Here is a 121,896-nt window from a genome sequence, read left to right as displayed (position 1 = left end):
CTCAGGTGCCCTGGACACAGATGGAGTAATAGAGCCCCCAGCACCTCCAGAGACCTCCTCCACTGACTACCCACACCCTTCATCAAGGTAGCCACTACCCGACTTCTAACAAAATAGATGACTTTTGCCATTTTTGTACCTTGGGATCATACAGAATACACTCCTTTGTGTCTGGCTTCTTTGGCTCCTATTTTCTTTGGCCAATTCTCATCCACCTCTGAATGTCAGAAAAATGATCATTTTGCCAGTCCTCACTCCAGCCCAGATGGCAGAGAGAAACTGGCTACACAAATACGAGGCGGTGACACAATTCACAGTACACCACAGAACAAGAAGTTACTCTGGCCTGGCCCTGCGGGCTGCTGCTGGGAAATGGATGGTGCCCATTGAGGGCCGTAATGTGGAGGGACAGCACTTGCCCTGTGCTGCTCCCCTCATATTTCAAGGAGAGTGACGCTTAGAATTGTTAAACATTCCCAGGAGGGCCATAAATCCTATTTTAGCTACTCTCAATTGCAGGACGAAATGGCCTGTTTTCTTGGCAATTTTTATTTCCGCCTCAGTCCCTTTTCCTCTGGTTCTCTGGCTCACAGGCGCATGGCTTCCTTCCTTCCTTCCGCTCCCCGACGCTTTCCCCTTTTGGCTGTTATATCTCTGCAGAGTTCAGCCCTCCTCCGGATTTAGCCAGTGTTGGACTGAGAAGAGACAAGAGTTGCAAAGGATCCTATAGAGTAGTTGATTCGCCCTACCCTTCAGTTTTGGGTCTTTTAAAACATTGAGATATGATCTACATACAGTAAAGTGTACAAATCTTAGCACATAGTTCAAATGATTCAGCTCAATAATTACGTTAATTTTGACTTATGTAATCATCATTGAATGAGGATATAGAATATTTCTACATTGAACACCCAGAAAATTTGTTCATACTTTTCCCTTGTGGATCTCTCTTTCTCCCCTCCCCTCTGCCACCATGACAACCCCTATTTTTTGTGTGTCACCATAGATCATGCTTGCCTGATCTTGAACTTGAGGTAAATGAAATAATACATCATACTTTTTTTGTGTTTGACTACTTTGGCTCAACATCATGGTTTTGAGATTCATCCATATTGTGTGTATCTGTAGTGGCTTTTTTTAAAATTGCAAAATATGCTATTTATCTATCTTCCTTTTTAAGAACATTTGGATTGTTTCCAGTTTTGGCAACTGATTTAGTTTGTTAGGCCTGCCATAATAAAATACCACAGATGAGGTGACTTAGACAACAGAAATTTATTTTCTCGTGATTCTGGAAGCTGGAAGTCCAAGATCAAGGTGTTGGCAGGGTTGGTTTCTTCTGAGGACCTCTCTCCTTGGCTTGTATCTTCTCTCTGCATTTTCATATGGTCTTTCCTTCTCTGTGTGTCCTAATGTCCTCTTTTAATAAGGACACCAGACACATTAGATTAGGGTTCACCCCAATTACCTCATTTAATCTTAATTGCTTCTTTAAAAGCCTCACCTCCAACTACAGCCACATTCTGAGGGACTAGGGCTTCAACATAAGAGCTTTGGAGGAGACACAATTTAGTCCATAACAGCTACTATGAATAAAGTAGCTATTAACAGGTGTGTATATATTTTGGACAGGTACCATTGTCCAAAGTGGTTGAACCAATATACACTCCCATCAGCATTGTAGGAAAGTACAGTTACTGTACAGCCTCACTTGCCATTTCATTTTACAGATGAGAAACAGAGACTCAGAGAGAGAAACAGAGAGGAGCTGAAAGTCCCACTTTCCCATATGCAAACCATGAGCCGGAGGTTACAGAGCAGAGAATGCCGAGAAAGTCTGTCCCAAACCTGCTTCGAGATTTCTGAAACTCCCCAACACATCGCCTCTTCCAATCTTTCAATTGTTCATCAAAAACAACACAGAGAACCAGCCGGGCTTCAGGCAGGTGCTAGGCTCTAAAGTTAGGTGACAAACAAGAAGGATGTAAAACTTAAATTCCAGTTGTAGCAGCAGGCAATGAACACACACAGCTAAGTAAGTAATTACAGACTGTGCGCTGGGTAAGGAATGACTGGAACTAGAGGGAGTAAATTTTCCTTTTGATGGATTGCTCTGAAGGGCCTCTCTGAAAGGCGACATCAGAGAGTTCTGAAGGATTAGAAGGTGCCAGTCAGATCAAGGGCCAAGAAAGTGTTGATGCAGAGAGAATAGGAAGAATACTAGCTCTGAAGTGCAGGCAGCTTGGAAGGGTGGTGAAGGGGTGAAGACAGAAAATAACTGTCTGTGTGACTGGATCTGAGTGGACAAGGGCAGAGGAGAGGCAGAGATGAGGTCAAGAGGGCCAGGTCCATACTATGTTGGGCTCACCGGTCACAGGGAGGAGTTGGGGAGAACAATGGGAAACCATTGTAGGGTTTTAGGGGGGTGATAATCAACATCCAAGTGGCATTAACAAATGTATCATTTGGGGTGCAGGGAAGAAGAAGCGGGCAGATGCTTTGTGAGATTTTACCCTTGCCTCAGGGAGACAGGAAGTGACTTGGATTGAGGAGGGGGCAGAAGAGATTTTGGAGGTGGAACTGACAGAACGTGGTGATGGGTTGGGTGGGCCTGCTGAGAAGTGAGGGTGAGTCAAGAATCACTACTAGGTTTTGAGCTTTGGACTTTTCAGGTATTACCTACCAACCATAGACTGTGCACTTCCTTGTCCATCTTATTACTGCACATCTTGAGCCTCAGGATGTAGTAGGTGTTCAATAAATGTTCTAGAATAAATAACTGATTGAATGTAGGAATGTTTTAGCATATGGAATAAGCTCAATATGAGGGTTTTTTTTTAATGTTTCAATTGAAGTAAACTTCATATGACATAGAATTAACCATTTTTAAATGCATAATTCAGTGGCATTTAGTACATTCACGATGTTGTGCAACCATCACCTCTGTCTACTTCCAAAGTATTTTCATCACCCTCAAAGGAGATCTACCCACTGAGCAGTGTTCCCATTCTCTCCTCCCCCCAACCCCAGAAAGCCACTAATCTGCCTTCCGTACCTATGGTTTACCCATGTCTAGATGGTTTACAAACATGTAATCATACAATATGTGATCTTGTGTCTGGCTTCTTTTTAGCATAAGATTTTAATAGCATAACATCCTTGGTTTTTATCCACAGTGTAGCATGGCTGGAAAATATTCTCTTGTATGGATATCCCCACGTTGTTTAGACATTTATCCCTCAGTGGGTGGTTGTTTCCACCTCTTGGCAATTGTGAATAATGCTGCTATGAATGTCGATGTACAAGTGTTTGCTTGAAAACCTGTTTTCAGTTCGTTTGGGTATATAAGCAGGAGTGGAATTGTTGGGTCATATGTTTAACTGTTTGAGGAACTGCCAAAACTGTGTTCCAACAGCTCAATAAAGTATTTTCCAAATGAAAAGAGAAAAGGAAAAGTTAGGCGGAAGCCTGGGAGGCAGGGAAGAGGGCTTTGGGGACCTACAAGCTTCACTGGACCCAGCCGTATTGCAGACTGTGTTCTCCTTAATGACTCTGTGCAGACTGTGTTCTCCTTAATAACTCTGGGCTGACTCTTCATCCTCAAAGTGGGGGGAGGGGGGGATTACCTTTGAGGCCGTTTCTAAAGTTCTAGGCACAGAGTAATGCCCCCAATTAATTGCCTTCCGGGACCTTGCCCTATTACATAACCCACTCAAGCTCCTGCTTGGCCTCGGGGGCCAACTTTCACACCTACGGGTCTCACAGCCCAGCCTCGTTGCAAACTACAGCTCCCAGCAGGCACCTCTTCCTGGACGCCTCTCCCCGCCGGGTGCGCATGCCTTGGCAGACGTGGCACCGGGAACTCGGAGGCGGGGTGCCGTTGGGAAGTGGCGGTGGCATTCGGACCGGCGGAGCTGCGGGCGCGGGAGCCCGAGTGGAGACCGGAGCCGGCCGTGGGCAGCGGCGGCTGGGATGGCGCGGGCCGGGCCGGCGTGGCGGCTGCTGCTGCTGGCGCTCTGGGTGAGGCTTTGGCGCGGGGTCCGGGCCGGGGCCAGCACGTGCGCCCAGCGTGCGGGACCGCGCGCCCTGCTGCCGGCCGGTCCTGGGCGCGCGGGGAGGTGCCTCCCGCCGCTGGGGTGCGGGCGTGCGCCCCAGGCCGGCGGGGACCCCGGTGGTCCGTCCTCCCCGTGTCCTCCCCTTGGGGCGCTCCGGGCCACGGGGGCTGGAGGGAGCCCGAAGGCGCTGGGCGATCCCTCGCAGGGGGTTGGCGCGGGGGGGCACACACTTTGTGGGGGTGCAGATCATGGGGGGCCATGCCTGCCGGGGCGGGACGCCCGCGGGGTGGGGGAGGGTGCGCCGCGCCCCAGACGCCGGCCCTGCACCTGTGTGAGTGGCGCCGCGTGGGAAAGGGGCGCTTTCTACCCGCACCGCCGGAAGCCTCGTGTGAGGGGCACCTGGTTCTCGGGGTCCGCCCTGGGCGGCTGGGGAGCCGCCGGTCCCCACCGGGTCCCCGCCCGCGGAGAGTTCTGCCCCTAAACACCCACGGAGGCTGGCCCCAACCCCGGCCACTTTCTGGCTGTGCGACGCATGGGTCGTTCCAGGTATCATTTCCTGTATCTGATTTAGTCTCCTCATCCTGGAAATCATGGGAACGATAAAGATAACCACCAAGCAAGGTTGCCCCGAGGGTTGGTCGGATGAGAAATCCGACGAGGAAGCTCTGGAAACTGCAAAATCATAGGAGAGTGGAGGAGGGGTGGTCCCGGGCGCTGGGAGTGGCGGGCTCTCCAGGAGGAGTTTGCTCCGTGTGTGTGGGATGCCTCCAAGACATCTCCGGGAGAGGGAGAGGTCTGAATGGGTGTGCCCACAGGGTCCGGAGCTGCCAGGGCTGGCCTTGGTGTTCCCTGGTGTTCCTGTGGATGTGTGATGGGATCATGCGAGGGCCTCCTCCCACATTTCCCCATGACTTCTGGTCTCCCTGTGTAAAGACCATCTTGGCTTCTTCCCCCTCCTCCACCCCCCCCCCCCCCCCCCGAAGTTTCAAGGAACTTCCTGCTGCTGGCACCCTCTCCAACTCAGATTTTTCAAGGTGTTTTTTTTTTGTTTTGTTTTGTTTTGTTTTTTTTCCCCTCTCCCCTTTTGGGTGTGGCAAGGATGCTGGGCAAACATGAGTGGGGGAAATGGTGCGGATTGAATTGGTTTCAATACTTCCATCTCCCAATGCCCTGCCCTTTTGGGATCCCCAGTGGGGTGTGGCCCTTCTTCTGGTTGTCTGGCAGTAGGTGGAAAGGAAGCTCCCTAGGCCCCTAGTCTGACCATTCTCCCTCTGGGAGGGAACCAGGCTGGCGTGGGGCAGAGTCACTTCCCCGGTGTCTCTGTGCTTGACATCGCTTGTATTCTGTTCCCTGGAGCCAGCTGGCCCTGGCCGGCCTCTGGCCCGGGCAGGACCCCGGGAGGGTGCAGAGGGCATGTCTCCGGTGCGATTTCCTCTGGGTCTTCGCCCTCGGGCTGTTCCAGGAGGTCCTGCTTTCCTGCCTTCTTCCTTTCCCCCTCCCTCCTGTGAAAAGAAAGGGCTTGGGAATGCGACTGGAAAGAAGTTTCATTTAACAAATATTTATCCACCACATTGTTGGGCGCTGGGTTGGATTTTGGGTGGAGACACAGTGTCCCTGCCATCCTGCGTTGCCGTGGGCCGGCAGAGGAGTCCGTCCTGTGAGCAAATGAAGACAGAACAGGGAAGACTTATGCCTGAAGGGCAGGGAGCCTCCCCTGAAGGGGAGCCACCCGTTCATTCAGAGGAAGGGTCAGTTCCGGAGGCCGTGGGTGAGCCGTCTGGAGGGCGTGTGGGAGTCCGCCTTTGAGGCCTGCAGGTGCCCTCCACCCAGGGGTTCAGAAGAGCGGTTAGGTTAGCTGAGAACACGAGAACCTGGAGATCCTCAGCCAGGAATTGCCATTTTCTCCTTCCCCTAAGCCCTTGGCTTAGCAGGTGTGAGGCATCGGTGCACCGTCAGCGGGGAGTGGCTGTGGCCAGGAGGGTGGGCTTCTGTCAGTCTAAACTCTGTGTCCCCTCTGGGAAGGGCTTCCAGGTCCTGGGAGTGGATCGAGTTTCTTTGTTCACTCAATATTTACCGAGGGCTGATATGTGCACAGCGCACTGGACTGTGACCCGCGCCATACAAAGAAGTACGAAGGAGTCTATAGAGTTTCATGGACAGCATGTGCACCTACCATGTGTTTTTAATAGCAAAAAATATGGAAATAGCATACGTGCTCAACAATAGTGGCATGGTTAAGTGACTTTTGGCCCTGTCCATACCATGGGAAGTCATGTTTATGAAGAATATTTATATTTACTAGAATGCTATGTGTATTATGAAGATATTCTGCGGTGCTAATGAAGGATGTCTAAGGGAATGGGAAAGTTTTCTAGTGTGATAAGAAGGGGAAAAGCAGAGGCAGGACCTAATCCCAGGTGGCTGAAGATGGCTACGTACATGTGGGAGGAATCAGCAGTGCAGCCAAAGGAACAGTGGTTGGTCTGGAAGGTGGAGATGTGGGTGACTCTTGCTTACTTCTTTGCTTATGCTTCTCTGCGTTCTCCTTGTGTTGTACATAAATATATATTAGTTTTTGCTCAGAAAAGTTAATAAGGCCCTGGCTGGTTTTGCTCAGTGGATTGAGCATAGACCTGGGGACTGGGGACGGGGGTGGGGCGGGGGTAGGGGGGTAGAGGGGGTGGGGGGGTGTCCTGGGTTCGATTCTGGTCAGGGGCACATGCTCTGGTTGTGGGCTCAATCCCCAGTGAGGGGTGTGTGGAAGGCAGCTGATCCATGATTCTCTTTCTCATCATTGATGTTTCTATCTCTCCCTCCCTTCCTCTCTGAGATCAATAAAACTATATTTTTTTTTAAAAAAAGAAAAGTTAATAAGTTTTTGAAAGGTTCTTTTGAGGGCCTCAGCCTTCCAGAGGGATATTGGGGTAGAAGGAGTTCCAGGCAGCTCTTGGGATGAGTAGCTTCCAGCCCTTCCTGGCTGGGTGTCTGCCTCAGGGCCTGCAGCTGAGGAGGCCGAGCTGTTCCGTCCTCAGGCCTGTGGCTGACTGACCCCTCCTGCTGTCCGGCTCAGCTCCCTGCTGCCTCCAGCCAAGACCTGGAGCTGGGCTGTGGTGACGTGTTCACTGGTCCACAGACAAGTGGGAAAAATGACAATGGTGAATGAATCCAAATATTTTCAGTTTAAAAACTTATTCATTCTCCTGAGATGATGTCCATATTTGGGGATAGGGAGTGGTTTACAGTATCCTTTTGAAAAATGAAAGTTGTGATGGTATATTGGGATTTTTAAGAAGTCTTTTCTTGCTACTACACACACACACACACACACACACACACACACACACAGTCTGAGAACTGATCCAACCCAGCTCTCTCATTTTATAAAAGAAAAGTGAGGCTTGGAGAGGAAAAGGACTCACTCAAGGCCACCAGGTTTCTAAAGGCAGAGCTGGGATTGGAGCCAGGCTCCTGATTATACATCAGGGTTCTTCCCACTCCAGCTCTGCCATCCCAGGCCCCCCACCTGCTTCCCTCCTCCCAAGCCACTGCTGTGGCCTCTTCCCCTGGTGGAGGCTTGAAGCTCAGAACCCGGTGGGCGGGAGGTGCAGGAAGCTGGAGATGTTTGCCCGCCTCTCCTGCAGAGCTTTTCATGTGCGTATTTAGAGTCCACATTATATATTTAATAGGCTTCTGTGGGCTGGCCTGGCACCTAATTGCCATTTATAATGCTGTTTGGAACCTGGAGTGCACTTTTCCCACAGAAATAAACACATTACAGAGGGAGATTTAAAGCAGAACTGGCATATAAGTTGGGGGAATGGCCGAGTGCCGAATGAGTGGCAAACACTGAGTGCCGTGAATTAGGGCAAAAGCCAGGCTGTGGGGTGCCAAATGGCTACGCCTCGCAAGGAGGGCAGGCTCTGAGCTCCGTGGCAGTGGGTCCTCACTGTGCCGGCTGTTGTGTCCCCAGCACCTAGCCCCGGCCCTGGCATGTGGTCATCCCCAGTCCGTGCTTGGTTGAAGGAATTCGCGTTGCCCACAGAGAAAGGAAACCTTTCCAGACAGAAATGTGGGCAATGAGGCGAGGTGGGCCTGCCTGGCTGGTAGGAAGGAGCTGAGTCTGGGAACTGGGGAATAAGACTGCAAGCGTGTGTCGTAAAGAAGCTTAAATGTGGACTTTGGGGACTCGATTCTGTAGATAATGGAGAGACATGATGAAAGCTGCCCTCTGAATAGCAAGGGCTGGAACGGGAGAGACCAGATTAATTTTCTCAGAACAGCACTCTATTCCTCTTACTTCTCCGTTATCTAGCGTGACAGAGTGGAAAGAACGCGGGCTTTCAGCCAGCTGGACACTCAGGAGCTGCGTGGCCTTGGGGCCTGCCTCGGTTTTCCTGTTTGTACATGGTGGTCATAATATCCATCTTGCCGAGTTGAAAGGGTCAGGAATAATACAGGAAGCACCCAGCACCGTGCTCGGCACCTGGGAGCCCCATAAGGGGGAGCCATCGCTTTCCTCTCAAGTGGTCAGAGGAGGTGCTGGGGAAGCCAGTTAGGAGGCGCGGTGGACAGTGGACGGCCAGAGCGGGGGTGAGCAGAGGCTTCAAGATGAGACATGGACGGGGACGCCCATGCTGCTGGCATTCTTTCTATCCCGTTCCTTGGAGCTGGCTCTTGCCTCGCTCCAGGGCCCGGGGAGGGATGGGGCGGGGAGGGAGATTGCAGAGGGGCTAAAGGTTTAAGTGCTCTTTGTTCCTCTCTCCTTTCTTCTGAAAGTGGATCCTCTCTTGAGAATGGGTAGACCAACCACACTGTCTCCCCGGAGAGTTGGCCCAGCATTGTGGTTTTGTTCTGGAGGGTTCTTGTGTCTTGCGTGGCCATTGTGGTGGGTTTGGAGGCCATTGTGGTGGGTTTGGAGGCCGTCTGAATCCCAGTGGTCCTGAGAGTGATGGTTGTGCTGTAAGGACAGCCTGAGTTCTCTTACATTACCCAGACTTCGATGGTTTACTTGCCCTTCCCGCGCCCCCTCCCCCACTTCTTCCTCTCCCCCCCATCCCCACCCCCACCCCACACACACACCTGGCATCCTAGGTCCCAGTGGGGAAGGGGAGGAGTGCAGTGCTTCCAGTTGCCTGGCCCATCACCTGGCCCACCCTGCAGCACCGACTGGAGCCGTATGTTCGAGGGGTTTTTATTTTCCATAGGCACTCTGGTATGGAGGTTCCTCAAAACCTGGTACATTGAAAGAAGGCTTTCACCGAAATCTGTTTGGCTCAGTGGATAGAGCGTCGGCCTGCGGACTGAAAGGTCCCAGGTTCGATTCCAGTCAAGGGCATGTATGTTGGTTGCCGGCACATCCCCAGTAGCGGGTGTGCAAGAGGCAGCTGATCAATGATTTTCTCTCATCGATGTTTCTAACTCTCTATCCCTCTCTCTTCCTCTCTGTAAAAAAAAATCAATAAAATATATTTTAAAAAAATAAAATAAAGCATTTCCACATATTTCACATCTGTGTAGTCTTCATTCCCATGTTAACTGGGAGATAAAGGGATTAGATGCTGTTTCCCCCGTTGAGAGTGATGGGTGGGTGGATAGAGAGGTGGAAGGAGACAGAGCATCAGACAGAGTGGGGGTGTGGCCTGGAAGGTGGAGGGATAGACCGAGGGTTGAGACACAGCTGTAGTTCTCAGGGGCTCAGCGGAGTGATTAAGCAGCCAGGTTGCTAGGTGCTGTTTTCTGAAATAGCAACACCGGCCATTTTCCTGGGGTGCCCACGAAACTTGCTCTTTAGCTCCCTGATGGCCTGAGTAGGGGAGCAGGGGCTGCCAGCTGGATGGGCTGCCAGCTGGACAGTCACCCCACCTTTCTTGTCACTCCCTTCTTAGCTCCCATCTGCTGTTCCCTCTGACCACCTTAGGTCCTGCAGGGCCTCTTCCCACATGCCAGTGTACGACCGCTTCTCAGTAATTAGCTGTGCAGTCGTGTGGTACGGACTAAACACTCACACTGAGCGTGGGGTTAGAAGAGCCTTTTGGTCCCCCAGGGTCACTCTGAGTCCCCAGTCTGACGGGCACTCTTTTCCCAGGTGGCCTGATGGTGAGCCTGGGCCTGGCTTCGGAGTTTCCCACTCATTATAGCTGGCTGGGGTGGGCATGGGCATCCATCCCCCCAAGAATCCTGCCGCTCCTCCAACCCCCCGGCATGAGCAGATGTCTTTAATTCACGAGCAGATCCTTTAATCCTCGCCTTGGAAGGTATTAGCGGGGATCCAAGTCGAGGGCTCTAAGCTGGGGCTTACACGTAAAGGTGATTTAGCACTGAGCCGAGACCTGGGCTTGGCTGGAAGCTCTGCTGTTGGGCCAAGTAGGGCAGGCTCTGGGGACAGGCAGGTTTGCTCTATGAAGGGTCTCACTTTGCGGGGTTCTGGGTCCTTATCTGAAAGGAATGTGTGCCACGATCTGCATGCTCATGTGCCACAGATCCTCATTCATCCAACAGGTCCTTTTTAAAAAAACAAAACAAAAAACATATTTCTTGGGAGTCTCCTAGGAGTCAGACCTACCATGCTAAGGCAGTGGGGTCATGATGATAAATAAGATGGACACCAGCCCTTTGTCCCATTGCTTAGTGGGAGAGCCACTGATTTGTTATTTGATTCAGGTGGAAAGTGCTGGAAGGAGGAAGCCTGAGGTGGGAAGAGAAAGTGTGACAGGGGACCCTCCCCTCGTGCAGGGAGTCAGGAAAGGCTTCTCTGAGGACTTGTGGGACCTTTCTTAGAAAAATGTGTGAAACAGCCCACAGGGTCATAAGGAAACTGGAGATATTGAAACACAGTTATCAAAACAGCAAATACCCGATAAAAGAACATTTATATTTCTTTGTTTATATCACATGAGACGATCTGGTGTTAGGTTTGCTAAATTAGTGTTAGGTTTCAAGACATCTGCACCAACTGCAGTGTGACGAGAAACTGTGATTTCTGTTGATGGCAAAGCCTCAGACACTGCCAGTGCTACTGTTTTGTTACCTACATGCATCGTGAAGGGAAATGAAGATGTTATGTTTCCCCATCCAAATACACAGGCCCCAGCAAAAAGGAAAATTATCCCAAATTTTGGAAATAAAAGCCGATTTAGTGACTTTGCAATGTCACACTGCAACATTGTGTAAGAGGCCCCCTCAGGTGCTCTGGAGAAGGTAGCTTCCCTTCCTATCCTTGAGGGCCCAGCCTCCGGAAAGTTAGAGAAGATGCAAATGATTTCTGTTCGGTAGAGAAGAGAGACCTGCAGGTTACCGCCCTGCAGGACATTGGCCAGTTTGGTATCTAATTTAGCCGTCTGTATCAGGATCCTTTTTTAAAATATCAGTCATGCATATTACTTTCTTATAACTTCTTTCTTTATTTTTTTTTAATCTTTTTAAAACCTTTTCTTATATCCTCTTTTGATGCAACTTTTATTTTTGTGGGTCCCTTATGAAAGAGTTCAATAGCACTTTGAAATATGCTCAATATAGGATGTGAGGGTGTGGTGCTCAGAAGGAAGGCCTGGGCTGGAGACGGAATGTAGGGGTGCTGCCTCGGAGGTGGCCAGACCCCCGGGGGAGAGGGCAGAGAGGAAGGGGAAGGTGGACCGCGTGAGCCCCAGGGACCCTCAGCATTTAAAGGCTAGGGAAAGCCGAAACCGGTTTGGCTCAGTGGATAGAGTGTTGGCCTGCGGACTGAAAGGTCCCAGGTTCGATTCCGGTCAAGGGCATGTACCTTAGTTGCGGGCACATCCCCAGTAGGGGGTGTGCAAGAGGCAGCTGATGGATGATTCTCTCTCATCAATGTTTCTATCTCTCTCTCTTCCTCTCTGTAAAAAATAAAATATATTTAAAATAAATAAAGGCTAGGGAGAGGAGGGTTTCCAAAGGAGACAGGAAGGGCGGCTGGAGAGGTAGAAGGGGGACCAAGCGTGTTCCCCCAGGTTCAAGAGGTTGAACAAACTGAGAACTGGAGGTGCCTGTGGTGTTATCCGTGTGGAGGTTCTTGTTGAACCCCCCATCGAGAACCTCTTTGGTGGCGGGGCAGATCTGAGAGGGATGAGGAGTGGGTAGGAGAGAACGGGAGATGGGAGATTCTGGCTGTGAAGGAAAGAGCGGCACGGGAACCAGGAAGCGGGTTTTTAAAAAATGGGTCAGTGGTAGAGGTTTTCCAACCTGCCCGTGGCTCCAAACCACTGTAAGGGAGTGAGTCTAAATGTGGATTTACTTCCAGAATAAGGCTCAGGAGTCTGTATTTCTGAAAAGCCTGTGCTTAGAGCCCTTGTGCAGCTACCAACCAGACACACTGGTAAGTCGGCAGCATTCCGTTTACGGGGTGGATACTATTTGGTGGCCACGGTTGCTGCTCTCCACTGAGCGGTGCAGCCCAGGCTCTGCCCATGTCTGGGGCCACACACACAGGCGATACCGTGAGGCATCGCTGGCTGAGCACGTGTGGTTTCCGCCTTCCTCTGGAGGCACCTGGGGATCGGCGGGCCCACAGGCAGAGGGGGAAGATGGATCAGGTTGTCATCACAGCGTTTTTCAGGCGCTCACATCCCGTAGCTAAATGGGAAAGGAAAGTGAACTTTCTGGCCTCTGGGTCTTGTTCTGGGCGAGCTGTAGGGAGCGGGAGGGAGCTTGAGTGACATCAGTAGGGAGCATTCACATTGATGGGCAAAGAGAAGAGCATGGGGTCTGTGCTCACAGCACCCCGTCCGAGTCCTGGTGCTGCCATGTAGGCTTCACCCAAGGCCCATCCCTTAACTCAGGGGTTCTCAACCTTCCTAATGCCTCTACCCTTTCATACAGCTCCTCATGTTGTGGTGACCCCCAACCATAAAACCATTTTCGTTGCTATTTCATAACTATAACTTTGCTACTGTTAATGAATCGTCATGTAAATCTCTGTGTTTCCCGATGGTCTTAGGCTCTACAGCAGTGGTTCTCAACCTGTGAGCCTCGGTTTTCACATCTGCAAAGTGGGGATAGTACCACATCCCACACACGATTATTTGTAGCTGTTTTTCAAACATTTTTACTGCGACCCCTCCAAGAATAATGATGCATTTAATCATCATAGCCAAGTGCATACGTATATAAATATACCAGGTACATCTCACTGAATACCTAGTCTTTGCCACCTGTGGTACACACCGATGTTTCTATTTAATGTCATTTAAAAATGCAGGTGGTAACTCACTGCATTGATTTTATGACTCTGCTCCTGGGTTAAGGCCTGCAGGGTGGAAAACGCCGGCTGAGGCGCTCAGCTCTGAAGGATTGAAGGCGATAATGTGTGTAAAAGCTCGATGTACACACGGGTCATGAGCACCTGGATTGTTTTCTTATCAACGATCGGCGCTTTGAGGCAGAGTTGGATTTCCGGAGTGAGAATTCACCTGCTCTTCCTCCCTCCCTCCCTGCTGCCTAATTCCCTGTCGCTCTACCAGCCCTTTCTCGTTAGCCTGTGTCACATGTGCCCGGGCTGGCAGCGAGCCAAGCCCTCCTGGCTTGCAGAGAGGTTTCCCCAAAACATGAGGACTTTCGGGCCTACGTCCCGGTTAAATGCAGTGTGGTTGCAATTTCAGAATAAGAAAACCTGTTTTTATGAGCTCTCGGATCCGTTGTGCTGTCCCCCTCCCCCGCTGTCCCCTGTTGACGCCACATTGGTGCTGCAGGGGCCTTGGGGGAGGGGACACCACACTGTGTGCACGAAGTGTGGTTTTTAAAGGAAGCAAACATACAAGACGCGCAGCTGGCTTTGTAGAAGGTGTCCCCCCCCAAAATGTGTGCACACTCTAACAGCTCATAGCTCAATGGATGTTCCTTTCTTTTCAGATGTAACCCATTGGGTTTAATAATTATCCAAAGGGTGAATTACATTTGGGGGGACACCCTGTCTTTATAGGAGCAAGCAGCCCGAGGTGCATGGCCCCAGGAATCTGCTGTCTTTGTGCTCTACTCGCTGCCGGCGTCTGTCAGATGTGGGTCTGAGTCATAGCTCTCATCCTGCGTGCTGTGTGATGCTGAGCAAGTTTCTAAACACCTCTCAGTCTCAGTTTCCTTCTCTATAAAATAGGTATAACAGAGGTGCCTACTTCACTCACTTGCCAAGATAGTTAAATTAGTGATGTGAACTGCTTAGCTTGCTCCTGGTCACACAATAAGCACACCGTACTTCAGCTGTAATCATGATCCTGGGCTGATGGCTAGGCCCTGGATTTTGAAATGAAAGAATATGCCGTTAGGTTCTATTCCTTGCCAACTATGTTTCCATTTCTCTCTTATTCTTAACTAGAGGCCTGGTGTGTGAAATTCGGGCACTGGGGAGGGGGTCCTTCAGCCCGGCCTGCACCCTCTCGCAGTCCAGGAGCCCTAGGGGGATGCCCAACTGATAGGGAGCGGGCCTACGCCATCAGCCGGACATCCTTAGTGCTGCCATGGCGGCGAAGAGGCTCCCACCACTGCTGCTGCACTCACCAGCCATGAGCCCAGCTTCTGGCTGAGCGGTGCTCCCTCTGTGGGAGCACACTGACCACCAGGGGGCAGCTCCTGCGTTGAGTGTCTGCCCCCTGGTGGTCAGTACATGTCATAGCGACCCGTCATTCCTCTGTTCAATCGATTTGCATATTAGCCTTTTATTATATAGGATTATATAGGATAAGCACATGTAACTCCCTCAGCTAGTGGGGGGATCTCACATCTCAGAAGCCAATTCGATTCTCCGTCTCTCTCTCTCTCTCTCTCTCTCTCTCTCTCTCTCTCTCTCACGCACACGCGCGTGCCATTTAGGATCTTATGGTGATAGTTTTTATTTTGAAGGCTGCTGAGTAGACATTTGAACACTGGGAAGCATTGCTGGTGAAATCCCCAAAGTTGGTTTGCGGTTAGACCTCATTCCTTGTAAAGAATGGTGTTTAGCCACGGTGGTTGGAGACAGATGCTCAACCTTTGCCCTTTCAAGGGGCATAAGTTACTCATATTTTAAAATCAATGTCCTTTAGTATATCTCTCTTGTCCAAGACACTCTAGGTATGTGTTGTATGCTAATACTTTTCAAATTCCACATGATGGTTCTTATAAAAACTACCTGATGTCAGGTGAGCAGAGGAGCAGACAGCAGCCAGAAGTGAATTCAGGCAGGTCAGCACTGCTCTTATGTGGAGAGTGGTGGAAGTTTATCAAAGGCCTGTGGAAGGTGTTCTTGGCATCTCTGTGTGTTTTTTTTTTTTCTTTAGGTGACTTTTGCCCCCTAATTCTAATTGTGAAATAACTTTGGACTGATAGAAGAGTTGCAAGAATACAAAGGATTCCTGCCTGCCCTTTACCCATATTCCACAAACACTAACATTTCATCTCCTTTGTTTTATGACACTTTCCCTCTACATATACAAAGTGTACAGAGATGACGTTCCTTTGCTCCCTGTGATACTTCAGTATTTCTTTTTTTTTTTTTTTTTTTTTTTTTTTTTTTTCATTTTATTTTTTTTTTTTTTTTATTTTTTTTTTAATTTATTTATTTATTTATTTATTTATTTTTTACATATTTTCTTGATTTTTTTTTTATTGCCCCCCTCCCTCCCTCCCACACATCCCCTCCCTCCCCATAGTTTTATGTCCATTGGTTGTACTTATATGCATTTATACAAGTCCTTCGGTTGATCTATTATCTCCCCCTGATATCCCTACCCTCCCCACTGTAATTTGACAGTCTGCCTGTTGCTTTACTTTCTCTATATCTGTCTCTTGGTTCATCAGTTTATAAAGATCTTTATCATCCACCGATGTGTGAGGTCATGTGGTGTTTCTCTTTCGTTGATTGGCTTATTTCACTCAGCATGATGCTCTCCAATTCCATCCAGGTTGCTGCAAATGATGAGAATTCCTTCTTCTTTATGGCAGCATAGTATTCCATTGTGTAGATGTACCATAGTTTTTGGATCCAATCATCTGCTGACGGGCACCTAGGCTGTTTCCAAATTCTGGCTATTGTAGATTGTGCTGCTATGAACATAGGGGTGCATATATCCTTTCTGATTGGTGTTTCTAGTTTCTTGGGATATATTCCTAGAAGTGGGATTACTGGGTCAAATGGGAGTTCCATTTTCAGTTTTTTGAGGAAACTCCACACTGTTCTCCACAGTGGTTGCACCAGTCTGCATTCCCACCAGCAGTGCACGAGAGTTCCTTTTTCTCCGCAACCTCGCCAACACTTGTCGTTTGTTGATTTGTTGATGTTGGCCATTCTGACAGGTGTGAGATGGTACCGCATTGTTGTTTTGATTTGCACCTCTCGGATACTTAGTGACTTTGAGCATGTTTTCATGTGCCTTTTGGCCTTCCTTCTGTCTTCTTTTGAAAATATTCTGTTTAGGTCCATTGCCCATTTTTTAATTGGATCATTCATCTTCCTTTTATTTAGTTGTATAAGCTGTCTGTAAATGTTGGAGATTAAACCTTTATCAGTGGTAATATTTGCAAATATGATCTCCCACACCGTGGGCTTTCTTGTTGTTTTATTGATGGTTTCTTTTGCTGTAAAAAAGCTTTTTATTTTGAAGTAGTCCCATTTGTTTATTTTCTCTTTAGCTTCCATTGCCCTAGGGGCAGTATCAGTGAAGAAGTTATTTTGGCATACGTCTGAGATTTTGCTACCTGTGGATGCTTCTAGTATTTTTATGGTTTCCCGTCTGATGTTTAAGTCCTGTATCCATTTTGAGTTTATCCTTGTGAATGGTGTAAGTTGGTGATCTAGTTTCATTCTTTTGCATGTGTCTTTCCAATTTTCCCAACACCATTTATTGAAGAGACTGTCTTGACTCCATTGTATATTCGTGCCTCCTTTGTCAAATATTAATTGAGCATAGTGATTTGGGTTGATATCTGGGTTCTCAATTCTATTCCATTGATCTATTTGTCTGTTCTTGTGCCAGTACCAGGCTGTTTTGAGAACAGTGGCTTTGTAGTATAGTTTGAAGTCTGGTATTGAGATCCCTCCTACTTTACTCTTCTTTCTCAGAATCGCTGTGGCTATTCGGGGTCTTTTATTGTTCCAAATGAACTTTTGGAGAGTTCTTTCTAGGTCAGTGAAATATGTCGTTGGTATTTTAATGGGGAGTGCATTGAACCTATAGATTGCTTTAGGAAGTATGGACATTTTGATGATGTTGATCCTACCAATCCATGAACATGGTATGTTCTTCCATCTCCTTACATCTTCCTCTATCTCTTTTTTCAGTGTCGTGTAGTTTTCCGCAAATAGGTCCTTTATTTCTTTAGTTAAATTTATTCCTAGGTATCTTAATTTTTTTGGTGCGATGGTGAATGGAATTGCTTTTTTAGCCTCTGTTTCTATAGTTTCACTATTGGTGTATAGAAATGCCATGGATTTCTTGGCATTAATTTTATATCCTGCTACGTTGCCAAATTCATTTATTAAGTCAATTAGTTTTTTAATGGAGTCTTTTGGGTTTTTTATGTACAATATCATGTCATCTGCAAATAAGGATAACTTTACTTCTTCTTTTCCAATTTGGATGCCTTTTATTTCCTCCTCTTGTCTAATTGCAATGGCTAGTACTTCCAGAACTATGTCAAACAGGAGTGGCGAGAGTGGGCATCCCTGTCTTGTTCCTGTTCTTAGAGGGAATGGTTTTAGTTTTTGCCCATTGAGTATAATGTTGGCTGTGGGTTTATCATATATAGCTTTTATTATGTTGAGGTATGATCCTTGTACTCCCACTTTTTTAAGAGTTTTTAACAGGAAAGGGTGTTGGATTTTGTCAAATGCTTTTTCTGCGTCAATTGATATGACTATATAATTTTTATCTTTCAATTTGTTTATGTGATGTATCACGTTTATTGATTTGCGGATATTGTACCATCCTTGCATTCCTGGAATAAATCCTACTTGGTCATGGTGTATGATCTTTGTGATGTTCTTCTGGAGTCGATTTGCTAGAATTTTGTTGAGGATTTTGGCATCTATGTTCATGAGGGATATTGGCCTGTAATTTTCTTTCATTGAGTTGTCTTTATCTGGTTTTGGTATTAGGGTGATGTTGGCTTCATAGAAGGAGTTCGGAAGTGTTCCTTCCTCTTGGATTTTTTGGAATAGTCTGAGGAGGATAGGTTTTAGTTCTTCCTTGAATGTTTGGTAAAACTCTCCTGTGAAGCCATCTGGCCCTGGGCTTTTGTTTGCTGGAAGCTTTTTGATGACGGTTTCAATTTCTTCCCACGTCACTGGTCTATTGAGATTTTTAGATTCTTCCTGATTGAGTTTTGGCAGTTTGTATTTTTCTAGGAATATGTCCATTTCCTCCAGGTTGTTTAGTTTGTTGGAATAGAGTTGTTCGTAGTATTTTGTAACAATCTGTTGTATTTCGGTGGGGTCTGTTGTTATTTCACCTCTTTCATTTCTGATTTTGTTTATTTGGGTCCTCTCTCTTTGTTTCTTGGTTAGCCTGGCTAGAGGTCCATCAATCTTGTTTATCCTTTCGAAGAACCAGCTCTTGGTTTTGTTGATCTTATGTATTGTTTCTTTGGTCTCTATGTCATTTATCTGTGCTCTGATTTTTGTTATTTCCTTCCTTCTGCTTACACTGGGCTTTTCTTGTTGCTCTTTTTCTAACTCTTTGAGTTGTAGAGTTAGTTCATCTGTTACCATTTTTTCTAGTTTTTTGCAATAGGCTTGTAAGGATATGAACTTCCCTCTCAAAACTGCTTTTGCTGTGTCCCATAGATTTTGGATTGTTGTGTTTTCATTGTCATTTGTTGCCAGGATGTTTTTAATTTCTTCCTTGATTTCTCTGATAACCCAGTCCTTGTTTAATAGCATGTTGTTTAGTCTCCATGTATTTGATTTCTTTGGATTATTTTTATTGTAATTAATTTCCAGTTTTATGCCACTATGGTCTGAGAAGATGCTTGATATGATTTCTATCTTCTTGAATTTGAATAGACTCTGCCTATGTCCCAAAATGTGGTCTATCTTTGAGAATGTCCCATGTGCACTTGAGAAGAATGTATATTCTGTGGCTTTGGGGTGGAATGTTCTAAAGATGTCAATTAATTCCATCTGGTCTAGTGAGTCGTTTAGGATTGATATTTCTTTGCTGCTTTTTTGTTTAGATGATTTGTCGAAGGGTGACAGTGGGGTATTAAAATCTCCTACTATGATTGTATTGCTATTAATCTCTCCCTTAATGTCCTCCAGCAGTTTTTTTATGTATTTGGGTGCTCCTGTATTGGGTGCATATATATTTACCAGGGTTATTTCTTCTTGTTGGATTGTACCCTTTAGTATTATGAAGTGACCTTCATTATCTCTTGTTATGTCCTTCACTCTGAGATCTAATTTGTCAGATATAAGTATTGCTACCCCAGCTTTTCTTTCCTTTCCATTTGCCTGGAAAACTTTTTTCCATCCCTTCACCCTCAGTCTGTGTGCATCTTTTTTTCTGAGGTGGGTTTCTTGTAGGCAACAGATGTAAGGGTCTTGTTTTCTTATCCAATCTGACACCCTATGTCTTTTGATTGGAGCATTTAATCCATTTACATTTAAGGTTATTATTGATAGGTACTCATTTGATGGCATTTTTATTCTATACCCATGTTCCTTCTTCAATTCCTATTTCTTTATTTTTACAGTAGACCCTTTAGCATTTCTTGCATTGCTGGTTTGGTGGAGATAAATTCCTTCAGTCTTTTTTTGTCTGTGAAGCTCCTGATTTCCCCTTCAATTTTGATTGATAGTCTTGCTGGGTACAGTATTCTTGGATTCAAACCCTTCCTTTGCATGACTTTGTATATTTCATCCCATTCCCTTCTGGCCTGATATGTTTCTGTTGAGAAATCAGTTGCTAGTCTGATGGGGGTTCCTTTGTAAGTAACTTTCTGTCTCTCTCTGGCTGCTTTTAAGATTCTTACTTTGTCGTTGTTGTTTGCCACTTTAATTATAATGTGCCTTGGCGTCTGTCTTCTGGGATTCATTTTGCTTGGGACTCTGCGAGCATCTTGGATTTGTGTGGGTTTTTTCTTCTCTATCTCAGGAAAGTTTTCTGTCATTATTTCTTGAAATACTTTTTCCACGTCTACCTCAGTTTCCTTTCCTTCTGGAACCCCTATTATTCGAATATTATTTTGTTTTGTAATGTCCCAAAGCTCCCGTAGGCTCTTCTCCTGCTTTTTAATCTTTTTTTCTAGAAGCTGCTCTAATTGGGTATTTTTTTCCATCTTGTCTTCTAGCTCACTGATGCGGTCTTCCGCTTCATCTAGTCTACTCTTGATGCTTTCTATTGAGTTCTTCATGGTAGCGATGTCATTTTTCATTTCTTCTTGGTTCTTCCTCAATTCCTGATGGTTCTTCCTCATTTCTTCTTGGTTATTGTCAAATTTCTCTTCCATTCTTTTTAGCCAACCAATAATCATTATTCTGAACTCTTGCTCTGGTAGGCTGCTTGCCTCTGGCTCGTTTACTTCCTTTTCTGGTGATGCCTGCTTTTCTTTCATTTGTGGGGTGTTTCTTTGTCTTCCCATGGTATCTCTTTTCAGGATGTCTGGTTATGTGGTGTTCTTTCTCTTGCGTTAATTTATAGGTGCAAAATACAACACTACCATGTACAACACGAGAGGCACTTAACAGGAATGTATTTACAATATTAATAACCTCTAATAAAGGTAACCCCTAGCGATAGGCAAATTAGGGTATAGGAGAGAAGGAAGGAAGGAAGGTAAAAATAAAATAAAGAAAAATTAAAAAAAAAAAAAGTCAAAGAAGAAATAAAGTAATGACAAAATGAAGTTAGAAAACAGGGAGAAAAAGAAGAGAGAGAGAGAAAGAGAGAGAGAGAGAGAGAGAGAGAGAGAGAGAGAGAGAGAGAAGAAGCAAACTAAAAAAATGGGAAACAAACTATATATATGTGGAGAAAATTGCCATAGATCAACCACTGAGCCCAGCCAATGCCGGTAACAATACTTGGAGATTAATACAAACTACAATACAATATCCACTATTATTAAGTAAGGTTATGATATACAGAAGTCAAAGAAACAAACAAAAACAGAGGATTTAAAAAAAATTACAAAGCAACAATAACAACACTGGAATAAGCATAACAATTTCACTGAAAAGCACCAATATTCACAATAATCAACCTTCACTCAAACAATGAGAAAAGGATAGAAAGTAGAACCGTTTTTTTTTTTGTGTTTTTTTTAACTAGTTAATATAGTGCAGAGAGTGATATTTATACACTTGTATCAGGGGTTGGAACTTAGATCTATGAGTATAGTGAGAGCTTTAGCAGGGGGTATACAGAAAGAATAGAGGAAAAACTAAAGCCGGAAAGGGATAGGATAAACTGGAGACTAAAAGGTTAAAGTTTAGTAAGAGAGTGATGGGGTAAAGGTCGAATTGAGATAGGGTTGAATGATGCTATAGTAGAGATTAAAATAGAATGAAGGTTACTCCCAATGTAAAATAAAGACGAAGTAAAATGGTACTGGGGAGGAAAAGAAAAAGAAAAAAAAATTGCAAAATAGCAGTAGTAATAGTGAAGATAGAGATTGAAAAATGTAATAATTGAAAAGGTAAAATCAAGTAAGGAAAAAAGAAAAAAAATCGTTTCTGAAGTAAAAGATGTAAAAAATGAAAATTAAATAAAAAATGTAAAAAATGAAAATAAAATAAAGAATAGTATAATTAGCATAAAATTGTCCAGTAGAGTTCAATCACTTCCTCTGTTATTGTATTTGGTATGCCTGGTTCTTGGATCAGAGAGTCTTGCAGTTCCCAGCTTTCCACTGCACCTCAGTTTTGTAAGGTAGTCCTTAATTTTAGGCAGGCTATATCTTAGTTATTTGTGTCCATTTATTTATTTTTGATTAATTAAAAGAAAAAGAAAAAGAAAAAAGAAAAAAAAAAAAAAAAAAAAAGGCAGTTTGTAGTTCAGCCCTTAGGTGTCAGTGTTACTGGTTTGACCTCCCAGACTTTGGTTGCTCTGGCCCTCTTTCTCTCTGGGGGCGGGCCCTCGCAGCTCTCCCGGGCTACAATATAGGCGGGGCCACGGCCGCTCTGGGGGCGGGGCCTCGCGGCGCTCCGGGCCGCGGTGCTCTGGGCCGCTCTGGGGCCGGGGCCTCACAGCGCTCCTGGTGGCGCGCTCAGGGCCGCTCTGGGGGCGGGGCCTCGCGGCGCTCCGGGCCGCGGTGCTCTGGGCCGCACTGGGGCCGGGCCTCGCGGCGCTCCTGGTGGCGCGCTCAGGGCCGCTCTGGGGGCGGGGCCTCGCTGGAGCAATGGCGCTATCGCAGCCTGAACTCTCAGCCTAGCCACGCAAACTCTGACCTTTCTGTGGGTGGTTGAAGAGCTTCCTTGAATCCACCCGCTTGCTCCGATCGGGGCGCCACAGGTGCTCGATGGACTCCTCGGCTGTGGGTTTTCCAGGCCTCAGAGAAGCTGCTCCCTTCCTGGTAGGGTGGCGCCGCCTTTGCGCTGAGCCCGGAGCTCCGGGAGAAGTCGGGAGTGCTGGCCGCTTGGTCAGGAAAAATTGTCCAGCGGACACTTCCTTACCTTCCTAGAGTGATCCGCTGCCCCTTAGCTGCTAATCAACATTCCCTGAGCGACTCAGATGTTGCTTCTATCTGTTTTGGGACCGGGGTCAGAACAAGTCCGTCTGTTCGGTCGCCATCTTCAAGCTCCGCCCCCTCCCTACTTCAGTATTTCTTTTTGTTTTTTTTTAAAGATCATTTTGTTGATCTTTAGAGAGAGAAGAAGGGAGAGGGAGAGAGAGAAAGAGGAGAGAGAGAGGAGAGAGAGAAACATCAAAGTGATAGTAAAACATCAATAGGCTGCCTCCTGCACACCCCCTACCAGAGATTGAGCCCTCAACCCAGGCCTGTACCCTGACAGGAAATAGAACCAGCAGCCTTTTGGTGCACAAGATGATGCCCAGCCGTCTGAGCCACACCAGCCAGGGCCTTCAGCATCTCTTAAAAGGCAAGGGCATTCTCTTACATAACCACACCACAGTGATAAAAATCAGGAGTGTGGCGTTTTGGCTCAGGACTCAGCACAGAACCACACGTTGAATTATAATTGTCTGAGCTCTTCAACCTCCTTTAAGCTGGACCAGTTTCTCAGTCTCTGTCTTTTGTGACCTTGACATTTTTAACAATGTCCCCTCTTTTGGTTTTTGATGATGTTTCTCTTAAGCTCATTCTATCAGGAGGTGTATGAGGTCCATTTGACCCATTCTTGGTGATGTTAGCGTTGGTTCCTTAGTCAAGGCTTCTCCACTGCGCAGATATATTTTCACGTGGGGAGGTACTTGGAGATTGTTCATTATTTCCATGATGGTGGCCAAATGGAGGTAATTTTTTTCTTTAAATATTAAAATTGGACCTGCCTGTTATAGTAAATTAGAAAAATAGACAAAGGGGAAGAATAAACATCTCTCCAAGGACAAAGTCTTACTTCAGTGCATTTGTTTTCTTCTTCCAGTCTTTCTCTGAGCATCATTTTGCATGTAGTTGTAGTCATATCAGGCATATTTTGAATTCTATCTTTTAAAACTTAACATTAAAAAAAGCATTTGTTTTCATCGCACAGTCTTTGGAAACATCAGTTAAATGGGCCTATTATCCTGTCTAGTGGCTTCCTCTAAATAGCCATTCCTCCACTGGTGGACACTTAGGCTGTTTACCACTCTTGTCTCCTCCGAGTAGGACCATGTGAGTCATATCTGTGTCAGACCTCCGCTCATTTCCTCAGGACATATTCCCAAAAGTGGAATTACCCAGTCAGGGGGCATAAATACTGCTAAGATAATTGGTAAACTGTGCCAAGTAGCTTTCCAAAAGAATTGCACTAGTTCAGGCTTTTGCCAGCACTGTGTGACAGACAGTTGAGCTCCATATTTTAAGAGATTCACTAATGGCATTTCTCAACATTTTAATTTTATCAACATTTTTTTTTACTGATTTCAGACAGGAAGGGAGAGGGAGAGATTAAAAACATCAATGATGAGAGAGAATCATTGCTCTGCTGCCTCCTGCATGCCCCCCACTGGGGATCGAGCCCACAACCTGAGCATGTGCCCTTGACCAGGAATTAAACCGTGAACTCCTGGTTCGTAGGTTGACACTCAACCACTGAGCCATGCCGGCCAAGCTCAGCTTTCTTGTGTTTTAACACTGTAACCCACCAGTCAAGATTTGCGTTGAGATTAATTTCCTGTTATTTTGAATTATGAAAGCATAGGTATTTATTTCCCAAAATAAATTACAGTGTAATGGAGCACATTAGTCTTTTCAGGCTCTCACTCGCTGCTCCCAGCTTTGGGTTCGCTCTGGGAGTTAGGAGCATGGCTGTGTCTAGGGCAGGTCGATGGCGGGGTTGGGATATTTCACCTACAGCAGTGACCCTTTAATACTGATTTCTGATGCCGAGACCCTTTAATACAGTTCCTCAAGTTGTGGTGACTCCCAACCATAAAGTTATTTTCATTGCTACTTCATAACTGTCATTTTGCTACTATTAATGAATCATCATGTAAATATCTGTGTTTTCTGTTGGTCTTAGGCGACCCTTCTAGTGGTTCTCAACCTATGGGTCAAGATACCTGGGTTCATAGCAGTAGCAAAATGACAGTTATGAGTAGCAACGAAAATAATTTTATGGCCGAAACTAGTTTGGCTCAGTGGATAGAGCGTTGGCCTGCAGCCAGAAAGGTCCCAGGTTCGATTCCGGTCAAGGGCATGTACCTTGGTTGCGGGCACATCCCCAGTAGGAGGTGTGCAAGAGGCAGCTGACCGATGTTTCTAACTCTCTTCCTCTCTGTAAAAAAATCAATAAAATACATTTTTTTAAAAAGAAAAGAAAATAATTTTATGGTTGGGGTCACCACCACACGAGGAACTGTATTAAAGGGTCGAGGCATTAGAAAGGTTGAGAACCACTGACCTACAGAGTCCTAAGAGGGAATGTGTTTGCTATCTTCAGGGTGTGATAAGCTAGGGAATGGTGAGGGAGGGAGAGGAATTTGAACTCTCCAATGATGGGAGCTACCCAAGGTGAAGAGGTAGGTGGAGGACTGGGACTTCTGTGTATGAGCATGGTGAGTTCCCCCACTCCCTGGGCCCCACTAGGTTGAGCAGCTTCAGGAGAGTGTGAGTCCTTGGCTCTGGGGAGCTACCTGGAGGCTGGAATGTGAAGGATGTTGGGAGGAGAACTGTACTGGGGAACCAACCAGCTCAACTAAAGCCGGGGGCTGCAAGGGATGTCCTGGCCTTCCGGTCCCCTTACTAGCAAAAGGGCTGGGGCTGTAGGGAAATAGGCGAGTTACTAGCCGAATGTCCTCTTATTGGTGGGTAATTGTCACCACGAGACCGAGATAACCAATAAGAACAGGCAAGGTGAAACCTGGGTAACTAGCAGGCACATAGTAAATCAAACCCTTGATATTCCATCTGTCTCTTCCTTATTACAATGGATCTGAAGTCTAATGCATGGCTTAATGCCTTTGATACTTTGAAATATCCCAACTGGAGCAGCTATTAATATTTCCTTCCAGTTAAAGCTTCTGTTCCAGTTGATAATCAAAATCTGTTTGCATGTGTGCTAGAAAACACAGAGTGACAGTGCCTTAAGAAGATCAGTTATTCACTGATGTAGAAGCCTGGAAAAGGGGTCCCAGGGCCAGGATATCACCTGGACCCAGGCGTCTTCTGTCTTGCTACTTCACACCTTTAGCAAGTTCCTTCTCCTCCTCATCCTAGCTGGACTGACAGGAAGGAGGAGGGGACCAAGAAGACTTATACCAGATGTCTGTTAGGGACCGTTCCTAAAAGTCCCTATAGCACTTCGGCTTACATTCTCTGGGCTGAAATTTAGTCCCATAGCCACATTAGCTGCAAGGGAAACCGGGAGGTGTGGCTTTTAACGTGGGTGGCCACGGGTCCAGAGAAAGAGCTTCAGAAGGTGTAATGACGTCATAGGGGTCCTGTGAATAGATTTGCCAAATGCCACAATCAGAACTGACTTTGGAAATCACGTTGAGCTCCTTCGTTTATGGAGGAAGAAGACACTGATACTCAGAGAAGGAGAGAGGACTTGGCCAAGGCCACACAGCCTGCAGACACCCAAGGCAGCACCACATTTGGGCTTCCCGGCTCTTTCCACCAAACCCCCAGCTCTGACTTCTCAGCCAGCTCACGTTCTCTGACCTTGGGTTCAGGTCATCTGTCTTCAACCTTGTTCCTGGATCCCCTTACCGCCAACTTCTTAAGATTCTCGACTTTTTAGATTCTCATATTTCAAAACTATTTTGAGCAAAATGTGGGTGTAACACTACATCAAACTAGTTTCTTCACAGCCCCCAGCCTAAGAAGGGTATTTTTTTTCCCCTGGTGACAAAGCCAAAAAGGTCAAGTCCCCCCGCCACCCTTTTTCCTAAATGTTGAACTTAAATCTTCCTCCTTTAGCAAGCTGCTGTTACACAATTGAATAGTCTGGCTTCATGATCTGCTCTGAATAATGAATCTCTGAGGACAGACAGCCTGCCTGGCTATAGAGACCGTGAGGGTGCTGGCGCGCGCCCCAGCGATCTAGAGCTTTTTAAAGCCGAGGGTGTAATGGGACAAGCACTGTCCCCCCCGATTACTTTCCAAAATTGTCTGGCTCTTTATCCTTTTAGTCTGGGGGTGCCGGTGGGTGAGCTTACAAGGAAGGAGAGGAGCTTGTGTGAGCTGTGTGTTAGAGCGAGAGGGTGGTGGAAAGAGGCACGGACTTCTGTACGAGGTCTGATTAACAGCAGCTCTGGGCTAATGGCCCCAGGACCCTGATACTCGGGGCAGACCCCCGGTGCTCTGGGCTGGCAGGAAGCAGACAGCTAGTGGAAGTCTCTGCTGGGACCCTCCTTGCCATGGGATTCTGGAAGAGGAGGGCTTCTCCTGGCGGTGTCGATGGGAAGGAGGTGCCCAGGTCCAGGGAGCGTGGGTTGAGAGAAGCAGACCACCTCCTCTGGGCAGGACCTAGGAGACCTCAGCTCTGGTCCTAGCTCTACTGCATACCTACTGTGTGACCTGGACGAGTAATTTGGCCTCTCTGAGCCCCAGTTTCCTCTCTGCAGGAGGAGGCCAGTGCCCACTCATGGAGCCGGGAGAGCAGGTGCTGCCTGGCCTCTGGCCGGGTCGCTGTGCAGAGGGGTTTTGTCCCCGGTTTTTTGATGCTGAGCGTGTGTACGTGCATGCGTCTTCCTGCCTGATGTGCTGTTTTGCCTGATTGCAGCCTGGACCCTGGAGAGGAAGAGGTGGTGCCCATTTTACTGTTGTCCTTGCTCGGTCTCTGATTACCTCGCTAATGGCACTACTACAGATAATTACGATCATTATGTACTTCTGTATGCCAAGCATTATGTTAGGTTCTCTGCCTCAGACAGACCCTCACCTTAGCAGGCAGCTACAGGGACAGCCAGGAGGGCCGCCCTGGCCTCCCTCCCTTAAGGCAGGTGTCAGCATTTCCCCCTCTGCTCTATGGTGGGGAAGTGACCCGGGAGGTATAGTGACATCGGAGATGGTCTTGCTCTGAAGGATGGCGCCCGAGTCTGAACCCGGGTCAGACTCCAGAAGCAGTGCTCTGACCAGGTGTTGAACCCTGGGGTGTGTAGGGGACCCCGAGGGGAGCAGATGAGAGTGGGCTGCTAGGCTGGAAGGGCCCAGATTTGGACAGACCCCTGTGAGGAGGACACTGCAGAGAGTCTGGAAGATGAGAGAACCCAGTTTCCTGGGCCCCATTGCCTCCCGCCTTGGTGGAGGTGGAGTGAGGGCTCCTGTGACGGAGACCCGGGGGCCGCTGGACTCTGAAGAGAGCTCTGTACTCTGCTGGGGGGAAGGGGCTTGCAGATGGAGGGGCCTGGTGTTCTGAGTGAGGTGCTACGGTGACAGGGGCTGGGGGCACTCTGATGGGGGGCGGGCACTGGCTCTCCGATGGAAGTGGGACCTTTGGGGGCCTGTATTCCCCAGCAGAGCAGCAAAGGGAGGTCATCCTTCCCAAGCTTTGCTTTGCTCTGTGCTGGGGGAATGGCTTATGGGTCTCCGCCCAGCCCACGGGGCAGCTCTGCCCTAACACAAATCCTGTTAAAGCTGTGGGCCCAGGAGCAGAAGGAAAGCAATTGTTGCAGCCCATCAGGAGTTTGCATGGTGAACAGAGGGGATTTTTTCTCTCTCTCTTCTACTTCTAAAGGGAACGACTTAGAATGTAAAGAGCCCGCCCAGCCCAGGAGCAGTTGGGAAGTTGGCACGGCCCTCTCCCCTGGGGGCTGGACAAAGCAGAGGGTCTGTGCATCGTTAACACTGTTTTTGTTGCCGTAGTTATTGTTGTTATCAAGGTTTGTGGGTTGTGGCGTAAGAAATCTGCAGGATGGCACTGGGCGCTGCATCTGAAGGAAAGAAGGGAGCGTGCACATTGCAAAGGTTAAAATAGACTGAAGGGGAGGAGAAAGGAGAATGTTAAGTGGCTGGAGCAGCATCCCCTGGGGCTTAGCGGAGGGAGGCCTGGGCGGCCCTCCTGGCTGCCCCTGCAGTTGCCTGCTAAGGTGAGGGTCTGTCTGAGGCAGACACAGGCTTTTCGTCCTCCCCAATCTCAGGTGCTAAGTAAGCCTTCAGGTCTCCCCTGGAACTGGCTCTAGGCCTGTTTTCCCCTGTCACTCCCAAATCTCCAGACCCTGCCTCTCCTCTCACCCCAGCTCTTGCACTGGGGCGAGCTGTCTCTTCCCAGCACTCGCTTCCGGCTCAGCTACTGAGATAATCTCAGATTGTCCTGGGACTCAGCCATGGACTTTGCCTGTGGATCAATCACCGCTTTTCTGTGTGTCTCCTCTTGGGTCTGTGTTGACAGAGCACTTCCCACCTTTTCCTTTGGACTGTCCTTCCCTCTCTGGGCTTCTCCCTCTGAACCTCAACTCCAGACTTACTCCCCGGCCTGTCTGGGGTGCCTTATTGTCCACAGGTCCATGCCTGAGCTCATTATCACCTTCCTCAGCATCAGACAAAAGCCCCTGCTGCTTCTCAGTTCTTCCATTTTTGGCTCTTGTTCTGCTCCTAGCCCAGAATCCTTGGGGTCATCTTAGCCTCTTCTCTCTTCCTTCCTTGCTTACATAGGAATGGTCATTGAGTTCTGTTGTTTCTCCCTAAGGCTCTTGGATTGACCCTTTTCTTTCCACATGGGCAGCCACCCAGCTGGTCCCTCCACCTCCAGACTCCTAGTTGCTGCCCAGTCTGAGGTCAATGCCAAATGCAGTTCTCTAGGAGCCAGGCTTTCAAGACCCGCAGCCTGGCTCCACCTGCCCTCTCCCACCGCGCTCCCACTGAGGCCCTCACCGGCAGTGCTGTGGTCACTGGCTGTGCTGTGATCAGCCCGGTGTCAGTGGTCCCTTCCAGGTCTCCTGAGAGCTGCCACGGACTCACCATGTCACGTGCTTCTAGCGGTGATCTCTGCATAGACCAGGATGGTAACCAGTGTGCCTTGTCGTGTTTATTATTCGGGATGCACAGTTCCCGTGGCTTCCAAGGGGCCAGGTGCTGTTCTGGGCCCAGTCCTCCAGAACTAGCTCTAGTCTAGGGGACAGGGTAGGGATGGGGACAGACCCTCTATAAAGACCGGCTATGGGCAATACCCGTGTCAGCCCCAGTGTCATGCCCAGTGTCAGTGTTCAAGCAGAGGCAGTTTGCTCGGTGTTCCCTGGTTGAGCTTAAGTTCTCTGCTGTGTGAGGGTGAGCACTGGGTCAGAGGTTTTGGTGGCTGGCCTGGCCTGGGGGGTGGTTTATTTACTCTGGGGGTGGCCGATGTTTAGAGGACCTGAGGGACCCACTGGGTTTTACAGGAAGGAAGCTGTGGGTATGCCTTGAGACTCGGATCTTGTGGTTTCTGTTGTAGACACGGCTGTTGCTATGGCCCATCTACACCACCGTGCTGCCTGGGCAGGTGGACACTGTCTGACCCTCCCCGCTCCCCCCTTTTTCAAAGCACAGATGCCTGCCAATTTCAAGAGGGCTGGTCCACAGGTTAGAATCCCCAGGCCCTGGGCAAAGGTAGTTGTTTTTCTTCACTGCAGATTATCTGAGGATTAAAATCAGAGCTCCTGTGTGTTTTTCCAACAGATTTTTATTTTATTTTCCCTTCAGTCATGTGCATTGAGCTATGAACTCTTTAGTCTGAAGTCCATTAGTTCTCTGGGAGCAGTAAACTAAATAGCGTGTAACAGTAAAGTGGAATTAACTTTTGGTGAGCTCTCAAGGTGGGCTGCCTACGGGCAGTGGTCTGTAGCCTGTCCACAGCTCCGGCAGGGCAGGATGAGGGAGCGATCACTCCTCAACTCCTCCTCGTGGATGGTTTTACCCCGGGGGGAGAAGGAACCTGGAAACCTAATGGCAGGTTATATTTAGAAACACTAGAACGTGGCTACATTTCTGTCTTCTGTTCTGCTGAGGTAGAAATTTGTATTACATATTAGGGTAAAGACGCTATTGGAGTGCTTTATGATTTATAAAGTATGTTCGATAAGTTATCCCATTTTATTCTTACAGCAGTCCCAGGAGGGAGGTATTATTATCTCCATGTCAGATGTGAGAGGCATTAAGCCTCTGGAAGGTTGAGGGATGTTGCTTAGACATCTTAGCTATTGAGTGGTAGAGCGCAGACTCAACTCAAGACTTGTGGCTGTAAAGAGGCAGTGGACTGAGAGGGCATGGGATCAAAGAGAGACTGGGGTTCGGGTCCTGGCTCTGCTTTTACATTAGCTGTGTAACCTTGGCTAGACAATGCACCTGATCGATATGATTAAGCATATCAGATAATCTACAGTTGGTTCTTTTTATTGACCACATTCCTCCATATTTCTCAGTCCTTGCTCCATTCTGGGCTGGTTGCTCTGGGCAGGATCCTTGGTTTCCTAGATTCCATGTATTTATCATTTTTTATTTGCATCTTTTTTTGGTAGAGCATGAGTTCTAGTAGCTTCCTGAGAAAGGGTGTGTTGGTGGTAGCTCATGCACATCTGAGATCTTAAGTCTGAGTAAATTTGTATTCACCATTGACACTTTGGCTGGTTATCAAATTCCAGTTGGAAACCACATTACTTGCTAATTGCAATTTGCATTCCAGTGTGCTGATGACCAGTCTTAGGCCAATTCTGACTCCTGGTCTTTTATATGTGGTGTGTATTTTTTCTTTGAAACACGAATCTGCTCTTTGTCAGCAGTGTTCTGAATGTTTGCAGAGATGTATTTTGGTGAGAGTTCATTTTATTCTTGATGCGGGGCCCTCTCAACTGAAAGCTCACATCCTTCAATTCTGGGGTATTTTCTCAAATTATTTCTTTGATAATTTCTTGTCCTCTGTTTTCTTCTTTTTCTGGAGTTCCTTTAATGTGGCTGTTTGTGCTTTAATTTGGCTGTTTTTAGTCTTCGTTTCATCTTTCCATTGGTTTGATTCTGTCCCTTTTATGTTAAGGGCTTTCCTCAGATATCTGACGAACCTTGTTATCTGTGCGTATTGAAGAGCAAGGCACCAGGACATGATCAGAGGCTGAGTATGGGGAGGGGGTGGAGGGCACTTGTTTACTGAGGGGACCTCACAGTAGGTATTTGAGTGGGAATTCAGCTGTTCCAAGGGAGGATCTCCAAGTCACTGTCTTTGGATTGCTTTTCTTATGCTTCTCAGTTTCCCCCAGAGAACAATTCTCTAATCTCTTGCCTGGGGGGAGTAAGACTGGCAGCATTCTGGAAAAGGGGTGCTAGGGGATGAGGCTCATGCAGATGGTTGATCTCAAGGTTTAATTCAAGACTTCCTTTAATCTCCTGTTTTCTCTCAGGGCCACACTTTCACCCTCTGCCTGGTGTCTCCCAGCAGAGCTTTCCTTCTTTTTAGTAACCAGGTAGTAACCCCTGTGCCTTCTGCCAACTAGGCAAGGGGCTGTTGGCCAGCTGTGTGGGCTGCTGAGGGGATCTGTGTGTGACTGCTTCTTTTTCATGTGTTTCACACACACACACACACACACACACACACACACACACCACACCATACCACACCACACCACACATTGTTTTCATCTTACACATGCCCGTGGAGGCGCCTGGTACCTCCAGGGCCCAAGGTTTTCAGCCTTCTTGGGGACAATCTGCTCATTTTTGTTGTCTTGTTTCCACTGGCTGAGTAGGGCAAGCAGAAACCCCCTCGCCATCCTTCCCCATCCTGAACATCAGAGGTGATCTTATTTCTCCGTGGATTTGTGTTTCGGGGCTTCAGAGTGGGATGGAGTTTTCTCATTGCTCCAGTGTGCGATGCAGTGTAGAACGTAGACGCTGACCTCCCAGAGGGAGGTCTTGATTGAGGGGGTGGCCAGTACGTCCATGCACACGCTCGTGTTGTATGCAGTCTGTGCGGCGTTAGGGCAGTGCACAGAGAAGAGTGTGACTTGGAGACTGAGAGTGGACGGGGAAGTGTCTCGGGGTATGTGGTGACTTGGAGAGGGGGTGAGGGGAAGGGCAGCTCCAGTCTCCTGAGAAGGGTAGGTGTGCCCTCATCCCTGTGAAGTGAAAGATGCTTTAGGCAGCAGGCCTGTGGGCACCTGTTCTTCCTCAGGCCTGGCCGGGACCCAGGGCTCACCCTCCGTGTCTCCTTCACTTGCAGGTTGTCCTGCCTGGATGGCTGTCCTCCACCAAGGTCTCCTCACTCATCGAGAGGATCTCTGACCCCAAGGACTTGAAAAAACTTCTCAGGACCCGGAATAACGTATTGGTGCTTTACTCCAAATCTGGTGAGTGCCCCTTCTGGGGTCACCTGGTGGGGATGGCTTGTGACAGGAAGGGAATGAGAGGGGGTGCAGGTGGGAGACAGAGAGACACCATGTGTGTCGGCTTTCCTCAGGAGACGGCAGAGGCCCCGCGGGGCATTAGTTCTGCTGATGTGGGATCCCTGAGTGGTCGTTCACTCCCTTTCTCTAAGTGTTTCTTAGGAAAAGCCTCAGGAGAGGGCGTGAGTGGGAAGGAGGACAGAGGACTGTGGACACTGGGGATGGGCATACTGGCTTCCTGGACAGGCATGGGCCTGCTCTGCCAGGGCAGGCTCCTCCGGGGCTGTTGATGAACAGCCTGGGCCGGCCCGTTGCCAGCTGAACTGGTCCCAGGCGTGGGGACATGCACCCAGGCTGGCAGCTCTGACCCGGCCTGGCCCCCATCTGTCCTGCTCTGGGATTGGAGCACAGGCTGCGTTTGGACTGGGCTCAGGGCGGCTTCGGCGGGGGCGGGAGCAGCAGCTTGCCTCCTCTGACCTTGGAGCTGGCGAGGGCACAGTGGATGGAGGGAGGTCTGCCCGGCTGTTGGCTGTGACTTTGAACATCAGACTGTTGATTATATTCCAGCACAGTTAAGTGTTTTCACTGCACCCGAGGATGCCAAGTTTTCCGTGCCCTGGAGAAGCAACAGCCAGTGGCTGGGCCAGTTCCGGGCACAGCTCTCCCTGCACCTCATCCTTGACACTCATTGGCACCGGGGCTGATGGATGTTTTGGACGAGTGTCCCTCCTGGAGCCCGCACCCTCCAAGCACCCTGGCACATGCTGCTCCTTGTCCTTCTGCAGGCCTGGCAGACGCTCCCTTCGGGGTGGTTGTTGGGAGCCGACTATGTGAATAGCATTTCTTTGCTGTCAGGAATAGGGGTAAACTGAGGCCAGGGAGAAGCAGAGCTGCTCTTGAGGCCTGGGTGTAGGGCCCTGAATGAGCGTGGTCCACCCCGTGGGTGCTCCTGGAGCTGGGGTTGTCGGTGTGGGAGCACACTCAGCTCCTCTCTGGGTACGTCCCGTAACGGAAGCTCATCATCATCCAAGGACGCCTCCAGGACCCTCTGAAGTACACTCCCCTTCACTCTGCCGCCAGGAGGGAGGAGCACTGGTGGTCAGATAACATCCAGGTGACGAGAGAGGAGCTGAAGCTGGGAGAGAACAGCTGCCTTGTCTGAGGCCTCGCAGCCAGTAGATGGTAGATGATGGTAGATGGTAGACTCATAGAGGGTAGAAAACCTCTGAGCTGGTCGGTCCAGCAGGTCCCTGCTCCACCTCTGCTTGTTTTGTTGTGGGGTCGAACCCTGGGTTCAAAATAAGACCACCGGAGGCTGATGATTGATTAAAAAAAGCAGGCAAGGATTTATTGAACTGGCCAGGACGGCCGCGAGAGCACCACCTGCAGGTGGAGTCCACACGACCGCACTGTTTCAGGTGTCGGCAGACCTTTTAAAGGTCCAAACCACAAAAATTTCCTTTGTTCTGAATTCTAAATTCTAAAGGCTGGGAACAGCCCACAGGGTCGGGTTGTCCCCAGCCACATTTTGCTGAACATTGGAATGTGGCCCTATCTTGCGATAGCAGATAGTACAGAAGCAGACCTGAGCGGTTAGTCTCTAAAGGTTATCTACAGTTTCTACTCCTGAAGCTACTGAGTCAGTGGGAATCCACCTCCTGTGGTCCTGGTCCACAGGCACAGGAAAATTGCCTTAGCCTCCAGGTCTCCATCTGGAAGCTGAGGTAACTACCCTATGTTTAAGCAAGTGCAGAAGCCAGAATAGCAGGGTTAAAATTCAAACAACAGCCGAAACCGGTTTGGCTCAGTGGATAGAGCGTCGGCCTGCGGACTGAAGGGTCCCTGGTTTGATTCAGGTCAAGGGCATGTACCTTGGTTGCGGGCACATCCCCAGTAGGGGGTGTGCAGGAGGCGGCTGATCGATGATTCTCTCTCATCGATGTTTCTAACTCTCTATCCCTCTCTCTTCCTCTCTGTAAAAAATAAATAAAATATATTTTTTCAAAAATTCAAACAACAGTTTTTACCTAAGTATGGTTGCTACCATATTTCAGTTTCTTCTGCTGGAGGGAGGAAGCAGCGACGTATTACCTCTGCAGGGACAGGAGGGCTCTGCCACCAGGAGATGATTTTGTTTTGTTAGAGCAGCGTTTTTCAACCGCTGTTCCTCGGCACACTAGTGTGCCGCGAGATGTTGCCTGGTGTGCCGTAGGTGCAGACAAGACAAGAATTTTATAATTTTTCACTATTTTGTTTACTTAATATTTCATAATAAAGTAATTATAAAATACTTTCTTTGTGTTTATTTGATTCCTATTCAAGAGAATTACTTTATATATAGTCAATATAGGCACAGAGTTAAATTTTTTAACATTTTCTAATGGTGGTGTGCCTCGTGATTTTTTTCATGAAACAAGTGTGCCTTTGCCCAAAAAAGGCTGAAAAACACTGTGTTAGAGGGTGGGAAGGTGGGGTCCCCCTTTGAGGCATGCAGGGCAGGGGGCAGGGCCAGAGGCCTTGTTTTCTCTTCAGCCCTCCCCCAAGCGTGGTCTCATGCTTCCCGTGTGCTGGCTCCTCGCTGCGTCGGCCGTGGCCGTGGGTGGTTACTCTGCCTTTCTGCCTCCTCCCCAGGCCTGTCCCTAGACTAGCGACTGTGGGTGGGCTTTCAGGGCAGCACAGTAACTGGGTTTCTCGCCTCCTGTCCTTCCTGGCAGGGCTCCCTCTCCGCAGGGCGAGGGGAGGGGTGCTGCCTCTCTCTCTACTTCAGATCTCCCCTCCCCTCAGCTCCCCGGAGCCCTCTGCCCCTGAGCGATGGCCTTTTCCGCTTCCGCCGCGCCCTCCTCCTGGTGCCCTGGCGGGGTTCCCCGCACGATGCTTTCTGTTCACTTCCACAAAGGCTCTGCATGCCTTGTGTTCACAAACAGCCATCATTCTCCACAGCAGAAAAGGAGATCGGTGGAGGCAAACAACTCAGACACCCTCCCTGCTTGGCTTTGGAACACACCGTAGGGGGAAGGCAGCAGACTGCTCTCCCCGCCAGCGTCTGCCTGGTAGGCCCTTCACAAGCACTCACAGGTATGGCAGGGGGACATGGCACCCTGGCCACAGCCAGTCGGCAGGGGGACCTTGCCGGCTGGCAGTGCTAAATCCTGGCCCCGGAGGCCCCATCCCCAAGAACCTGCCCTCCTACCGTAGAGCCCAGGGGCTCTGCCCGGACCCACAGGAGTGGACACCTGGGCCAGCAAAACACTCTTCCTTTCTCACGTCTACTCCACCCTGCCCAAGACATGGTCTGCAGTCCTGCAGCCAACTCCCGAGGTACTGCCCGGCCCAGTTCCTCCCTGCCGTTTCCCGGGAAGTGGGCTATGACCTCGGACATGGTACCCTTGGCATTGGTCTGTTAGAGACCAGTGTCTCGTGTAAACGTCATCGGATCGCCAGGCTGTCCCGAGAGCCCCTAGATGCGTGTGTGATGGACAGAGGAAGGACGGACCGGGCCCCTGCCCTCATCCGCTCCCAGGACCGACAAGGGTGGACTTGGCTAACTCATTTCCCGCGTTCGTTACAGAATTGTCGTTAGGTGGTGATCAAGTTTTCAAAATTTGTCCCAGACAGGTAGTGAGTCAGAGACTCTCCTGGGAGTTGTCTGTTTTGCTCAGAGACACTTGGAGGAGTGAGGGGTGAGGGGTGAGGGGAGGCTTACAGGAGCCGTGGCTTACGTGGGGGTTCTCTGTCCACGAGGGAGGGCCCAGGAAGAGGGTGGGAGCAGGGGTTCCTGGAACGAGCTGCGCTGTCCTCCCAGAACTGTTGGTCACCGGGACGGTATTTTAACTGGGGTTCTGGACTGGTCTCCTTCCTTCTTCCTTCCCTGCCCCCAAGAGAAGATGGCAGGGTGGCCCTGGTGGGCACAGATGTTTAATATTTGTGTGTGTTTTTTTTACAGAGGCTGCAGCTGAAAGTCATCTCAGGCTACTGTCCACGGTGGCCCAGGCAGTGAAAGGACAAGGAACCATCTGCTGGGTGGACTGTGGGTAAGTCTGGGGACCTGGGCGTGTGGCTGGAGAGCAGGGGGCCTGGAGGCTGTGGCCATGGGGGCGGGACTTGCCCCTGATGAACCAACCCTCTGAGAGAGAGGATGGGATGGAGAGAGGCTGCAGAAAGACCTCCCTGTGGCCTGGAGGAGGCGGTTCTGGCTCTCCCTCTGTCTGTCCGTCTTCCCTTCTTCCAGGGAGCTTTTACTTTTACTTGGCCATATGTCACTTGTTTTTGGCAGGAGGGGCTGGTTTTGTAGATGGGGCCTTGGTACCCAGGGAGGCAAGGTGATTTTCAGGTGACCCATAAGCTTGCTTGTGGGGGAGGGAGTTTGGCAGCAAGAACCTGGGCTTTACCCCCCAGTACAGGCCAGTAACAGAGGTCTCCTCACCCTGCGGCCCAAGGTGGCGGAGTCGGCTGGCCAACCTGTCTGCCGCCTTGGCTTCCAAGGTGACGCTATTAGATGAATCAGGTGGCTTAGTCCTTCCAGCTCGCTCCTCTAGCTGTGTCTCACCCCTACCCCACCTATCCCAGTGCCAGTGCCAGTGCCGTGAGCTCCTTTCCCTCCTCCCTACCCCCCTCCTCCTCATCTTCCCTCTCCTTCCTGACCTCCCTCCTCTCAGGGGTTTTCTTGTCGGAATCGAGTGCCACCCCCCGCCCCCCAGGAGGAAAGAGGCTACTTCTCAGGGTGGGGAAGGGCCGGTTGGTGGAGTTCCTCTGATTATCCTGAGTTTGGGAGCTGGAGTGCAGGGTGTGCTCAGCTTCCCTTTCCTCCCCATCATTAAGAATAATTTCCACATCTCTCTGTGCTCAGTGCTTTGCTGCTGGGATTTTATTTATACGCACCTCTTGTCATATCATTAGCTCCCAAGCTGGCATAGATTGGCGGAAGCACAGAAAGATAAGCAGATAGTGAATGAACATAGGAAAAAAGATAGAGCTAAGAACAGGCTTGCCCTTTACACGTTTATGGAGCGCCAGCTGTGTGCCAGGCGCTGTGCGGCACTTGGCAGACAGCAGTGTTTACATGTTCTTCTGACTGAGGACGAGAGGTGTTTCCTGAGCCTCTTTGTCCTGCCACTGCTCACCTGGCCTCGGGGTTTGCCAGGAGCGTGGAGTTGGGAAGAGGAGGGGAAAGGAGAATTGTTCTCCAGGGTATTGTGCTCCGGTGAGTTAGTTTGGGGAAGAGGTGGGGTTCTGCTGGGAAAGGCAGCTCTTTTCCTGGATGGCCCATAACGGTCTTTAACCTTGGACATAGCTGACCCTGCCTGAGTCACACACCTTGCTATCTCCCTGTGGGTTAAGTGAGCTTTCACGGGCTCCACTCCAGTGCCATCTTCTTCCCCGGCAATCTGAGTTCTGAACGGCTGTTTTGCAAGTGAACTTCATGGCCTCAAGCTTGCCCCGCCCATGACTGGAGAGGACTGAAGGAGATTCATATTTTGACAGAGCACCGAGTCAGGCCCGCAGACGTGTTAGGCCAGCAGTGTTTGCTGAAGCTGTGTGTGTGTGTGTGTGTATGCATGCCTGGCCTCACACCTCCAGGTTTACTGGAACACCAACTCAATGGAAGAGGCTACCCTCTAGATCAGCAGTTCTCAGCCATTCTAATGCCATAACCCTTTAATACAGCTCCTCATGTTGTGGTGACCCCCAACCATAAAATTATGTTCGTTGCTACTTCATAACTGTAATTTTGCTCTACCGCTAGCAGTCACGACCCACAGGTTGAGAACTGCTAGCAGGGTCGCCTAAGACCATCGGAAAACACAGATATTTAGATGACGACTCATAAAAGTAGCAAAATTACAGTTATGAAGTAGCAATAAAAATAATTTTATGGTTGGGGGTCACCACCACATGAGGAGCTGTATTAAAGGGTCGCAGCATTAGAAAGGTTGAGAACCGCTGCTCTGGATGGCTGGCGAGAATTCTAGTTCATCCTGGTCTGTCTTCCCGGTGTGTCCCTATCTGCTGTAGCTCGCCAGGCGTGCACTTCGTGCCTGGCAAAGCGCCAAAGCCTATCAGAGAGGACTGTCCACAGCTGCCGATGATGCCAGTTCTGCCCAGTGAGGCCTATCACGGGGGTCTTGTGAGGCTTGCATTGGCAGAAGTGGGCAGAAGAGCTTTGATGTTGCTCCATCCACCTGGGTCCACTCAGCAGACATTTTTGAGCACTTACTTTGAGGTGCACAGTCATGCCCCCCACCCCCCCCACCAAGGGTAGCAGTGTCCTCTGAGCCAGGAGAAGGCAGATACCTAATCCCGTGACTACAATCCAGGTGAAAAGTGCTATAAATGGCAGCTATTGTATCTGTGTTGTCACTTAATTTTGTCTGGAAAGGTTGAGAAAGCTTCACAGAGGAGATAGAGTTCAGGTTTGGGCAAATACCTCAGCGTGTCCGTCAGGTCTTTAAAGTGCCCCGGCTTTCCCTGCAGGTGTGGTGTGGGCCAAGCACTGCCCGGGGTCCTCTGGCTGGTGGCCCGCGCAGGCACAGTCCTGCTCTGCCCTCTGGATGGGCAAGACTAAATGGGGCCGGACTCGTGTGTGGAGAGAGAGCGAGGCGATTAGAATGCAGGACTCATGTGGAGACATGTATAAGTGCCAGTGGGAAAAAGAATCCTGTGACTGATGTGCTAAATGAAAACCGAGGGAGAGGGCGCCTTGGAGCTTAAAAGGTAACCTGAAGACAAAGGGCTAGATGGCTTCATGCATGTAGCTGCCACTCCATGTATCCCTGTAAGAGGAAGTGGAAACTGAAATGGGAAATAGCTGTTAAAACGGTTCAGAGAAGTAGGTGGATTGAGGAGCTCCAATGGATTGTTGGAAGCAGCGGTATCTGTGTTTGAAATCAGAGGCAGAGAACGGCTGTATCTTCCCAGAACAGCCCTCGGACAGAACTCGGCTCTGGCCTGCGCCGGCCACCCTGGGCGGCAGTTCTCACAGGCCAGCGTCACGTGAAACTGCCCAGGGCACCAGCTGGCTCTGCCCTCCTGCTCAGTCACCCCCGCTCCCCGGCTTCCGAACGTGCCCCGTCCATCATTAGGGGACCTACCATCTTAGCTCCCGGGCCTGCGATGACAGCTCTCGCTGTGGTCCTAAATGTGTTCCGTCTGTGTGGATGAATCCGAAGGGGACGCTCTGGGGATGGGCAGACGTGCGCTCAGGGCCGCTCTCTGTTGCCGTCTGCAGTGGAGTAAGTAGGTGGAACGGAGCCAAGCCAGCGTCTGCTCGCTTTTTATCTCGGCAGCTGTTAACTAGCAGGTGGGCAGCCGGATCACCCCTCCCCTCCCACAGGCCCTCTGAGGTCCCCCAGCTCCCGTCCTCCCCAGCTCTGCCTCCTGCCCTGCCAGCGAAGGGTCAGAGGCTGGGATGGGGACACCAGGGCTTGGAGTGGGGCGACAGGAAGGTCAAGAGGGAACATCCCCTTCTGCTTTTCCCCTGTAAAGAGCAGGTGAAGGGAATGTGGGCACTTGAGGGAAGGCAGAACTCTGGTGAGAGGTGCGTGGCACAGTGGCAGAGGCTGGGTTGAAGGGTCAGCTTTGCTGCTTCTTACCTCCGTGACCTTGGATAGGACAGTCACTCTGGGTCATTTCTTTGTCTTTATTAAATGGGACAATAATTCTTTCTTCTTCCTAGCTCCATGGAAGTTCTATCTGGAATACAGTTGAGGTGGGAGACCCTATGCTGCTATAGTTACTTTTCATCTGGGCGGGACTGTTCAGGACTTTCGGGAAGCTGGAGGGGGAACCGGTGTGTCTGTTCCTCAGCGACCTTTTCTTGAGTGAGGAGCCGTTGGTGGTTGTGAGGGTGCCTCTGAGGGAAGTTTTGGCAGGAGAGTCAGCCCCAGCTTGTGGGTGCGTGGCTCCGACCCTGAGGAAGTGCAGGGTGCGGTGGAATTTGTACACCTGCAGGTCATGAGGCCTGCCTCTGAGTCTGGGCTCATCCCTAAATAGCCTGGTTCAGATAAATCCCGGAAGCTGCCAGACTAGTGTGTGTGTGTGTGTGTGTGTGTGTGTGTGTGTGTGTGAGAGAGAGAGAGAGAGAGAGAGAGAGAGAAGGTGTCTTTTGTCTTCCAGTCTTTGCGGGGGCCTTTTTTTCCTTTGCATCTCTCCCCCTGCCGGGTATCTGCCTCTTAAAGCTTTCCAATCCTTCCCTCTGTGCATCTCTCCTGTCTCCGGGTTTGTTCTCTGTCCCTGACAAGTTCCTGCTGCCTCTTCCCTTCTCTGGTCCCTGCTGCCCATCTCTGGACCTTTTCCCTCCTCTCTTCTCTGTGTGGATGTTTCTTTCCCTCTTTCTCTCTCTTTCCTGGCGCTTTCCTCTCAACCGGCGCCTACGTGCCCGCAGGCACACAGCCCTCCCTGTGGGTCCTCTCCCAGGCCCAGCAGCTTGCTGCTGTGAGGTTTCCATAGGGTGTGTGGCTTCTGTCCAGGGATCTGTCAGCTCTCCCTGCCCCTCACTCCACCTCCAGGCTCAGGCCTCAGCAGCCACGCTCGGATTGGCTGCTGGTGGTTGTCTGGCTAAGTGTGTGGTGTGTGTGTGTGTGTGTGTGGTGTGTGTGTGTGTGTGTGTGAGAGTTGGTATTCCCTCCGTGCCCCGCAGCCTGGCATCGGGCTCGGCCTTGGCGTGGAGTGCTGCTGTCTGGGCAGCTGAGCGGGGCCAGCAGGCGGGAGTTGGGCTTGGGATGCTAATTTCTGGAATTTAGATTCTCACCGGGCTGAGGCTGCCCTCTCCCTGCTCACTGCTTTCTTTCTGAGGGTCAAGGTCATTACCTAACCACAGTTTCCTTCTCCCCTGCTGTCTCCCATCTGCCTTATTCCCCCTGGGACAACGCTGGCTTCCCAGATCCAGGATTTAGGGCCTGCCAGCGTGGCCAAACCACATTTTGAAGTCCTAGCTTTTCTTCTAAAGAATATTTGAGTTTAGCGTTTGCTCCTTTCTCTGTAAGCATGTTTCACATGACTTACTGTGTGTTAGAGGAGAGCTGTGTGGATGTGTCTTCAGACACCTCCCAGCACATTGGCGGGCACTCCTTGGGTGGCACGTCCCCCGCAGCGGACCATGTCTCCCGCAGAGGAGCTGGGCAGGCAGGTGGAGGAGGAGAAGGCACACTGATCTCCCTCTGTTCCCATCACTTTTACTAGCTAGTAAAAGTGCTGCGTAACTCATTCTTTATTCTGTGCCTTCTTGAGGTGGGGACAGCCAGACCTGGGAGGATCCCTGCTGTAGGCAGCAGGCCGCTTCATCAGAGAGCACTACCTGGCCACAAGCTCTGCCCGAGGTGAAGGCCAGCTGTTCCAGGACTGTTCTGTCTGCCGCCCTGTCCTCCAGTTACATTCGTTCATATTGTCCTCGGTATTTGGCATCCAGAAGTCACTCTGACAGTATTTCCTGCTCATTTGCTCCTTAGCTCCCTTTTTTTTCTTTTTTTTCTTTTTTTTCTTTTTTGTCTCTGAAGTGAGGGCACTTTCTACCTCTCCTCTCCCACCCACGTCAGGGTGACAGGCCCATCTGCTCGGGGTCCCGCCACGTCAGACGGGGCAGGTGGGAGAGCGAGATGTACCCTTTCTTTGATGGGGAGATGAACCCAGGAAGGCTGCGTTAGCCAAGGGTCCCCGGTGGCCAAGACAGGCAGGGGCCAAGGCCAGGTTCCTAGGGGTGTGCTCTCTCCCCGCTTTGGGAGGCTGCAGGCTTTGTGTGGACATGAGCAGCTGAGTGAGGGTTTGGTCAGGGTGCTAGGAGAGAGATGATGGAGGTTCAGATCTTAGTGTCTCCACCTCTGTCCTGGCTCCTGGTCCATCCTTCAGGATATAGGCAGCCTGCCTTGGTGCTTTAGTAATACTTGACCCCATAGAGGACTTGGAGGCTCCATTCAGCTCACGTGCCCAACTCCTGCATTTTGCAGCTGGGGAAACCAAGGCTCCGCCAGAGGTCACAGGCTGGTGAATGCAGAGCCAGATCTAGAAGCCATCAGTCACTCCAGCTGGCAGGTGGGCCTGCCACCAAGGAGGGTCTGGGACTCGGACTGCGACTTATGGAAGCCACACCCCTCCTTCCTGAGCATCTAGCACCTGTTTCTCTCCCTTCCTTCATCTCTGGGTCTGACCCCCAGGAGAGGGTGTGGCCAGCCTCCTGGATGATCAGCGTGGCTCCGCACACCCACTGCAGCCACTCCCCAACCAATTCAAAGGAAATGTCCATGCGCACCCATCTGTCAGGGCCAGGGTTGGCGGGGAAGTGTGCACAGGCCTCTGAAATCTTTGTCCACATTCTCTGTGGAGGAGGGCCAGGGGAGGTGGAGGGACAGGATGTGGCAGGTCGTGGGTGAGTGAGTAACTGAGCAGAAGGAGGCCGGGCTCCAGCGTCCTCAGCAGACAGAGTGGCAGGGGAGGCCCTTCGCACGGCCAGTCCACCCTCTGTGATGCATCTAGGGAGGCGGTTTTCTGCCTCCCTCTCCATTCCAACAAAGCACCTAGTTCCCTTGTTCTCTGCCTATGACTCCTCCCCCCTCCGGAGCCTCAGTCACTGGCAGGGGAAGGGAGGGACAGCAGGAGGTAGCCAGAAGGTCAATTAATTGTGTCTAATCTCTCAACCAAGGTCCTTCTAAGTCCCTGAGGTGGCTAATTTCTCTCTCCTTGGACTCTTCTGACTTAAATTTTCTGTACTGCACGATTAGTACACACACACACACACACACACACACACCTGTCGGAGGGAGGGGAGCCGACCTGACAGAGCACCATCAGGAAGTGTCCCCCGGTGGGATTCCTGGAGCTCAGCAGCCAGAGCCCAGAGCCCAGGGAGCCCGCAGTGCAGGGCTCCTCCCAGCAGTGGCAGCTCAGCGTCAATCAGGGCCTCTTTCACGCGGGTGATTACCGAGGGCCGCCCGCTCTGTGCCAGCTGCTGTTGTAGCCCTGGGGAAACAGCGTGAACACACAGAGCCCGTGTCTTCACGGAGCAAACAATTTTGATGGGGCGACAGTCAGTGCACACATTGGCCAGATGTGGAGATGCGTTTGCCAGATGTGGAGATGCACGGTGGAGAGAGACAGCAGGGAAGGGAGTGCTGGAGGGGATGGCAGAGGTGCTCAGAGAGGACAGGAAGCCATCAACCCTCTGAGAATGGGTGCATTTGCGTGTGTGTGTGTGTGTGTGTGTGTGTGTGTGTGTAGGGGGGAGGGGAGAGGGGAGAATCCTTGGGCAGTGTCTAGAACCTAAGGAGGGAAGAGGGTTGTGTGGAGTCTGCAGCAAGGAGTCCTGTGGCACAGACAGAGCTGTGTGTGGCTTGCCTGGAGTGGGGGCCACAGGCTGCAGGGTCCACCCTGAGAAACAGGCTGGAGGACCGCTGGCCTCCCAGGTCCACTCAGCCACGTTGGGTGGTGGGTTGGCAGCATTGCTCCTAAGCCTGGCCGGGCTCACGGGATCTCAGGCTGCAGCAGACTTCCCCCGGGAGGGGGTCAGCCCGGCAGGCAGCGATTGGGTTGCAATGACTCTGAGCCCTGTCTCTCCTCTTTCTGCTTCGTGAAAGTCACAGGAAAGAGGCTGCCAACTTGACAGGGGGGAGAGCCATCATGGGATGGCATTTCTCCCCTCTGAGTGCCCACCACTGGCGAGGCTGGGTGGGCTGGGTGCCGTGTCAGGGTTCCTGCTCCTGGCAATGGTTTATTGTTGCAGCTGAGCGGACGGTAGGTGGTCACAGGGACAGTTGAGCGCAGCAGAACGAAGCTGGCCTAGGAAAGTGCTGAGTGCGCGGTTGTCAGCAGCCTGAGCCGAGCCCTCTCTTCTGGGGAATTAACTCGGGCAGGGAAAGGGCACCTCAGACACAGTTCTTCCCAATCGAACCCGCTGCCTGTCAGCGTGGCCTCACCTCAGCCTGCGGGATGGGCAGACCAGACTGTGGTGGCCGTAGTCAGTGGAGGCAGGTGTGGCATCCCCACGGGGCTTTAGGGTAGAGTTTCCAGCGAGGAAGCAGTGGGCTGCCCCTCCAGTAGCCTCCTGAGCCACGCCCTCGGCTCTCTGGTCTCCTTCCCACCCCAGCATATCCCTTCTTTCTGGACTCCCTGTTTTAAAATGCCCTCACCACCCTGGAGGAGCAGCCATTGCAATGCCATAGCCTTTCCTTTTTGGATTCATCGTGCCTTTCTGAGGCCTGCGGCTGCAAGCTGCAGTGGCCCCTGTGCTGGCTGCCATGGGCAGGACGGAACGGGGAGGGAAAGGCCGTGCTTCCTGAATTGCAGATGGTATATTTACATTTAAAATGAGGCCCCGCAATTCTGCGTGTGCACTGAAGAGCGATGCTTTTAGAATTGAGCTGAATGGTTTCATTAGTCCATCTGTTCTGGGGCTGGTGCACAGCTGTGGGAAGCTGATAGCTGTAGACGGTGGGGAGGTAAGTAAACAGGTGGGAGATGAAGGGACTTCCCTCAGGTGGCTGTCATACCTGGCAGAACCAAGTTTCTCACGCAGCGGAGTCAGGCAGCAGAGCCCGGTGGAGGCTGGGTGGCCAGCATACCCTCACTGGCTCCACGCAGAATGGGGAAAGAGCCCCGCAGCCAGGAGCAGGGCGGGGGGTGGGTGGGTGGCTGGTTGCCTTTGGCGGGCTGTGGGGCACACTTGGCTGAGTGTGGTGAGGTTGTGTATGAGAGCAGGGAAGGTCTCTGAGGGGGCTGGTGTGGGGCACAGGGGAAGCCAGACCTGGAGACTGGGGAGAGGAAGAGCCAGGGCAGGAGGTGGCATCATCCGATCACCTGGAAGGTTCCTTATAATGGAGTACGCAGCCCAGGCTGGTGTGGCTTGGTTGGGCACCCTCCCGTGCACCGAAAGGTTGCTGGTTTGATTCCCAGTCAGGACACATGCTTAGGCTGGGGCTCAATTCCTGGTAGAGGCATGCAGGAGGCAGCCAATCGTTGTTCTGCTCCCACATCAATGTCTCTCTTTCTCTCTTTCTTTCCCTTCCTCTCTAAAAATCAATAAAAATATTTTATTAAAAAAACAACAACAACACAAAAAACACCAGAGTTTTGGTTCAGAAGGCCTGGGATGGGGCTGAAAGTTTGCATTTCTAACAGGTCCCTCAGTGAGGCTGGGGCAGCTGGTCAGGGGCCGCACTGAGGCCCACCGGTCCAGCAGGAAGGACTAGATGAGATGGCTCCTGAGCACGTTGTACACCGTGAACAGCACCCAACAGACATTTTATATTAGAATCGCGAGAGGGCTCGATTACAGACTCCAGCCCTTCACTGAAACTTCCCCGTTCTCCTTTTGGCTTTTGGCCGTTCCTGGTCAGATGCCATAATTCTTTCAGCATCGTAGAACGTTTTCCTCTTTTCCTGGTCAGATGGTCTGTAGCAGGTGGCATATGGCACACATTCGAGCTTGAAAAACAGAAACTTACTTGGGCCCCAGGCAGAGATTCTGAAGGAATGATCTGGGCAGGCCCAGGAAATCAGTATTTTTTTAAACTTCCCCAGGAGCTTGTCATGAGCCGCCAGGATTAGGAACCACTGACCTATACTGAGTGTTTTTTTCTTCTTAGAATGGGCTGTCTACCCCCTAAGCTTCTGGGGCACTTCCTGTATCTGGGCCTTCCTGGGTTGTCCCGGACACGCAGTGATACAGCCTCCCCGTCTGCTGGCCCATCTTTCCTGATCAGCCCACCTCCTTGGTACTCTCCTTCCTCCGGCTCTCTGAGAACCGTCTCCAGGGAGGTCCTCTCTCGCTATAGAGAAGTCCAAGTTACCCGCCTTATTCTTAGGCTACCAGCAGATTTCACTCTGTCAACACCTCTGCGAGGACCGCAGGTAACCAACGGTTCCCGGCATTTGTGTCTTCCAGTGACACCGAGAGTAGAAAATTGTGCAAGAAGATGAAAGTTGACCTGAGCCCAAAGGACAAAAAGGTCGAATTATTCCATTACCAGTAAGTACACGTGGTCATTTCCAATTTCCAAGTAGTAAGTGCTGAAAGCTTTCATTGGTATTCTCAGCGCACAGCGATTTTAGGCAGATCAATTTTATTCCGGCATGATTTCTTCCCCCCTGTTTACAGTTATTTCATTTAAAAACATCTTGAACTCTGTTCCAAAGCCAAATCTTATTAAGATGCCGCAGGAAACCAAAGGTATGTCTCTTCACAACCATTCCCATAGTTAACACCCTTTTCTCTTGTTTGACAGGGATGGTGCCTTTCACACCGAATATAACCGAGCTGTGACATTTAAGGTAAATTCACCTCCCTCCTTCTCAGGCAGAGCTGGAACTGAATGGGTGCCAGAAGTCTGGCAGCTTCTCCCGGAGAGAAGGAAGGGCAGAGAGCACAAATAGCTCTTTCTGGAGGACCCGAGGGAGTCTTATCTCCAGAGCGTATGTCAGCAAAATATCTGTGGGAGTTTGTAACTCTTAACACAATAAGGATGACCAGCCACACAGCTCCTGTAGCGTCAGGCCTCTCCCCTCCAAAGGCCTGGCCTCCCTTCGCTGTGGCTTCAAGGCCCCCTCCCCCACCCCCGCAGCAGAGTCTGCGTGGCTGCGCATGGCTGGAGGGGGCTGGCTGTGCCCAGGTTAGCACACTCTGCCGCACACCAGCAGGCCGGCACACGTGGGTTGGTGCCGCTTGTTCCAGATGAGATGCTGATGTCGCCGAGATTTTCCCTGTTCCAAATCCAATTTAGAAGTGGACGGGAAAACATCAGTGAACATAAGTGTGGAGATCCCGTGACCTGCAGGTGCTGTCCTGTGATCACCTTGGTTTCTAGGCATCCATCCCGCTCTGTGCCCTCCTCCTGCCCTTGGATCCTGCTCCTTCGCCACACACATTCTCTTCCTCAAACCAGCCTCCTTCCACCTGTGGTCCAGGCCACATCCCCTGCCCTGGCTGGGGCTATGCATTTCTCCCGTTCCCAAATCTGCTGACCCCAGGCATTCTGACTTTCCTGCTTCCCACACTGGGTTCGACCCTGCACTCCTCTCTCTGTGTCTCCATCCGTGTCTCCTTCCACCCCTTCCTGACCGGTCTGAGCAGCTGTCACTGCCCCTCCCCACACCCCTCCCTGCCATCTCTTGTTCATCCACGAACACTGCTTCCTTTTCAGTTGCTGCAGCTCTTCTCTGACACAGACTCAGCCTGATTACTCACTGTAACGCCCACTTAGACACTTGGAGACAATGCTACCAACTGGGGTCGCTTAACCCCTCTTATTCTGTGTGAAGACCTCCACTGAAGTTTCTGGAGAGATCACGTGCTCCCCAGGAGCCAGGGTTAGCTCGGTGGGGTGGGAGGTGCCTCTGCAGGGACGGGAAGGGGAGCTGTGTTTTGTCCTGGAGGCTGTGTTCGGGGTATGCTTAGCCAGCCTCTGAGAAGGCTGTGCTGTGAGGGTGCCCTCGGGGATGGCCGCTGCTCAGAATTGTCGTAGCAGGGACGGAGCAAGGAGCCCCGGAGGTCTGAGCTGGCCTGGGTGGGGTGGCCAAGTCCTGGCCTTTGTCCACCTCTTTACAAAGACTAGGTGTGGGTGATCTTGTCCTTCTGCGATTTTTTTTTTTTATGCCAATAAGCCAGAGATGTGGGCTAAGCATTGTACAGGGTTTGTTTTTAATGGAGAGAAGACATTCTTGGTCCCGGGGCCCCCAAAGCACACAAGGGGATTGGGGTGGAGCCCTGAAGTTCTCCAGAGCAAGGGGTAGTGTCCCAGGGACTGCCTGACAGCGTCCGCTTCTAAGCAGGAGTGGCGAGACAAAGGCCCTCCCTGGTCACGGGATGGTTCTCCTTTCGGGGCTTCTCCTGGGCCTCTGTCTCCAGAGAGGTCGGGTGGGCACAGCCTCAGGCTCATGCTCGGGCTGTTGTTGCTGTCACCCCCCACAAGGCCTGGTCACAGCAACTATGTCGACTGTGCCGTGGCCCCTCCAGAGGCCAGATAAATGAGGATAGAGAGCAGAAAACTCCTAGAGGGAACTTCTTGTTTGAGGGGCCTTCTGCTTGTCAGCAGTCTGTCCAGCAAAATCCTTTGTATAAGTGGTGAGGACCAAAGGTGCCTAGAAACCGAGGTTCCGATGGCTCTCTGATGACCTTCTTCAAGGCCCCGTGGCCATGACGTCATCCTGAAGACCAAGGTGCAGGCGTTGGGCAGTTTCCCTGGGATGCAGAGCACCCGGAATAAGGTGGCTGAGGGTGGGGTCAGGAGCTGCTCCCTACACACTTTCCTGCCCAAGATCTTGTCGGTTAGAACAATTTGAAGAGAATCTATGAATGGGACTATTCAACTTCAGTTAAAGGAGAATAATCTCAACCTGAAAAGCAAAAGATTGCAAGTGCGCATGTTTCAATTAATACATGAAAAGAGGCCGTTTCTTTTTCCATCCACACCCATGTTTTTCCCCTGATGCTGAGGAGAGGGCAGGGGAACGGGATACTGTGTAACCCTTTAACTCAGCCCGTGCTGGTGTGGGACAGGAGCCCCCCAGCGTCCTGCCAGTTTGGGTTCCTCGCCCACGGATAGTCACCTGGAAGTCCCAGACCTCCTCCTCACAGTGTGTGAGCATGCATAAAAGTACGTGTGTTCACGTGAGTCCGGGGTCTCACAGGCTCTTGAAGCCCCCGTGCACCCTAGATTGAGAACCCTGCACCAGGTGTTCTGCAGCAGCGCATGAGTGTGGGTCTCACGTGGCCCAGTGGGCAGGTGCCTCTGCAGCTGCGGGTGAGTGTGGGTCTCGGGAAGGCCCTGCCGGTTCCATTTTGGCCTGTACTGTCGCAGGGTAGCTTAGACAAGGGGCTGGGGAAAGGCCATCTGCCTTTGCCAGGGGGCAGCTCTGGTGCAGACGCCCTCCTCTTGCCAGGGGGTGTTTCAGAGCTCCGCTTGGATGGACAGGGAGCATTGCCTGAATGAAATCCAAGTCTATCCCCGCGCTCTCCTATATTAGCTCCTTCCAGATAGCAGTTTCCAGAAATAAACCTCACGGGTAGCCTCCCTGAGAGGGTCTTTTCCTTTCTCACCCCAGACCTCCCTCCGGCCCCCAACGTGCACAGGGACACGCCCAATTCATCCTGTGCTCATTGGAGTTTGAGCAGCGTGGACAGAAGCAACAGAATCTTGCATCAAATCGGGGGATACTGAGGCCTCCGTCTGTTGCCGTAGAGGCCGGCAGCTCCCTCCAGGGTGGAGGGATGGAGGCCTGACTCGTTTCTGGTACCCATTCCTGGTTCTCAGACTTTGAGCACCATTTCCCAGAGTGACAGAGGAAAGGGTGTGCTGCGGGCGTCCTGGACCAGTGACAAGTGGCAGGTGGGAGGGGGGTGTCCTTCCCAAAGGAAGCAGAGACCAGAGTTGGTTGTCCACATGACAGAGGCTACTTCAGCCCTGTATCCTGGAGCTCTTTGTCCGGTCTTCAATCCTGGACCATCTAGACAGGAGTCCAAGGAGAGAAGTACAGCAACCAGGCCGCAGAGATGGGCCCCTGCTCTGGGGCTTCCCATCCTGAGCTCCACAGAGGAGGGTCAGGATTAAAGCTCTCACTCAGTTGAGATCACGCAATACCAGGCAGGTTACAAGTAGGTGTGATTACCTACTTACCAGGTGAAGGCTTTTAGTGGCTGCTCGAGAGTGAAAGTATCCACCCTGGACAGGGCTGGAGATCTTTACTCAAATCGATCAGGGAGATTTTTCTGGAGGAGGTGGGATTTAGCAGTGTATCCCTGGTTTGAATAAGCCAACTGATTGTCTCAAGTTTTGTTTTTCTTTTTGGTTCCATGAAGAAGCACAGTAGAATGGATCCACTGAGCAGAGTAAAGTGTCATGTGGCTGGAAATTCCTGGTGGAGGGGGTGCCTTGTTAGCGCCCTTCGCAGTGACATCAGTGGGCGATGGAATGGCACACTCCCAAGTGTGTGCCCGTGGGCCACATGCAGTTCCCTTCCAGGCACCTGGGTCTCCAGGCAGGGAAACAGGCAGATTCCCGACTCCCCCACCTCCCTCTTCCTGGCTAAATCGACTTTTGCCTTGTGTCTTCTTTTCCTCAGTCCATAGTGGCCTTTCTGAAGGATCCGAAAGGGCCCCCGCTGTGGGAGGAAGATCCTGGAGCCAAAGATGTTGTTCACATTGACAGTGAAAAGGTAATGTGTTTGCCATCAGTTCTGACGGTCGCTGGAAGCGTCCCCGCCCTGAACCACGGCCTCCCAGGGGCAGGTGCCCAAGGAGCTGAGAAGTGGGAGTGCTCCTAACCAGCTGTGCTTCCTCCAGGGGAGGGGGGCCAGGGCCCTCCTCCCCGATGCTCCCCAGCCTCCCAGGCTGCCCCAGAGCCTCCTCTACGGACTCTTTCTTAATGTATTTTAACACGTTTAGAGTTTCCTTATAAGAATGTCTATTTAAACATCCTCTCCTCATTATGTCATCTGGTTGCTGCTGGAATGGACCTTGTGTGTTTTGCTTTTTAAAAAAGTGGGTTTGAGTTTGTTGTTGTTTTTAAGTAATAATCTGCGAGATTTGGGTTCTATTTCCAGAGGCTTGGGTCAGGTCTCTAATATTCTGAGGCACTGTGTGACTTTGAACAAATTGTTTCCCCTCTTTAAGCTTCAATTTCGGGTTTGGCCAGGATTTGCAGGAGGTGGGGGAGGAGGGGGTTGGAGATACTGATTTATTGTCTCCATATAGCCCTGACTCTCTTTCCTTCTTAAAAAGCATGTCAAGCTGAAACCCGTTTGGCTCAGTGGATAGAGCTTCGGCCTGCTGACTAAAGGGTCCTGGGTTCAATTCAGGTCAAGGGCATGTACCTTGGTTGCGGGCACATCCCCAGTAGGGGGTGTGCAAGAGGCAGCTGATCGATGATTCTCTCTCATCAATGTTTCTAACTCTCTATCCCTCTCTCTTCCTCTCTGTAAAAAAATCAATAAAATATATTTTCAAAAAAAAAAAAAAAAAAAAAAAGCATGTCAAGTGCCAGGAGGTGATGGCTATGCAACAACAAACAGCTCAGAAAGATGTTGCTCCTGGGTAGGTTTTGTGATAATATGCAGTTCTGGCCCCTGCCCAGTGATAGCCTGGTGCCTCCCTCCCCCAAGATGTGCATGTCCTCGGGCTCCTAAGATTGCTCTTGTGTGACTGGAAATATTAAACAAATATTTTTTCGCATCTGTAGGCAGTCCCCTTGTTATACTTTCTGCCATTTTCTCTCATGTGGAAATATAGATACAGCTGCTATTTCGCTAATCAAATCCCCACATGAAATAACTACAAGTTCCTAATGCAAGTTGAATTGCCGATTTATATTTGTAATCCATCCTTGCTGAAGGTAACTAAGCGTCTTTGAATGTAAAGTAATATTTGTTATTACTCAGGATATGAAACCAAATTGTGACTGGCTCAGAAAAACTTTTCTTCTCGGAGCTTTTACCGGGTTTTATCTGTAGAGATTCCAGATTATTGTCAAAGTGTTTGCATCCTTCATTCCAAGTCAGGGTCAAAGATTGGGTTACTAATTCTGTCTTCAAATGAGTGCCTTTTGGCCAAGACATGGAAGCAAACTAAGTGTCCTTTGATAGATAAATGAATAAAGAATATGTGGTGTCTATGTATATACGGTGGAATACTACCCGGCCATAAGAAAAAGATGAAATACTGTCATTTTTTACAACATTGATGAATGTTGAGAGTATCATGCTCAGTGAAATAAGTCAGATGGAACAACAAGAACCATATGATTTCACTCATATATGTAAAACAGAAAGCAGCAAACAAAGAAAAACTCATAGACACAGACAACAGTATGGTGGTTACCAGGGAAAAGGAAAATGGGGGGAGGTAGCAAAGAGTAAAGGGGGCCAGCCCTGGCCGGTATGGCTCAGTTGGTTGGATGTCTTCTTGTGGAACAAAAGGTTGTTGGTTTGATTCCCTGTTGGGGCTCATGTCCAGGTTATGGGTTCCATCCCTAGTCGGGGGCGTGTAAGAGGCAGTCAATGGATGTTTCACTCTCACATTGATAGTTCTCTCTCTCTCCTCCATTCCTTTCTCTCTGAAAATCAATTTTTTAAAATATATTTTATTGATTTTTTACAGAGAGGAAGGGAGAGAGATAGAGAGCTAGAAAAGTCGATGAGAGAGAAACATCGACCAGCTGCCTCTTGCACACCCCCTACCGGGGATGTGCCTGCAACCAACGTACATGCCCTTGACCGGAATCGAACCTGGGACCTTTCAGTCCGCAGGCCGACACTCTACAGCTGAGCCAAACCGGTTTCGGCTGAAAATCAATTTTTAAAAAAAGTAGCCCTAGCCAGTTTGGCTCAGTGGATAGAGTGTCGGCCTACTGACTGCAGGGTCCCAGGTTCTATTCCCATCAAGGGCACATGCCCGGGTTGTGGGCTCAATCCCCAGTAGGGGGCATGCAGGAGGCAGCCGATCAATGACTCTCTCTCATCATTGAGGTTTCTATCCCTCTCCCTTCCCTTCCTCTCTGAAATTAATAAAAATATATATATTTTTTAAAGTTCAAGGGGGCCCAATATATAGTAATGGAAGGAGACTTGACTTTGGGTGGTGAACACACAATGCAATATCCAGATGACATATTATAGAATTGTACACTTGAAACTTATCTAATCTTATTAGCAAATGTCATCTGAATAAATTTAATAAAAATTTTAAAAATGAGTGCCTTTGCTCTTTCGTTATATAAACAAGAGTAAACATTTTCAGAATTCATTATAAAAAGTTTTAAATTCCCATAAAATAATTTGTCATCTTCTCTATCTTGCTGGAAAATTATAAGTTATGTGTATTCATTGTTGGAAATTTAGAAAATATAGCTTAAGCGTGAAAGAAAGAAAAAAACCACCCATCCCTTCCCTTAGGGATACCACTGCTGGTATTTTCTGTAGCCTTTTAGGCTTTCCACATAATGTGCTCCATAAATATTAACAGACGTTTCATCAGCTGCTAGGTGCTGTTTTGTAACCCACTCCCCCGCCCCCACGTAATGTAACCTGCACATCTTACTGTGACACTGAGCGCCCGTCTTCCTCGTCCGCAGCGATGCAGCCACGTTCCGTCGCGCGGATGTGCCCTCATCTGTTTGCCAACGCCTTGTTGCTGCCAGAAAGCTGCATTTTGAAACTTCCTCTTATTTCCCTTATTGTTCAGAAGAGAAAAACCTCCAATTTTCTCCTATGGAAACTGGCTAGAAGAGCCCATTTTCATCAAAATACGCTCTGTCGTGGGGCCTCTTGGCCGCCCTTAATAGATGTGCCTTCTCCTGAGTACCCTGGGCTCTCGTGGGAAGGAAGTCTCCTGCCCTGCTCTCACAGAAGGCTTTCTTAGCACTCTTGTGGCCTTTGTCTTTTTACATGGCTTGTATTTATTCAACCAAGGATTTTATATTGCCTAACAACGTGCCGGGCACTGTTCCCTAAGGGTTTTGCAAATACCCATGATCAGTGTAGCTTGGAACCTCCTGGGAGTGGAGGGCACGTCTTGTCCTGTGCTCACAGTGGGCTCTGGGGACATGGGTAGTGGGGGCCGGGCTGGGCCGGGGAATAGATCAGCAGGTGTGGGTTGACCCATGCTCCAGCTCCCCGTCTGGTCCTGTCAGGCCTACGCAAAAACAACCATTCATCACAGCACAACCGCTCCATAGGCCGCGGGAGAAGGGGCAGCCTGGTCGACAGCCTCTTGCAGCATGAAAAGCTCCCTGTAGACGTTTCATTGCTCAGGTGGAACTGAAAGTAAAGCTGGTAGCCTGGTCCGACTCCTTCATCCCAGCAGCAGGTGGCCTTGGGAGAGCCAGTTGTCTGTTCTGGGCCTCAGTTTCCCCATCTGTAATAGGCAAGGGTGGTTCAGAAGAGATGGTCTCTGGGGTTCTTTCGGCTCCTGACACGCCATGACTTTTCCCCCCCGACCCCAAATCTGACAGTGGATGTCTGCAGGTTTCGCCTGCCCCTCCCACCACTGTGGCCCCTGGGGGGTGGGCCTCTGATATTGAGCAATGTGTGACCTGTGGTGTTCTCTGCTTGTGCCTCAGGACTTCAGACGGCTCCTGAAGAAGGAAGAGAAGCCGCTGCTGATGATGTTCTATGCCCCCTGTGAGTGACCCTTCTCCTTGGGCCAGAGCTTGTGACTCAGATTCTTGGCGGGGCAGCTGGGGGTTGTGAGGCGGGGAGACTGGGAACAGGCCCCCCGGTTTCTCACTTAGAATCACACTGCTCCTCCCATCTCACCATCTGTGCCTCTTTTCCTTCATCTTGACCACTTCACCAGTTTTTCTCTTGCTGGAATCGGCATTCTTCTGCCCTCTTCACCCCGAGGTCCACCCAGCCACAACTCAGGTCTCCTCTCAGGTTCACCTTCCCCTGCCCCTCTGTCTTCCAGGGGCCGGGAAGCCCCTTTCCTGCCAGGTCTGTGCCTGGTGAAGCCTCCGCAGAGTCTCAGTGCGCTCTCCAAGGTGCTGTCGCTGCTCACCACCCGGAGCCCTGCAGGCTCCTGGCAGCTGCTTGGCAGCTCCTCCTCCAGCTCTAGCTCCTGCACACCTCTGCTGGTGCCCCCTGGAGGGGAGGGGAGTCAGGGCCAGGGAGAAAGCGGTTCGGTCTCTGGATACGGCAAGAGGCCATGGGAATAGCAAAGGATCACTAAGATGACAACCAGAAGAACTGGGTTCTAACGCCAGGTATGCTGCCAGTGAGCTGGGTGACTGTGGTCAGCCTCCCTGTTCCTCAGCTTCCATTTATGGAAAAGAAGGGGTTGGATCGGAGCAATGGTTTTCAAACTTTTTGACAGCATTAAAATGTTTTCATTGCAATTCAGTACCATAAGTATACATAAATTTCATATAAACAAGCTGAAACAGAAGTTTCACAAAATCACACTAACCTTTACTATGTACTCTACCAGATGTAGTACCCACTGATATTTTCTTTTTTATTCTGTTTTATTTAAAAGAAGTCATTGGTTCTTCCAACCATTTCATAACCCTCTAATAAAGGGTCAACAAACTCTGGCCCCTAGGCTGGCTGCCTTCTTTTGTAAATTGATTTTTTGTTGGAACACAGCCACATCCATTTGTTTACATGTTGTCTGTGGCTGCTTCCAAGCAGAGTTGAGTAGTGACAGTATGTCCCCCAAAGCCTCAGATATCTCCCATCTGGGCCACCCCTGTAGTCCAGTGGGTCCTGACCCACAGATTAGGAGACAATGGGCCAAAGCCTGTGTGAGGCCCCAGTAGCTGGGACTCATGGACCATCACATGCCCCTCATGGCAGCCAGATGCCTGAGAGCTGGAGAAAGGGGTTGTGGGTAGTGGAAGGTGGGGGTGCCCGGGTGGTTCTGTGGCTGGGCTGGGTATCATGGGTTATGGCACTTGAGTTCTGTTGACTCTTGAAAGTCCCTCTTCCTGAGAAGTTCTTAGAGCAAAGACCCTTCCCACTCCCACCCTAGTGACCATGCCTCCCCAGGTGATGCTCTTCTGTGGGGTTCTGGTGGTCCTGTCTGACCTGGGGCTAGTCACCATGACAACAGCCTCTCTCAGCTTATGTTGATCACTGTGTGTCCCCACCTGCCCTCCCCACAGACACCTCACTGGCCTGTGCCTCTTCCTAGAAGACCTGGTTCTGCCTAGAGTGTTCCATACTTTAACCCCAGGTCATATATATATATATATATATATATATATATATATATATATATATGTTGTTCATTAAATATATATATATATATATATATATATATATATATATATATATATATATGCCTAAGCGACCTGTCAGCTATTCAGCTGTTTGACTGATAGCTATGACATGCACTTACCATCAGGGGGCAGATGCTCTGACATGTAGGTTAGCTTGCTGCTGGGGTTGGGCCAATCAGGATTTGTCGAGATGGGCTGGATGTGCCCTGGAGCCCTCTTGCAGTCCCTCCCTGGCCCTAATTGTGCACCAGTGGGTCTCTCGGTTTGGCCTGTGCCTTCTCGAAATCTGGGACCCCCTCTGGGGATGCCTGCAGGTCAGGCCTAGGGACCCCACTGGTGCATGAATCCATGCACCAGGCCTCTAGTTTTCTTTATAACATTCACTGGTTGGTTTTACCCCATTTTGTTTCTCCTTGGAGGGGTCTTTTTAACTGCCTACCTGTGAATTGCTTCAGGATTGTCCAGCCTACACAGCCCCTTGAGAACATGAGCCCCCTCCTTTGGTTCATGTCCGAACCCTCAGGAATCAACACACTGGCTAAGTGAAACTAAAACAGTGTCTGTCAGTATATAGCACGTAACCACAGGATCGGTATAATGACACCTGTTCATCCCTAAGAGTGGTTTCCTCGCAGTTTGCATCTGAATGTGTCATCCCTCTCACCCACTCCAAGGCTGTCTGGCAGTGTGCCCGTCTTACTCATCACAGAGGGCAGAGATGCCAGCGTGGTGATTATCATCATAATGGAAAGCTGGGTAGGAGAAGTTAGGTTCTTTGTAGGTGTCACAGCAATTAGTAGGGGAGGGAGGGAGAAAATGCACAGCAGTGAAGTTCAGATTTGTGGTGGTGGTGGTGGGATCAGATTAGATGTTCTCTTGGGTCCTAGGTGAGAAACCCAGCATTCTTTTTTTGTTGTTTTAAATGAAACACAGTTGTGCTTTTATTCTACTCAGACACTCAAGTCTTCCATGGCCTCATAAGTGAGCTTATGCCTGGGACACACACCAATTCTCTAACTGGGGAGCCTTTCAGGGCTCTGACCCTTTGACCATATTTGGGGTTAAAGAACCCAGAGGCTGTGGGAGCCTTTACTTGTGACAAGGAATCTGGGTCCCCAGGACCTAAGGTTTATTTAGTGAATGTTTGTCGACTGAATTAACGAGAAAATAATAGGCTGACTGCTCTAACTAAGGGGTCAGCAAACTGTGGCTCTGTTGACTAATGAGTTTGCCGATCACTGCTAGACTAAATGTTACCATGGAGTTGGAAGCTGTGAGGATTAGGCAATTGTGGCATATTGTGTGCAAAGCGGTAAAGGGTTAGTATATGACAGTGGTCGGCAAACTCATTAGTCAACAGACGGCAAACTGCAGCTTGTGAGCCGACCCCTGCTCTAACCTTTAGGGTTTGAAACTGCTAATTAGTCTTACTCTTCCCCTGCCTCCCATTGAGTCAGTGAGAAGATGAGCTCAGATAGGTACCGGCTCTATTTTTGGTAACTGGCATGACCTCTCCCCCCACTACTTCTTCCCCCTGCTGGCCTCCACCCACAGGGACAGTTGGCCGACTCATCACTCAATTGAGGGTTTGGGTGGTCATGTTGCTGCAGGCTGTAGACGGGCAGAGCTGGAAGAGAGAGGCTGCACCTGTGGGGACAGGTAATAAATTAGGCTCCTGATGGATGAATGTATTACAGTGGGCGTCAGAGTCCATCTTATCAAGTCACCGAGTAAAAGTGGGCGAAGGGCTGCACATGTGCCTCCTATTTTCTGCCCTGGGTTGTGAAAGGACCTCCTCCATTCCCTGTGGAAGTGTTTTCCTCGTGGGCCAGAAGGCAAGCCCTCAGGCCTGGTGTTGACTGAGCCTCCCCTGCTGGATGCCCGGCTCGGTCCCTCAGCCTGCAGGGCAGGTGCTGTTTCTACTGCGAAGGTAGGGAAGCGGAGGCTCAGGCCTCTTACGTGAGTAGCCCAGGGCCATCTAGGCAGCGAATAGTCAAGGGGAGATGCTCCCAGAGCTGTGCTCCTTCCTCTGTCGAGCAGCCTCCCTGCATCCCCCCTGGGTGGATCCACCTGGTGGAGGACGGTGTCCAGTGAAGTGGGGCCTGGTCCTGCCCTCAGGATCCCACAGTGGGAGCTGCATATGTCCCCTGGCAAGTGTCACATTGCTTCCTTCATGACTCTGTGGGGATTGTGCTAATGGTGGCAGCTCCTGGGGAGGGCACGTCTTTTTTATTTGTTTATCTTTATTAATCTCAAAGAGGAAGGGAAAGGTAGAGAGACAGAAACACCAATGAGAGAGCGTCATTGATCAGCTGCTTCCTGCACACTCCACACTGGGGATGGAGCCCGCAACCCGGCCAAGTGCCCTGACCAGGAATCAAATCATGACCTCCTGGTTCACAGATCGATGCTCAACCACTGAGCCACACCGTCCAGGCAGAGCCTGGGGTCACCCAGCAGCCTGACCTCGCCACAGCTTCTGCTCTCCTAGTCTCCCTGAATCTGAGCCTGAACTGCAGCCTGGGCCTAATATGCTGGGGGAGGGGGTGTGCATCTGTCTGCCAGGCAGGAATGTCAGGGAGGGGGTCATGGGCATTTTGAGAGTTTTGTGTCAAAGTATCGTGCATCACACCTTGTCCAGTAGACATGGTATTCTGAGGTTCGGGTGGTCCTGGGGAGTTTGACCTGCTGCCAGCTCCCCAGTGTCTCTGTCTCTCTGCCCACACCTGCCCAGTCATTCGCTAAACACAGATTAGACCTGTCAACCTGCTGCCGCCTGCCCTGTCTGCTCCATGCCATGCTGAGATGAGATCCAGCCTAATGTGGGGTTCTGGGCAGCTTTGGTGTCTGCAGCCTTCGGATGCATCTCAAAGCCTTCTTTGCAGCAACGTGGCTTACACGTCAGCATGTCCACATCTGAGGAAATGGTGCTGGTGTTCTGCAGGCCCCACACTGATGTGTGGCCGCTCTGATTGGAGGGAGGAGGCGGCTTTAAATCAAGGTCACTCAGAAGTAGTAGTGAATGTTTGGGCCTGGCTTCACCATCCCAGGAGAGGATTGTGACTGGCCGACCACAGAACCGCAGAGAGGGTTGAGTCAAGAAAATCACAGAATCCTTCAGTGTCGAACTGTCCAGTCCAACCCCCTTGTTTGCCGGAAGGGGCAGAGAGAACTTGACATGTCCAGGGATGACTTCCATCCAGCAAGTGGAGGGAAGATGGGGACTCGAGGCGTGTCATCCTGGCCTGGCGCCCTTCCCACGGGGCCAGCAGCCAGCTTTTCCATGGCAGGCCCGCCTCCCGTCCTTGAGCAATTATCCTTGTTAGTGAAGGAGAAGAGGCACGGAAGTCCCAGAGGGCATTGTATCTGTGGTTGCGCGTTTTCCTCATGATGTTTGATCCAGGTCCCATTGCAGCCCTGGCTGGGTGGGGAGGGGAGGCTCCCAGCTGCGCATGAAGCCGGTGTTCTCCTGGCCCCGGGTCTGGTTCCCGGAATTCCTCTGGAGCTCCCTGTCTGCTCTCAGTGATTCAGTGCCTTGCCCTCCTCCAGCTGTGTCACGTGTGCTTCGTCCCACGTGCACTGTCACTGCTGGGCTCTATGCTGTTTCATGAATGCAAGCTCTTTGGGGGGCCAGTGCCTCTGCCTCCAGTTTCTGTGTGTTCCTGGAGGCTGGGTTCACGTTTGTGGATAGAGGTGGCCCTGAGGGGAGGAGGGCAGGGCGCAGCGCCCAGCACCCACAGTAACCACGTTTGGTTTTCCTCCCACCGGCGACCAGGGTGCAGCATGTGCAAGAGGATAATGCCGCATTTCCAGAAGGCTGCCACCCAGCTGCGAGGCCACTTTGTAAGTGCGGCCCATGGGCCAGGCGGGGCTGGCTGCTTCCCGGCTGGGGGGATGCCATGGAGCAGGGGCGGGGGCGGGAGGGAAGGAAGGGGGAGGGCAGGTTTTGAAATCATGAGGGGGACTTATCCTATGCTGCTGCCCCTGCTGCCTGGTGTGTGGCTCAGACACCTGTCCTCAGGGACTGCTGAAAACTGACTCCATGGAGTTTGGGACCAGGAGAGTTTGGCATCTGTCAAAGGCCAGTAACGAAATAGCTAAGAAAACAGCAGGAAGCACAGGGGGTGTTGCCAGGAGGCCGGTGCCAACAGCAGACTGTCGGGGTCCAGAATGACTGGGGCTGGGCTCCAACGTGGGCCGAGGCTCCTGATGAGGGGTAGGCTAGTGGCAGAGAAAGGGGCCCGGTGTCACCAGTGGCAGCCGGAGGCAGAAGCAGGTTCCCGAGGCCAACTCCTACCCAGGCTGCCAGGGCTCCTGGGTCCCCGGGAGGTGGGAGAATGGTGGAAAGGAGGCAACCTAGGTGGGAGCTGGAGCCCTAAGTCCGGAAGGAATGTGTGCAGGGCAGGGCAGGCTGCACACAAGGTGTTTCTGAGGGGACCTGAGGAGGGGAGGGGCCACTGAGGAAACGGCCTGAGGAGCAGTAGGAACAGCCAGGGTGGTCAGTGAGAGAGGAGGGGTGCCGGGCGGTCAGACCTCGCCCAGGGCTGAGGATCAGTCACTGGTGGTCCTGGCCGGCTCTGTGTCCCCCACCCTGCCAGGCTTGGCTCTTCTGTGCCTGTGTCTGTCCATTTCTCCGTGTACCCTCACCCACAGAGGTTTTGGGTTTGGGGGCGGGAGCGGGTGGAGAGGTTTCTTGGTGGCAACAACAAAAAACAACAACACAACAGCTAACTCCTCGGGGGGCCTGGGAAAATCCATGCGCCTCTGATGGAAGGTCATCGGGAGGACATCTCTGTGGGGCCAGCCCAAGTCCCACGCAGGGCGTTCTGAGTCTTAAAACTGCATCGTGACCTTTAGGGGTCAAATGAAGTTGGTGAGTAGTTCAAAGTCAGCTCGGAAAGTTTCAGGGGCAGCACCTGAGTGTGGCGACAGCGCTGCTGTCGGGCTGCCAAGAGCCAGCGCTTTCTCTTCTGACCTCATTCTGGGGCTACCGAGGTCCTGCTTGGTTCTCACGAGTCAATTTTTAGCAACTTGCCTGGAGACGTTTGGCCGTGGGGCACATATACATCACTCTGGGGACGTTTCACATCACATTTTGGGGCCTCAGTAGATACCATATTTTAAGATGATTTCGCCCGGAGAAAAGACTTAATTACCCACCACATTCTCCCTATCTGCCCCTGCATACACGCAGAAAACTGCTCGGCTCAATTTCCAACTCTGGTGCAGTGGAAGGTAAACAGCTCCAGCCCCAACCAGATCACAGACTACCTGGCCAGTCCTTTCAAAGCAGGCAAGGTCTCGGTGCCAGTCTCGGGCACCTTCTGGAAGGTTCTCAGCCATTGCTGCATCTACCTGTCAACCCCAGTGGCCTCTCCCGCACGCCCACAGAGCTTGTTCCCGCCACACACGGCAGGGTCTGCCCTTCTTTGCTTTTGTTCTGCATCCCTTTGCTCACCAGTTGACACTCATTAGGATTTTTCTCACTGAAATGTGAGCTTCTTGAGCACAGGGGCTCCGTTTGATTCATGTCTGCTTCAGGCGCACAGAGCTCAGAGCCAAGTTCATTAGTAGGTACCCAGTGCTGATAAACAGGTGAATGGGTGAGTGGTTTGCTATTCCTGGTAAGCTCTTTACTTACATGAAAGTAACGCTCCCCCTTTTTAAAGGAATTCAGAGCATCCGTTACTAAGAACAAGGGACAAAGTGGGAAGGATGTTCCTGGCACCCAGGCCTGCCCCCTTGGCCCTGGGTTCACACCGGGCTCTTTTACGAGGGCAGCCCTGAGGTCACTTCTGCTAGGGTGCTTGGGGTCCGGTCAAGAAACAGAAAATGTGAGTCTTCCAGTTCCCTAGACCACGTTACAGGAAAGGCAGTGAGATTGTCCGGGTACCAGGATTAGCCAGCTGTCAGTTACCTCGGCCTAAGGCATCCATGTCATGTGAACTCAGCCATTTCCTTGCATCTCTCTTTTCTTGTTTGAGGTTTATCTTGTTTTGTTTTCCCCTTAGTTTCTTAGGAAAGCATCTCTGCTTTCCTTTGAGAAGTTCTCACCCTTTCGCAGCTCCATCAAGGGGGAGGGTGCTGGTCACCATGGACACCACCCCCTGTAGGAGGGAGCTGGAGGCCCCAGCACTTGGTGCAGCCACAGCTCCCCAGAAACGGGGTGACGAGAGACGTGGGTTCCTTTCTGTCCTCACACACAGAGGAGATGGGCTGACAGTCCCCAGAAATCAAAAGCTCGCTCCCTCGCCATTGCTGAAACCCAGCTGGGTTAACGCCTTCTGTCTCCCTTTCATCTTTGTCATCTTTGAGCCCTTTTTGGCCGTGTCTGTGGCAGGGGTCATAAATCTGCCTCTCCTACAGATGTCTTGGGAGGTATCCAACCTGATGATATCATTAAGGCGGAAGCCAGGCCAGGTCAGGGATGTGCAGCCTTTGCCATTTTCCAGACTGAGGTCTGCCTCTTTTGTGCTGTCACCGACGTCTGGTGAATCATCGCTGCCTGCCCCATCTACTGCTAATTGACATCCTCGTTAGCAGGGGAAGCTGCTCCCTGATCAGAGCCACCAACAGAATGAGCCTGTCCCCGTCGGCCTTCTTTTCCCAGCCTTGCCAGATCCACATCTACACTGTCTCTTGTTAACCTTGGCCACGATGGACCCTCTGGGTGCGAACACTGTGAAACGGGTCGGTCGTGGTGACAGATTTGTGCAAATCAGACTCTCACTAACCATCGAGGAGATCTTGGAGCCTCCACTTCCCCATCTGTAAAATGGGGAGATAAGGGTAAGCCTGCCTACCTCATTGGAGGGTGGAGACAGGTCTGGCACCTACAGACACTTTATAGATACAGATGATTGACCCCCCGCTGCTCCGTGCTTGCTGTTCCTCTCACGCACTAGACGGGGGTGCTCCCTCGGTGCTGCTTTCCGCCCTCTTTTTTTTTTTTTAGTAGCACGCTGGAGCAAGGGCCTGGCGCTGCGCTTTCCTTATCTCATTACGGCCTCTCCCTCAGTGAGCTTATCTACCTCTATAGCTTCAACATAATGTAGCTCTTAGCAGCCCAAGTCCCTAAACTCTGGTGCCAGACTGCCTGGTTGACATCTTGGACCGGATGTTCCTCCCTGTGCTCCACATGCAGGATGTCTAAAATAAAATTCTGTGTCTTCCCACCTGGCAGACTGCCCGCGTCTCCTCACGGCCCTCCTGAGTACCCCAGGTTCCTCTGCCAACGTGCCAGGGCATCGTCACACATCTCCCCCTCACGGCCTCCCTCCGGCCTCTCTCTGCCCCCATTCCGGGTCAGGCCTCGGTTCGCTCACACAGGGCGGTTGCCAAAACAAAGACCGTTGACTTGTCTCCCTGATCTATGGTTTTCTCGGGCAGCTCAACCTTTCTACTTAAAGAATGCAGCCGGGAAGCCCTCCATAGCTCTCCAGCACCTCCTGAATAAAGACTGGTTTCCTAGGCGTACAAGTCTTCCAGTGACCTCAGCAAACTCATCCAGCCTTCATCACGCCCTTCTATGTCCTGCAGCTCATCAATTGATGGGTTCCTAGGGCCGAATCTTGTTTTGTTTTGCCTCCTTTTTATCTTCCGGAATGTCTGTGGAAATCTGACCCTCTTGTGGGCTCTAGTTCACATGTCACTGCCTTATGGAGCTTCCGTGATCGGTCCTGTCACAACGTGGGCTAAACATGAGGAAGAGCATCTGGTGCCAACAGGATGGCCCCCGGCACTCATGGCTCAGTGCCAGGGCCGTAGCCCCAGCTTCTCCTTAGGGTGAGACCAGTTTTGCCTCATTCAACTTCACAACCTCCTAGGAAGTTGTTTTAAAAATATGTATCTTTTTAACTAAGAAATGTCCCCAAAGTGGTCTGGAAGTGCTACAGAAATTCAGGGAATTTGTAGTTCATTATAAGCAGAGGTGGTTTGGAAAAGCTGCCAGGGAAGCTGAGATTTGATTTGCCTTGAGGATGAATGAGTCTCCAGTGGGAGCCGAGAGATGGCGAGTGGGCATCTTAAGCCAAGGGATTGGAAGACGCAAAACAGGGACACGGTGTGTGTTCTGGAAATGAGACCAGAATTGCAGAGCCTCTTGGCAGTACTGCTGAGAAGACCTAACATACAATGTGTTCTGAGTGTTGTAGATCCTTGTACTATTTCATTTCATCTTCACAGCAACCACAGGAGGTGGCTGCAGGTGAGGAAACTGAGGCACAGAGACAACTGTGACTTATTCGAGGAACTGCATCTACTAAGTGGGGAACTGGGATTCAAACCCAGCCTCCTGACCCTGAGCCCTCCTCCTTGCCCCTGTGGTTCGCTGCTTGTCTGCAAGGTGCCTTAGACCAGCGGCCACCAACCTTTCCGACCTCTCGGACCACCACTGGTTCTCGGATCACCGGTTGGCAACCGCTGCCTTAGACAGCACTCAGTCCAACTTCCTCCCTGTGCAGGAATCTCAACCCGTACCATTCCTGGGAGAAGAAAAAGTCTAGACGCTAGCAGGTGTGCAGCGAAGGGTTTTGTAAGAGAGGAGAACTCAGACATGAGGTGGGGAGTGTGTGTGTTTGAGTGTGAAGTTAGACGTTAGCCGGTACTCAATGGGATGGAAAGGTTTTGTGCACGGGAGTGATGTAATGAAAGAGGAGGATATGGAAGATTAATCTTATGGTGAATGTGCACTGACACTAGGGAGATGAATCAGACATAAAAAGGAAAGAACTTTAAAGTAGACAATTATTCCTGGAAAAGGCTGCTGAATCAGTCTGGCGAAATGAGCAGCGTGGCTTCTCAAGGGTCCCAGGGCTTCAAGTAAGTTCTGTTCAGGCTTATTTTTCCTATTTTTTTTTTTTTTTTTTTTTTTGCAGCATCCCAAAACGGGCTGAGGGGGTACCCCAGTGGTTTAGCAAGCATTTATTGTGTGCCCACTGTGTGCCAGGCGTTGTGCGAGGTACCTAAAACAGTCAGAAAGGCTAGTTCCGATGCCTCTAGGAATGGAGACGTCAGAAGCACAGGTGGCTGCCGCACTGGGAGAATTTGGCAGGAAATGAAGAACTTGATTATTGAGCACAAATGTTGTGCTAAAATCTCGGGTGTGGATCATCTCATTCAGCTCTCCTAAGAGCCCTGGGTTAGTCTGATCGCCCGCATCTTCCAGACCTCACTCAGCGACAGCGAGTGAGTGACTGGCCCAAAGTCACATGACTCGGACGTTGAGGCAGTCTCCTGAATGAAGTTCACTGTCCAATGAAATAGCTGCTTACCTTTTTCTCTTCCCATGCTTCCTTACGTATTATTCAGCAGAAGCCAGCTTCCTGGGTTTCCTCTTGCTCCTCCGTAACTGCCACTGGCTTTCTCGGACTTCCTTTCCCCTGTCCTCTCCGCCGCCTGCTCTCTGAAACAGCCTTCCTGCGTCTGGCCCCTCCATCTCCATTCTCTCATGGGGAACAGATCCCGAGTCCTCCTTCTGGGCACCTGATCCCACCCTGGAGAAAGAGGTTTCTGCTCCAGGAAAGGTGTTTTAGGGGACCCTGCTCGGGGTCGTTCTGAGAGCAGCCCTGTCGTCAATAGCAGCCACTGAAGCTCTTTCCCAGGCAGGGGTGCTGGCTATGTGGGCCCCGGCCACCAGAGCATGTTCAGCCTCCGGAGATGGTGGTCAGGCCAGGCGGTGGGTGATGGTCCCAGGCAGGAGGAGGGAGTTGGGGAGGCCTGGCAAGGTCTGGAGAGAGAAGAGGTAGGCAGGCGGTCATCCTGAGAACCACACGGATGTTGCACAGGAAGCCAAGGCGGACGGGCCATGAGGGATCCAGGAAGGTGTCTGAGGATATGGTGGCGTGGCTGCCTGGTGACCCCATCATTTGGGAGTAGAGTTGACACGGGTGAAGAAGAGGCCTAATCTGTCCTTGGTGGCAGGGGTCCCCCTCCAGGACCTGCTTGAACTTAGTAGCAAGGCCAGGTTTCTTCCTCAAACCCCAGAGCCTTGTCTCCGCTCCGGGATGTTCTTGAAAGACATCTGGGTGAAGGGCAGCACTGGGGCCCAGGCGCCTCTCCCAGAGCGCTCGGCCGTCATCCCAGCCGGCCCCACTCGCCCTGCTCCCTGCTGCCCAGGGCTGCACCTCCATTTCAGGGCCTGAGTCCTATTCATTAGGTCCCCATCGCTTTTGGTGGGGCAGCCAGACAGGAAGCACGTGGACAAGGTGAGGTGTCTGCTGGGCAGAGGGTGGACAGGTGGTTCTCTCTTCGATCCGAGGTGCTGGCCGGGATGAACGTCTACCCCTCGGAGTTTGAAAACATCAAGGAGGAGTACAACGTGCAGGGCTACCCCACCATCTGCTACTTCGAGTGAGTGCCCTCCCTCCCTGCGGGTGCCCGCCGCCTCCCCGGCGCCATCTGCATCCCCGGTTGAGCCCACGTTGTCTCTCCACGTTTCACAGGAAAGGACGGTTTCTGTTCCAGTATGAGAACTACGGGTCCACCGCCGAGGACATTGTGGAGTGGCTGAAGAAGTAAGTTGGGCATCTGCCTGCAGGCGGGGAGCGGGGGAGCTGGTGCCCTGAGGGAGGGGCATCCGCCAGGCCCCAGGGTGGTCCCTGGTCCTAGGGCTCTGGCTGCGGTTTGAGGACGAGGGCGAGGAAAGAGGAGGGCCTGTCCCACTGCCCACACCGCTATTTCTGAGTTGCATCTACGTGGGAGGATGGGGAGGCTCTGAGTTTAGGATGCAGGGGTCGGGAGGGTGTGGTGTGACTTTGGCTGTGATGATCGCATTTCAGATAGCTTTTTTTTTTTCCTTATATGATTGGTCTCGTGGATAGACGTGTTTCTCACCAGGTGCCAGGTTTGAGACCTGTCACTGTAGGTCTCTCTGAAAATAGAATTGTCATCTGTGTGCTTATTTCAAACATAGCACCGTATCAGGTGCTGTGCAGCTACTAGACGTGTTCTGATGCCGCAGGCGAGCGGAGCGCTTGGCTGTTCTTCACTCTGCGCTCCCCACAGACGCTGCTTCTTCGCAGCCTTGTGGTCCCCGTTTGGCAATGTGATTAGGCCCTTAATACCCCATAGCACCCCCTCACCCGAAGGCCCCTCGTGCTCAGCGTTAACTTTGGCCTGATGGCTGGGCCCTGGCTGTGCGGGGATGGGGAGCGGGGATGGGCCCACCTCTCCCGGAAGCCTCCCAGGCCCCCAGGCCGGCCCCGCTGAGCTCTCACCTGCTTGCTTCCTGCTTGGCCCGGCATCCTGCTTGGCCCAGTTTGCACTTACCAGTCACAACCGCTGTGTGGTCAGTTTTGCATAATCCCAGCTGACATTGTGGGGGCTCCGCTTTGTGGCCTACACTGTTCTAAGCACTTTAGGTGGATTCTCTTCTAGTCCTCAGAACAGCCCTGAGGGGGGAATATGGCTATTACCCTTGTAAGAACGAGGTGACCGAGCACAGTGATCAAGTAGCTTGTCCTAGCGTCTGCCGCTGATACGCTGCAGGGCCAGGGCCCACCAGCCGCAGTTCCCACCGTCACCGCCATCTGGTAGCAGCTCCCACTTCGGGAGTTCTGGTCCGCCCCTCCCCCGTGGCCGGCCTGGTGGGCATTTGTTGACATCATTACCTGAGGGGCCCAGGCTTAAAGAATAGTCTCCCTGTGCTTTCAGAAAGGGAGAAGAGGGTGAATGTTATATCAAAGAAAAAACTCCACAAGAAACATAAACTGTATTCAATTCTAAAAGCTGAAACCCTCAGTCCTCTGCCGGTGCCCAGGGGCCCGGGAGATGAAACACAACGATAGCATCGTGTTTATGCAGGGTCTATGATTTCTTGGAGTGTTTCCTATCTCTCTCCCCATCTGTCCCCTCGTTTCCAGCCCCTGCCCAGGAGGGCAGCTGCCCGTGACACATGTTCATTGTCTCAGCCTGGGCCTTCGCCGCCCCCGTCTTCCTTTTCCACTCGATAACGGCCGTGTCTGCTCCTGCAGCCAGGCAGGCCGCTCCGCGCTGGGAGGTTTCGGCGGACAACAGTCTCATTTGTCACCAGAGCACAGAAACCTGCCTGCTTCCCTCCCCGCTCTAACCTTTTCTGGTTTCAGCATAGGCTCATGTCTTTTTGAAAAGATAGGTTTGGTTTAAAAAAAAATATATATTGAGAATTGCTAACCATAGACAAGGGAAGCCTATCAGTGGCGCTTCTTTTCTTTTTTTTTTTTCTTTTTTAATATATTTTATTGATTTTTTACAGAGAGGAAGAGAGAGGGATAGAGAGTTAGAAACATCGATGAGAGAGAAACATCGATCAGCTGCCTCTTGCACATCCCCTACTGGGGATGTGCCCGCAACCAAGGTACATGCCCTTGACCGGAATCGAACCTGGGACCTTTCAGTCCGCAGACCGACGCTCTATCCACTGAGCCAAACCGGTATCGGTATCTGTGGCGTTTCTGAGGCAGATTATTATCTCCTCCTGTGGCCTGCCTCTCTGTCCCCACTATCCCTGCTGTCTGCACACGCCCGCCCAGCTCCTCACCTATCTGGGCTCCAGCCTGAACCCCAGGGCTGCCTCCAGGTCTGTGCCATGGGTGGGTGCCTCCCTACTTCCCACTGCTCCACCCCTCCCTCTCCTCACCCGCCTTGTTAGCAGCGCCGGCTCACCCTGGGGTCTCCAGGTTGGTGGGATAACTCCAGGCAGGTAGCATCTGGGTCTCCCTGGCAACCCATCCAGAGATGCCCAGCCACCTGGTCACTGAGTCCGGGGACACACACAGCCCACTCCCCCAGCACGGTGGGCAAGGAGACGGCCTCCGGAAAGACCCCGGTGAGCTGCCTCAACTCATACCCGGCAAGAACTAGCAATGCTACTGTGCTGCCCAACTGGCTTACTTGTTTAAAACTCTTTTAAAATTAGATTTTAAGACTATTGAAATGAGATATGTTGTTTTAGAAAGACTTAAAAATATAGTTAAACAACAAAAAGATAACCCCTCTTCTCTTCCCACACACACGCTTCCCAAAGACAATGGGATGTGTTCTGATATTTTGGTGAATTTCCTTCTAGATTCTCCTCCCCTCCAACACACACACATATACCCAGCTCTGAGTGCCGGGAGTTTAAGTCTTGGCCAGGTTTCCCCCAAATCCTGGTGGGTGGCCGTGGCCCACCTCTCCTGCTTTCCTGCCCTTCTTCCCTGGGCCTCTCCATTGCTCTCGCGATGGCAGCCCAGGGTGGGAGGGTGAGGGTGGGTCCAGCCTGGCTAATTCCCTGGGTGACTTTCAGAAGCTCGGGGAGAAGAGCGTAGATCCTGCTCTCTGACGAGTGAGGCTGGTGGGTGGGCACAGTGTGAGGCTGGGCGGGGAGTCCCGGTGTCCAGCGTCCCAGGGCCAGGGGGTAGATGCATTGGCAATGGCAGCTGGGCCCTCGGGGCTCCTGACAGCCTGTTTCTCAGTCCCCGCTGCAGACTTCGTGCCCCAGCCTGGGCTCGGAGAGTACGCGGAAGTGGCAATCCATTCGGCCAAGCGGCCCATTTCTGCCTGTTTAATTTTATACTCACCAGAGCAAGCTGAAAACAAGCACAGAGTTTTCTTGTGAGGCTCAGACTTGCATCTCCTCTTCCATGGCTCGGGCACTTGCCTCAGGCAAGGATCTGTGAGAACCGCCCGGGACCTCAGTCCCAGGATGGGAAGGCAGTGTCAACGTCAGTGAGTCTGACCCAGCAGTGCCCTTTAGTGTCCATCACCTCTAGGACCAGTGGAGTGAGCTCAGCCCCACAGACACCCCGGAGAGAGGGCTGTGGCTCATTCTGAGGCTGTCCATTCCCGTTTGAAGGATTCTTACGATTTAGGTTATGAGTGTCTGGGAACACTTGAGTCGTACTTTGTTAATTTACAAAGTGCTGTCTCACATCCATTTTCTGTCCAGATATACCTGAGGAGTAGATAAAGAAAGTCCCACAAATATACTGTCTTGTAGAGATATATATATATATATATATATATATATATATATATATATATATATATATATATATATTTTTTTTTTTTTTTTTTTTAATTGATTTCAGAGAGAAAGGGAGAGGGAGAGAGAGAGAAAAACATCAATGACAAGGGAGAGAATCGTTCATCAGCTGCCTCCTGCACTCCCCCTCCTGGGAATTGAGCCCAGAAACCCCTGCATGTGCCCTGACCAGGAATCAAACCGTGACCTCCAGGTTCATGGGTCAACACTCAACCACTGAGCCACACCGGCTGTCTTTTGTTTTCAGTCAAGTTGGTTGCTTGAGCCCCTAGAGCTGGAGTGGAGGAAACAGAACTCAAGCCAAGGTCCTCTGACCCCCAATCAGCTCTTTTTCCCGCCTATCTATTGTGGATAGAAGGTTCAGTCTTCTATTGAGCTGCAGTTCTTTCTCTGGGGCTTCCGTTTGTTGCTGTTGGTTCTCCTTTTCGGGGCCATGGAAAATAAATCTTAATTTCTTTTCCTGATGCAGTCGGAAATATTCAAAGGTAGTTGTTGTGTTCCCCAGGTCTCCTCCATTAACCATTTTTCTCTCGTTCTATCATTCATTTAAAAAGCATTTGCTGGAAATCTGCTGTGTGTTAGGTGCAGGGGCACAGAGATACTAAGAGGGAACTCCAGTCTCCAAGGAGAGAGACAGTAAAAAGCGTAATTCAGGAATAGTGTTTGGCCTCAGACTTGTACTCAATTCCCCTCTTCCCAGTAAGTCTCACCACTGTGCCCAACTCTGCCGTCCTCTCCAGAGAGTAAGCTTCCCGCTGTCTGCGAGGTGGGAGCGGGGAGAGGGCTGTGCACCTGGCTGCTAGAGCAGGGGCAGGATAGGGCCTGACAGCGCAAGCTTTCAGCTGCCTTCTGCTTTCAGCCCGGGCACAGCCCCAGCCCCGCTTCTGGGCAGGGGGGGGGGGGGGGGGGTGGTGGTGCCTCTGAGTCCGCTGGAGTTTTGCTTTGCACATCGGTGTGGTTCCTGCCCCCTCCCCATCCTGTACCCTCTGCACCTACATCAGGATTCTGCCCTCAGTTTGGCTAAGTCATTTTCTAACTTCTAAAACAGCACTGACCTTTTTTCTCTCTTCAATGGTTGCCTTCTTTCTGCTCCTGGGGGTTCATCCTTACAAACAACAGCAACAACAAGCTGTGCTGTTACCTTAGTGCAGGGGTTCTCAAACTTTTTAAAGTGGGGGCCAGATCACGGTCCCTCAGAGAGCTGGAGGGCCGGACTATATGAACTACTAATTCCTACTGTAACACCTCGGCTGCGCTCACTGCCCAAAAAACCTGGCGGGCGGGATCAGACTCCTCTGCGGGCCGCATGTGGCCCGCGGGCCGTAGTTTGAAGACCCCTGCTTAGTGGTTAGGGAGTGTATTCTCTGCCATGTTTAACTAGAAGTTTCTCGGGCTTGTGCAGGTGCTTCTGCTGCTAAGCCATGGCTTCTGCATTCAGTGTGTACGCTTTGCCTGATTTTAATCATTTTAATATCCATTCCATTCATATAATTAAAGTAATTTTTAAAAGATACTTAAAAATTATACACCAAAAAGTCTTGCTTCCACTTGTTTCCTTGCTCTTACCCCCGAGAGGTAGCAACTTTGATCCGTTTCTTTATGCAGACACGGGCAAATGTGAAAAAGTATTATTAAACCTCTCCCACATTTGTTAGCACGTGACAGCCTGGTCCTTGTGTCCCCGCAGTCTGCCCACGACAGTGGAGCAGCCGCCTGGTCCTTTGCCCTGTTCAGCCCTCTGTCTGGTGGACAGACTGCAGACTGCCTACCCATCTTACCAATGGCACTGGGCCATTTTCGGTCTTCGCTATGACGAGTTACCTACGACAAATACCTTTGCATACACATAATTTTACCGTGTGCTAGTGTATTGTAAAGATAAATTCTTGTGGTGTGCTTGGAGGGGTTGGTATTTTGATTCCAGGCATAGGAATTTGGGTTTCTTTGTGTTGGTCTGAGACCGTTGTCTGGCTGGTGACATTTCGAAGCTTGATTTTGCCACCAGCCCCATTGGCTGTGGGACGAACAAGGGCTGAGAGTGGTTTGCCATCTCCCTGCCGCTCCCCATTACAGGGACAGGATGACTGAGGATGCCAGGGGGGCCTAGTCAGAAGCACCAGGAGGACTTCTGAGGGCGGGGGGTGGGGGTGCGGTGGGGAAAGGAGTTGATTAACGTCACACCCAGGCCCTGCTGTGGGGTAGGAGTGGTGGATTCCATTGTGGCCACCGCATTGCTCTCATAAATCCTCAGCCCTGGCTGCTGGAACTTTTCACATCTACCATCAGCTCTGAGAAGCAGGAAACAATGGTTGTCTTTTCACATTTGTCATCCTAATGGGTTTTTTCAAAGCGGCAATTAAGGTGCTTGTGGCAGTGAAGCACCAGGGAGCTCGGTCACCAGCCACGGAGGGCACCTGAGGGCCTCCCGCTCAGACAGCGGAACGCTGGCCGTGTAGACACCAGCACGCCGTTACCCTGGGCAGAAGCAGGCGCCACAGAGGCTGGGGGCTCCCGAGGTTTTGCAGGCAGTGACGGTGGAGTTGGCATTTGGACTCAACCCACGTGGCTCTTTCTGCGCCAGCTCTGCGTCAGGGAGAATGAGATAACCCGGGCCAGGTCTCTAGGAAGGCTTTGTGATGTTCCCTAGATGCTGCCATACTTAGGGTCCCCCCAGTCCAGTTCGCTTGGCCCCGCCTCTTCCTCTCCATGAGCTCCTCCCACACCGGTCACCCATGCAGCAGCCTCCCTTTCCCTTCCCGGCCTCTCTCTTTCCTCCTCACCCCCATGTGCACCCCCTCCCCTGTGGTCTTCCCTCTCCCGTTCCCTGCCTGTGGGGCACTGCTAAACACAACAGCAAGCTTTCCAAGGGCCACTCTGCTGTGCTATTCGTTCTCGCCAGTTTGCTGAACGTTTGAAGGAGAAGCTCACCAACCTCCAGATTCCTGGGGGGCAGAGACATTTCCTGAGCTGCCTAGAGAGCTATCGCTGCACCCCGCTATTTGTGATGGGACATGAGCTAAGCACTTCCACGAGGCTTTGAGGGGACAGTGGAGGTGGGCAGGACCAGACCATTCACCCTTCTGCTCCGCCACCCGGGGGGATTCCTGGTGAGCCCTGCAGCCAGCCTGGCCGAGCCAGGGTGGGCCTCTGCGCCAGGGGCTGGATTTTGCACGGGCTGCTCAGGCCCCAGGGCGTGCTCTGAGCTCTGCCTGTTTTTGGTCTTCCAGTCCACAGCCGCCACAGCCCCAGGTCCCCGAGACTCCCTGGGCAGATGAGGGCGGCTCCGTTTATCACCTGACCGATGAAGACTTTGACCAGTTTCTGAAGGAGCACTCCTCAGTCCTCGTCATGTTCCACGCCCCATGTGAGTGGAGCCTGGCTCCTCCCCACCACCTCCTCCCCCCACCCCCTCAGCATAGGAGGCGCTGCTCCGGGATGCGAGGCCACTGAGCGCCCGCTTGTCGGATGCCTCCTCGGTGCCAGGGGTGCTCTGGTGCCAGGCGAGGTCCCTGCCTCCACGGGGCACGCAGCCCGCCCTGCACCCCCCCAAGTCCCAGCCAGGCTGCCCCTGCCCCTCAGCTCCACCCGGCAGACCTGAGCCACTTCCTCCAAGTCCGCGTGACTCAGGAAATACAAGAGGATTTCCCAGAATTGGAGAAATTAGGACGGGAAGGGCCATTAGATATTGCCTAGAACAGTAATCACCCCTCCTCTTACAGGTGGGGAAACTGAGGCCCCAAGAGGGCTGTTTGTTGCCCAGCAACTGGGAGGACACAGTGAGGCCAGGGCTGGAGCCTCAGAACCGCCCCCCCCCCCCCCCCGGTCCCCTGCCCCCTGCCCCCCAGTATCTAGAATGCCTTCCTTCTGCTTCCCTGGGCCGGTCACAGCCTGAGGCAGCCACCGTGGATCAAGGGAGGACATTGCCCCTGCCCCTGACCCAAGTCACCCCTGAGCATAGAGCAGGGGTCTTCAAACTACGGCCCGCGGGCCACATGCGGCCCGCAGAGGAGTCTGATCCGGCCCGCCAGGTTTTTTGGGCAGTGAGCACAGCCGAGGTGTTACAGTAGGAATTAGTAGTTCATATAGTCCGGCCCTCCAGCTCTCTGAGGGACCGTGATCTGGCCCCCACTTTAAAAAGTTTGAGGACCCCTGGACTAGAGTAAGGGCTTAGCAAACGAGGAGATGAGCAAATGAAGCTGTAAAATGTGTTTGCAATATGGCTGGAAGGCCTATAGCTCGGGGTTTCCCTAGGCCAGCACCCTCCCCCATTCCCATGAAGCATGGAGGTTGGCTGTAATTCATTGCCGAGAGGAATAAGGCTGCTCTTGGAAAGGGAGCGAGGATGGTGAGAGCAGGGGTGACGACCTGGGGCATGGAGCTCCTGGAGCAGTCCTGGGAGAGGGCGGCCCGTCCCGGTGGGTGAAGAAGGTAGGTCGTTGGCACCCTAGGACACAGGGTGTATAAGTAGGTGGTGGGTGCTCTTCTTTTCTAGCTTCTCGCCAGTTCTTTGGCCCAGTGATAGCGAATAAGGGAATGTGGAGGAGGAAAATGAAGCAAAAAAATACCTGCCAATCAGTGTCACAATTGTCAGGCCCATATTCAGTGACATTACGTTATTTTCGTCTATAGGGATCCCCAGGATAAGAGTGCGCGTGTGGAGATAAAGTGGCTTCCTGCAGGGTCATCTCCTTCTGTCTCACCCACGGCGTGGGTAATGCTCACCCCATTTTACAGATGTGGAGACTGACGCACAAAGAAGGGACGTGTAGTTCCCCGCTCTGAGTCCCGCACTGCTGACCCCTGATCGGCCTGCCCTCCCCTCACCCTGACGTGTTGCTTGGGTGTGGTTATGTGGGAATTTTTTACACATGGGTTACTACTGGGGATGTCCCCGACTCCTTTTTTCTTATGTCAAATTCTTAAGAGAACCCAAAGGAAAATATTCCCTTTTGCCCTTTTCCTTCTTGATTTCTAAAAAAGACACGTGCAAACAAAAAAAACCTGTGTTTCAGAAAGTCTCCTGATTAAGGGCCTTAGGAGCAGACCACCCCCAGCCCTGCCTCAGTGAGCATATCCCTGTAGTTGGAGGCTAGAGCTCATCCCTCTCCCTGCGGTAAAGGCAGAAGCAAGCTGGCTGCTTTCAGTCCCCTAGGAATTTCTGATCTGCGTCAGGTTTGGACGGTGGTTTGTGGTTTATGATCACAGCGTGAAGAGTAGGTGTCCCCTTTGATGAGTCCTGAAAATTATCCAAAAATATGTACCAGATCCATTAGAAGCACTTTCTTTTTAACAACCCTGGTTGCAAACTAGATCTGTTTTGACTGTTGTGTTTTGAGTCATAGGTTGTGAGGGATCCATTGTTAGTAGCTGATCCTTATAGGGTCTTGGGGCCAGGAGCCTGACTGTAGGGCCCCTCCCTGCCCCTCCCCTTTGTTATGAATTCTCTTCCCTCCCTGAACCAAAAGGAGGTCACTCATTGCCCCTGCCCCTGCCCCGAGTCACCCACGGGCACAGAATAGAGTAGGGGCTTCACAAATGAGAAAAGGAACAAATGAAGTTGTTCTGGTGCTAAATTAGATATCCGGGAGTAAGAACCGGAAACCAGATGGCAGCTTTTGTTTTCCCCATTCGTCATTACTAATGAACATTACAACTAATATGCTGCTCTGGGCAGAGCCCTGCTGAGGCGCTCTGATTTCAAACTGAGCAAATGGAGCTGTCAGAGGCCCCTCTTGGTGGGTGTCTGACAGTTGGGGACCCTGCATTCCCCGATGAGGTGTCTGTCAGTGCCTGGCTCTGGTGTGTGTGCATGGGGGGTGGGGAGAGACCCAGGAGGGGCAGAGTAGGGGGGCTGGCAGTGTGAGAGGGCTCAGGGCTAGAACAGGAGGTAAAGCTGCTTAACGAAACATCAGATGGGAGTGGCTCTGCATCACATAATCTCTCTGCATGGCCTACAGTCTGGGTTGAGATGGAGTACTGAGGTGTAGAGAGAACACGGAGCCCAGGAGGTGAACTGAGAGCAGAGAGCTCCCAGTGGCCTCGCTGTGTATCATGCCAGCTGCTCCAGTGATCAGGGATCCGTTTTGGGTGTCTGAGGAACCCAGAGAAAAGGACAAATGCCAGGAGGCCAGAGATTGGCAGTGCTGTCCCAGGCGTCCCTGGTGGGAAAAGGTGAATTCTGGAAATCACAACATGATAGGTGTCAGCCCCGGGCCAAAGAGAGGAGGGCTTAGAAACAGGCCATTTTGGAGAAACAAGGTAGGCTCTGCCGACACAGAAGACCTTAGTCTAGGAAGAATTGTCAGGTGTCCTTGGTTTGTTTCTTGGGATAGGCTTAAAGGTGGGAGAGTTAGCACATCCTTCTTTGCACCAAGATTTTAAAGGATCCCAACGGACTGAAATAATGGGGCTGAAACCAAAAAGCTGTATTAATTTTTACGGCGTGTTTTTTTTTTTTTTTCTAATTAAAAAGGAATGCATGTATGTGTCACCAAGGGTTAGCATAGGAAAGTACAGGAAGAAAATGGACATTGCTCCTGACTGTGACTCCAGGAAGAGCTGTGGACTCTCTGCTGGGCTGTTTCTATGGAGAGTGAGTGCCCCAGTTTATTCCTTCCTGCTCCAGCTTTGAGACGGGTCTTCCTCTTCCTCCTGACCTGTGCCTTCCCCAGGCGGTCCTCCCCGCACCTGTGGATCCAGGGCAAGTCACCGGCTTCTCTGCCTGGAGCCCGTGTGCGCCCGCCGAGCTGCCCTCCTGAGTTCTTGGCAGGACAGGCACGGCCACGGCTGTTGTAATGATCAAACATTCCACTGGCCCCTGTTTCTTCAACCTCCTAGATCACCTGTCCCTTACTCCCCCTCAGCCTCTCCCTCACCTCCTCTCCCGCCTCCTGCTCTCCCCCAGCTGCCGTGGAGGAAACTCCACAGATGTTTCTGCAGCCTCGTATCTGACATCTGAGTTGTCACTCAGCGAAGGAGCACAGGCTGGGCCACAGTGCCGGGCCCTCCACAGTTCGCTCCAGTCCTGCCCAGGTCACGGGGGGAGCAGGGAAACTGAAACTTAAAGTGGGTTTTCCCCATGGACCCTGCCCTCCAGGAGTGGCCAGGCCTCCGGGGAGGACAGTCTGAGTGGGCAGTGGGCTCCGAGAGGGGCCTGTGCACCAGGAGGCCTGAGCCTGGGCCCCAGTCTTGGGAGGCCTCTGCACTGCTCAGCACTTCCTCCTCTGTCATCCATCTCAGTGGAGGCTGCAGCCCCAGGCCCAGCTCTCCCATCCCGCAGAGGACAGGTGTGTGGAGGGGGCGTGGCAGCAGGACATTAACTGCCCTCCTGGGCGCCCGTCATTCCTTTCTGCAGCTTCCAGAGGGAGAATTCAGATTATACGCTGTAACTCATCTGTTCTTGTCCCCATCTGTTTTACCGCAATAACCTCCACCTGCTCCTCCCTCTCCCTGGAACTCCAGCCCTGCCTTAGGCCAGGGAAGGGTTCCATGCTGTAAGAACACGGCTGAATGAGGGTCCCATGTGTAGGGATGGTAAACGGGACAAAGTGAGAGTTCCCAGGGAGGGTATCGCTGGGGAGTGGCTTGTCTCCCTTGTGGGTGCTGAGGGGCAGACAGGGAATCCGAGAAAGAAGCTGCTGGGGAACCAGAGACATTCCCACCCACCCCCACCCCCACCCCTTGCTGCCCCCTCCCCAGGACCCTGGGGGCCAGCCAGCAGCTCTGCCCTGGTCCTCCCCCTTTCCTTGGCAACAGCCCCCATGAGATGTTCTCGTTGCCACAACCCACCACCAGCAGGTGTGTGCTGTGCCCGCCCGGCCTGCCTCCGGGAGCTGGCAGTCCATTGGACAGCAGGTCCCTGTCCGAATCCAGACTTTGTTTCTTCATTTCAATCTTATTCTCAAAGTAACACGTGATCTTCGTAGAAAATCTAGGAGGCATAGAGAAATATAAATGATTAAGGTTAAAAAAAAAATTAAAAAACACCTGTAATCCCATGATTCAGAGGAAACTGCATATCTCTTTTTGGCATCATTCTCTCTGGCTTCTTCTTTTATTTTCCCCTTGTCTTTAACTTTTATTTATTAGATTTACATACAGTTAAATTGACTTCTCTGGCACGTGTAGGGTTTTGTATAACTCTCATGCCATAAAATCCTTCATGCAGTCACTTTCATTTTTTTAATTGCACAAATGGTTTAAGCATAATATTAATAGAATTTGCATTATTGGCAGTGCAGGGTTTACGGGATACATACGATCATGGTGCTCCCCACCCCGTCTTCCTTCCGGGGGCTGAGTGCTGTGAACATTTGCTGTATCCTTCTTCTGTGCTTCTACCTAAAAAGCAGGTCTTATTTTTAATGTAAATAGGCTCATTCCCTGTCCATTTTTCTGTGACTTGCTTTTTGTTTTGTTTTGTTTTGTTTTTTTCACTCACCAGTAGGTCTCGAAGATGTTTTCATGTAACCGTAGATGTTGGCATATAAATCTATCTCAATCCATTTAACCACTGAATAGCGCTTTACAACTTGGAGATGCCGTAAATTGCAAACTATTCCCCTGATGGTAGACGGTTGTCTCCAGTCTTGCACTGTTCAAACGTGGCAATGAACAAGTGTAAACATATGTATTTGGGAATATGACTAAATATTTATGACTGATTCTTGAAATTTGTAACATTGCTGAGCCTTGGGGTACGTGTGCCTGAGCTGGGATAGATCCTGCCACCTCGCCCTCCAGAAAGATGTCAGACACCTGACCGTGTGTGACAGAGCCTGTGTCTTTGCCAGCCTGGGTGCTGTCGGTTTTTTCCAGCCCTGCCAGCCTGGGCCAAAGGGCCACTTACCCACAGCTCCCTGGACTCCAGGGACGTCGGGCATCTTTTCTTGTGATTATCAGCTTTCCTTATTTCTCCTGTGAGCCACCTGTTCATACCCTTTGCCCATTTTTCTACGGGGTAGTTAGTTTGTTTTTCTTCTTGACCTAGAACTCTGTGGTTATGGATATTAATCTTTATTTGTTATCCATGTAACAGGTGTTCTCTGTTAGTCTGTTGCTTGCTTTAACGTTCTTTAGGGCGTGCCTTTCATTGTACAAAAAGCTCTCTGTTTTTAGTAGTTAAATAATAGCGAGAATTTTTTTTTGAGCGCTTACTGTATGAACCAGGCATTGTTCTAAGCACTTTCCACATATTAACTCATTTCACCTTCATAACAAAACCTGAGACTGTGTCAAGCGTATCCCATTTTACCGGTTAGGAAGGGGAGGCACCGAAAGGTTGAGGAACTCACCAAAGACCACACAGCCAAAAAAGGGAGGCCAAGGTTACAAACCTGGCAGCCCCGGAGGCCACAGTCTCCACACGGAGCCTCCCATAAGCCTGCCCTTTCCCATCTGCCATTCCTGGGTTGCTTGGGAAATCTACCCCTAGGATACAAAAAATAGTGCATTGAATTCTGTTAAAATATTTTCGCTTTTATATTTTGTTCTTTAATTCATCTGGATTTTTCATTTGCTTGTTGGGCCAACTGGAAAGAAGGGATTTCATTTTACCTCTTTAAGTCCCTTTTCCTGTGCATATCTTTTTTTCTTAACATTATCTTATATGTCTTTTCTTAATGTTATTTAAAAATGCTTTTTTGAACATGCTTTTGAGGTCACATACTATTCCATTGTATAATGGCACCATAAATTACCCAGCGGCATTAGGTTGAAGGTTGGAGTTGTTTACCGTATTTCCCCGCTGTAAATCATGCTGCACGGAGCATTTTCGCCATAAATATTTGTCCACATGTCAGATTATTTCCTTAGGATAGGGGCCTGGAAGAAAACATTTAAGCACACGTTATCTATATTTTGCACTAACATAAAGGAGGGGGAAAACCTAAGTCTTCCTTTGCACAGGAAGAGGGCTCTGTGATGGATGGAAGCATCCATCCGTGTGGGGGCTGCCCCGGAGTGTCCGTGAGTGTGCAAAAGTCAGTGTATACAGACTTTTTGGTGTGTATACAGCTGGAAGCCTGGAAAAAGCTCTCAGTGTCTGGCTGCAGGGGGCTGAGGGGGAGAAGGGACAACACTCACGGTGTTAAGACATCCATGTTTCTGCTCACAGAGGTAGCAGGAATGGGAATAGGAGCATCCAGGCTCCTCTAGAATCTCAGGTCCCAGGGCGCTTCCCAAATTAATCCAGGAAAGGCTCCGTGATGATAAAATCCTAAGTGTAATTGAAGGGAATGGAGGCCAGAGGCGTCTGAAGGCTTGGGGTTGATGTGAGGCCAAGGCTCCCACAGCCAGAGAAGAGTGTGATTGAGGAGCTGATGCCTTGGTGCCAGGTCGTGAAAATCAGCGTAAGTGCACTTACACAGATGATAAAAACCCAACAAGGAGTTTGGTGATAAAACTTAATGGCCTATCAAATCACAATCAGGACACTAAAGCGTAGCGGGCCGGAGTGTAGCCCCCCCGCCCCCCTCGGCCTCTCCCGCCGCCAGGATGTCCTGAAGGCCAGGCCCAGGAAGCTGGGACTGGGGTCCAGGCCAGCACCGCCCATGACCCACAGCGTGGCTTTCCAGAACAGGCAGGTGCCAGCCAGCCCTTTCTCCTCCACGGGGCCTGGCCAGTCTCCTCTTCATAAACTGTCTACGGAAGTTTATTGCTTAGCCTCAGTGTTTTGTTCAGGGAGCAGAGGGAATGAATGCTAGAAGCAAAAGTCTTGTGATATCGTGTCAATGCTAGGGTTTGTGTGGGCAGGTATGTAAGTATTTCTGTAAGAAAACATTTAAGTGCGTGTTATCTATATTTTGCACTAACATAATATAGTGCAAAATATTATGGGACACTGTAGAACAACATCCCTGGGTGTTGGAGATTTCCGGAGATGCTTTTTAGACGTGGTAAGAGCAGGGGATGTATCAATGGTGCTGAGGAGCGGAAGTACCTGCGCAGTAAACTGCCTTGGTGGCCAGTTATACTAAGTCGAGGAGGTTAGTAAAACCAGCAACTATTTGGGCACGCAAGGCAGGACTTGCCCCCAAAAGAATTTAGTCCAGTGAAATCCTGTTACCACAGGTGCAGACCTGAACAAGCTAGCCATGAGGTTAATTCATTCACAAAGTGTGTGGAACACCGTCCTTAATAGCAGGGATGTGGTGGTGAGCTGGACAGACAGGTAGGCCTGTCCGGTCGGGGGTGGGACGGACAGGGAACAAATAAGGCAGTTACTCCAGCTGCTTTGAGTCCAGTTGAGAAAATAAGTAGGGCATTGGAAGAGATTATGATGGAGTGAGGCCTTTTTGGGTTATGTGTCCAGGGAATTTCTCTGTAGATGTGAAATGCGTACTAAAGTGTGACTGCAGTAAAGGAGTGAGGCACGCGGAGACCTGGGGGAAGGTCGTGTTCCCCGCACCCGCGTGACGAGCCCTGAGGTGAAGCGAGCTCGGTGGGAGGACAGAAAGGGGGCCACGGCCGCCGAGCGGAGCACAGGAGGGGGTTGAGATTGGAGGGGCCAGATGGTGTGGGCTTGTGGCCCGGATTTTGGATTTTAATGTGCCTGCCATGGGAAAGGTTTAACCAGGGGGATTTTTTTTTTTTAATCTGATTTGGTAGGTTTTACAAAGAGGCCCTGGCTGCTCCTAAAATATCCGAAGACAATAAGGCAGTCCAGAATTCAACGCCCTAGAAATATGTGAATGGGAAGCATTTTGTGAATAGAAGAGAAATAGGTGGTCCGTTGGGGCTGAGTCTTCCCCAGTGGGTTTGGCACGATCTCTTTGTCCTCGTTCTTCTCTCCTCGCCGGCGCCCTGGGCGCGGGGCCGAGCCATCCCGCAGAGGGGGCGGCGGGGGCCATCACCGGAGCCTCCCTGCCATGGGAACGGTTTCTCTCCATTGTTCCCACAGGGTGTGGACACTGTAAGAAAATGAAGCCAGAGTTTGAGAGTGCGGCCGAAGTCCTCCACGGAGAGGCGGACGTAAGCACCCTTCCCCTCCCCTCCCTGCCACATTCTGGTCTGAAGCGTCCGTGACATGAATCATTGCAGTGGCTTTCCCCTGCCAGCTCTGCGAGCAGCTCTCCCGGCCCCGGAGCGCTGTGGTACTTCCACGTTTCCGAGTCAGATGGGTGGGGCCCTACCAGGGATGGAGGGGTGCAGAGAGGCTTGGGGTCACATTCCCAAGCCCGTCCAGGTAGCCTCTGTCAGGCCATGACCTTGAGGAGAAGCCCCGGGACTCCCCCTCTTTTCTCTGGGAGACTGGCTATTGGGAACAGCCACAGTCTGTCTCCCCAGCCTGCTTGGTGGGCAGATTGAAAAGCTTCATCTCAGCCCATACTGAGAAATGATGAGCGTGCCGGTGTTTGGTCATTCCCTGGGATACATGGGAATTCCCAGGGGCCAGCCACCCCACAGCGAGGTCCCGGCAGGCCCGGGGGCAGGGAGCTGGGGGCCGCCGTCTGGGCCCCTCTGCTCTGCCAGCACCGTGTCTGAGGCTGTCGTGCATGGTTGGCCTCTCCCCCATCCCAGAGCTCTGGTGTCCTTGCAGCTGTCGATGCCACTGTCAACAAGGCCCTGGCAGAAAGATTCCACATCGCCGAGTTCCCCACACTGAAGTACTTTAAGAACGGAGAGAAATACGCAGTGCCCACGCTCAGGACGAAGAAGAATTTTATTGAGTGGATTCGAAAGTAAGTTTGATGGTCTCGGTAGTCCATCTTGACTCCTGGCTGCCGGCCACCGGAGACGGCCTTGAGGAGGAGAATTAAGCCTTAGCAGCTACTGCCTTTGGCTCAGGGCCACGGAGCCAAGACCAGTTTGACTTTCCCAAGCCTAAAGCCACGTCTGGTGTGCTCACCCCGGGTCCTCACCCAGGAGGCCGCTGGCAGCCTTTCTGGATGCAGTTCCGTCAGCTCCAGGAAGCCTTGTGCTTCTCCTTTTAGAGCCCCGGCCCCCCTTCCCGAGGTCGAGGCCCCAGGTGTCATCACCTGCACTCTGTTCCGTCCCCCGGGAATGGATGAAGGAAACACACGGCTCTTTGAATCGAGAGCTGGACCCCCTTGCACCCAGGTTCGCCGGTGGCTCACAGGGCCTCCTCGGTGTCCACCGTGCAGCCTGGGGCATCCTGGGGCTGAGAGTAAGATTTCAGAGAGCGAGTCGTTTATTTTCTCACCATTATGGAGATCAGAAGTTCAAGACCAGATGTCTCCAGGGTTAGTTTCTTCTGGTGCCTCTCTCCTCGGCCATCTTCTCCCTGTGTCCTCACATGGTCTGTGTCCTCTTCTGTCTTAAAAGGACACCAGTAAGGTTGGAGTAGGGCCCACCCCGAGACCTCATTTTAACCTAATTACCTCTGTAGACCTGCCTCCAAATACAGTCACGTCCCGGGGCACTAGAGGTTAGGACTTCACTGTGTGAATTTGGGGGGACACAGTCTACCCCACAACAGTCTGCAAGTCCAGAGAAGCTGAGGAGCCTGCAGTTACAGGCCCAGGGGCCCTCGAACTCACCACAGGGCTTTGGAACATGCTGTTCTTAGCATTTCTCTATCCTGTGAGGGACTGACTGAGCTGTCACGCAGGTGCCCTGGGAAATGGAGGAAGCCTCGGGCCTTGTTTGAGAGGCAGGAATTGTTAGGACACAACTGAGGAGCCTTTCTCCTATCTATACCCCTCCCCCAACACACGTGTGACACACACACATACAAGCATACCCGCATACATGCATACACACACACCTTAAATATTCAAGACTATTTCCTCATTTCTGCTGAGGGCGAGAGAAAGAAGACATATTCCAGCCTCTGCAAGGTCCCTGAAACCTGGTGTCATGATGCCCAGGTGGGAACCAAGACTTTAGAGTCACAAAGTGACACGAGAACTGGAAAACAGCAGCATCTAACTGAAGTTCCTTGGTTAGGACCTCGGACCTCGGCTTGGATGTATGTCTGCATCGCCAGGTGTTGAGGTGCTGATGTAAAGTGCCGATCCTGGGGCTGCCGTCCTTGAATCTTTGATTCAAGAAGTGTGAGTGGGACGTTCAGTGCTTTGAGAAACACCAGCTTATGCACAATGGGAACTTTGGGGAATGGCAAGGGATGAGAGATAGAACCAGGAAAGGAGAGAGCCCTTCTGAAAGGTGAGAGTGGCCACAGGGTGTCGGGATGCAGGGGCGAGGGAGAGAATGCAGGGGGCCGTGTCAGACCCCCCTCCCCCCCCCAAGACACTTCCCAGCGAAGGAAGAGAGGAGCGTGACTGTAGAGAAGGCTTTAAAAGACCCTGGCAATCTATCTATACTCTTGTGAGGCCGGGGGAGGGGACCAGTGGACAGAAAGACGGTGAGAAATGATAAACACGCACTGCGCGCCTGTCCCTTATCAGAGCACATGGGCCCTCACAGCTCTTAGCTGCTTAGCTGGCTAGGTGCTTTCGTGCACTCTCCGCTCTCTCTAAGGATCCCAGGAAGTAGGTATCATTGCACTCATTTAACAGAAGAGAAAATGGGAGCTCAGAGGAGGTTAGTAAGTTAACTAAGGTCACACCGATGGTAAGTAATCTGGATTTGAACCCAGACCCGCTGCACTCTTTGGCCCATGCTCTCTCCACCAGAACAAAGGTTCAGGAGCAGGAAGTAGTGGGCAGCCTTCAGGGTCCCAGAAGAAACACGGGGCGAGAGGGGAGCCGTGTGGAGGAGCTGAGGTCCCTGCGGCCAGGAGTCAGGGTCCATACCCGAGAGGCCGCCCCGCCCAGAAAGGGGCTCAGCTGTTCCACCTTCACAGAGTGGCTTCTTCTCAGGCTTTTCCAAGGGAATCGGGAATCTTTGGTGATGGTACAGATTTTTTTTATGTTTAAACAGAGGTTTTAAACTTTAGAAAAGATGCAAAGGGTTTTCTCATGCTCCCCTGTGTGGTGAGGGGGGGAGGGGAGGAAGCACTTGCCTGTTCCTGAGCCTCTCCTGATGGATGTGTCCCCTCCACCCCGGCTCCCCGCAGCCCCGAGGCCCCCCCACCCCCAGAGCCCACCTGGGAGGAGCAGCAGACCAGCGTGCTGCACCTGACGGGGGACAACTTCCGGGAGACCCTGAAGAAGAAGAAACACACCTTGGTCATGTTCTATGCCCCTTGTAAGTAGCCGGGGTGCTCTCTGGGGGGCGAGAGAGGGGTGGGCCAGACGGAAGACGCCCCTGGGACCTGGGCGCCCGTAGGTTGACCCTGGGCTCATCTCTGCGGTAAGCAAGGCTCTCGGTTTCGTCCCAGGCCGCCCTTCAAACCCAGGGCCCGTTGTGTCGGTCGGCTCTGTCAGGTCCTCTCCCCCCTGGGGAGCCTGCCTCACATCAGTCCTGAAGCCTCCGCCGCTGTCTGCGGCAGGGATGTGCCATGTCATTACGCAGTCTCCTCACGTTCCTGGACCTTCCAGGCTGGCCGCCTCCCACCGGCCACTTCCTCCCTCCCTCCCTCCAGACACTCACTTCACCTTCAAACATAATAGGAATTTGGAGTTACCTTCCCGGTGGCTTTGGAGCTGTGGTGAAGCAGACACATTCGCTCCGGCTCCTGAGATCCTGCGATTCCTTTTCAATCAAAGCTTAGGCTGAGCTGAGGAAGTGACACACCTGCTAACGTGGCTGTTGGTCACCTCAGGTTTTGTGTATTCCCATTTGGAAATTAATTGATCGGTAAAAGGCTAGGCCAGTGGTCGGCAAACTGCAGCTCTCGAGCCACATGCGGCTCTTTGGCCTCTTGAGTGTGGCTCTTCCACAAAATACTACGTGCCCTAGTTAAGTTAATAACAATGTACCTACCTATATAGTTTCAGTTTAAAAAAATTGGCTCTCAAAAGAAATTTCAGCCGGGACCGGTTTGGCTCAATGGATAGAGCGTCGGCTTGGGGACTGAAGGGTCCCGGGTTCGATTCCGGTCAAGGGCATGTACCTTGGTTGCGGGCATATCCCCAGTAGGGGGTGTGCAAGAGGCAGCTGATCGATGACTCTCTCTCATCGATGTTTCTAACTCTCTATCTCTCTCCCTTCCTCTCTGTATAAAATCAATAAAAAAAAAAAATAAAAAAATAAATAAAAAAAAAAAGAAGCGCTTTTAAAAAAAAAAAAAAAAAAAAAAAAGAAATTTCAATCATATTGTTGATATTTGGCTTTATTGTCTAATGAGTTTGCCGACCACTGGGCTAGGCTCTTGAATGTCCCACTTCCTGTCGCCCTTCTTTCTGCCAGGTTATGCCCAGCTTCATGGGGCGATAATAAAGCTGGGCTCTGCAGAAGCCAGGCAGCTTGAGCTGATCATAACCCTGCTGGGTGGCAGCCAGCCCTCCTGTTTGTTCCCCTCCTGCCCCCACTTGTCAAGTGTCACTCATCCGCAGTCCCTCCTCAGCCCTCACTGTCTGGAAGGGGCTGCCTCCTGACCCAGCCTCAGGCCCCGCCCTCAGGCGGCTCACCCATCTCGCTGGGGGGACTGTGCTCTGGGTTCCTTACAGAGCTTCTCTCTGTCCTCGCCCGTCCTCAGAGGGAGCCTGGAGGACTGGGGATTCAGAGGTTAGCGTCTTCCTTCCAGGCAGAGTGAGCACAGGACTGAGTCCCGGGAGATTCCATGGGTGACTTGTTTTTGTTGTTGTTGTTGTTGTTGTTTTAAATATATTTTATTGATTTTTTTTTTTTTTTTTACAGAGAGGAAGAGGGAGGGATAGAGAGTTAGAAACGTTGATGAGAGAGAATCATCGATCAGCTGCCTCTTGCACACCCCCTACTGGGGATATGTCCGCAACTAAGGTACATGCCCTTGACTGGAATCAAACCCAGGACCTTTCAGTCCACAGGCCGACGCTCTATCTACTGAGCCAAACCAGATTCGGCATCAATGGGTGACTTGTTAGTGACAGCTGTTCTGCAGCCTGATGCTCCTTTTCTGTCTCAGATTCAGCTCAGAGAGTAGGGCTTTCTCAGCAGCAAGTGACATCCTGGAGTAGAAGTTGGAATCCTTGACCAGCCACTGCGTGGACTTTAGAAAGACCAGACTAAATGCTTTCCCCTGGAAACACCCCCTCCCCCTGTGACTCTGGGGCAGGGACTCCTACCCTGTTGGGGCGCTAAGGACACCCCTCAAATACCAGCTGTGTGCTGAGCGAAGTCCCGGCCCCAGAACACAAGGGAAGGAGGCGTGGTCCCTGCCTGGCCTCAAGGGCCTCACAGTCGGCCCTCGCAAGAGATAACTTTACACTGAGCGACTCAACTATGGCAAAGGGCTCAGTGCCTATAATCTCTGGACTCTGCTCCGGATCCGACGACATGTTAGTCAGGGGGTTAAACAATATTGGGGGAGGGGAACTATCCAAAGACAAACAAGCCTTTAACAATCTATAATAATAAAAGTGTAGTATGCTAATTAGACCAGATGTCCTTCCAGAAGAAGCCAGGGCTTCGAGGGCCGAGGCGGCCACTGCATCAGGCATCAGGCCTCTAGTTTTTAATAATAAAAATAGCCATTTTGGCACAGTGGATAGAGCATCATCCCTTATACTCAAGGGTCCTAGGTTCAACTCCCCGGTCAAAGGCATGTACCTCGGTTGCAGGTTAGAGGTGTGTGGGAGGCAATCAAACGATGTGTCTCTCTCACATCAATGTTTCTCTCTGTGTCTCTCCCCCTCCCTTCTACTCTCTTTAAAAATCAATGGAAAAATATCCTCAGGTGAGGATAAACAATAATAATAACAACAATAAATAATAATTTATGCTTATTTACCCTGAGTAGCCAGATTATTATGATCTATGATCTCTGAACAAATAATAATCTGGCCATTCAGTGTGTGTGTGTGTGTGTGTGTGTGTGTGTGTGTGTGTGTGTATTAGAGGCCTGGTGCATGAATTCATGCATGGGTGGGTGGGGGGGATGTGGGTGGTTGGCCAGCCTGCCTGCTGGTTGAACTGATTGAGGGAACAATTTGCATATTAGCCTTTTAATATCTAGTATATACACTGAGTAGCCAGATTATCATGCATTCAGAGATCATAATAACCTGGCCACTCAGTGTATAATAGATATAGTCTTTAGTATTTACTCATTTATATAAAAGACTAAATCGACATAAAGGTCAAACACCTTCTGATAGAGGTAGATATAATATGAAAAGCAAAAGCTGGCCTCCATATCCCTTCCCATCTCTTCCCTGCACACCCCGCTCACTGCCCCCACCTCCCCAGCTTCCACACAGCTCCTCCTCCTGCTGTTTCCCTGTTCTCCCCGTTCCAAGCCCCATTTGCTCTGACTGGTCTGGCCACGGTGACTGCCCTTCTTAGGCCAGTGTGGCTGAGTCTCCAGAATTGGAATTCTGTTCTGCCCTCAGTCTTTGTTTCTCTCTCCTCTCTCTGGGAGACTCCTCTGGTTTCCTGCTGTGCAGCGGTGGTCCCTTTTTAAAGAGAATCCAGATTTAAAAAAATTGTGTCTCTCTGGCCCACCTGACAGCATCTTTATGCCCTTTCTAAAACCGCCTCCCTCCCAGGCATTCAATCGCTGTGCTCTTTCTCTTGGATAATGAAAAGATTAGATGCAACAGGAGGCCATTAATCTGAGGCCTAGAGACTTTAAGTTGATGGAAATAGGAGTTTGCACTAGGCCTGCAGTTACCTTTGCACTTTCCATAAGCAGGGAAGTCAGAAAGGAACAATTAGTGCTACCGGATCCGGGGGGAAGAGGGTAGCTTATTCGTGGCCAGCCTGATGCTGTCAGCGGGCACCCAGGCCACTCAGGAGGGCCCGCTGGGTGGCCTAGGGTGAGCTTTGATAAGCCTTGTCCACCAGCACCTACATCAAGCTCTGTAAATGTTTTAAAAACTCCATACTGTCATTGCCGAAGCTGGTTTGGCTCAGTGGTAGAGCGTCGGTCTGCGGACTGAAAGGTCCCAGGTTCAATTCCGGGCAAGGGCATGTACCTTGGTTGCAGGCACATCCCCAGTAGGGGGTGTGCAGGAGGCAGCTGGTTGATGTTTCTCTCTCATCGACGTTTCTAGTTCTCTATCTCTCTCCCTTCCGCTCTGTAAAAAATCAAGAAAATATATATATATATTTTTTTAAAAAAAAAAAACTCCATACTGTCATGTCTTCATAATCTGAAATCTTCATGAATTGGAGCTATTCTGACCTCTGTTGAGTCACCTTAGGGAAGTATTCCTGTGTTTGCCATGGAGGCCATTTAGAAAACATCTATTGGTATCTGCCACGAGTTAGGCTGTACTAGGCATTTCGTCTCGTTAAGTTCTGATGTAACCCATAACCAGCCTAGCTTTCCTCTCTACTCCTGGGCCAGAGGATGGGAAATCCCTTTAAGCCCCCTCCCCATCACGGACCACACGGTGCTGTGGCCAGCTGGCCGGTCCACCAGCCAGGCCGCAGGGGTGGTCCGGCCCATCTCGGGAGCCCTTCAAGCGCTGACGGCAGACTATATAGCGTAGCTTAGGCTTCATTTGGTTTCACAAAACCCTTTGAAATGCCAGTCATTATTATCTTCTTTTCAAAAGAGGGAAAGCAGATGAGCAGAGCCATTCTGCTCCCCACCTTGGCTTCCCCGAGGCCGAGGGAGGGCTGGAGGGCCGGCCTGGCAGTCTGTTTGTCGGGAAGTTGGCCGGAGCCAGGGCATTTCGCCTCTCCCACCTGCGTCTTGATGAGAATTAATTACCACCGTCAGGGAAATCTTCCGCTGGAAGCAGTTCGCTGTCTTGGCATGAGTTCAACGTCTGGACAATGGTGGAGAGAGGAGGTGGGCTTAGAAAGCGAGTCTGGGCAAGAGTGCCTGCAGCTTCCCGGACTCTCCTCCGCCGAAGCTGTCCTGGATGCACTGGGAGAGGAGGACGGACGAAGGGGACCTACCCAGGTGCCAGTCCATGCCTGAGATGCTGTTGTCAGGGCCTGAGGGCTGCAGGCACGCCCTGTCCCATACAGGGGGCGCTGGAGTCACAGGTCCTTGTCTATGCTGATGGGCCTCTTCCTGGGGTCAGGAACCCAGGCGCCTAGAAGAGGCAGGGACCCCAGCAGCTTGTCCTCTCAGCCTGACCTTGGCTTTCCCGTTCCTGGATCCCAGGCTCAGATGGATTGTAGAGTGAAGCGTAGAAGGGCGGCAAGAGGACCAGAAGCTGCTTTGGCAGCTCGTTCTGGGATGAGAGTAGTGGTTACTGAGAATGTGGAAGTGAGCCCCAAAGCATAAGTTGCAGGGCCTCAGGCAGCGTGGTTACTCCTGTGCCACCCCCATCGCCCATCCCCTCCTTTCCCTACGACGTTGTCACAGGCTGGGATGGTCTTTGTGTTCATCGTGAAATGGAGAGGTTTGCAAGAGAAGGGGGCTTTGTAACAGGCTCAGAGAATCCCGAGCACTCATCACCTTCTAAGGCAGTGGTTCTCAGCCTTTCTAATGCCGCGACCCTTTAATACAGCTCCTCATGTTGTGGTGACCCTCAACCATAAAATTATTTTCGTTGCTACTTCATAACTGTAATTTTGCTACTGTTATGAATTGTCATGTAAATATCTGTGTTTTCTGATTGTCTTAGACAACCCTGCTAGCAGTTCTCAACCTGTAGGTCTCGACCCTGCTAGCAGGGTCGCCTAAGACCATCGGAAAGCAGATATTTACATGACGATTCATTAACAGTAGCAAAATTACAGTTATGAAGTAGGAACAAAAATAGTTTTATGGTTGGGGGTCACTACATGAGGAACTGGATTAAAGGGTCACAGCATTAGAAAGGTTGAGAATCACTAAGGTAACTGTGGGAAGGGAGGTCCTGGGCAGGCATGGGCCTGCCGCTTGCACAGGGACACCGATAAAGCTCTCATCCAACGGCAGACACACAGGATGGTGGTTGGAGGGGCACGGTTGATGCATGGGCCCTGACAGTGGGGTGTGCAGGTGGTGGGAGTCAGCGGAGCTCCCACCGTCTGTTAAGTGAGAGTCGCTCCTCGAAAGGCCTCTCTGGGGTCCTGGGAAGGTCTGCAGCCTCCCCCTCATGTGCAATGCTCTCTCTCCCTCTCGACAGGGTGCCCACACTGTAAGAAGGTCATTCCATACTTCACCTCCACCGCGGACGTCTTCAAAGATGATCGAAAGGTAAGGATCCTCCTCTTTATCCGTGTCCTGCCTCCAACTCTGCCCTGTCCCCAACTCCCACACCTTCCTCCCTTCCGTTCAGTCCCCTTCCCAGATAGGATCTGCCGAGACCTGGGGGTCCTGGGAACCAGGACATTCTCTTTTCATACGGCAGGCTAGAGCCGCTGAACTTATGCTACAAAATCAACCAAAAGGGATACACTGGGCCGTTGCAGCCCTTCCTTGGAGGAGGGGGTAGAAGAGGGGTTATCTGTTTCTTTTTTTAGAGCTTGAACCTTTTTATAGCAGGATCTGGAGTCGTGCATTACTTACATAATCAAAAACACAAATAAAAAAATTCAACAAAAGTAGACGGCAGACAGCCCGGGCGGAGGAGAGCAGGCTGTGTCTACGGAGCCTCCCCGGGAAAGGCTCCTGCGGCGGCTGACTGATGAAGCATAAAATTAACAAGCCAGACCTGCAGATTGGATTAGTGTTCGGGGAGTGGGGCCCCCAGGCAGCTCCCCCCGGGCCCCCTGGCAGCTCCAGCAGCTCCAGCAGCCAGGGCAGGGCAAGCTAGCACCTGCCCTGGTGTGTGAGGGTGGTGTGTGGCCAGGAGAAGGCCCCGGAACTCAGGATGGGGCGGCTTAGCTGCTGCTCACCTGTGTGACCTGGGAGACGTCCATCCGCTCTCCGGGCTGTGAGTTCCCTCCTCTGTAAGGTTGGAGTGCTGGTCCAGATGAACACAAAGACCGTTCCCAGCCTGGCACAGCGTCGTAGGCACCTGTCCCCTGGCAGGCCCAGAAGAGCACCTACACACACACCCAAACCCAAGGTCATGCATCTGTACCATGGGGCCTCATCTTCCTTGTAGAAGCCTCAGACCAAATGGGGTTTGGCTGGACACAGATATTCTCCTGGATCACCTTGAGTCGGCCCTGTGGGAGGGGCAGTAACAGGATGGGGAGAGCTTGCAGGGGTCTTCAAACTACGGCCCACGGGCCACATGCAGCCCCCAGGGGAGTCTGATCCGGCCCGCCAGGTTTTTTTGGGCAGTGAGCGCAGCCGAGGTGTTACAGTAGGAATTAGTAGTTCATATAGTCCGGCCCTCCAGCTCTCTGAGGGACCGTGATCTGGCCCCCACTTTAAAAAGTTTGAGGACCCCTGGCTTAGAGGGATAGCAAGTGAGAGGAAGCCAGGCTGGAGCACAGGCCCATGTGTGGAGAGTGAGGGCACACTGGGGACTCACACCCCAGGACCCTGCCCAAGACTCAGGGAGTCCCGTCGTCACCCACAGGTCCTGGCTCTGCCTTTGAAGGCACACCTCCCCCTCCCATAGGGGGTATAGGTCCAGAACCATTTTCTCCTTTGCTTGACATTTGGCCTGCATTGAGAGGGACGTGCCGGGAAGGGCTTCCCAGCTCCCTTCGCCCGCACCACCTAGCCCGCTTCTGCACTGGGGCCTGTGCCTGAATCAGGGTGGCTGCCCTGCTCTGGAGGGCCCGTCCTGCAGGGCACCCTCACTCCGGGCTTTGGGTAGTATGGGGAAGCTTTAGCTCCCCGGAGAACAGTCTGCTCTGGACACAGGAGAGTGGTGGGGCTGTGAGGTCTCCCCCACTGCCCTCCCCCCGGGTGGCTCCTTGGGTCTCCATGGCTGCAGGGCTGTGACAAGGCCAGGCTGGCTGTGCCCACCGCCAGCAGCCAAAGGCCAGCCCTCCTCTTCCCCTTCCCCCTCTACTGGTGCACAGAAGCCCCGTTTTCACGGTGACCCCTCATTCTCTGAGACACTGATACACCTTTTGCTTAGTTGTCTTAGTGCGGGCCAGTGATGTTGCTGGTTTTTTTCTGGGGTCAGTCCCTCTGTCTCTCCTTCCAGCTTCCTTTATTCCAAGCCGGAGATCCCCTCATTTCAGAGGCACACTTACCCTCTCTGTGCCGGGCCGCTCCGGGCCTGGGGCTCCTGGAGGCGGCTCTCAGTGACCTCAGGGGAGCATTCTGTCCCTCCGGCTTGGAGGACAAACGCTACTGGTGCCCCATGGCTGGGCGCCATCCTAGAGCCATCAAGTCAGACTCTCGGGGATGGTTCCAGGACCTGTGATTCACAACAGCTGGCTCTTGTGTGGGCCACAGGCTGGCATTGGGTGACCACAGGTCTGGCCAGGTCTCTCCTTCTGCTCATGAGGCACCAAGCCCGGAGAGGAGCCGTGGAAGGCCCGGTGGGTCATTGTAGCCAGAACTGGGTCTTCTGATATCCACCTCGTAGCCAGAATTATATTTTTTTTCCACCCAGAAGCGGGTCCCTGTTCCTTCCCCAATCAATATGCAGTTGGTCACTCACTTCCATTTTCATAGCCAAAGTCAATATTAGCTCCTGCAGAGATTTATTTTACTGAGTCAATAAAGCCATGCGAGGCCGCTCATATTTTAGCTGGGGAGCCTCCACCGCCTCCCAGGAGCTTACGGGGGCACTTTAGCTGTGGGCAGGCTGAGTGGAGAAAGGGCTGCACACTGTTAGTGTTGGAATGGGCGGCATTATGGCAGGGGCCATGGAGGACGGGGATCCGAGGTGTGAGGTTGGTGGACACAGGCAGAGGTCAGGGGACCACTGGGCTGCAAGGCGGGGCCCGTCTCCCTGTACATCAGGGTGTGCCCAGCCTGGTGGTGGAGCCGGGCTCGCAGTGCAGCTCTGGGCCAGGAATGAAGGACATCCCGGGAGGGGTTCCTTCCTCTGTGATTGGCCGTAACTTCCTCTGCTGTAACTCTGTTGTGTATAGCCCCCCCCAATCCCATGTTCACAAAGCTGTCTGCCCATCCGAAGGAAAAGCTCTCTGAGGACCGGGACCTCATTTGTCCTTGAATTCCCTGCAGTCTTTACTCCTGGGACCTCTGTAACTGTTGACTGAATGAAGGAACCATAACGTATCTGACATTTCTTGGGAGTACCTCTCCCATGAATGCTTTATTTCTTTTTTAAAATGTATTTTTATTGATTTCAAAAAGGGAGAGGGAGGGAGATGGAAACATCAATGATGACAGAGAATCATTGATTGGCTGCCTCCTGCACGCCCCCTACTGGGCATTGAGCCCATAGCCCAGGCATGTGCCCCTACCAGGAATTGAACCGTGACCTCCTGGTTCATAGGTTGACACTCAACCACGGAGCCATGCCAGCGGGGCCTCCTGTTAATACTTTAAAAGAGTATGCCATGTAATCCTCACAGTAGCTTCATCAACGAGGCAGTATTACTTTCCCATTCAAAGATCAACTCTTAGAGGGTTTAAATGATTAGCCCAGAGTTACCCAGCCAGATAGAAGCAGAGTCAGAACCCAATAAACAGGAATTGTCAGAGTTCTCCCAGAAGCCAGTGGGGGCCTGGGACTTGACTGCAGGGGAGTATTGGGGAGGTGGTCTCAGGAAGCTGCCGGGGGAGAGGATAGAGGGAGGGAGAGCAGACAGGGAAGGAACCAGAGCAGGGCCATTAATGAGCAGGTTACCTCATGGGTAACTAGGCTGTCCCCGGAGAGACCTTGCCAGGGGGATGTGTCCTTCAGCCCTGCCCATCGCTGGCCTTCTTGCTCTCTGCAGCCAGGACTCGCAGGTGACACATAGGCAAGGGCTGGGCCGGGGGACACGGGCGGGCACTGACAGCCAGCTGCCAGGGAACAAACCTGGAAGTTAGAGGTGTATGTTCGGTGCTGCGGGTGGGTTCGGTGCACATCCTGAGTGGGCGTGGAGGGGCAGGCGGGCAGGTGAAATTGGGAGAGAGGAGAAAGGCTGCCTTCCTTCGAGAGTCCACGCCACTTCTTCTGCGGGGGCCGCCCTTGTCTCCCCTGGAAACGGAGCGTGGAGGAGTCTTTGCAGCCGATGTCGCCCTCTGTGTGCGGCTGGCAGTGCGTTTCGGTGATTTCGAATAGGAACACATTTTTAATTTAGCAGATTTATAAAATCACGCACTACATTTCCCACAGCTCCAGGGCATGTATACAAATTAAATTTATAATTTACAGCGGATGCAGGGAGAGCAGCAGCCCAGAGCAACGCTCATCAAACACTTTCACAGCATAGCGAGGAGCGCTGGTCCCTGGCCAAGGGCTGGACGCAGGCAGCTGCCCGGCCCTGGCGTGGGGTCTCCCTTAGGCCGGGCCCTTCCCTGCCTGCCCTGAACTGAGAAACAGGACCCAGAGACAGCAGAGGAGCATCTGCTTCACGTGTCTAAGTAATTCAGAAAGTGCTCGAGAGGACGAGCTGGGTTTGGGAGCCGGCCGGGGCCAGCCTGCCGGTCCAGTGGCTGCAGGTCCAGTGGATCGGGCTCCATGTGGAGGCCAGGGATGGCACGTTGGACCCAGCTGAAGGAGACAGCCGCCCCTCAGTTCCCGCCGGGCGTATGCATGTGAGAACGCAGGGCAAGTGCCATCAAATCTGGCTTTTAAGGAGAAGTTGGCGAGCCAAACTTAGATATAAATCTTTTGGCTCTTTTTTTTAGGTTGGCAGCTAATTCAGATTTAAAAAAAAAAAAAAAATCTCTGTGGGCCAAATAGAATAGGAATGAGAGCCAGAAAGGGATTGTGTGCAGCGAGTTTGCAAACTCTGCTCTGTCAAGTTGTGCCATAGAGAACGCTGTGTAGCCACGGAGGTAGCAGAGCAGGGTGAGGGCCCGTGAGGGCCGGTGAGGGCGGACAGGTGTGGCACCCTGGGGACCAGAGGGCAGGCCGTACCTCCCTGTTCGCTCAGTCCCTGTGACTGTCGGGGGCCTGCTGGGCTCTCCCGCCTGGAAAGGGAGCCTCCGTTCCAGTGTAAGTGACCAGCAGCCAAAGGACCGTGTGAGCGGTGGTTCTTCAACGCTTCACGCTGTGGTAATAGTTCAGTCTGGATTCCTTCATGGGCTCGGTTCTCAGAGACCCCCGGCCATTCTTTCCTCAGGTCCCGGTGTGGGCTGGCCTCCATCCCGGTGCTCATCACGCAGCTGGTGGCCCACTCATCACTCAGGGCTCCGGTCAGATGCTCTCTCCTTGCCAAGGCCTCCTTGGCCATCCGGCAAAAGCAGCCCTTCTGGCTATTGTGTCTTCAAATCGCCCTCTTTTAACTCCTCCAGAGCAGGCACTGGGCTCTAAAATGATCTCACTGCCAAAACTGGTTTGGCTCAGTGGATAGAGCGTCGGCCTGCAGGCTGAAAGGTCCCGGGTTCGATTCCGATCAAGGGCATGTAACTTGGTTGTGGGCACATCTCTCTCATTGATGTTTCTAACTCTCTATCCCTCTCTCTTCCTCTCCATAAATAAAAAATAACAATAATAAAATAATAAAATATATTTAAAAATAAAAATAAATAAAATGATCTCACTTATGTGTCTCGGCAGTGAGAGCAGTTGTCAGTCGGTGACTGAACTTGGTCAAGGTCAGCCTAGACCTGGTTTCTAGAACACATGGCAGGACTTGGATCAAGGCCGCCTGTCCTCAGAGTCGGCCCTCCCCTGCCCTGTGATGCTTTGGTCTCTCGTGTTGCCGTCACCGGGCCCTCTCTCTGCCTGCCCTGCTTTGTGACCCTGTGCAGGGGCAAAGTTCTGTGTGTCTGCCTAGAGTCTCTTGTTTTGAAAGAACAATAAATATTGTAATAAGGAAACACTACCCAGCTTGTGGAATTTGGGGACCTCTTTCTGACCCAAAACTCTGCTTGCTTTGGTCCTGCTGAACTCTTTCCTAGTTTCCGGTCTGTGCCCTCCTGGCTGGCACCAGCCTTCGTTGCCTCCTCCTTCAGGCCTGGCTCAGATGGCAGCCGTGCACGGTGCCTCTGCTCCACTCCCCGGCGCTCTCTTGGCGCCCAGGATCACCTCCATCGCACCCCCTGCCTAGCTTTGGGATTGTCTCTGTCTGACTCCCTTTATCTGAACAGACACTGAGCGTCTAGCAGGGACAGAGCTTGTGTTTGGGGCCTGCAGGAGTGAACATAACAACAGCTGGCATTCACTGACCACTAACTATGTGCCAGGGCCCTGTGCTGGTGGGCACTGAGACATAAGGAGGTCCGGTAATGTTCCCCAAGTTTTAATAGACAGCCCAGACAAGGTTTGCACTTGAGAAACTGGAATTCAAAGCTCTTGTTCTTAACCTTTGAACTACACTACCTCCCAGACAGATGTTCAGGAATATGGTAAATGAATGAATCCCACAGTGCCTCCCAGAAAATATCATGTAAGCCTGTGATGTTTGCAGCTGCTTTCAAGTCAGAGTTTCCTTTGTGGTCATTATATAGCCGCCCCTCCGTGTCCTTGGGGGATTGGTTCCAGAACCACACCCTGCTGTAGCTTTTATATCAAAATCTGATGATGCTCACTTCCCTACATAAAACCCCGTAGTATTTGCATCTGACCTATGTTGGCATAAAAAGGCTACAGCTGGGCGTGCCTACACATCACTTCATCCCAGTGGGTTCAGTGTAGTGCTTAGCACGTGACAAATTCAAGTTGCACTTTTTGAAACTTTCTGGGATTTTTCTTTGTTCAAATATTTTAAAAATATATTTTATTGATTTTTTTACAGAGGGAGAGGGATAGGTAGTTAGAAACATCGATGAGAGAGAAACATTGATCAGCTGCCTCTTGCACACCCCCTACTGGGGATGTGCCCGCAACCAAGGTACATGCCCTTGGCCGGAATCAAACCTGGGACCCTTCAGTCTGCAGGCCGACGCTCTGTCCACTGAGCCAAACTGGTCAGGGCTGTTCATATATTTTTGATTTATTGTTGGTTGATTCCACAGGTGCAAAACCTGCGGATACAGACAGGCTGTGGTACTTTTGATTTTAAAAGGTGGTCTGAGGGCACTCCACGCCGGGCCCCCAAACTTTACCCAGCTGCCTGGGGAATAGAAAACAGGCACCGCCAGGCTCCGGGGAGCTGCAGGCTGGGGATGCTCTGGCTCAGCGCCTCCCGCTGTTGGGGAAGGGCCATAGTGTGCGCTCGAAGGCCCAGGCCTCAGCACCAGGACTGGGGACCCCTGGGCTGACCCTCCCTCTCTCCCCTGTAGATCTGCTGTGCTGCTGTTGACTGCATCAAAGAGAAGAACCAGGACCTGTGTCAACAGGAGGCCATCAAGGGTTACCCCACTTTCCACTACTACCACTACGGGAAGTTTGTAGAAAAATACGACAGCGATCGGACGGTGAGTTGGGGAGAGAAATCTGCCCAGAGCTCTTTCTGCTGATGGACAGGGATACAGCCACTGAGGGGCAGCAAAGGGGGGCCTCAAGGCTCAGCTGGCCCATCAGAGCTAAGAGGCAAGGGTCTGGGCCCGGCTGGAAGAGGGTCTCAGGAGGTTTGTCATAGAAATCCTGTCTCCAGAGCCTGTGGGGGGCGGGGAGGGGGGGGGGCGGGGAGGGGGGGGGCTCCCAAGGGGTGGAGAGTTTCCTTGTCTGCTTCTCAGGGTTTCTGGGTAGGCAAGCAGACTCGCCCTGCACTACCAGCTGCCCCTGGAGTGAGTACATGGAGTGCGGGGGGAGGAGGGGGTGGTTCAAAGAAGGGCAGTGAGGGGAAGAATGACATCTGCATCAGGGGTTAAAATTCCCTTTTTTCCTCCTTTGCACCCCTTCCCCACAGGAATCGGGATTTACCAATTTTATTCGAACCCTCCGGGAGGGAGACCACGAGAGACTAGGGAAGAAGAAGGAAGAGTTGTAACTGCTGCCTCAGAGAAAGCCTTTCCATTGCACTGTGAACGATAGCTGTTTTATTGTTCTTTCTGAATTTCCATGTGTCTGAAGACAAAGTTTTTTAGAGCCACGTATGGCCATTTTGTACAATTTTGAAATAAAATTAAACCAATTGTTGGGTGCTGTGGGTCATTTCCTCGGAGCCTGTGCCAACGAAGAGTGGATGGTCGTGTTCCCCCGTTCCACGTCCTCCGGGAGGAGAGAGCCACCGCCCCGGGCGAGTGGGTGGCAGGAGCGCTGGCCCCATTCCGTCACTGAAGAGCAGAATAAGGAAGTCGGACCCAAAATGTCCTGTTGGAGAATAATTGAGAGGAAATACCTTAGCATGAGCAGGGAAAATGGGGTGCTGAAGCCAGCGATGAGCAAGCATTAGCTTTTTCTGGGTCACTGTGGTTTCAATCCTGGCGTGTTTTCCTGGAACTGTTTACATAGTTCGCTTTCTCCAGCTATTTCTGTCTTCTCTTCCTTTTTCCAGCCCCTCCATGGAGTGGAGGAGGGCGCTTAGAGGCTGCTTGCTCTGCACCCCGGCTGGGAGGAGTGGTGTGGGGGACATGGTGGTGTATTCTGAGTGTGCAGATGCTGGATCTGCTAACCAGCTCGCCCCCAAGCACAATCACATCCCACCTTCACACCACGTTCTCCACAGACAGTGCCACCCCAGGCCTCACTCTGTTCCAGTGCCTCACTGCCTCCTGCTTCTGTGACATCTCCCTAACCACCTGCGCCCCCCAAGTCTTGCTCTCTGAATCCTGTGTGGCTAACACTAGCCCTGGGCCCAGCGATGCCCCGGAGCCCGAGCACCACATGTGTCCACTCGGTGTTCCTCCGTGGGGAGTAGACCTGTCTCGCACCCGCTGCCGTGACTCTGGCTGTCGGCAGCGGTCCTGGCATTGAGCAGCCACACAGTCCTGTGGCCCGTTGAGGAGTTGCCTGCAGGAATGTGCAGCCCTGTTTCCTGCACTGGCCCCTCCCTTGTAGTCTCCATCCTTCCCACTGATAGGTTCATGGAGAGGGAGGGTTGGAGCCACGGAGTGCCTGGGGGTGTTGGTGAGGTGCCACTGCTCGGGGCTCTGTTAAGTGAAATGGAAAGTTTTGAGAGCTCTTGTGCAATGTCCCAACTTCCCAATCTCCCCACCCCCCCACCCCTCCCGCAACCCTCACATCTCTTCAGCCTCTTTTTCCCCTTAACACCCACTTCCTTAGCAATGCCTCCAAAAAAAAAATATTGCACATGGAAAAGAGCATGCATGTCCTAAGTAAATAACTTAGTAACCCAGTTTAGCAGGGAGGGCTGAGTTCAGCTCTAGGCAGAGCTGCTTCCTGCGTGGCCAGGACCTTTCCTGTGTCCCCACAGAGCCGTGCCAACGCTGGCTGAGAGTCTGGCTGATGAGCTTACCAGACGTGTGAGATCACCGGCCGGCCGGCCTCAGCGGTCCAGCAGCGGGAATGAAGTGGTGCCCAACCAGGACTGGAGAAGGAAGGAAGGTGGCTGAGACCCCAGACTGCCCCTCAGCTGCCACCACTCCAGGGGCAGCGTTGACCAGCAGGGGGAGCAAGGATCTGCAGGAGCTGGTGTGGGTCTAGGTCCTCTCTCCCTCACTGTCCCAAGGGAGCCATTGTCCACACCTCGCGTGGAAGGGAGGAGGGGAGCTCTGACAGACTGGACATTTACCCGGGAGTCATCCTAGCGTGACCCAAGGAGAAGTTTCAGTTTATTGGCTCAGACTAAGATCACCACTTCTGTTAAATCAACAGGAAAACACACTTGTCTCTGCATAAATAGGTGCAATATAAATATACAATTCCCTCATGCTGATCACATGGGGTGCCCAATCTTTAACACAAGAGTCCAGGTAAGACCCGGCCAGCACAGGCTGGAGAGGACCACAGTCCCTCATTCTGCGTTTTATAAGATGCATCTTGGTTAATCTAGCCCAAGACTTGCACACTCATTACTAACAAAAACCGTCCGAACTTTTTCACAGCGCTCATGGAAAAGACCAGCCCTTGATAATTAATCTTCATTGGATATTTTCCTTCACTGAAGTTCAAGATAATACATGTTATAAGACACTTTGAAAAATGCAGAAAAGAATGCAGAAGAAAAATCACTCGGAACACTGCTATCATCAATTACCATTGGAGGCAGTCCATTTTTATCACACACAAAAGAAATTGCTCAGTATTTAATCACTTTAAAAATTTTTACAAAATATTTTAATGTTTCCCTCTATCGTTAACTCTTCTGCCTCAACATCATTTTTAAAGACTATATAGCAGAGCTTCTCCACACTATTTTTTGGCACTACTGACATTTGAGGGCAGATAATTCTTTGTTGGGGGCGGGGGGGGGGGGGGCTTTCCTGTATATTGTGGGGTTTTTAGCAGTACCTCTGGACCTACCCCCTAAGATTCCAGGAGCACCTCCCTCCCCCTGCAGGTTATGTTAACCAAAATTGTCTCCAGACATTGCCAATTGTCCCTTGGGAGGGAAAGGTGGCAAAAGTACCCCCTGCTGAGAACCATTGCTAAATAGTATTTCATGCGATGTAAGTACCATCATTTACTTATAAAATCTGTACTATTAGCTGTATATGCTATTGATAGTTATTTCCAGCCATTAATAATACTTGTATAGACATCTCTGTTTAGGTTATTTTGCACAATTTATACATTTCCAGAAGTGTTTTTGTGTGTGTGTGTCAAAGAATATGCTTATTTTTAAGGCCTGTGTTACACATTGTCTATTTTTCTTTGATGGTGTGCCTATTTATACTCTTCTCAAGACAATATGAAATTACCTGGTTTTCTAAACTCCTGCTAACTCTAGGAACTGTAATATTTAAATGTTTGAAAAATTTTTGTATAATTTAGAGACAATTTATCCTACTTCCATTTTATATTGAAAAATAATCTTTGTTTCGGCCTGCTGGGATATTTCTGTCCCTCACATGTTTTCTGTCTTAAGCTTTATGTCACTTGCAAATTTGATAAAAATTAAAGCCTTGTAAAATACAGAGTGTAGTGAACCCTGTATTAGGCCAGTAGAAATTTTCTATCAACTCATTCATTCAGCATCCTAATGAATAATCATTCAGCAAGTTCCTAGCCCACTCAATTATCCCAGCATCTGACTCACATTTTCCAACCTTTCTTAAAATATGCAGTGAAATGTGGCAAATATTTTGTTTGCATCCAGATATACTGGGTTTGCCACAATCCTCTGATGAATCAATGTACTATCCCTGCGAAAGAATAGCAAGGCTTTATCTGTGCGTGGCCCTTCACACTTTGGAAGCATGTTTAGCCTCATTTCATTCGATGCTCACACAACCCCGTGGTGTTGTAATGAAGAGGCTGAGCTCCGGGAGATTAGGTAACTTGTCCAAGGTCACAGAGGTTGTCCAAGTGACAGAACTCAAAGTTGGCTCTGCTTCCTTCTAGTGATTGCTGCTTCCTTTCCACGCCTCCGCTAATTATTATTGTACTGAACAGCACAATGCCTGCTTAATAAGTCTTCCCTTTCCTGGACTATGGCTTAGCCAGTTCTCACATTCTTTCAGGACCCTGGGGAGAGATTTGTCTGGGCCATTAAAAAATCTGAAATTATTTCAAAGCAAGTTTGTTCTTCAAATTCTTAACTAAATTTTCTTAAAATTTATTTTTATTTTATGTACCTTTTTAAAAAATTGGTTTCAGAGAAGAAAGAAGAGGGAGAGAGAGAAACATCAATGATGAGAGAGAATCCTTGATTAGCTGCTTCCTGCATGCCCCCCACTTCAGACCGAGACCACAACCCGGGCATATGACCTGACCAGGAATCAAACCATGACCTCCTGGTTCATAGGTCGTTGCTCAACCACTGAGCAACACCAGCCAGGCCATATGTACCTTCTCTGTAAAATAAATAAATAAATAAATAAATAAAAATCAACAAATAGATAACCAATGTCTAAATATACATAAAATAGATTATATATTTATAATCTTAGTTATTAACATAGTGTGTGTGTAGAAAGAGAGAGCAACTATCTCACTTTTTGCCCTTCATTTCACACCCCACAAATAACTACTGTCAAGTTTGGTGTGTATCCTTCCAAGCACTTTGTTTTTTTGTTGTTGTTCATAAACAAATATATATCAATGCCATTTATGTGTGTGTGTGTAGGTGTATACATCTATATGTAGATATACAGATTCAGAAAACTCTTTTCCACTCCAAGATCACATATAAATTTTTTCCCCCTGGTGTTTTAAAATGCACCTTAAATTTATTTTGATATAAGGAATGACAAAGAAGTCCAGCTTTTTGTCTTTCAAAACGGTTAGCCAACACTATTTGTCTTTTCTCCACTGCATGTCACTTTACCATAGACCCTATGGCATAGAGTGAATTTCAAAATGTGTTTGAATGTCCTACTTCCTGCCCGGTCCTACTAATTGATGTATTCTCACTTTATTTTATTTTATTCTATTTTAATTACTTTTTTAGATTTTATAATTTTCCTAGATTTTTGTTGTTGCTGTTGTTGTTGTTGTTGTTGTTGTTGTGTGTGTGTGTGTGTGTGTGTGTGTGTGTTTGGTTTTGTGTGTTTTTTTGCATTTTTCCTCCCCAGTTAAACTTTTTGTCTTAGATTCCAGGTCCTTCCAACCAAAGGTCATCCTATTCGTCTCAGTGCAGCGATCGTCCCCTTTGATGGGGTAAACAGAAATAAAAGTTGTGGAGTGTTCACTTTCTTTTCTCATCCATCAACATTATGCACTTGGCTCCGAGCAGTGAGCCCAGATCTTCTTCCTGGAACCTCTCATTCTGGACTTAATTAAAGCGGCCCTTTTTGTCGTCTGTGGCTTTTTTGCTGCGAGTCTCAACGAGCTGAGCCAGCTGCTCTCCTTCTAGGTCATTTACACACCCCTCCTCGTTCCTGTGCTTTATGGTCTGAACTCCCCCGCCCACCCTCTCCTCCCGCCCCGGGGTGGGGGGGGGGCAGCCCCCACAGATTCTTTTATGTATGTCCTCCTTTCCTTTGCACCAGGATCACTTCCAATTGCAAAGTCAAAAAACTCATTCTCGAGGACTTCCTCATCCTCTTGGGCCACATCGCCTACAATGAGTATGTTAGCTGAGCGGGAGGGCATTCTCTCACCGTCACCTTCACCGCCTGAGCTGAGAGCTGCGGCCCACAGAAACCAGCTGCCCTCCTACCTCAAGCTCCAAGTCCCTCGCCACCAGGAAAGGGAAGGAAGGCTGCCATCGGGCTCTTGCCATTGGAAAACCCAAAGGCTGAATTCCCTACAACCACTGGGACTGTCTGCTGTTTCACCCTCTGGGGAAAGGATAGATCAACATCCTGGCCCATCTTTTCCAGGCCCGATGGTTCTCAGTCCTGGTTGTAGGATTAATCCCCTGGGGAGCTTTAAAAACAGCCAGGGCCAGGGCCCCATCCCAAAAGAACTGACCTCCAGGTTATTCTAATGGGCAGTGGGGTGAGGACGGCCGGCTGGGCACTGCAGAGTCACTGAAGCAAAGCTAGAAAAACTTGGGGGGGAAAAATCAAGGGAAAAATTATTCTTCAAAACCTTGGAGATGTTTTGTAAGGATTAAGTAAATAAGTTGCATGTGATCTCTTACTACCTTTTACTCCCCTGAAAATTTTTTCTAAAAAACATTCAGCCGAAACCGGTTTGGCTCAGTGGATAGAGCATCGGCCTCCGGACTGAAAGGTCCCAGGTTCGATTCCGGTCAAGGGCATCTACCTTGGTTGCGGGCATTTTCAGTAAGGAGTGTACAAAAGGCAGCTGATTGATGTTTCTCATCAATGTTTCTAACTCTATTCCTCTCTCTTCCTCTCTGTGAAAAATCAATAAAATATATTTTTTCAAAACATTCAATAGGAAGATATATATGTAAATCTGCCCACATTATCACTGCCATCCAGGATCCATGCCATAAACATGTTTTGGCTCGAAGACTCGAAGACAGCAAAGTAAGCCACAGTAACAAACCACTATATCTGTCCAGACCACAGAGTGAGCAGTACTCGCAGAGCATAACATGCACACGCCGCCTGCCACATCACCGGGTGCCAGCCGGGCGTTCGGCTGGGAGGCTGCCAAGCACAAGTCTCCTCTCGCAGGACGGGGAAGCCTCAGTGCCCTCAGACATTCATTCCTGTCATCGTCTGGCTGCTTCCAAGCCTCCCGCTCTCTGCAGCACGGAAAGAAAGTGGGTCTGGATTTCAACATTCTCCCGTCATGAAATAAACGAACAGGTGAAAGCGTCCAGGGGCTTACCTGAATGCAGGCAGACAACTGGGTTTTCAGAAGTTGGAAAGTAAGAGAGATGTCTGAGGAAGGTAAATTGCTGATAGTGATAACTCAGAGAACAGGTTGGAGTGATCCAGGCGCCATCAGCCAGGGTGGGAGGGAGGTTCTTCAGCGGAGTGACGAATCTGGGGGCTGGCAATGGAATCTGGGGCTATGCCTTGGGGATATGTCATGCATTTTTTTCAACTTGTCCCCTTGTTTGCAGCCTTGCTTTCAGATGTACATGAGGCCTCCAGATCCGCACTTGCACCGAGTTCCGTAATGTGAATCTGCTCTGGACTTTTTTCCACAGCCCGTGGGGCTTCTGACCGGCTGAGCCACTGACCACCCACCAGCATGTCAGAGTCTGAGCACTGTCTCCCATCCATTTTCCCTTAAGGGGTCTACCTCCTGGCCTCTCTCACAGAGACTGCTGCTAGCCATAGGCTCATCTGTGAGGACTGAAGCTTATGCAACTTAGGTCCCCCTTTAAGAAAAATAATACGAAATTAGGGACAAAGGCAAATATTTATTTAAACACTTAAAAAGCTGAAATTGCCCTCCCTGGTTTGGCTCAGTGGATAGACAACTTATTTACTGTATCCGATAGAGCATCAGCCTGAGGACTGAAGGATTGCAGATTCAATTCTGGTCAAGGCATCTGCTCAGGTTGCAGGTTCAATCCCCAGTAGTGAGCGTGGAGGAGCCAGCAAATCAATGATTCCCTCTCATCATTGATATTTCTATTTCTCTCTACCTCTTCCTTGCTAACTGAAATCAATAAAAATACATATTTTTTAAAAAGCTGAAATTACCACAAATAACCCAAAATCCAGAAAAACAATAGGTTTTTAAATGTCTACTTTTCTTTTCTATATATTTTTTATTGCTTTCTGTTGTGGGATCAAACCCTGGGTTCAAAATAAGACCACCAGAGGCTGATGATTGATTAAAAAAAGCAGGCATGGATTTATTGAACTGGCCAGGACGGCTGCAGGAACACCACATGCAGGTGGCCACACTCACGTCCGCCCCGTTCCAGGTTTAGGCAGTCTTTTTAAAGGTCCAAACCACAAGAATTTTCCTTTGTTCTGAATTCTAAATTCTAAAGGCTGGAACAGCCTGCAGGGTCATTCCCAGCCACATCCTGCTGGACATTGGAATGTGGCCCTATCTTGTGATAGCAGATAGTACAGAAGCAGACCTGGGCGGTTAATCTCTAAAGGTTATCTACAGTTTCTACTCCTGAAGCTACTGAGTCAGTGGGAATCCACCTCCTGTGGTCCTGGTCCACAGGCACAGGAAAACTGCCTTAGCCTCCAGGTCTCCATCTGGAAGCTGAGGCAACTACCCTATTGTTTAAGCAAGTGCAGAAGCCAAATAGCAGGGTTAAAATTCAAACAGCAGTTTTTACCCAAGTATGGTTGCTACCATATTTCACTTTCAAAAAGGAAGGGAGAGGGAGAAAGAAATAGAAACATCAATGAGAGAGAAGCATCGTTGGTGAGCTGCCTCCTGCACGCCACCTGCTGGGATTGAGCCAGCAACCTAGGCATGTGCCCTGACCTGGAATCAAACCGTGGCCTCAATCACTAGGCCACACCGGCTGGGCTATGTTTATTTTTCTTAGGAGTCTGTACAAACTCAAGGAGGTGAGCACCATACACAGAGAGTCAGTGCCCTTTTCCTCTGTCTTCATCCCCTTGCTCTGCTTCCTGTTGTTGTTAATCCTCACCTCGGGATATTTTTTCCATTGATTTTTAGAGAGAGTGGAAAGAAGGGAAACAGAGATGCATATCAATAGGTTGCCTCCCCCACATGCCTCTTGCATGCCCCCTACTCTACTGGGGATCGAGCCTGCAACTGAAGTATGTCCCCTTGGCCAGAATAGAGCCCATGACCTGGTGCGAGGGCCAATGCTCTAACCTAGGGGTGTCGAACTCAATCAGAGAAGGGGCCAAAATCTAAAATCCAGCCTAAATCGAGGGCCGAATGGTTTACTGAACAGTCATAAACTGACAATGTCATAAACTGACAGCGGAGTGCAGTGATGACAGCGCGGTGCGGGCCACATTGCAAGGCCTGGCAGGCTGGATTTGGCCCACGGGCCTTGTGTTTGACACATGTGCAGTCTAACCACTGAGCCAGTTGGCCAGGGCTCGCTCTGCTTTCTTTTATTTCATAGCTCTTAATCTTTGAGGATGTCATATCTGTTCTTATTTGTTTGCTTATTGCCTCTCCTCCTCAGTGGAATGTAAGCTCTACGTGGCAGACATTTCTGTTTACTTCTCCATAATGCCTACCACCCAAGTCATGGTGCGTGCTCAGTGAACTTTTGTGTGTAAGTATTGAAAATTTTCACACAGACTTCAATATTTTACAACATTTTGGTAGAGTATGATCCAGTTTTTATAATAATATGCATTGGAAAAAAAGATTGGAAACAAATAGATCAAAATATTATCAGTGATTATCTCTGGATGATAAAATTATGGGTGATTTTAATTTTCTTCATCTTGCTTTTCTAGATATTCCAATTTCTTTTTAACAATGTACTATTTAAAGTTTTAGATAAGTTAGAGAGGCACAATGCTCATGATAAAATGTGAAGTGAGAAAAGCTACAAACAAAATGTATCAATTAGTTTTAGTTTTTTATTTTTAAAAAGATGAAGGAAATGCAACAATAAATTAATGGTGGTTTCCTCTGGATGTTGGAATAACAGGTGGTTTTCATTTCTTCCTACTTTTTAAATGGACATGAATTACTTTCATCGTACATGAAAAACAAGACAATAAGTATTACTGTGTTACTTTCAACATGAAAAACGAGACAATAAGTATTACTATAAAAAAAGGACAGAAGTTATAAAAAAAATGAGATCCCCTTCACTAGAGATGTGGCTAATATTTGGAGGTGCTCAAAAAAAGGGCAAGAGAAGGCAAAACATGGGGCATCCAGAAAAAGGGAATAAGGTGGTGATGAGGACTTCGATGAGATTAAGATAAAACTGTTAATAAGATAAGAAAGAATAACACTGTCCTGACTAATTTTGTCTCGGTGGATAGAGCGTTGGTCTGCGGATTGAAGGGTCCCAGGTTCGATTCCAGTCAAGGGCATGTACCTTGGTTTCGGGTACATCCCCAGTAGGGAGTGTGCAGGAGGCAGCTGATTGATGTTTCTCTCTCATCGATATTTTAACTCTCTCTCTCTCCCTTCCTCTCTGTGAAAAATCAATAAAATATATTTAAGAAAAAGGAAGAAAGAAAGAAAGAAAGAAAGAAAGAAAGAAAGAAAGAAAGAAAGAAAGAAAGGAAGGAAGGAAGGAAGGAAGGAAGGAAGGAAGGAGGGAGGGAGGGAGGGAGGGAGGGAGGGAGGGAGGGAGGGAGGGAGGAAGGAAGGAAGGAAGGAAGGAAGGAAGGAAGGAAGGAAGGAAGGAAGGAAGGAAGGAAGGAAGGAAGAGGGAGGGAGGAAGGAAGGAGGGAGGGAGGAGGGGGAGAGGGGGGAAGGGTGGGAGGAAGAGCACCAACCACAGGGAGGGATGAATATAGTAACAGAGAAGTGGAAAAGAGAAAGGCCTGCAAATTCAATAAGTTGGACTTTTTCCTCCTTTTGATTCAAATAAGCACCCACCTTCAGAGCTTCCTAAATCAGTCCTATAATAATAATACAGTAACAAGAATGTTACCTGGGGGAAAAATCCAAAGTTAAGTATTATAGTAAGTTAATGGATGTCATTTTATAAACTTCTGATGAGCTCTTTTAAAAATCAGTAAAAGAAATATATATATCTGAAATGTCCCGAATGCCCTTATATCTCCAGTATTTTAAGAGAGGCATCTGAATCGGGATATTCATGACTTATCTTAATTGTGCATTAATTCCAGGTGGTGATGATTGACCATAACTGCAAATAGCAGGACACATTCTTGTGGTCCCTGAGGACTACCTGGATAATGGAATAATCATGATAATTAGGACGCGTGAAGCCACTTCTCACTGAGAAAGGGAATGCCAAATAGAAGTCGTTAGTATTCATCGAAGCAGCATGTGAAAAACCAGGTAAAAGAAAAGTACTTAGTAAAGACACAAAAACAGTGAAAAGTCCTTTAACACTTATTTTTGTAGCACAATAAAATGAAAATGTGAGCTAGTTTAAAATTCATAGCTTATCTAAAGGAGCTCCCTGGGACTTACTGCCTACATGTAAAATTACTTTGAAGAGAGAAATAGACGCTGCATTATATAATGGAGGGTATTCAAAGTTCCATTGTGCTTGAATACACATCGATATGTAAAAATTCTTTTAATTAGAGATAATTAACATAATAGGCTACTATATTTAAAATAAATTACATTCTAATTATTTTAAATTATACAAAATGAAGGGAACTTAACTATAAAATTTTAACATGAGCAATAGCAAGACATAATAATACCTTATTTAAATGAATATTTTAAAACTTAACTTTTCACCCCACTTGCCCTTCTGCCCAGGGTGGAGGGAACCTTACGAATATACAGACTCAGATTTAGCAGGTTCAGAAGAAATTTACTCGAGTTGTTTCCCTATGACAAAGTTATCAACATAAATTTATCATTGAAATAAAAATTTGAATGTCATGAATCTCCTGAAATATAAATTCATATTCATATGTCTATAAATAGAGACAACTACATATTTAATATATGACAGGTCTGAGAAGACCCTGCCGGCTGCCTTCCATAAGGGAAAGAGCCAAAGTGCTGGGGTGAACATGCCTTTTGAGGGGAGGAAAAGGAAGGGACGGGGCTTAGGGCACTCGGCACACGCTGATTGGTGGTTTCATGTAAGGCACATGATTAGGGACCTAAGGACTTAGGAATCGGGGGCTTAGGGTATTTGGCAGGTGCTGGTTGGTGGTTCAATGTACAGTCCATATAGGGTGCCTTGTTAAGTGCTCAGGAATGTCCGTGCTGCAGGTGGAGTTTACATCATTCTCCGTCCACAGTTGGGGGAAGGGAGGATCTATCATTTCTCATACTAATAATTAATTTAAAAGGAAATAAAACTATGAAGTCCCACCTATGAAGAGATGTTTAACTCAAGGGTAATAAATTTGAAATGCAAACTAAAACAAGAAGCCTTTTGTTTTTTTCACTTAAATTAACAAAGTATTTTTTAAAATGATGGTACTCAAAGCATCATCATTATCATTAATCATAGCACTTTAAAGCAGGATTTTAATTTAATTTGAAATAGCATTTAATTCTGACAATATAGTATTGAGAGGCACACAAAAAATTATAATTTTAAATTTAGTAATTCCAATCCTAGGAATGTGTCATAAGGAAATAACAGCATGCATGGAAATAGCTACAAGCAAGAAAATACTCATTTATGCATTATTCATAAAAGGGGGGCGGGGAAGGTGAGAGACGTCCCTGAAGAATACCAAATACCTAATAAAAATAGTTTTAAAAATTATAGTACACTCATTTGATAATAGTACACTCCAGCTGGTAAAAATATCATTATGAAAACTAGGGAGGATCATGAAAGAAATCTTATAGTGGGTTAAATTTTAACAGCTGAATGAAAATGTATATGCTCTGTATGATTGCAAACTCTTCAAAATGTGCTTAAAATTGTACCAGAAGAAAATACATTAAAAGCCGAAACCGGTTTGGCTCAGACTGAAGGGTCCCAGATTCGATTCTGATCAAGGACATATACCTTGGTTGCGGGCACATCCCCAGTAGCGGGTGTGCAGGAGGCAGCTAATCGATGTTTCTCTCTCATCGATGTTTCTAACTATCTCTCTCCCTTCTTCTCTGTAAAAAAAATCAATAAAATATATTTTTTAAAAGAAAATACATTAAAATAATAGTAATGGGCTATTAGGGTGATGAGAGTATGAGTGCTTTTGTTTCTTTTTTCTACTCTCTACATTTTTGTAATGTGATTATATAACATTAAAAATGAACATGTATTAAATTTTTGGATAGGAAATTTGCCAGTTTAAATTTTTTCCCCCCAGCAGCTTCTGGAATCTCATTATGTCTCGAAAGGCTTGATAACTAGACAGCACAAATCTTAAAGTAAAATGTTTGGGAAAATGTTTAAATAAATTACAGGTGAAAATGCTCCTGAAGAAATATGATTTGAAAAAAAATCATGATAAAAATGTTTTATCTAATATAATTCTGTTTTTAAACATTTTTTATTAGAAATAAGGCTAGCCGAAACCGGTCTGAGGACTGAAAGGCCCCAGGTTTGATTCCGGTCAAGGGTATGTACATTGGTTGCCGGCACATCCCCGGTAGGGGGTGTGCAGGAGGCAACTGGTCGATTTTCCTCTCTCATCGATGTTTCTAGCTCTCTGTCTCTCTACCTTCCTCTCTGTAAAAAATCAATAAAACATATTTTTAAAAAAATAAAAATAAGGCTTGACTTTCATACATATGATATCAAAAGCGCAAGTAACAAGAAAAAAAAATAAATGGGACTTCATCAAAATAGAAAACTTTTGATCTTCAAGACACACACACACACACACACACACACACACACACGCACGCACACACACGCACACACGCACACACGCGCGCACACATCCCACATATATCCACACACTCCTCTATCACTCCTTCACTCTCTCACACACTCTCCCTCCCTACCTTCTTGCCAGTTGTCATCTTCTTCTCCACCTTTTGTTTTTTATTTTTAAAATTGACATCCAAATAAAATGATTGGATTTTTATTTTATTTTTCAACTAAATGAAATTACATAGGGTTAAAATAATCACATTTTGAGAGATATAGAGTAATGAACCTTAATGAGGTTTATCTATCGCTATCAGATCTGTCTCATCAGGAGCATCAATCATTCTACAAACAACTTTACTGAGCTTTTGCACAACAAGGGAAAAATTGGGCTGGACTTTTGCTCTTTCACACTTAGATTTGCTGTCAAGATCAATCTGAAGATCAGGATTAGTTGTCTTACCGGGTTACATTTTATGTCTATAAATCTCATAGTATTGATTATTATCACAGCATCAAAAGGTAGCAACGTTTGATTTCTTCAATAATTTTCCTGATACCAATTGTTTACTGTGTCCCTCATTCTGTTTGCTGCTCTTGGGCACCAGGAAAGACTACATTTCCCAGCCTCCTTGCTGTTATCTTGTGGGCTCCATGGCTGGCTTCTACACACTGAAATGAGGGGGAGCCAGGTAAGCCACCTTCTTAAAACATCCTGCCTGATTCTCCAGCTCCCTCCTCCCTGGGATGCTCTGTGTTCTAGAGGAAGGAACCAAGATCCCTGAGTCCTCTTTGGAAAGTTGCTGCTGAGAAAGCTAGGCACCAGACTGTGACATGAGTGATAAGTAAGCCTGTCCTATCTTATCTAAACAAACTGCATTTTACAAAAATTTCTGAATTCTCCCATAAGAGGGTATGATGTCACATCACATTAATTTTGGTATATCTAGTCTGCTTCCAGTAATGTAACTAGGGTCTAATGTTTATACAGTCTGTGTCATCATGTGTTACATGTAGTATCACATGCATATTTGCCTTAAAATTTTTTTTCACCCCGGCCAGGGATGGGACATCTTTCAGCAGAGATTGCTCTTCACCCTGTGGCTTCTCTGCAAACTGCATGCCTTGGTTCTTCCTGTGTAGCCAAATGCAACAGTTCAAAAGAGATGGATGCACAAAGAATGCACCTCCAATGAACATGTTAAGATAGTCTTTTCCCCCTTTTGGGAAAGAAAGTATTTAGTAACCAAATTACTAAATACATCAGGACAAATAAACCCATGAGGTGAGAGATTATCATACTGTGTCTTTTGCAAAGATTCCAGAAGTTTCTGGCATCTTACAACCTATCACATTTATATTACAAAGTCCTCTTCCCTCTCTAATTTATAAGCACCTTAAGGACAAGGAACCAGGTTTATGTTATTGTTTAATCTCAAGTCCTGAGAGTGGGGTTAATCTTACTCCTAAATTCATAGTAAATTGTCATTATCAGTCCTTATAGGGCCTCTTTCTGGTTTTATATCGTTTTACTTTATTTTTACCCATTCATCTCCACTCTTCACCAATGTATCTGATATATATTGTTAACTATACATGTATCCTTATGAAATATATATTGGAGTTGCTTATGAGTGTCTTTGTGTGTATAAAATCTTTGCTTCTTTTCCATGAGCATTAAATGATATTGTACAAAATCTGATGCAAAAATCTGGGCTACTTTCTCAAATATTAATTAGATCACTTCCTCACAGACTTTCACAGAATGTGCTGATGATTAGACTATGCAACTTTATTACATTTATATGGTTTTCAATGTCCTTTCAAATGTGCTTAATTCTTTTATGAAAAATCATGAACTCCTATGACACTTAGCTCATAAATAATTAAATCCAATTAACACTCCAGACTGAACCAACTTATTTCAAGTTCTAGTTCTCTGCATAGGAGGCCTTGGCTCACTACTTTTCAAATAATGTCACTGCCGCATTCCATCTTCCCTTCAATTCATTTGAATAGTAAAATATAGGTGACATAAGAGGACAAGTTATGCATCTAGGGTTTATATTAAAATATGAAATTTTATTTATTTGAAAAAACTTCAAATCCAGAAAAATACAATAAACTACATGCCTCCAAATTTCATCTTTAAATAATTTATTTCAGATATTTAAAAGGCACTGAAATCATATAAAGAGTACCACTGTCTATTTCTCAACTGAAGACCTTCTAATACAGTTGAAGGCACTTCTCTGATTTCATTCCTCTCCATTCTCCCACCCCGAAATCACCATTATCCTGGATTTTGTATTTATCACTTTTATGGAAGTTTATGTGTTTACTACTCACACAAGCATCCAAAACAATAGTGTTGTTTTGCATATTATAAACTTTACATAATACCATACTCATAGTATCCTTTTGTAACTTACCTTTCTAATGTAATTTTTTTGAAGATTTCTTTTTGTGTTACTGTGTATGGTTCTAATTCATTTGCATTCCGCTGCTGATTAGTGGAACATGAATGAACCCATTTTATGTCACAACTAAACTTTATTTTTATTCTGACAAACCATGCTGACTGAGAGCATTCCTGAGCACATCCTCTTATGTACGCAGAGGGAAGTGTAGCTTCAGGGGCTCCCTCCCTGGCCTTCCCTGCATATCCTGCTTCAGCTCACGCTTCCATCTCTAGCTGCCACCTGGGCCTTCCCTGCATATCCTGCTTCAGCTCACGCTTCCATCTCTAGCTTCCATCTCTAGCAAGCACTCTGAGGAGGACACGGTCTCTGCCTGACCTTGAGGTTGAGTTTGTGGAAACAGTGCTCCCTCTGGTGCCCCCTGGCTTCGCCGTTCCTCTGATGTGCCCTGCCTAACTCAGGCACCACGCTCTTACCGCTCACCTTCTGGACTAGCAGTTAGCAGCCCCTGTGTGTGAGTCCTCTGGAACACTGGCCTATATCAGCCTGTGGGCGTTGTAGCCATCTCAGCTCTGACCTCTTCACATCCTTGGTCTCTCTTCTCTCACTGCACCCTAAACTTCACACTCCAGTTACTCCCTTTACCTGCCACGCCTTTTCTCTGCCGCCACTCTGACATTGCTCCTCTACATGATTTACTACCTTTTCTCCATTCCTATGGAGATTCCAATGCCCTGATTTCCTTTGCCTCCAAGCCCTCCTTGCTACTGGGCTCACCAGGATCTTCTTTACAACTAGACATACCCCCAATTTTCTCCTTTCCCCCCACTCATTAAATATAGGCATCTCTCTGTCGCCAGAGCTCCTTATGCCATCAGTCCCAAGCACTCTCTTTCCTTCCTTTCTACTAGGTTTATAGTTACATCACCCTTTTCATTAATAATATTTTTCATTTGCTTTGTCTTGCTCTTTGATCAGGACTGCAAGAGGTTTACTATTTTTTTTATTAATCTTTCAAAGAATGTGTTTTGGCCCTGACTGGTTTGGCTCAGTGGATAGAGTGTCGGCCTGTGGACTGAAGGGTCCCAGGTTCGATTCCATGACAAACAAGGGCATGTACCTTGGTTGCAGGCACAAACCAGTGTGGAGTGTGCAGGAGGTAGCTGATCGATGTTTCTCTCTCACCGATGTTTCTAACTCTCTATCCATCTCCCTTCCTCTCTGTAAAAAAATCAATAATAAAAAAATGTAGATTACATTAAAAAAAAGAAAAGAATGTGTTTTGGTTTCGATAATCATCGTTTGTTTTTATTCTCATAATTCCTGGTTTTATCTTCACTATTTTTCTCCTATTTTTTTTAGTTCATTATACTACTCATTTTTTAAAACTTACCTGTATAAAACACTTTGCTGATTAATTTGCCACCTTTCGTGTTTTCTAACAAAAGTCATCATAAGGACATAGTTATTTTTCTAGTTCTATTTGACTGTATCACTCAAGTTTTCATATGTCGTACCTATTTTCATTGTACAATTTTTAAAAAAAATTTTACCATATTTTCTGGCGTATAAGACGACCCCCTACAGTTAAAATATAGGTTTAGGCCTATATTCGCTGTATAAGACTACCCCCACTTCCGAGGCAACACCAGTTCTTTTTTTAATAGACCGCCTCTCTGACTCTGGCCAATCTGAGCAGGCTTTTTACTAGAACACAGTGTCGTCTTATACACCGGAAAATATGGTAAATGGTCATTGTACAATTTTAATGGCCATAATTTCCATTGACATTTTTTCTTTAACCCATGGATTATTTATAAGGATGCCTTGTTATTTCAAAATATATGAGACTGGCTATAATTGTATTATTATTTTTACTAATTTTATTTTTTAAAACATGGGCAATCGTGTAGCCTAAATTATATCATTGTCATTTGTCACGAAGTTCACAATTCAATTTTAGTAAACACTTACATCTGTTCTTCAGTTTTTCCTCCAAAAGAGTTCTTAGTTGCCAGAAATGAGAAAATGTTTCAACATAGAATATGTATGATTGAATGATCTGAGGTTTCAGCTTTGGCTCACCCTCCCCATGTCTTTCCAACCATTCTGGATACTAATGAGGAGTATCGGAGCACACCCTTAGCTTGATTTGTGATTCAGTTCACCAACTGCAAACAAATTACAGACAAAAAAGTTTTCGAATTAGCATCTCCTCCCTGGTACTTGCAGGTATCAGGGACATTTGTCTTTGGACAGAGGTTATGGAGATTTGTGACTGTGCCGAAGAATATAGGTTCAGAATCAGTACTTATTATTCCTGGTGTTAAAGTATGACAAGTAATATCCTGGTGAATTTATATATTCGCGGGATTTAAACCCCACAGTAAGCTGGAATCTGAAGACAAGGTCAGGAAAGTCATTCTGTAAAATGGAATCTAAAAAGATTTAATATACAAGGGAAGGGAGTTTTTGAACATACCCTATTTTGTGGTTTTGAGTGCTCTTTTCTTTGAGCCCAAGATGTTAGAAATAACTCATTTAGACTACAAAGATAATCTAGTAGTAGTTATCCATCACTATCTATATTAGTCAGGGTTGTACAGAGATACAGAACGGATAGGAGAAGGAGAGGGAGAGAGAGAGGGGAAGAGAGAGGGAGAGGGAGAAAAAGAGGGTGAGGGAGATTTTATGTAATTGGCTCATGGGATGATAAAGGCTGGCAAATCCAAAATCTGCTGGGTGGGCCAGCAGGTTGGAGACCCAGCGAAGAGCCAGAGCTGCAGTTCAGTTTGAATCTGAAGGCCATCTGCTGGCAGAATTCCTTTTTGCTCAAGGAAGGTCAGTTTTTTTCTATTTAGACCTTCTACTGGTTGGATAAGGCCCACCCACATTATGGAAGATGATCTGCTTTTCTCAAAGTCATCAGATTTAAATATAAATCTCATCCAGAAATATCCTATCTAATAAAAGAGTAATATGCAAATTAACCACCATTCCTCTACACCCACAAGCCATGCCCATTAGCCAATCAGGAGCAAGTATGCAAATTAACCCAACCAAAATGGCTGCGGCCATAGAGAGCAGGAGGGAGGCTTGGTTTCCCTGGGGATGGATGAAGCCAAGTTTTTCTCCTGCCCTGGCTGGCCTAGGCCTCTGCTTAAGGCTACAAAGTTTCAATTATAGAAGATAAATAAATCCCAGATACCAGCATCTCTGCTTGGGTTGCCAGGGGGCATGGCCAACCTGCAAACCACCACAAGCCTCTTGCCCAGGCCTCTGCATACCCCAAGGGAACTCCCACCCTGATCCAGGACACCCTTCAGGGCAAACCAGCTGGCTCCCACCCATGCATTAGGCCTCTATCCTATCTAATAAAAGAGTAATATGCAGATTGACTATCACTCCAACACACAAGATGGCTGCCCCCATGTGGTCAAAGATCCTGCCCCCATGTGGACACATGATGGCCACCACAAGATGGCCAGCAGGGAAAGCAGTTGGAGGGACTAGATCTTCAAGAGAGGGCAGATGTGGGCAATCAGGCCAGCAGAGGAGGGAAGTTGGGGGCAAACAGGCTGGCAGGGGAGCAGTTAGACATCAATCAGGCTGGCAGGGGAGTGGTTAAGGTCTGATCATGCTGGCAGGCAGAAGTGGTTAGGGGCAATCAGGAAAGCAGGCAGGTGAGCAGTTGGGAGCCAGCAGTCCTGGATTGTGAGAGGGATGTCCCACTGCCCATTTAGGCCCAATCTCTTGGGGTCCTGAATTGGAGAGGGTGCAGGCTGGGCTGAGGGATAAACCCTCCCCTCCTGCACAAATTTTGTGCACCAGGCCACTAGTATAGAACAATGTTTGATTAACCAGAAAACACTGTGGCCCAGCCAACTTAACGCACAATGTTAACCAAGTTGGATAGGGGCTGCAACAGGCAGCTGCTAGTATTTCAGGCCCTGGAAGACAAGATGCCCCACAAAAATGGCCTGACTTTTAGTCCTAATTGTATTTCTTCTTAGTTTTGTGACCTTGAGCAGTTTAGTTAACCTCTTAGAGCTTCAGACTCTTTTATAACTGAACTAGTGACCTGGTGCATGAAATTCGTGCACATGAAAAGGGAGGAAAAATTTTAATATTAATTAGAGGAAATATTTTAATATTGCTATTTGCCCTTAATAGAAGTGTCAGAGATGAAAGAGAATTAGTAAAATGTATATGAAAATCTCCCTACTGTCAGAGTCTGGGGCATGCCGCAAGGCCCAGAGTCAAGTCCCTGCCCACACGTGTGTGCCTCAAAATCACACAAAACCCAGTGCCCCACCCCTATCAAGCCCCAAAGGGCAGGGGGCACAGCTTCAGGTCTCCTGGCACAGTACTGGGTGGGGGAGGTTCAGCCTCAGGTCCCCCACACTGGCACCAAGTAGGATCACAGCCTCAGGTCCCCTACCCAAGTGCCAGGGCAGGAGGCAGGCTTCAAGTCCCCTAAACTGGCCTTAGGTACTCGCACCTGACTTTGAGGTGAGAGGTGCAGCCTCAGGTTCCCTGGCCCCAGTGCAAGGGCATGAAGGTGAGAGGGGAAGAGGGCATGAGGGCATGATGACCATTTGCATATTAGCTCTTTATTATATTGGACAATAGGATTAGTATTATGGCAATTAAATTATACAATCCAACATAACATCCAATGGTCCCTCTGAAGGTGCTCAAAAATTTTGCATTCTCTAACTGCTGCCTCAGCCTGATTCAAACTTCTCATGCGATGACCCAACACTTCGAACACAAAGTCACGTTCTGATTATTATTCTACTTGGCGTGTATGTGGATATCATAATTCTTTTTGTGCAGGATCATCTCATTGTTCATGAATACCTTAAACATTATAATTATTATTCTTACTATTCAGTGTCAGAGTCAGAAATTGTTGGTAAAAAAAATAAATCCACTCTAGGAAATTCATCAAAAGAGGATTTCTTATCAAGACCCAGGGGAACCTCGCAGAGATTTAATTGCAGGAGATAGCCTATCACCTTTGGATGCCATAAATTGAGTTATCTGTCTCCACTTGCCTCTGGTATACATAGTCTTGTTCACTTCTATTGGGCTCTCTTTGTTATGTTCTAAACATCTACTCCCCTGTAATTTTGGCCATGTGTGGCACTTCATGGACTCTCTGGTTTACCCTCTACATGACATTACAGCTCCATGCACATGGCCTCTGACCAACTCATCCTTTGTGTTCTTTAGGTCAAATTCAAAGAATCCAATTGGTTGCTAGCCAGCTCCTTTGGTCAGATGGTCCAAACAGCTGTGGCTAAGTGGGAATTGATCATGTAATTTGGTAAATTAATCCTTGCAGGAATCTGAGTAAAAAAATTAAAGGGTCAGTTGGGTGTGCCAAGAAAAATAACCTACAACTTGCTAATATGGTTGTGTAGCTGGTCAGTCAATGCACCTCAAGGTGCACTGCTTGCCCTCTGCTCCTGCATCCCCAGCCCACTGTTTGCCTTTAAATCACAGCTAGCCTCCAAACTTTCATAGTTTGGTTTCTCCCAAGTGATAGAAGTCAAGTTTTCTGAGGCTTAGTCCTATCTTATCTAATTAAGGAGTAATATGCAAATTAACTACCACTCAGCTACACAAAAACCACGCCCACTAGCCAATCAGGAGAAAGTATGCAAATTAACCCAACCAAGATGGAGCAAGCAGGAGGCTTGGGTTTTCCTGCAATCGAGGAAGCCAAGCTTTTTGCACACCCTGGCCCACCCAGGCCTCCACTCAAGGATACAAAGTTTCAATTATAGAAGATAAATAAATCCCAGATACCAGGGCCTCCACTTGGATCACCGGGGTGTGTGGCTGGCCTGCAAACCACCAAAGCCCCTTGCCCAGGCCACCACATGCCCCAAGTGAACCCCCACCCTGATCCAGGACAAACCAGCTGGCCCCTACCCTTGTACCAGGCCTCTATCCTATCTAATAAAATAGTAATATGCAAATTGACCATCACTCCAACACACAAGATGGCAGCCAAGAGATGGCCAGCAGGGAGGGAAGTTGGGAGGGACCAGGCCTGCAAGGCAGGGCAGTTAGGGGTGACCAGGCAGGCAGAGGAGGAAAGTTGGGGGTGACTGGCCCTTCAGGGAAGGGCAGTTGAGGGGTAACCAGGTCTGCAGGATAGAGCATTGTGGGAGGGACCAGACCTGCAGGAGAGGGCATTTGGGGGGACCAGGCCTGCAGCGGAGGGCATTTTTAGGGACTAGGCCTGCAGGGGAAGGCAGTTAAGGGGTGGCCAGGCCTGCAGGAGAGGGCATTTAGGGGCAATCAGGCTTCCAGGGGAGTGTTTAGGGGGTGATCAGGCTGGCAGGCAGAGACGGTTAGGGGCAATCAGGAAGGCAGGCAGGCGAGCAGTTTGGAGCCAGCAGTCCTGGATTGTGAGAGGGATGTCCCAGATTGGAAAGGGTCCAGGCTGGCTGAGGGACACCCCCCTTCCCCTGTGCATGAATTTCGTGAACTGGGCCTCTAGTGAAATAATAATCATAATACTTAAGGTATTGAACTTTTAGAAAAACTAATTGAGATGAATGCAAAGTAATTAGCACATAATAAGTAAATGGTAACAGTTATTTCTAATCATTTTTACCAGTGCTATCAGCAACATATCCCAGTCACCAGGAAGTGGTTAAAGAGGAGGTATTTCTCCCACAAAATCAACTATTTATTTCTGAAATAGGCTTTTCTCTCCACTCCATTTTATTCCACAAGGTCACTGCCATATGGGCTGGCAAAAAAAATGATGGATGTATTTATAGCAGTTAGGGAAACCACATTTTGGATTTGGAGATCCTCCCCCACCTAAAACCTTCTCCTATAATAAAAATTTAAAGTCCTTTTCTGGCAGCTTACCTTTCCCCCACCTCTAAAGCACAGCAGTAATGTCACATTGAGGTCTCTCTCTCTGAGCAAGCACCACTGTACTGAAACATATTTCTTACTAAATTTTGACGGAAGAGGAAATTATTTCTAAGACATGTTTTCTCTTTAGCCAAGAAGAATACAGTAATTAAAACATTATTTGTAAACAAGAACAAGGAATAATTTATAGCTTATGTGCGGTCATTCTATTCTCCCATGACTTCCATTTTTATGTGTTTGGATAAAACCTATGAATACTAACTAGCTCTTTATATTCCAGTAAATGAGACTGGTTGGGAGTGAATTGGAGAAGGAAAGTGTGGGGCACATAATTGAAAAATAAGA

At 49.7% G+C, this 121,896-nt stretch overlaps 1 protein-coding gene and 2 long non-coding RNA genes across 3 annotated transcripts; 1 reads left to right on the top strand and 2 right to left on the bottom strand.

The window, feature by feature from the left end:
* Window positions 1–1,299: 1,299 nt before the first annotated feature.
* Window positions 1,300–4,997, bottom strand: LOC311616430. The gene is made up of 3 exons (XR_014793894.1): window positions 4,669–4,997; window positions 1,849–1,956; window positions 1,300–1,417 (listed from the first exon to the last, which is right to left on the bottom strand). It is a non-coding gene; the product is annotated as an uncharacterized lncRNA (long non-coding RNA).
* Window positions 3,823–99,512, top strand: PDIA5 (protein disulfide isomerase family A member 5). Its single transcript, XM_084871652.1, has 17 exons — window positions 3,823–4,020; window positions 32,764–32,890; window positions 36,870–36,957; window positions 46,794–46,877; window positions 47,134–47,179; window positions 50,966–51,058; window positions 54,958–55,018; window positions 60,392–60,459; window positions 66,875–66,966; window positions 67,059–67,130; window positions 73,846–73,982; window positions 82,518–82,588; window positions 83,138–83,298; window positions 85,599–85,729; window positions 91,639–91,709; window positions 98,715–98,849; window positions 99,284–99,512. Exons 1-17 carry the CDS (start codon window positions 3,973–3,975, stop codon window positions 99,362–99,364), a joined length of 1,566 nt encoding a protein of 521 aa, XP_084727778.1. The 5' UTR covers window positions 3,823–3,972; the 3' UTR covers window positions 99,365–99,512.
* On the bottom strand, window positions 99,406–100,949 carry LOC311616428. The gene is made up of 3 exons (XR_014793893.1): window positions 100,793–100,949; window positions 100,248–100,466; window positions 99,406–99,687 (listed from the first exon to the last, which is right to left on the bottom strand). It is a non-coding gene; the product is annotated as an uncharacterized lncRNA (long non-coding RNA).
* Between the last annotated feature and the right edge of the window lie 20,947 nt (window positions 100,950–121,896).

Source organism: Pipistrellus hanaki (genome assembly GCF_964339955.1).
Source record: "Pipistrellus hanaki genome assembly, chromosome: 2".
Classification (NCBI taxonomy): Eukaryota; Metazoa; Chordata; class Mammalia; order Chiroptera; family Vespertilionidae; genus Pipistrellus; species Pipistrellus hanaki.
Note: the sequence above shows the minus strand (reverse complement) of the source record. Positions and strands in the feature narration are given on the sequence as shown.

Bases quoted from the DNA above. Each gene is read 5' to 3' on its own strand.
- PDIA5 (XM_084871652.1), top strand. From the start codon at position 3,973: ATGGCGCGGGCCGGGCCGGCGTGGCGGCTGCTGCTGCTGGCGCTCTGG. The intron at 66,967-67,058 runs GTGAGTGCCCTC...CACGTTTCACAG, and splicing joins CCCACCATCTGCTACTTCGA to GAAAGGACGGTTTCTGTTCC. The intron at 67,131-73,845 runs GTAAGTTGGGCA...TTGGTCTTCCAG, and splicing joins ATTGTGGAGTGGCTGAAGAA to TCCACAGCCGCCACAGCCCC.